Source organism: Alosa sapidissima, chromosome 21, assembly GCF_018492685.1.
Source record: "Alosa sapidissima isolate fAloSap1 chromosome 21, fAloSap1.pri, whole genome shotgun sequence".
In the NCBI taxonomy this organism is placed as follows: Eukaryota; Metazoa; Chordata; class Actinopteri; order Clupeiformes; family Clupeidae; genus Alosa; species Alosa sapidissima.
In genome coordinates, this window is record NC_055977.1 from 8,407,140 (window position 1) to 8,523,251 (window position 116,112).

At 42.0% G+C, this 116,112-nt stretch overlaps 8 protein-coding genes and 1 long non-coding RNA gene across 21 annotated transcripts in view; 4 read left to right on the plus strand and 5 right to left on the minus strand.

The window, feature by feature from the left end:
- Positions 1-8,910, plus strand: part of lim2.4 (lens intrinsic membrane protein 2.4) — a 10,155-nt gene extending 1,245 nt beyond the window's left edge. The window contains exons 1-5 of one of the 2 annotated variants that reach the window (XM_042076610.1): positions 3,608-3,728; positions 5,822-5,997; positions 6,384-6,533; positions 6,745-6,879; positions 8,560-8,910. In XM_042076610.1, the coding sequence (XP_041932544.1) occupies positions 5,823-5,997; positions 6,384-6,533; positions 6,745-6,879; positions 8,560-8,621 (522 nt within the window). In that variant the 5' untranslated portion in view covers positions 3,608-3,728; position 5,822 and the 3' untranslated portion in view covers positions 8,622-8,910. Of the gene's footprint in view, positions 1-3,607; positions 3,729-5,821; positions 5,998-6,383; positions 6,534-6,744; positions 6,880-8,559 lie in introns of those variants that run through there. The other variant, XM_042076608.1, reaches the window with a different exon arrangement.
- Positions 8,911-12,502: 3,592 nt separating this feature from the next.
- LOC121696179 (fMet-Leu-Phe receptor-like) lies at positions 12,503-20,951 on the minus strand. 2 transcript variants are annotated; one of them, XM_042077524.1, is made up of 3 exons: positions 20,801-20,951; positions 15,170-15,720; positions 12,503-13,873 (listed from the first exon to the last, which is right to left on the minus strand). In XM_042077524.1, the coding sequence occupies exons 2-3, from the start codon at positions 15,716-15,718 to the stop codon at positions 13,343-13,345; spliced, it is 1,080 nt and encodes a 359-aa protein (XP_041933458.1). In that variant the 5' UTR covers positions 15,719-15,720; positions 20,801-20,951; the 3' UTR covers positions 12,503-13,342. The 2 variants fall into 2 exon arrangements, with proteins under 2 accessions (XP_041933458.1, XP_041933457.1); XM_042077523.1 differs by lacking the exon at positions 20,801-20,951 and adding an exon at positions 17,905-18,058.
- LOC121696180 lies at positions 16,942-26,895 on the plus strand. The gene is made up of 3 exons (XR_006026249.1): positions 16,942-16,953; positions 17,552-17,561; positions 26,678-26,895. It is a non-coding gene; the product is annotated as an uncharacterized LOC121696180 (long non-coding RNA).
- Positions 26,896-28,671: 1,776 nt separating this feature from the next.
- On the plus strand, positions 28,672-33,600 carry si:ch211-288g17.3 (serine/arginine repetitive matrix protein 1). Of its 4 annotated transcripts, none has more exons than XM_042076934.1 (3): positions 28,673-28,864; positions 29,908-31,258; positions 31,346-33,600. In XM_042076934.1, exons 2-3 carry the CDS (start codon positions 29,969-29,971, stop codon positions 31,430-31,432), a joined length of 1,377 nt encoding a protein of 458 aa, XP_041932868.1. In that variant the 5' UTR covers positions 28,673-28,864; positions 29,908-29,968; the 3' UTR covers positions 31,433-33,600. The 4 variants fall into 4 exon arrangements, with proteins under 4 accessions (XP_041932866.1, XP_041932868.1, XP_041932867.1 ...); XM_042076933.1 differs by having other exon boundaries at positions 29,908-31,249; positions 31,337-33,600; XM_042076932.1 differs by having other exon boundaries at positions 28,672-28,911; positions 29,908-33,600.
- A 422-nt stretch (positions 33,601-34,022) lies between these two features.
- On the minus strand, positions 34,023-43,103 carry vamp1 (vesicle-associated membrane protein 1). The gene is made up of 5 exons (XM_042077440.1): positions 42,603-43,103; positions 41,381-41,492; positions 40,764-40,922; positions 37,627-37,678; positions 34,023-35,801 (listed from the first exon to the last, which is right to left on the minus strand). Coding segments are annotated over exons 1-5 (342 nt in total). The 5' UTR covers positions 42,605-43,103; the 3' UTR covers positions 34,023-35,784.
- Positions 43,104-47,182: 4,079 nt separating this feature from the next.
- On the minus strand, positions 47,183-56,791 carry iffo1a (intermediate filament family orphan 1a). Of its 2 annotated transcripts, none has more exons than XM_042075838.1 (9): positions 55,496-56,791; positions 53,050-53,110; positions 52,484-52,579; positions 51,080-51,220; positions 50,356-50,519; positions 49,974-50,100; positions 49,521-49,613; positions 49,165-49,295; positions 47,183-47,399 (listed from the first exon to the last, which is right to left on the minus strand). In XM_042075838.1, the coding sequence occupies exons 1-9, from the start codon at positions 56,491-56,493 to the stop codon at positions 47,252-47,254; spliced, it is 1,959 nt and encodes a 652-aa protein (XP_041931772.1). In that variant the 5' UTR covers positions 56,494-56,791; the 3' UTR covers positions 47,183-47,251. The 2 variants fall into 2 exon arrangements, with proteins under 2 accessions (XP_041931772.1, XP_041931771.1); XM_042075837.1 differs by having other exon boundaries at positions 49,521-49,616; positions 55,496-56,790.
- A 1,176-nt stretch (positions 56,792-57,967) lies between these two features.
- LOC121695218 (glyceraldehyde-3-phosphate dehydrogenase-like) lies at positions 57,968-63,850 on the minus strand. Its single transcript, XM_042075846.1, has 12 exons — positions 63,739-63,850; positions 63,344-63,388; positions 61,280-61,379; positions 61,001-61,107; positions 60,642-60,732; positions 60,195-60,310; positions 60,013-60,094; positions 59,453-59,604; positions 58,923-59,001; positions 58,728-58,811; positions 58,315-58,412; positions 57,968-58,212 (listed from the first exon to the last, which is right to left on the minus strand). The coding sequence occupies exons 2-12, from the start codon at positions 63,364-63,366 to the stop codon at positions 58,143-58,145; spliced, it is 1,002 nt and encodes a 333-aa protein (XP_041931780.1). The 5' UTR covers positions 63,367-63,388; positions 63,739-63,850; the 3' UTR covers positions 57,968-58,142.
- Positions 63,851-65,470: 1,620 nt separating this feature from the next.
- ing4 (inhibitor of growth family, member 4) lies at positions 65,471-73,108 on the minus strand. Of its 2 annotated transcripts, none has more exons than XM_042075847.1 (8): positions 72,990-73,108; positions 72,396-72,467; positions 72,127-72,293; positions 71,486-71,600; positions 69,032-69,146; positions 68,569-68,716; positions 67,117-67,178; positions 65,471-66,945 (listed from the first exon to the last, which is right to left on the minus strand). In XM_042075847.1, the coding sequence occupies exons 1-8, from the start codon at positions 73,024-73,026 to the stop codon at positions 66,906-66,908; spliced, it is 756 nt and encodes a 251-aa protein (XP_041931781.1). In that variant the 5' UTR covers positions 73,027-73,108; the 3' UTR covers positions 65,471-66,905. The 2 variants fall into 2 exon arrangements, with proteins under 2 accessions (XP_041931781.1, XP_041931782.1); XM_042075848.1 differs by lacking the exon at positions 72,990-73,108 and adding an exon at positions 72,818-72,950.
- On the plus strand, positions 72,284-113,876 carry fam131ba (family with sequence similarity 131 member Ba). Of its 6 annotated transcripts, none has more exons than XM_042075843.1 (9): positions 81,689-81,886; positions 93,685-93,722; positions 98,821-98,856; positions 100,810-100,912; positions 102,231-102,449; positions 102,930-103,070; positions 107,088-107,401; positions 108,548-108,790; positions 113,686-113,876. In XM_042075843.1, the coding sequence occupies exons 1-9, from the start codon at positions 81,859-81,861 to the stop codon at positions 113,752-113,754; spliced, it is 1,191 nt and encodes a 396-aa protein (XP_041931777.1). In that variant the 5' UTR covers positions 81,689-81,858; the 3' UTR covers positions 113,755-113,876. The 6 variants fall into 6 exon arrangements, with proteins under 6 accessions (XP_041931776.1, XP_041931778.1, XP_041931777.1 ...); XM_042075840.1 differs by lacking the exon at positions 113,686-113,876 and adding an exon at positions 110,522-113,552 and having other exon boundaries at positions 100,810-100,903; XM_042075839.1 differs by lacking the exon at positions 113,686-113,876 and adding an exon at positions 110,522-113,552 and having other exon boundaries at positions 81,690-81,886.
- Positions 113,877-116,112: the final 2,236 nt, after the last annotated feature.

The following is a 116,112-nucleotide window of genomic DNA, read 5'->3' on the forward strand; positions in this document are numbered from 1 at the left end:
ATCCTTTACTCTGTCAGACTCTTTATTCTCTCTCCCCCCCCCCCCCCCCCCTCTCTCTCTCTCTCTCTCTCTCTCTCTCTCTCTCTCTCTCTCTCTCTCTCTGTGTGTTGAGGTGAGTATAGCCTTAAAATGCAATACAACGGTTTCGCCTACTGTGTGTGAAGTTTGGCTGCAGTGGGGTTAGCATTACTAAATTATCAGTTGATCAAATTATCACACAATGTAGGCCTACACCCTTGTCCCCTTGAGTACCAATGCTGCTTCTCACAGACATTGCATGCAGACCTAAATGATAAAACTCTAATTTTTTATCTTCTTCTGTGATTCCTCCTTATTCTCTGACAGAGATGGGCACAAATACAATCTTGTTACAAACTACACATACTGGCTCATAAAATGTAACAAACATTTTATTTAAATACAAGTAATTAGTCATTTGAAATGACAAAAATAATCATGGAATACCAACTTTTCTATGAAACTAGGCATATTATTGAAAGAGACAATAAATACTATTTTCTGATCAGCTGGCAGAGGGCTAATAATTCTGTACATTGGGGCCCCTATGAAGAAGATCTGGTAAAAAATGTAATCAGCGTCCCATATCAATGTAAACGATGATTGAACTGACAAGAAGCAGACTTCACAACAGTGGAATCAACTGTAACACAGCAAACTGCACCATCTATTCCGTAACTAGTATGACCAATTTAACAGGTCAGCCTCTTTTTAAACTGAACTTCTTTTTTTACTTTTTGTGCTATAAATGCCTATTGCCTACGTACATGACTGGCAACATGGCGGACAAACAGAATAACATCCTGTAAGGTGTCTCGATATACAGAATTGATTAACTTGGTGGAGAAAACTCTTTCTGCATCTTGCATCTTTGCCTCCTTCTCCTCCATTATTTCAGCATACCTCGGCGGATGTAATCGCTTGCACAAATCCTCATAAATCATCCTGTTCTGAAGTTTGAATGACACGGGGGCAGCCGTGGCCTACTGGTTAGCGCTTCGGACTTGGAGCCGGAGGGTTGCCGGTTCGAACCCTGACCAGTAGGCACGGCTGAAGTGCCTTTGAGCAAGGCACCTAACCCCTCACTGCTCCCCGAGCGCCGCTGTTGTTGCAGGCAGCTCACTGCACCGGGATTAGTGTGTGCTTCACCTCACTGTGTGTTCACTGTGTGCTGAGTGTGTTTCACTAATTCACAAATTGGGATAAATGCAGAGACCAAATTTCCCTCACAGGATCAAAAGAGTATACTTATACAATACATTAGCTAGTATTCTCCTAGCTATACATCAGCTAGTACTTCTCCCTCAGTATCTTATCTGTATCATTTTCAAATTTTAGTCTTGTAGCACTTGACACACATGACAAATCAAGCTCCTGTAGTTAGTTACTTTAAATTTTTTATTATTTTACTTTTAATGTTCGGGATGATGGAACAGAAAATACAGATATAATGCTTTTAAATTGTCTACAGGGTGACATAAAATTGGCGGCACAAACAAAAAAAATTGGGTTTACAACCCATGTTGACCATTTTGGCTCCTCAGTTGACTTTTCTTTTAATTTTTTCCAACTTTAAACATGTCCAGAGGGGATCGTAAAAGAGAAAAGTTGGATCTAAGTTAAAGCTTGAGTTGGTCACGATGTGGCATACAACTGCAAGAAAAAGGAAAAATGGGTTTTATTTCCTTCCAAAAGGGCAATGAAATTTTCATGGACAAATCGATACTTATGTTTATATATTTATGTTTATGTATATTTAACTTTAGAGCTGCATATAGGGAATTGCCTAAGGGATATCTTTAGACGGGCACCCACCCTATTCTTATAGAGTAACCCTTAGGCAACAAGAAACAGCAATATTAAATACATATACCGGTAATTAAAATACTGCCCATGTCAGTCCAGTGATAGCTTTAGACTTTATTCTTGCACTGTCACACTGTTGGACAGAATCACAGGCTCCGTCCCTGCCCTGTCACTGCAAGCGCTTCATGCTTATTCATCATTAAGCACACTATGTGGATATTTGATTTAGTATATTTTGTATTTTTAGTATTTTTTATCTTCTACTGTCTTTATTGTTCATTGTTTACAGTATTTATGTACTTATATTACTTTTTCTGCTGTAAGGGCATGTTGTGTGTGATGTCTGTATGCTACTGAGACCTTGAATTTCCCCTTGGGGATCAATAAAGTATCTATCTATCTATCTATCTATCTATCTATCTATCTATCTACTGTAGCTATGGGATCTTCAAAAAGCATCTGAAGACTTCACCTTGTTCCCAGTTAATTATTTTTTCTTACAGAGTTGCAATTTGTATGTTTAAGGTTATTGTTGTAATTATGTTAATTTTATTATTTATTGAAGTCATTGTAAGTCACTTTGGACAAAAGCGTCTGCTAAATACCATACACAAAAACATAAACACAAATAAAATAACACTGTAAAAACGACAATGTGGTATTATGTGGTCAACAAAAGTAGTTTTTAGGAAGCTCAGCACACCAGGGTGTATAGAGCAGGGATGTAGTGGAGGCTAAACGCAAGTAAACACAGTTCATCCACCTCTGAAATGTCAGAAATAGAGTTTATCCACCTCTTAGAGTTTATCCAACTCTCAAAAGAGTTTATTCACCAATTGCTTTGCCAACTTTTAACATTTGAAAATCACACTGTTATCCACATTCACAATATGTACACTCATCAACACTCTATAGGAACCATTTAATACCACTGGTATTGTTTTAAATATTGTACAATAACCTCCATCATCATCAAACATGTTCTGAATGCCTTTTTAAAAAATCTGATATTGCATGGGGCAGTCCACCTCACCGAGATCACAGAATTCATAGTTTACCCACCTCTTATTTTACCACTACACCCCTGGTATGGAGGTACTGCATAAGTGCTATCTGCAGACAGCATAGGTGAGAACACACACACACACACACACACACACACACACACACACACACACACACACACACACACACACAGGTATAGATGTATTGAAAATATGTCAGCGTAGACTTGCATAAAGGTTAAAACAAAGAAAAAAACTTCAACCCTCTGTTAAGACATTGCATAGAGTGTAATGTACCTTCTGTGTGTGTGTGTGTGTGTGTGTGTGTGTGTGTGTGTGATTCTAGGTGGGTGTGTGTGAGAATGATGGTGTGTGTGTCAGTACGACACAGAGGCCCCACTAAAAGAAACTGTGTTTCAGCATGTTGCTTTGTACCACAGCAGTATACTGCAAGCCTCTGCATATCCATGCTGTGCAACACACACACACACACACACACACACACACACACACACACACACACAAAAAGTCACAGAAAGACCCCCACCCCCCCACCAACACCCTGGACTGAAAGCCTATGGGATCACGTGCACAGGAACCCCTCCACCACCACCACCCCCAGTACACCCGCTTTGGTCTGTTTGGTAAAGTTGTTAGGTAAAGAGGGGGTGGAGGCGAGAGGAGGTAGATGAGTTTTTAAAGGATTTTGCCTCCATCAACAGAAAAAAGAGAGGGGATAACTTTTTGGAATTCCGCCCAGAGAGTTTCTCTTTGACTTTCTCTCCTCTGGCACGCATCATTTCTCTCCCTCCCTCTTTCTCTCTCTCTCTGTTCCCTCGCTCCCTTTCTTCCCCCGAAAGGTGAACAGTCAAGAGGGTTGGTTTTCCTAGAGGTTGCAAGGTAAGACACATAAGGGATACTTTTGCAGTGTGCTTGTGTGTTAATTAATGCCCTATTGAGAGTCCACCACCCTTTTGTGAATGTCCGGCTGAGTCATTGGTGACCTAGTGTAGCTGGATCCAGTTGAATATGTTCGGAGGCTATGTTCAGTTTTCTTCTGATTAACCCTTAAAGGAGTACCGTTTCACCGGTTTGACGGGAATGTTGGGAAATGAACGTTAAAGAATATCATGGGTTCATTGAATTCAACATAGAATTTTAGAACTTTCAATTGTTGCGGAACGGATTCTTATATTAGAATGTTCAAAAACCTACACCTTTTGGGGTTAATGTTTGGGCCTAGTAAAAAAGGTAATACCACTGTGCCTCTGCAATCTGGTTGGAATAGCCTGGGTTTTCCCATGCTGCCTTACGCGCCTTACTGCTAGGCAGCCCGGATTCCATGGACTTCATTTTTACCTTACCTCAACGAAGGAACCAATTACAGAACGGAGGGGGGACAGCAAGACGATGACGTCACACCGAAGCGGTTATGAGCTATGTACAGACGCATTTGATAGACATCCGTAGCGCCTAATAAATGGCTCTGGGCATTCGTAAACCACGTTTCAAATACGAGATGTGCATGTAGTTCCCAGACCCCATCTCAACGAGATGAGGTTTGGCGTTCGGGAAAGGACTGATCGTGTAAATAAAAGGAGGAATCTCCAGAGCACACAGATGTGCATGTTCCTTATTTTGTTTATCTTGGTCTCGGTCGGTGCAGCAAAAAAGGCTAATGTTTCGATGGTTTACATAATTATCAGAGTCCATCCACTCTCATCATGGACTCCGGTGAAGATGTGAACCGTCGAAATGTTAGTCTTTTTTTGGACTAATACGTTTGGGGAATCTAGTCCAATCCAATTTAAAGTCCAATCACAGAAGATCTGCACAGCTGTGGATGTAGGATGATGATTTGCATGGTCATTAGTCTAGTATACTGCTGTGCAGCCTGGATGGCTGAGGGAGTCAAGGAAATGAGCAATATTAGTCATAGCTCATATACGATGCTCTCTTTTGTGGATTGGAATCACACAGATGTATTTTGTTTGTTTGTTTGTTTGTTTTTGTTTCTGTCCATCGCAGTTTCTCAGAGACTCAAACATAATAATGCTTACTTAGTTTTTGCCATGATTATTTTCATTGTAGCTTTGTGTGGCATAGTTGAGCATCAGTTCAATTATAGTCAGTATACTGAATGGGTCTGAGTGTGCACATGTGTGTGTACTACCAGGGGAAAAATGGAAAGAAAGAAAGGGCCTATTATGTTTAGAATATTAACACTATTGTCAGGGTGTCTTCCAGTAGCCCCTGGTCCTCCAGACTGGTTATAGGACATGTCGGTGTAGTGACCCTTTCAACTGCATAAACAAACATGTGTATTCCTCAGGCATTCCAGTGGCAAAGAAAACAATATTGAACTTATTGTCGCTCCCTCAGGAAATACACAAAGCCTTGGTTCTCAGTTACTGATGGTTTATTTGGCTTCTTTATTACCCACCGAACTGTTAGATTACAGTAATATGAAAACAATACATTCACTCCTTAAACCTTAAAGTCCTCTTAACTCAGTGGTATGCCGGCGTGAACCACGAATCAGCATCTTACAGCATTTGACTGTCCAGGTGAGCTGCGCAACGCATCCAAATGTCCGTGTGCAACATGTCATTTATTGACCTTTAGGCCTACGTGATAAATCAACACGCACACAACCATAAACCAAAATACACAATATAACATTACAAATAATAACAATGAAACAAAAAAATTGTGACAAATTAACTTTGCCAGTTGCACTAATGGTACAGTAATGTGGGGTCAAACAAGAACAATAATAATAATAATAATAATAATAATAATAATAATAATAATAATAACATGTTTTAAATTTGCCATTATAGAGCATTAAGCTAAAGTCCGATTAATTTTCATTTCAAAGTATATATGTTGGTTTTGAACATTTCAACTGGAAACCCTCTAGCTAGGAGCAGATTGAAATTGTCCATTGAAGCTTAGCCTTGCTGACATCTGTATGGTGCTCTGTGTCCAAGGATGTACAGTTTTATGGGCGGCGGCCTCTTTTGTGCCATTGTGGGGAACATCATGCTGGTGGTCTCCACGGCGACGGACTACTGGATGCAGTACCACCTGTCAGGAAGCTCGGCGCACCAGGGCCTATGGAGGTACTGCATGGGGCACAAGTGCTATCTGCAGACAGACAGCATAGGTGAGAAACACACACACACACACACACACACACACACACACACACACACACACACACACAGTATAGACTTGAAAAGATATGTCATTCAGAAGAAACACTTATTATACCTGACTCAAGAAATTCCTATGTAATCTATTATACCCCTCTCCCTTTAAATGGTAAGCTTCTACTCCCACACCTGGCCCAACTCTTTACTTTGTGTATGTGTTGCTGTTCTTGGATGAGCCATATACTCTATATGACCATACCTGGATGGAAGGAAACAAATATAAAATAATTATATGGAAAACAAGGTTAACAGACATAAGTCTTTAGATGCTTTTTGAAGATCATAAGGAAGAATCACAGATGGTAACCGCTGGCAACCAATTTGTTCCTCTGCCCAGCCTACTGGAATGCCACGCGGGCTTTCATGATCCTGTCTGGGATGACATGCTTTGCTGGCATCCTCGCTGGCATCTTTTCTTTTGCCCATTTCTCCACTTTTGAGAGGTTCAACCGCTCCTTCGCTGCAGGAGTCATGTTCTTTGTCTCAAGTAAGTCTCTCTCTCTCTCTCTCTCTCTCTCTCTCTCTCTCTTACTCTGAGTCCCACACACACACACACACACACACACACACACACACACACGCACACACAGATGCACATACTAAATAGGTCGGCCAGTAGCGGTCGATGGTGAATTAGACTCTGTTTTGATGCGTTGTCGTTAAATAAACACACAATGATGGTGCTCTGTGATTGGCAGCCTTTTTTGTGTTCCTCGCCATGGCGATCTACACGGGCATCACCGTGAACTTCCTGGGCAAGCGCTTTGGAGACTGGCGTTTCTCCTGGTCCTACATAATGGGCTGGGTAGCCATGCTCATGACTTTCTTTGCAGGTAAGATGACAAACAGTGAGCAACTAATGGGATTGCATCAGTACATCAAATTTACTACAAAAAAAATACTCATTGTCATGATAATTGCTTACTGTTTTGTACTTGTACTGTGCCCAATGACAATAAAGTTGAATCTAATTGAATCTAATAATGCATTATTAGAGCAAGCACTTACATTTTTCCAGCCCCCTTTCTAGAACTGTCACTTGATTCTGAGAATAGTACTTATTGCTGCGCTAATGTCCTTGATTATTGCTGCGCTAATGTCCTTGATTCTTAGAGTAGTACTTATTGCTGCCCTATATGTCCTTGATTCTGAGAGTAGTACTTACAGTATTGCTGCCCTATCCTTGATTTAGTACTTATTGCTGCCCTAATGTCCTTGATTCTGAGAGTACTTATTGCTGCGCTAATGTCCTTGATTCTGAGAGTACTTATTGCTGCGATAATGTCCTTGATTCTGAGAGTACAGTATTGCTGCGCTAATGTCCTTGATTCTGAGAGTACTTATTGCTGCACTAATGTCCTTGTCGGACTGTGCCTTGATTGTTTCCCCTTTTTTGTAAGTCCCTAAGTCATAAAAAGTGTCAGATACATGACTAAGTGTAAACGTAAAGACCATGCTGTATATGACCTGTAGACATCAAAATATGAAGAGTTTAGTTCCAAAACACACATTAAAAAAAAAAGGTTGTGTTATTTAAAGGTGCTCTAAGCGATGCCACGCGTTTTTTAGGCTAAAACATTTTTTGTAACTTACAGCAAACATCATCTCACGATCCGCTAGCTGTCTGTGTCCTGAATACACTGTAAAAAAACGCAATCTCTGTGGACAGCCCAGGCTCCAAAAACGGCAAGAAAAACAACCTGGGCAAACCTAGCCCATAAAAACATAACAAACTGTTCCAGCAAATCACAGACGAGATGCTCGTTTAGGAGAGTTTCAATTGCACGGAAGGGAGGGGAAGGAAGTAGCGAGCTAGCTCTCTGTTTTGTTTGAATGTCAACAGAAGTGACGTTACCCAGCATCGCTTAGAGCATCTTTAATGATGTATTTCAGGTATCAATCAACTTGCTGTTTTGATTGAGTAAAGATAAATCAAATAACAATACGCAATTACAGTTCTACTGAAATTACTTGCGACACAAAATGTAAAAAAAAAAAAAACAATTTATGAAATACATTAAAATGGATATAGTGTTTTGGAACCAAGCTCTTCATAGTTGCATACGTGCTTCCTTCATGTAGGGGGCACTGGTCTGCTGTTAGCAGGGCTACGTTATGTAGGGGGCACTGGTCTGGTTCATTTCAAATTTGTGTGAAACCAAACACATCACACATTATCCACACAGATCCAAACTCCTCATATATTTATATCAAACTGTGGTGCATTTCTATGGGTATGAGGATCAGTTTTTATAGGTGTTGATTATCCGTGTAATGTGTGAGGTGTCAGATTTGAAAGATTAATTCAGTGTGTTTGTATACTTTTGTGATGAGCAGATAGAACTTGATTTCTACCCTGTATTTTGTATATTTTATGAGGACAGATATTGTCTTAGTGGAGAGCCTTGTGTGCTCCTTTTGTTGCTACAAGACTACAAGAGCTCAAAGTAACTTGACAACAAGTAATGCATTTATAAATTCTCTTTCACTGTGTGTGTGTGTGTGTGTTGCAGGAATCTTCTACATGTGTGCATACAGAATGCATGAGTGTCGCAGAGTAGCAAGTCCTCGCTGAAGAGAGAAGGATATGAAAGGGGAGCATTTTTAAGGAACTGACCAAAGAAATAACTGACACACAAAACTTATACTTTATTTTTCACAGCAGATGAATGGACAGTTTTTTGTTTACCTATAACACAATGACAGCTCTTCATTTAACTACAGTATATTATTTTTCAATAAAGTTTCTCACCAAAATCACCTGGCCCGTCTTTGACCTAATTTAAGTCCTTATTTGCCCATAAGTCTATTGGTTTCATATGAGCTATCTGCGGTCCATGTGGCTCTAGAGGATTCTATTTTTATCTCTCTCTTCCTCTCTCTCTCTCTCTCTCTCTCTCTCTCTCTCTGTGTGTGTGAAAGAAAAAGAGAGAGAGTGTGTGTTTGTGTGAGTGTGTGTGTGTGTGTGTGTTTTGTAATGCCTTTGCCATGCCTGACCCAAGGACATGTGCTTCTGATTCTGTCTTTCACTTCTGTTAAATTTCAATCAAATAATCATCTATTGTGAATTTTAAAGGTTTGAGAGTATAAGAGACCAGCCTGGGAAAATCAAAACTCCTCACGAAGTGAAAAGAGTCAGGTCACTCATGATTGGGATTCCTTTCCAACATGTACTACTCTTTGACACGGGCACTAACTTTGAAATTATTGGTCTAGCCTACCAATCACATTGATCAGATTCCTAACGTTACTTCCTACTTCGCCTAAACTTTACAAACTGACAATAAACAGCATCAACAGTTAGGAAACAATGTATGTGGGTCTCCTTTACTGTAAATAAATGTCTGCTTTTTTCCAACTGCATTTTTTGACGTTTTTCACAATAAGTTTTGATTTCGTCTTCCCCTCTTGCCATTGATTGGCCTGACATTTTTTTTTTTGTCTGAGAGAAACTTTAATATAATGTCCCATACTAGTATCTCACTGAAAGGAGATCTAGGATGGGCAGGCCTAAAAAGAGACATCATCTTTTCGAAATATACATGTTTCCTAACTGCTGATATGGAACAGTACTTTGTTCACTGTTTAGCCACCTGTGTGTGTGTGTGTGTGTGTATGTGAGAGAGAGAAGAGAAAGAGAAAGAGAGAGACAGATGTGTATCTACACACACACACACACACACACACACACACACACACACATAGGATGAATGATCAAATAGACTAACAGGTAAGACAGACAGAGAGAGAGAAAGAGACAGTCAGTCAGACAGACAGACAGACAGAGTGAAAGAGAGAGGAGACAGAGAGACAGAGTGAGAGAGAGAGACAGATGAGTGGCATTAGGATGAAATGATCAAATAGACTAACAGGTAAGACAGACAGAGAGAGAAAGAGACAGACAGACAGAGTGAAAGAGAGAGGAGACAGAGAGACAGAGAGAGAGGAGAGAGTGAGATAGGAAGTTTGCAGATAGTCTTGACGAATTGTGTTTGAACACATACTTGAGGGAGGATCTGACGAATAACTGAATTTTTTCCAGGTCTTCGGAATGTCAAAACGTTTTAATGAATGAATTTCCATGTTTGAAGGAGGCTGAATGTACACATGTGCATACATATACACATACACATACTCTATGCGTTTTGATACACACACGATTGATACAAAGCACAAAACACATCTCTAGCTTAGCAGTAGAGTCTGTAAATTCACAATTGCTATGATGTAAGTAACAGGTCTGAGTCAAAACTTACATACCAAACAATCCATTGGAACATCCACACAATAGTAGACAGTGAACTAGTATCTGTTCTTTAAAAAAGAAAATTATCTAGCAGGAAGCCTCAGCAGGAAATGCCTTTGGCCAATTTGAATTCACTCCCATTTCCAATGTTTCTTAAAACCTGTTCCCCTGTTGCTCTGCATATGTCATCTCCTTCTGACTGTTTTTTAAGTCTATCCAAGTGTGATACGGCCAAAAAAATGGATCTACTTCATAGGTGTGCAAATAACATACGGTTAATGGTCGTTCTAAATTACGTATGGGAAATTTAACCAAGCAGTGAAATAATGAAAAACACTTGTTTGTTGAGATGTTTTTTTTCCTGTTGCTCTGCATATGTCATCTCCTTCATTACACTGACTGTTTTTTTTTAGGTCTATCCAATTGCGTCCACAGACGTTTTGATCAGCATACGTTGGTGATGGGAGGTGAATGAACTTAGTTTGGACCCAATTCAGTTGAGATAATGTATGATGCTAGCCAGGCTTCCATAATGTGACATTCACAGATTGACATTAAACAGTATATCCTACTTGATCAGACACAGCCCAGTACAACATACTGGACACTGATGTAAAGGCAATATTTATGCAGCACGCCACCATGTCATTTTCATTCATTTGGGCAAATAGCCTATTAACGTTTTTCATGTGACGTGTTCTAGGTTCTATAGCTTTGTTTACATCCACCTGGTAGGCAAGGGACAAGTTGAACCCATTCAACATCGTTGTCTGCAGCTGCCTCTCAGTAGGCTACATCTCTGTATTTCAGCAATGTCAACATTTCAGGCATCCATAAAGGTGATGATGAAACGTTATCCCATTGTTCAATATTTGATAGCCTGTCACAGGAACGTTATTTCGCTAAAATCGCCCTGATTTGGTGCATTGATCTGTATCGATAACGTTATGGGAGAACCTACATGTAGCCTATGGTAGCCTAACTTTTTTTCTCTGTTCAAAACTCGGTTTACACGAAGACGATAGACTTTCTTAGAAGCTGTGAAATTTGGCCAGAAAGGAACATGTCTTCCCTCTGAAAGTTGACACAAAATCAAACAATATTTAATCATTTAACTTGAACTGAACAGCGACAGCTTTTGGTAGGCATGTAGACTCAGCAGACGTTAAAACGGTAGCACTGCTAGCCTACATAGCCAGCGTCAGTCAGCATCATGTAACATTAATGACGTTAAAGTCATGAATCCTGTAACATATTATAACATATAACAGCGATGACTCATTCGAAGACGATCTGCATGGATATATAACCACCCAGAAAAACTCAGAATGTAAGTGATAAAGTTCATTAATTGTATGAAACTTTTTTACTAGTTCATTGCAGTATCGGCTATATTAGGCTGTTATGCTAGCTCAGCCTTTAAATATGCTGTTGTTTTGTAATGTGGACTTGATTAAATGGGTAAAGATAATTCATAAACTGCTTATTTCTTACATGACTGAAGCAGTAGCCTAGGTTCAACAGTGAGGTTGCTGTGTTAAGTTCAGCTCAAAAATCAGTTTATTTTGACATAGGGGAGTTAGCCTAACTGAGCTGTAGGCTATAGCACATAAGCCTTTTCTGTTTTGATTTATTTTGTGATAATCAAATGACACTCATGATAACTTGAAATAGAAGGCCAGAAGATAGGTGATTGATGTCCACACGGACGAATTTCACGAGACAAATTAGAACAAACTGTTCCGGTAAAATTAATCTTGCCATGTTTAAAATGCTGCACTTTTTCCCTTCATAGCCTATCTCTGGCAATTCATTTTTGGGTGACTGTAGATAGTTGTATTTTAGCCTACGTCTTCGTAGACAGTAGGCTACACCATTAGGCCATCCTGAGAATAAAATACTTCACAGCTGCTAACGATCATCCTCCACAACCACGAGGATAGGTAGGCTAAACGGTCGTTCGTTGCCTTTTTGCTTCTTATTGTAAAACCAACTGTTAGGGTCTACACAAGTGGTCGGCATCCCGGTCAATATTTGATATTCAAATTTCAATTTTGAAGCTATTGTTAACCATGTGTAGCCTATGCAACCCGACTGTTGTAGGCTTGCCTACCACTCTGCAGTGCCTTGCCTACCATTCTTGCCTACCACTCTAGTTGTAAACAAACGGTCACATGACATTATGACGTAGGTGCAAAACCTTAATATGAGGAAAAGGCACAGAGATGTCCAGAGAGATACCCCTAAGTCTTTGTGATCCATCATAGACATTATGAGCACCCTAATGTATAGCCTGACCACAATACCATGGTGTATTTCACATCTAAAACAACATTTTTCAGGAGTGCCAAGAGCTGAAAAATATTGATTGCATTTCTGTATGAAGGCATGGATTTGAAGCTATCAACTAGTTGTGAAAATGGCATGGTCTATTAAGGTAGGATTCAGTATTAAGTTGACAGCAAAAACAGCTGTGCAATAAACTCTTACAAAGATTATGCTACATAGGTCAACAAAACATTTCTGTAAGATCGGTGACTCGATGTACTCAAATCACAAAGTGTAACATTAAAAATGGTTATCCTATATTGTGTGGAATTTCTGACATATTCAGGCTGAACCAAAAAAGATGAAATAAAGATGAAAAATAATGCTATTCCTTTCCATGAAAAAAAGTATGTTGAGGGGTTGCATAAAGTTGAAAGTTGAAAAGGCGGTGAGGTATTACTTCAGAGGAAAGCTATTTAAGCAAACAGAGGCCTAACCACTATATGAGTAAGAATGTACAACAAACCTGTGACTAACATTGCAGAATAGGCCACATGAAAACAGAACTGCTCCCGTTCTGTCTCCACAACTTCCTCTATCTTTTAAGTGTCTTCTCCCTTTTTTAGACAGAGTTAGAGTCAGTGGCACATATTGTTCTTAAATCAAACCGTCTGACAAATTTTGAAATTACCTTGGGAAGGTTAGATCATTTGAAGAAGAAAAAGGTCAGTCATTCCTGACCGACAGGAGGTTAACTTATAGTTCCTTTGTGCAGCATCCAATCAGACGTCAGTGATGGCGTGAGGCGATGGCTTGCCCTGTAGCTGAGCCTGAGTGTGCACGTGCTTGGGGTTGGAGCCCGAGCTGTCGTCCACCGTCTGCTCCTGTGACTGCGACGTCGCTCCGTCACCGTCGTCGCCCAGAGCGCGTCGATAGACGCCGGACAGCGTCTGCTGGAAGCGGCTGCGAGTGGTGAGACCCATGCAGAAGTACAGCACTGGGTTAATGCAGCTGTTGAAATAGGCCAGGCCCTTGGCCACTGTCAAGCCCACCTTGACCGCCTGGCTCTTGCTGTCCATCATCTTGACCAACAGGAGGCAGTGGTAGGGCGCCCAGCACACAAAGAAGGTGCAGACCAGGCCGGCCAGGATTCGTAACGGACGGGACTTGCGGTTGAGGCGTGTGCGCCGGATGCCTATGGCCGCCAGCACATAGCAGACCAGGATGACCAGGAAGGGGAGGAGGAAACCACACAGGAAGCGGATACTGTAGAGGACTATCTTGGCAACTTCCTCACCTTCTTTCTCCTTTACCTGCCGAGAGAGTGGACAAGATGAGCATCAATGGCTTTGCAGTGTTGTAGGCTAACAGGTTTTGGGGCTGATTGACTGACGGACTATTATGTATCATATAAGGTACTATATAAAATGGAGTAGCAATACATGTTGGAGTATTAGTTTTTATGCAAATAGTATTGCATTTAAACATTGAAACCAGGTCCAATAACACTGAAAGCTTCTAAGAACACTTGACAGACTTCCTGAGACTTCCAGACTTCCTCTTGTAAATTACTGAAAAACTTAGAAACGTAGACCAGAAGTCTGTTAAGACAAGACCCTGTGACACTTATATATCAATAATAAATAAATTATATATATATAAAACGGATAGTTCCGGTCCTTCATGTCTATCAGCACCCCTCAGCTGTGCTATATTCACGATATAGGCCTCTCAGGGCTTATTGCTTAAATATAGAATTGTTGTTTAGTCAGATGTCAAAGGACACCACAGTGTAAATTTGGGCCACTGTGGTTAAAAAACATGTAAGTGTATCATTAAATTATTTCTACCACTTCCTCTCTCCTTTCTACTCTTGGCTTTCTTTTCTTAGCCAAATAGTTTGCATAGTTTGCTCATAAAAAAGATGTTTGTGTGAACAGCTTGGGTTTGTTTATGTCCACATCTTGAATATCTCTCTTAAATGTCATCTATCAACAACAACGATACTTCAACTATGGCCTACCTTTAAACCTGCTCTGACAATCAGAAAGCATGAATAGCTGGAGTGCCTTTAGGTTTATAATCAAAGCATGTCTTAATGACAGCCATGTGAATAACATTTCCAGGGAAGGAAATGGAAATTCTTATGCTGAAACCTGCTGCTATTTTATACACATGTGTGCCAGAAGGTGTGATGTCTGGGAGAGATAGGAGGGTGTCAGTCAATCATTGTCTGTATCTCTTACATGTGCTGTATATGTGGATAGGTGAGTGTGTCTGAGAGAGAGAATAAGTAGAGGATGTTGTTTGTTACATATTTATTAACTATGTATTATTTTTAGAAGGCACTGATCAGGAGTGGCACCTTGAAATTCGTTGTGTTAATACACTGTATTCTATGCAATGACAAATAAAGCTTCAATTCAGTCCTCTTAAATATGGACATGAAATATCTCAAATTCTCAGCTGTGCAGCACAATGCATTTCTATTTTATTTTATATTGTCACTAGTTTGGTTGATTGGTTCACCATATATATTGGGTGCTACACAAATTAACTATTAAAACTACACAATATCAGACTTAATTGAGGTATTAATGAAGCGTCACCTCTAAGGAACATTTGCTGAGATTGTTCTTGCCAAGGTAGACCTGCCGGTAGACGAAGTACGGGGCGCTCAGGCCTGACGCGAGTACCCACACAAGAACACTGATGAGCCGCGCGGCAAAGAGAGTCCGGCGCTGCTTAGTGAAAACGGGCCGCCACACGCACAGAGCCCGGTCCAAACTGATGACCGCCAGCAGGAACACGCTGCAGAACATGTTGGTGTACTTGAAGAAGCCGTTGAACTTGCAAAGGAAGACGCCAAACGGCCAGTGGTCAAAGAAGAGCTTCTTGGTCAGAGAGATGGCGCGAGTCAGGCAGAAAATGAGGTCAGCTACGGCAAGGTTAACTAGCCACACATTGGTGACTTTGGCCCTCAGACGCACTCCGGCCACCCAAATGACCACTGTGTTGCCAAAAGTTCCCAGGACGACAGTGAGGGTGTAGAGCACTATGGTGATATTGTCTGTGATGGCATCCATGTCCACGACTGTCTTATCCCCTTTAGAAGAGGGGGCGGCAATCGGAGGCTGCATGCCTGAGTTGGAGGCCATTTCTGAAGAACAGACAAATGAGGATGGGGGAGATGGGATTAAGATAAATCATATACAGTATATACTTTACTTATATATATATATATTGCACAAAATAGTACTTTATCAATATTGTACACAGAGTAAAATTTTTACGTTCTTCTATCCTGCTATATTTTTACGGTGCGGTATTAGTATATCCAGTATACACTGTGGTGATTTTGATTCTGATGCAAGTGATGAAAAATAACCGCAGACCTGAAAAGAACAATGCCCATCGCTGCCCTTGGGAGCATGTGGACTTCCGTTCAGTTTCTGCTCATGACAAAAGCCAGGGGGCAGGCAATGTCTGAGTCACCGTCTGCCCCCTGTCTGGAAAAAATCTGCCCCAGTTTGTTTATCGCTGGTACAGGTTCCCTATACTTAATTTTGATCCAATATAAATAGATTTTAGTACACTTAAAAAAAGAAATGTCCTCAAAAAGGCAAGAATAGATCTGGAATGATAGAATTGGCATTAGAAGATAGAAGATGTATTTTTATGGCGTGTGCTTGCTCTAATCATCATGTTTTACTTCTTTTAAAAGGGAACTGTGCTCGAAAATGCTAATCCTGCTGTTTTGTTTCACTTCCCGATTTCTTTTTTTTTTAGAAAAAAGAGTAGCCTACTTTCGAACTATCCATGTCCTGTCCAGTAGGCTACATCTCTACACATTTTTAAATAAGTAATCACATACAGTTTGTGCTTCATGTTAACAACAATCAGCTGTGACCAACGAAACCACCCAATGTTATCACTGTCCGTGACTAAAGAAAGTAGATAGTTCAACATATTAAACAGGTTGGCTTCTTTTAAAACTGAACTGCATGTTTCCTTTTACACACGCGTGCCTAAATTCATGATGGCAACCGTGGAATGAGTGGTTTAACGGCCACTCATATGTTTGTTTCTAAGAGTTAGAAACAAACATATGAGTGGTCGGTCTTGTGAGAGAAGCTTTAGCCCTCCAGAACACTTACATAAAGCAAACATCCGTTGTTAAGCAACTGGTAGCACTTCCACCCCATGTAACAGATGGGGTTTATACTGAAAAAACATAGATAGGGATAACTCTTAATTATCCCTAAGAAAAAGAAAATTGGGCCCACAACTGTTTCACTGCGCTTCCACCCTATTTATTAAGGTGCTCCAATTCTCACATGCCCAAACATCTTTGCCAAATTATTGATAAATAAGCAACAGAAATTTGAGTATTGTATTGTGTTTTTTGTAGCAGTGACTTGACATAAATATTCTCCTTATCAAATCTATGCTAATGTATGGGTTTAAACACATCTTGTAACTTCTTTACATTACATTTAGCAGACACTTCTTGACCAAAGGCTGATTGCATAACAAGTTTGTTATTTTTTTCAATTAGTTCCCACAACTATTTTCGATTTCCTGAGACATAATTTGCAGACATATGCATGAACAGAGAAGCATTCAACTTCTGTGCTGAATTATTGGTTTCACATCAGTATTACTTGTGTGCAGTCCTGTTCTTCAAGAAAAATAATTATCATTTGAAGGACTCAATTGCCCTGTATAAATGATCATTCCCATGCATCTTCTAGTTTATGCTAAATTATTTGATGATAAAAAATATGGGTTACACTTTACTTAAAGGTATCTACATAAGAGTGGCATGACACTGTCATGAACATTATAAACAAGTTATAAACGTTTATGACATAACGCTTCTGTCAAGTGCCATTCGTTTTTTGTCATAGTTAGGGGTTATTAAGTTAGGGTTAGGGTTAAGGTTGGGGTTATTGTTAGGGTTATGACAGTGTCATGTCACTTTTATGTAGATAACTTCAAGTAAAGTGTTACCAAAATATGACGAAATATTTACGATGCATGAGTTATTCCAGCAATTGTCTCCATTAGGCATGTGCCTTTCTCATGTAATTTCTCATGTAAGTCACATAGGAATTAATCTTAGATATCATAGTAGAGCGGCATTAAGGTTCAAGGTTCAGGGTTACTTTATTAGGTCTCCCATGGAGATATTTGTTTGGGATAAAGGGTAAGCTTCCCCAGCCACAATTCAAAAGACATCACAGGACATAGCTATGTTACATATAAAGCATTAAGGAGTGGATCATATACCGAGCCCTGGAAGTTCCTATTATGTCTTGTGTCATGTCAAAATGATTCTTACCTGCTTCTTGAGCATACGTCTGCTATATTCTTCTATGCGCTAGTGATTCAGAGTCACAGCATCTTCAGGGTGTTTACTTCAAGTGTCAAACTGACAATAGTACAGGGCAGTCAACTGTAGTGCGCCCCCCCCCTCTCCTTTCCTCTCTCTCTCTCTCTCTCTCTCTCTCTCTCTCTCTCTTTCTCTCTCTCTCTCCTCCCCTCTTGTCTGTATTATATGCAAGAAGGAGGCTGAGGGAAGGGCTGAAGGCTGGCCCACAGTGCTTCACAGACAAACACACACAGACATGTGCAAAAACTTCAACTCATGACCACAACCAAACATTTTTTTAGAAACCAGTAGCACAATAGGCTACCTGAGACTGTGCTAACTATTAATCCCAATATACCAATTCTAAACAAAAAACAAAGCCTTTCTAATATTTAACCCCCCTTGAACCATTTAATTTGTTTTAATGTACTCCTCTCCCACAGACCCTATCCATAGGCCTAGTCTATTTCATCAACATAGACTGTTTACTATGTCAAGGAAGTTATGCTTTTGGTGGTGTTTGTCTGTTTGTCTGTCAAAGGATTACAAAAAAACTCACAACCTCGTTTTCTCAGCCGAGTCTCACAGTCTCAGAGACTCAGCCTACTACATCCCCACTATCTTACAAACCCATAACATTGGCTATTCAGTGACAACTAGGCTACAAACCTTTATGTTGAACTATAAGGCTGATTTTGAAGTTTTGTTAGACATGTCCATTGCTTATAGGCTACACTTTAAATCTCTTTGGTCACTTTTGAAATCACTGAAGTAGACCACCACTGCCTACTTCTGACCCCTGCTGGTCTATCAAAGTGTGTGTCAATATAAAAAAAGGGGGACCTCTCCTTAAAGGAGAATTCCGGCAATCATTTATATAGATGTATATTTCTTGAGGTCACAGAGTACTATCGGTATGAAAAAGATCGGTGCTACCTAGCAAAGGTGTGGACTCGAGTCACATGACTTGGACTCGAGTCACAATTTTAATGACTTCAGAGTCAGACTCTGAGTCACCGTCTGCCCCCTGTCTGGAAAAAATCTGCCCCAGTTTGTTTATCGCTGGTACAGGTTCCCTATACTTAATTTTGATCCAATATAAATAGATTTTAGTACACTTAAAAAAAGAAATGTCCTCAAAAAGGCAAGAATAGATCTGGAATGATAGAATTGGCATTAGAAGATAGAAGATGTATTTTTATGGCGTGTGCTTGCTCTAATCATCATGTTTTACTTCTTTTAAAAGGGAACTGTGCTCGAAAATGCTAATCCTGCTGTTTTGTTTCACTTCCCGATTTCTTTTTTTTTTAGAAAAAAGAGTAGCCTACTTTCGAACTATCCATGTCCTGTCCAGTAGGCTACATCTCTACACATTTTTAAATAAGTAATCACATACAGTTTGTGCTTCATGTTAACAACAATCAGCTGTGACCAACGAAACCACCCAATGTTATCACTGTCCGTGACTAAAGAAAGTAGATAGTTCAACATATTAAACAGGTTGGCTTCTTTTAAAACTGAACTGCATGTTTCCTTTTACACACGCGTGCCTAAATTCATGATGGCAACCGTGGAATGAGTGGTTTAACGGCCACTCATATGTTTGTTTCTAAGAGTTAGAAACAAACATATGAGTGGTCGGTCTTGTGAGAGAAGCTTTAGCCCTCCAGAACACTTACATAAAGCAAACATCCGTTGTTAAGCAACTGGTAGCACTTCCACCCCATGTAACAGATGGGGTTTATACTGAAAAAACATAGATAGGGATAACTCTTAATTATCCCTAAGAAAAAGAAAATTGGGCCCACAACTGTTTCACTGCGCTTCCACCCTATTTATTAAGGTGCTCCAATTCTCACATGCCCAAACATCTTTGCCAAATTATTGATAAATAAGCAACAGAAATTTGAGTATTGTATTGTGTTTTTTGTAGCAGTGACTTGACATAAATATTCTCCTTATCAAATCTATGCTAATGTATGGGTTTAAACACATCTTGTAACTTCTTTACATTACATTTAGCAGACACTTCTTGACCAAAGGCTGATTGCATAACAAGTTTGTTATTTTTTTCAATTAGTTCCCACAACTATTTTCGATTTCCTGAGACATAATTTGCAGACATATGCATGAACAGAGAAGCATTCAACTTCTGTGCTGAATTATTGGTTTCACATCAGTATTACTTGTGTGCAGTCCTGTTCTTCAAGAAAAATAATTATCATTTGAAGGACTCAATTGCCCTGTATAAATGATCATTCCCATGCATCTTCTAGTTTATGCTAAATTATTTGATGATAAAAAATATGGGTTACACTTTACTTAAAGGTATCTACATAAGAGTGGCATGACACTGTCATGAACATTATAAACAAGTTATAAACGTTTATGACATAACGCTTCTGTCAAGTGCCATTCGTTTTTTGTCATAGTTAGGGGTTATTAAGTTAGGGTTAGGGTTAAGGTTGGGGTTATTGTTAGGGTTATGACAGTGTCATGTCACTTTTATGTAGATAACTTCAAGTAAAGTGTTACCAAAATATGACGAAATATTTACGATGCATGAGTTATTCCAGCAATTGTCTCCATTAGGCATGTGCCTTTCTCATGTAATTTCTCATGTAAGTCACATAGGAATTAATCTTAGATATCATAGTAGAGCGGCATTAAGGTTCAAGGTTCAGGGTTACTTTATTAGGTCTCCCATGGAGATATTTGTTTGGGATAAAGGGTAAGCTTCCCCAGCCACAATTCAAAAGACATCACAGGACATAGCTATGTTACATATAAAGCATTAAGGAGTGGATCATATACCGAGCCCTGGAAGTTCCTATTATGTCTTGTGTCATGTCAAAATGATTCTTACCTGCTTCTTGAGCATACGTCTGCTATATTCTTCTATGCGCTAGTGATTCAGAGTCACAGCATCTTCAGGGTGTTTACTTCAAGTGTCAAACTGACAATAGTACAGGGCAGTCAACTGTAGTGCGCCCCCCCCCTCTCCTTTCCTCTCTCTCTCTCTCTCTCTCTCTCTCTCTCTCTCTTTCTCTCTCTCTCTCCTCCCCTCTTGTCTGTATTATATGCAAGAAGGAGGCTGAGGGAAGGGCTGAAGGCTGGCCCACAGTGCTTCACAGACAAACACACACAGACATGTGCAAAAACTTCAACTCATGACCACAACCAAACATTTTTTTAGAAACCAGTAGCACAATAGGCTACCTGAGACTGTGCTAACTATTAATCCCAATATACCAATTCTAAACAAAAAACAAAGCCTTTCTAATATTTAACCCCCCTTGAACCATTTAATTTGTTTTAATGTACTCCTCTCCCACAGACCCTATCCATAGGCCTAGTCTATTTCATCAACATAGACTGTTTACTATGTCAAGGAAGTTATGCTTTTGGTGGTGTTTGTCTGTTTGTCTGTCAAAGGATTACAAAAAAACTCACAACCTCGTTTTCTCAGCCGAGTCTCACAGTCTCAGAGACTCAGCCTACTACATCCCCACTATCTTACAAACCCATAACATTGGCTATTCAGTGACAACTAGGCTACAAACCTTTATGTTGAACTATAAGGCTGATTTTGAAGTTTTGTTAGACATGTCCATTGCTTATAGGCTACACTTTAAATCTCTTTGGTCACTTTTGAAATCACTGAAGTAGACCACCACTGCCTACTTCTGACCCCTGCTGGTCTATCAAAGTGTGTGTCAATATAAAAAAAGGGGGACCTCTCCTTAAAGGAGAATTCCGGCAATCATTTATATAGATGTATATTTCTTGAGGTCACAGAGTACTATCGGTATGAAAAAGATCGGTGCTACCTAGCAAAGGTGTGGACTCGAGTCACATGACTTGGACTCGAGTCACAATTTTAATGACTTCAGAGTCAGACTCTACTTGACAAAATTAAAAATGACTTGCAACTCAACTTGGACTTCCATGCTATTGACTTGAGACTTGACCCGGACTTTGCCCTTTTGACTTGTAAATAGGGTTGGGTATCGTTTGGGTTTTATCTGATACCGGTGCTAAATCAATACTTTTAAAACGGTACCGGTGCCTGAACCGGTACTTTGTTTTTATGATAAAATGCATCGAAAGCATTAATTGCTTTTGTTTGATTGATAATTTGAACATGAAATGTAACTATTAATTAATTTAATTATATTTAGTTTATTATCTGTAGTTTCATTGCTTCTAGGCATAATTCTAATTGCAGATGACTTCCTATAACTTTAAATGTTAAAATGTCTTATCATGGATGCACAAACAATGGCAAGTAGCCTAATTAATCTTTCCTCTGCTTTCAATTTGATCCACTGCAGATATCTTTAAATGTTAAAAACGGCTTGCCTTGGAACTGCCAGGTCATGGACAACGGCCATTGCAAGTAACCTAATCTATGGAGTTAAGTTCATCCAATGTGTTCCCAAAAGCTACAATGCTGCAATATTTTTGTTTTACATGTTACATATGCCGGTGTTGAAGTATTTCCATTCCCAGTGCCCAGGCATTTTAACAGCAACTATGCGCAAAACACAATTTTTGGATGAACGTAACCTAAAAAGGGAGCAAAACCAATTTAACTTGTTCCAGCGTGAAAACGTTATTTTCAATTTTAGATATCCGGTTAATAAATGTATTTGTTCTGATTAACCTTTGTTTGAATATTATTCAAAAGTCCAGGCTTGGAAAGTCACCTGCCCAGTGTTCCCCAGACCCTTTATAGGATGAATTTAGTCAAATTTTATGAATCAGTTACTCACCTATATAATAGGCTAGAACTAGCTGATAAAATTTTCATAACCAACACTAATTGCCTTTTCCCAGTATGTGGCCTAAATTACTGAAACATCGTGTGAAATAGGCCTAACATAGGCTACCAGAAATATCTATATTATACAGGCCTACTTGCCTACTTTCAAATCTCGACCCGCACCTGAATTCAAGCACAGTGTTTTTAACTGTTAGCCTTGATATCTAATGTGCTTTGATTTAAGCTTTAAAGCTGTTGGGCAAATAAAAACCAATAGTGTTGTCCCACCGGCCATAAATCAATTTGTAAAGAGAATGTCATTTTTGAAGGAACGTTATTAACCGCTCTTCTATAACGCTCAAACCGGTTACCATTTAGAGAGGCCTTGGTGATGGTTCCGTAGCCTCAAATGACCAACATACAAAAATAATTTGATCATCCTAGGCCCTACAGTTCTCAAGATATTCATAGAAAAAACTGTGTCCGGCCATGTACAGGCCGGTTGGTGTACAGTCACTAGATATACGCATATATTAATTTTTTGTATTGCCCCCCCCATGAACGGAATTCCACGGATCTTGGCATGCATTCAGAGGGTGTCATAATGATCCTACACTTTGTGCAGTTTTGAACATGTCAGCCAAGGATACCTGCAATTACAAAAAAAAAGCAAGTTTTTGCTTTTCATTTTTAACTAGGTGGTGCTATACCTCAAATGAATGGATATGGGATAGGTTGACATGGCCCCTTGAGACCAACATACGAAAAAAGGTTGGCCATCCTAGGCCCTATGGTTCTCGAGATATTCACATTCAACTTTGTCCGGCCTACCCTCATTTTGGGGGCCCCCGGTGCGGAGGGTGGGCCATGGATAGTGGGCTAGTGGTGGTCATACTAAATCTCTCAACCTCAAATATTTTTGTTAGAGTATCTCAATGTCCAACAGTCCCAAATGAGCTAGATAACCACTGTACATACTCTATACAGTTTTAAAGTGACTTATAGGCATTATTGACCCTTATTGATCTTATGAGTTGTCAGGATCACTGACACCCTGAAGAAAGTAAGAGCAATTCAATGGCAGGCTTTACTAAATAGTGCTCTAAATTTAGTAAATCATGTGCATGTTTTACTACATAGTGCGCTCATTAGACTAAATTGTGCTCTCATTTTAATTTGAGTAAAAATGAATGCACGATTTAGTAAATTCTGCATACAATATAGTAAAATGTATGCACAATTTTTTTTTCATTTTTTTTTTTTTATTAAACTTTTGACAAACAAACAAGGCACTGTATTATTTGACAGGACAAAACAAAACAAATCAAACAAAATTAAGACAGGGGCTCAATTAACAACTAGAAAATGTAATTTTGAGGAAATCCCCATAGACTTAACATTAGGCTGATGACATCACAATGGACTAATTAACTTGATTTGCACCTGTATCAACTTCCAGCTGCTCATCTAGGCCCCATTAAAGAATCAGTTCAACTGATTGCACCTGTATCAACTGCTTTCTGCTGAACTAGGCCAACTCTCTCTGTGTCTCTCCATTCTACAAGGATATAAGGCACATTTCATCCAACTTTCTATCCATTCATCCTCTTCAAACCATTCACTCATCCACCCATTAAACTATCCATCAACATCCATTAAACAATCTGCCTATAAACATCCATTCAACTTTCTGTCTGTCAACATCCATTACACTATCTACATTTTTTTAAACGATATACTCTGTCTCAGGCTTTAAGCATACAATATGGCTCTATTAAGACTGCCGTTAAGCAATTAGAATCCTAGGCCAGGTGGCCAGGCTATATTAAACCTCATCTACCTAGTTCAGTCATTCCAACTATTAAACCTCATCTACCTAGCAAATAATTTAACCTTTTACACTATCCACCTATTTAACTGTTCAGTCATTCCAACTATATTAAACCTCATCTACCTAGTTGTCATTCCAACTATATTACATCTCATCTACCTAGCAAATAATTTAACCATTTAAACTATCCACCTATTTAACTGTCCAGTCATTCCAACTATATTAAACCTCATCTACCTAGTTCAGTCATTCCAACTATTAAACCTCATCATGTTGGTTGCCAATTAGCACATCATCTGTTTTAACAATATATTTCACACCATATGTTTTGCATTTTCATGCACTGGTAATTCCCTGGAATTGCGTTTTCTAGTTACAGTGCATGAAAATGCACTGTACTGTTCTTCCAAGGCAACAACATCAACAACTTCTTATTATTATTCCGCTTACCACTTTTTCCGTACGCAATTTCTCTTGAACAGTTTAACTTAGAAACTTCGTTCAAACTTTGTAACGTAGGTCTTCAAACGGACCAAGCTGCTATGTCTTTTCAACTTTTATACTTTTTAAACTATTAAAGAAAAACTTTTTAAAAATCCCCATAGACTTAACATTGCCGATTGTGACATCATAATACGGCCGTTAAGCAATTAGAATCCTATGGCAGGTGTTCAGGCCATCTGGATCAACTGCCAGTCTCAGGCTTTAAGCATACAAACTGGCCTTATTAAGACTACATATCCTGTTCAACTGCTTCCTCTGCCAAAAACTGTTTCAAAATAAAAGTCCTCACTACAATATTTCACTGTTAAACAATTTAACCCTTTAAACTACTGAACTTTTCAACTGTTCAGCCATTGTAACTGTTACTTGTCATAAACTATGACTCCTACCCACTGTATCTAGTTAGCATGGTTAGCATAGTTAGCATGCTAGTTAACATTTTTAACAAAACTGCTAAAAATGATTAGCTAAGTTAGCTAAGTAACATGGTTAGCATGTTAGCATGCTAGTTAGCATAGTTAGCATAACTGCTAAAAATTATTAGCTAGGTTAGCTAAGTCACATGGTTAGCATAGTTAGCATGTTTACATTGTTAGCATGCTAGTTAACATAGTTAGCATAACTGCTAAAAATGATAAGTTAGGTTAGCTAAGTCATATGGTTAGCATAGTTAACATGTTTAGAAAACTGCTAGAAAACGTTAGTTAAGTTAGCTAAGTAGCATGGTTAGCATAGTTAGCATTGCTAACATAGTTAGCATGTTTAACAAAACTGCTAGAAAACGTTAGCTAAGTAGCATGGTTAGCAGGTTAGCATTGCTAGCACTGCTATAAAACTTTAGCTAAGTAGCATGGTTAGCATAGTTAAAAATCTTAGCATAACTGCTAGCAAACATTAGAGCCATTCCAACTTTCAGTTATTGTCAAATATCTACCAATACACAGCCATTAAACTATTTGAATATCAACATTCATTAAACTTCCAGTCTGTCATCAACTTTTAAACGGTCTACTTTTAAACTATCATTAAACTATCTATTAATCTAGCTGTCTATCAACAACTTTTAAACTATCTACTGTCTATCAACAACTTTTAAACTATCTACATTCAGCTTTTAAACAGTCTACTTTTAAACTATCAACTTTTATTTAGCTATGCAACCACCATGTCTATCCTAGCATCACCGTAGTAACCATCTCTATATTATCTGTTTTAACTATACATGATATTGTACATCACAACTTTAGCATTTTCATGCACTGGTAATTCCTTGGAATTGCATTTCTAGTTATATTTTCATGCACTGGTAATTTCCTCGAAATTACATTTTCTAGTTAGTCCATTGTGATGTCATAGTGCTAATGTAAAGTCTATGGGAAAAAATAAGCTTGTTTTTTGTTAATATCTCAAAAAGTATAAAGTTTACAAAAGTGAAAAATACATTCCTCAAGTGTCCTTTTCAAGACCTACGTTACAAAGTTTGAACGAAGTTTCTACGTTAAACGGTTGAAGCTGAATTAGACGCAGAAATTTGGTGGGAAGAATAATAATAAGAAGAAGCACTGTTCTGTTATCCGAAGTATTCTTCTTCTTATTATTATAAAATGCACAGCCGCTAGGGTGCGTCTAGATTTCTACAGTAGGCTAGCAACATGTACTTATTCTGTTGGAACATGATGGATACATGTAGGCTTGTGTCGGAACATGAATACATGTAGGAAAACTGTACAATGTTGAAACTTCATTAAATGAACATTCATTAGTCTATTTGTGTCGTTATTAGTGACAAGCTATTGCTATTGTTGCTTAAACTATTATGCGTAATAACCATCTGCAAAACAGGACTACCAATTATCTGCGAGATATGCAAATGCCATAGGCTGGCCTTACCACATTTTCTCTTTCTTACATCAATACGTTATGGAAGCATATGAGCCCACTTCAAATCATCTCCTAATGTGATTATGTAGGCCTATCCTAGCCTACAGGCTAAGTTTAACAACGTTTTATGGACAATATCCCTCGGACTGCAATTTGAATAGATTTTGCTGCTGTACATTTCTTAGAGTGGCTTGAGATTAACATAGCCTAAATACTGTAATGTTGACACTAATATAGAATAGAGATGTTTATTAAGTAGGCTAACAAATGAAAAGTGTTTTCAGCTGAAATGGCATGAAGGCTATATGTGGACTGCTCGGGGGAATCTGCTTATCCAACTGTGGGTCGCCAGTCGAACTGACAGGCTTATCATAAATTAAAGTTCCTACGGTTTACAACTACTCGCAATAACAGATCAAAACGAAAAACGATGGTTCCATGCTATCCATGTGGGGTTACATGCCCACCAAGTTTAGTTTACCCTGGTCTTTCAGTGTCCCGGGAATCCTTGACGGAAATTTGGGCATGCGAAAAAGAAGAAAAAAAGAAAATAAATCTGACTAAACCTAAATGACCTCGCTGCGCGGCGGTCATAATTACGTTATGAGGTTTGGCACATATACATTCTCACTCAGGATAGGGATCAATAATACTTTCCACTATCCCAAAGATTTAGTATACATCTCTTCTATGATTTATTTCGATTTTATAAGGTTGACAATTACATAATCATTGGGAAAAAACATAGATAGTTCTAACATGAAATAAACTTTTTTTTCTTCTTTTTTGAATCAACCTTCCGCGCCTCCCCTCAAATTATTTGGCGCCCCCCAGGGGAGGCGCGCCTCACAGTTTGGGAACCTCTGATTTAGCCTATTTCGGATAGAACTGCTTGCGTGATGCTTCACGAATCACGACACACCAACCTTGCTCCAGCTGCGAGATCACAGGACATGAATTGCACGATGTAGTCACATGTCAACTTTTGTCGGCGGAAGATGTGTAGACGACTGCCTGTAGACGACATTCATTCATTCACACAGAGCACCTTACCATACCTTACTATGCACAGAGAATCACAGGCTCAGTCCCTGCCTCAGTCATTGCAAGCGCCTCTGATTTATTAATCACCACTATGTGGATACTGTTTTTAGAATTGATTTAGATTAAGTGTTAGTATAATTTGTATTTTTGTAATTTGTATTTTAGTATATTTTTATATATTGTATTAAGTGTTAGTATAATTTGTATTTTAGTATATTTAGCATATTCTTTATCTTCTACTGTCCTTACTGCTTAGTTGTGTTTTTAGCCTATATTATATACTTTAATTACTCTTTCTGCTGTTAAAGAAAGAATGTGTTTGTGTTGTATGTATGCTGCTGCTGAGACCTTGAATTTCCCCTGGGGATCAATAAAGTATCTATCTATCTATCTATCTCTATCTATGTTTGCGTTACGAACTAACCCCCTATGGCAGATTATTTGAGTGCTGTCTCCTCATTAGTTGGTCTCTGGTTGGGCGCACAATCTAATAAAATGAGATCACAATTTAGTAAAACAAGAGCATTACGTAGGCCTAGTAGCCTAAAACAAGAGCATTATGTAGTAAAACGAGTACACAATAGGCCTACTAAATTGTGTAGCTACATATCCTGTCGAAACACGAGGAAAAAAAGGGTTAGCCTAATAGGAACGTTGTGTTGTAGGAACAATCATGACTGCAGGCTAAAAGAAAATGCGCCTGGTCGCGTTCTCGGAGGCTTTTTCCGCTCTTGTTTAAACTGGATCAACCGGAAGTACTCGGTGTACGTGAACCAAGGCGGAGAAAAGCCCCTTGCAAACAGTTTCAAATATTTAAAAAGTGTGCGCACCATTATTTGTGAACGCCGCTGCTTTTGTCACACTGTGAAGGAGTGAAATTACGGTTGGAATCTGGATTGCTACAGGTATCTGCACACTGCGCACGTTGTAGCATTTGTACCAATAATCTTAGGTGGGTACTGAGCTAGATAAATGGCTAAGGTTAGCTTAGGCTATGGTTCCCTGCAAAATGTTAGGTAACGTTAACTATGGATCTGACCAAAAACGGGGCAGGCGAGCTTCGCCCTTATTTGCAATTGCAAAACGGTCTTTATATATATAATACAAATAACATGCATATCATATCCATCCTTCCAGCACTATGCTTCTGTGATGGCTTGAAGCGCATAATTATAGTTAGCTAGCTAAGTCATGGTGGCCACATTGATTTTATTAGCGTTAGCTTAGCCAGCTAGGAACAATCGTGTTGCTGTGTTGCAAATGTTGGACAGGGGGGCGTGGATGTCCTTAAAATAATTACCTCACTGATGGTCACATTAGAAATACAAGGTTGTGATTCTTATTACCACCATAGTTATTATAGTTAGGCAGGGGCTATAAACAGAAAGACAATAGAAATAGGTTTAAACGTTCAAAACCAACACAGATTATTGAAATGAAAATGAATCGGACTTTAGCTCAATGCTATGCAAAATGTGGACTGTAAAACTTTTTAGTTTATTTTAGCTCAAGTAACAGTTGGCTCAATTTTTTTTATTTTTTTTTTACCTTTAACGAATTTTGATTTGAGTAGCTTAGATATTGTTATTATCTCTGAATGAATGACCGGTTACCAGGTTAGAAAAAGTTTTGTCAGGCTTCCATTTTTCCAGTTTTTGTGTATCAGGCTTATGCAACTAGGAAAAAGTCCATGTTACATTTAACCCCACTTTACTTACCCTGTGCCCTGGGCTCCCCTGTAGGCTACTGTAAAGCTTCATTGTTAAACACTGTACTCAAATTGTGTATGTGGATTTCTTCGAATTTCGAACTCAAATTCAAATTGTAATTCTAGATCCTGTTTTTCACCAAGTCAGTCATTCTCAATTCAATTCTGAATTTTGCAAAACCCTGTTGTGTTTACTCTGGTATGAAGATGAGAATGATTTTATCCATGTTTGCTCTGCAGAGGGACATCCTTACTACTATCCTTACTACTTGTTCTGGCATCACCTGACTGCCCAGAGGAGATGACGGCAGAACCCAGTGACTCAGGGGAGGCTCTTCCCAATGGCAGCCCATCGCCATCCAAACGAGGCAGAGGTCGACCAAAGGGCTCCGTGAAAAAGGCTAAGATAAATTTATTTCCGAGGAAGCTCTCCCGGGTCCCCAAAGTCATCGAGTTCTTCTCTGTCTCTGCGCCCAAGGAACAGGAACGCAAACGTGGACGGCCCAAGAAAAGATTGAGGGGTCGGCCAAGAAAGACACCACTGTCACCAGACGAGGAGGAGGCGGATAAGAAGATGAGGCAGCAGTCAAAGCAGAGGAAGCGTAGACTATCAAAACCGCTGGGGCGTCCGCGCATCCACCCCGTTAAAGATTCCCAGACCCCCAGTGGGCCGCGTAAAAGGGGGCGCCCTCGTAAGTCTGACTCAACCCCCAGCAGAACCCCCTCTAAGGGTGCTGCTGCTGCCGCCACCAATGGGACCCCTAGCAAGAGAGGGAGGGGACGACCTCCCGGTTCAACAACCAAAGCTCGGCGTCTCCCATTTACCCCAGGTCGGAAGAGGGGGAGACCGCTGGGCTCGGGGAAGGCCACAGCTGGTGATGGAACCCCACGGAAGATAGGCCGTCCACCGGGGAGTAAGAAACGGTCTCTGGAGGTGGCAGCAGATGGCCCGCCAAAAAAGAGAGGTCGACCACTTGGGTCTGGGTCTGTATCCCCTAAAAAGATGAAGCAGATTGTGGATGATGGTACGCCGAAGAAAAGGGGCAGACCACGGGGCTCTCTCGGCAAGAAGAAAAGGCACTGGAGGGCAAAAACACCAGAACCTCAGCCGGCCTATGACGGCCCTCCACGCAAGAGGGGTCGACCCCGGAAAGCCCAATCAGCTGACCTCACCTCTGGCAGTGAAGAAGCGGAGCAGGAGCCAACTGCGCTGGCCCAGGAGGAGGGGCAAGAGAATGGACAGGCGGCAACAGCAGCCAATGGGAGCACAGAACCAGCCCCAGTAGAAGAGGGGCATGATGACATCCTGGCCCCCGTAGAGGATGAAGACGAACTTCAGGGTGTGGATGAGGGCAATGCCGCTTTTGTCGAGGAGGTTGAGAAGAAGGAGCTGCCAGTTGGCAAAAGTGGGTCTAGTGGGAAGAAGACCCTCGTCCCTAAGGAGGTCGAGGAGAGCGAGCCGCCAGTTGGCAAAAGTGGGTCTAGTGGGAAGAAGACCCTCGTCCCTAAGGAGGTCGAGGAGAGCGAGCCGCCAGTTGGCAAAAGTGGGTCTAGTCGGAAGAAGACCCTCGTCACTAAGGAGGTCGAAGAGGTCGAGGAGAGCGAGCCGCCAGTTGGCAAAAGTGGGTCTAGTGGGAAGAAGACCCTCGTCACTAAGGAGGTCGAAGAGGTCGAGGAGAGCGAGCCGCCAGTTGGCAAAAGTGGGTCCAGTGGGAAGAAGATCCCCATCAAGCGGGGTGCCTCGTCGCGTTCAAGAGCCGTGTGAGATGCCCGGGGTTGTAAGAAAAAAGGAGGCCTTGATAAGTTGACTCTGCCAACGTTTTATTTTTTTAACGAGATGAACAGTATATGTAATGCCTGTTTATCCTTTCCAAATGTAAGTAAAGCGCTCACTGCTTCCGCACACAGTTGCATTCCGTCAACGCATGTCAGTGGGTGTTCCCGATGGTAGCTATGCAAATGACTTAAGGTATAACCGTAATTTGATTGGCTGGTGCCGTCTGTTGTTCGCTTGTTCGTAATTTGATTGGCTGGTGCCGTCCGTCAGTGCAGCAAAGGTTGAACTTCTCAACGTGAGCGACGCGACGCAATTAACCCACAATTCAGTTCAGCAACGGTTAACAGTTAAGCCCATGTGAAGTGGACAGGATGCGTCTCCAGCACTGCAACGTACGCAACTGTAGCCCGACATGTTGGCATTGCCTATATCCTAAGCAAACATTATAGGTTAATTAACTCGCACAACTTAAATTAAAGTAGTAAAATAATAAAGATAAATTCTTTTGATAATGAAATTTTAAGAATGGGGATTAGATGACGTCACACCTCGACGTGCGCGGTGACCACTGTGTTAAATACGGTGCTTACACACAGTTGCGTGCAGTGCTGGAGGTGCAGCTCGTCCACTTTATATGGGCTTATTTCATCCGTTGCCGAACTGAATTGTGGGTCCGTTGGGTCGTGTTGCTCCTGTCGCCCCTGTCAAAGTTAAACTTTTGCTGCACTGACGGAGAGCAACAGAAGGCACCAGCCAATCAAATTACGGTTATAGGCCTACTTGCATAGTAGGCTACGCACCCCCGACCGTCTGGAACACCCACTGTAACGCGTTGACGGAACGCAACTGTGTGTAACCACCGATATACTGAGCCCTCAAGATGTTGTTGCCAACTGGAGATCCTAAACAATTTTTTCAACAGTAGTCCCTTGGGGAGCCTATGCTACTTGTGCTTTGTATTGACACTTAGACCAAACCCATCTAATGTCATTAAGATGTTTAGACACATCATGTTAAAAATAGACATAAAGCTCATTTTAGCTGGCGGTTGTCACCTGATGGTCTGGTCGCTTGCTCTATGTCTTGTCCCATTCACTAAAATAGAAAGGAGGATTATGTCACTGATCGTGTGTCAGTTGTCTGGTGATCACCTGCGGTCTGTGTCAGTCTTAAGAAAGAGAGTTGGGACTCCCAGGGTGGACTGATTACTTCATTAGTGTTGTTCAAGGTAGTCAGTGGTTATTGTTGTAAAAAAAAAATGTTGAAAGATGTCTAGACCTACAATGTCACAATTGCAAGAATCATGATTTAAGTCAAGAAACATTTTTTGTAACACCAAAAGCTACTTGCTGTATTAAGAGTGAAAGCAACTGTTATTTGGTAGATCTTTTAGATGTGCCCCCTGTTATGTCAGCCAGTGTGCTTTTATGTTTGTTTTTAAAGAATGTGTTTCAAGAATTTTTAATTTTTGCCTGTATTTTTTTTATCTTCTTTACAAATGAAAACAAGCTCACTTTTAATTTGGCCTGTGAGTTTTCTTTGTGTTTTCGTGTGTCATTGTTGACCTGTTTTAAGCATCTGACATTTTAGATGGACATGTTATTTTCTATAACAATTATGTTAGCCTGATAAGGTGGTTAAATTGGAAATGCACATGATCATGAAACCATGCATTTTAGTGAAATCAAAGAACAGGAAGATGGTATAGCCTTCAATGTGTCATATTACATAGCCTCATGAAAGGGAAATGATTGTATTTCAAAATTTGATAGTTAATTTTGTGTTGTTAAAGCTACTTGGTTGTCCTACTGCTTATGTTAGTAAAGCGACACCTCATGACAGTCACAGGAGAAGGAACTCTATTGGGTTTTGATCCACGTGGTCAAACTTTATTGTTGAGACTTGAGTACTTCATTTTGTTGGGATAATTTTAATTTTTTTAAATAGAGGTAGATTGATGTGTTTTTCCCACTGTTTCAAGTACTGTTTTGTAGATGGTAAGGCCTCTTGTAAATGCAAGGCCTCAGCTACAACATGAAAGGCTTTTGCTCTCCCTTTTTGCTGGCATGTTTCCTTCCTGTAACAAATTACATTATGTATGTTTATTTAGTGTTCCTTCAACTAAATAAAGTCTATTCTTTCAGTGTTGAACATAAGTCTATTTGGTGTTGTCTGTCAATACTGTCAACATGGAACTATAGCATTGCTTAGAATAAATGTGTTGACTAGATGAAGGGCTAGAAGTACATATTTTTTTTAATATAATCTTTATTTATATATTTGGCTGACACTTATTCAAAGCGATTTACAGATGTCAATTAATTGCAGGGCCAGACTCCCTGGAGCAACTCACTCCCTATGAATATAATCTTTGGGCAACTGCTGCTTCCATTCTTGATCCCATCTAAAGAAAACCCAACTGGTGAACCTGGTGCAAAACGTTTGCATGCATACTGTGTGTATAGCACACACCGAAGTGTAAATGTAGCATAGGTTTTTGATTGTTATTAAGGGGAAACAAATTTTGCTTATAGATCTAGGAAAGGAGGCTTCACCAGACAGCGAAGTCACACACAAACACGTTTATCACTTTATTAGAATGATATGCAAACAGACATGCTTTTAAAGAACCACAATTTAGCAGCTTTCTCTGAAGTACCTTTCAAGCTCAACTGATATGTTCTTATTGGCTTTTCACTCGGCTCATTGCATGGTGACAACCTGTTGAGTGCAATATTCATATAACTTGAGCATGTTCTCATGACATTTTGCTATGTTTTTTAAAATCTGACTTCATTGAACGTGCATTTTATTCACAAAAAACATATTTTGCAGATAACATCTGAATGTTAACCGAACAATAATATTTGCATAAGTTGTGGACTTTTTCGGTGTGGAAAGTAAAGCAGGGCAAAAGGAATGTGTGCGATAGAGAGTCACGTCGCAAGCTTCACGGGTGTAACACACACATATATATATATATATATATATACACACACACACACACACTGGTCAGGTGCCACTCCTACAAATGCGATACAAAGCAAAGACGGGAGAGGGGACACATTGTCATTTAAGACTGATTGGTTAGGTCCGGAACACGCTCAACTCAGGCGAAACTCTCTAAGGCACACGTTGTTTTGCCCGACATCCAAACCTATCTTTGCCCTGCCTGTACACTGTACATTAAAAATGAAACACACATACACAGACACCTAAAGCTAGAATGCTACTTTCCGTAAAGGTCAAAACAAGAAATGCTATCAGTAACCAATGCCCATCTTTTTGATGACTGGCAGGGTGTTCCTGGAAACAGTGGCCACAAAATATACATGTACATTAGGGATCCCCTTCCGATTTTTTCTTAGGGGTCAAGGGGAGTTCTGAAAACAAATCATTGGTTGTTCAATGAGACAATCTATTATAAATAGTACCTAACTGATACTTTGCTTGATTATTTTCCCAGGAGGTGTCACTCTTGCCTAAAAACAGAGTTAAGTTAGTTTAGTCACTATTTCTCCAAGCAAGCCCCTTATGGTTCTTAGCTACTAGTCTTTCTCTTCTCTATCTTTCAGATGAGGAGGGGTGCAAAGTTAGTAGAGTAATATTTCAACAGACAGATTTTGACAGTCTGTCAAGGCTATTGAACAGTTGTGTCTAATCTGTTAAACCGATTGCGGTTGTACTCCTCTGTAGTGTAGGAGCATCTCTCTGTACTTGCACCCATTAGAGAGTATGCTTTGGCTAAAGAAATCCTTGAAAAAAATTCAAGGTTTCATTATTCTCACTCGACCTCCTCAGCTCTGACTGTCTGTCTGTTGCCCTGGTAATGCTCTTTATCCCTCCCTCTCTTGTGTGATTGGGCCAGGTCCATACACGTGAGCCAATGGCATGTCTCCTCATACTTCCGAGAGGGGACAACTATAAATCTACAGCTGTACAGAGATCCCGCATGACCTTCCCTTCTAACATCCGTTTCCATTATCTTCCTCTATCCAAACAATACCAAATCAAAACTTTATATAAAAAAAGAAATGTAGGGCTGGGCACTACATCACTAATCATTTAGAGGAAAGAGGGGGTTATTTGTTTGTTCATTTTTTTTGAGGGAGTCACACCGAGATTGAGAGAGAGAGAGAGAGAGAGAGATGAGGGAGGAGGCACCGCATCCACACGCGCTGCTTGTTGTGATGAGAAGGCATCGGTGAGAGTTTGGAGAGAGGGACGAGAGGAGAGGAGCTTATAGGAGGGGGGGGGGGGGGGGAGTGGATGTCACACAAGGCTTCGGCTCTGCCGTCAGATCCGCTGATCACCTTGTGCTCAGCCACAGAGAGACCAGCTCAGTAGTAGAAGTACACTGGAGAGAAAGAGAGAGAGAGAAATTCAATCAGCGTTTGTCATCTTTACCCTGAATAAGGCTGAGTTGTGCTTTTGCCTCCACTGTGATGGTTCTTGGCTGTTTGCCTGCTGATCTGGAGTCAGGTTCTGCATTCTGCAGTTTTTTTCAGTGTGCATTGCAGAATGGTTTGAGACCATTTCACATTCTTCATGAGGATAAGGCCCCTAAACCCCTCATCACTTAAATAAAAAATATCAGTAGGCTATAGCCACATTTCCACATATGTAAGTGCACCTGTTCTCTCAGTAAATATACTCATTTGCATATATCCTAAATAGAAATAGTATGTCTCCCCCAGAATAGAAATGATAGATCACATAATAATTGTAGAGTTATAAATCCAAAAGGTCTCTCTCTCTCCATAATTACATCTTTTTTTTATCAACAAAGGCATGCAAATTGTAGATATTTGAAGTGACCCTTGCTAGTTTAAAATAGAAAGTGAGAGGAAACTGGGTGTCTATCCAATCATAAGTGGCCACTGAAGGGGAAATAAAAGCTTTGTCATACAAGCTCTGCTCTGATTAATAAGCCTATTTCACAGTGTCCAGGTGTCCGGCCTCGTTGATGTTAATGATGCCTTAATTGGCAGGGTAAAACGTCTTCCTGCTTTTGTCTTTCCTGTGGACTTTTCTTTTGCTGTCTATGGGACAGTGCTGTTCCACAGGAAGTTGATTTACACAGCGGCCCCATCTTGTGAAATGGGCTAGTTGGCAGCACCCACCTGCAGCTGTCCATTCTGCCTGGTTCACAATGTCTTTACATTAATTAAAATTCTAATGTAGGGGGTAAGCTCCTACAAGACATTAACATTTATCCCTTTCCTCTATAAATTTCTGTCTCTTTTTTTCTCGATGCCGACCACATTTTGTAAAAATAAAACAACTGAATGCTGAATCTGTAAACTAAACATTTTTGTACTGGATACACAAAGTGTTTTCAGTCTGTCATCCCCACGGTGACCTTGACCTGACTTTGATTCCACCACTCCAACTTACCCTTAGGGCTGGGCAATGTGACCAAAATCAACATCACAATATATATTTTATATCCCAATAAAGGTTTGCCTTATTCACGTGGCGCCAACGAGGCTACAGGGTACACAAACCATAGGATTGTTGTGTTCTATGCAATCGGCAGTAGGTGGCAAAAATGCATTAAGTAAGTGTACCCTGTAGCCTCGTTTTGTTTTAAACAATGGCCACCATGTGAATAAGGCGAATACATATCACAATATACAAGTTGCAGATTTTCTCTAGTTTAAAAAAAAAAAAAATGATAAGCTATGTGGAGGAGCTATTTTTTTACTGTAAGTACTTGACAAATAAGGCCCAATATGCAAGGAGAATCCTGCAGATTCTTGGTTGGTAGTGAAGCAGGCTTATTTCTGCAACCAGCCTGCGACTGACCTCACTTATTTCATCCACCAATGGAATTTGTTTTTTACACATTTGGTGAGTGTTGGAGGTTAGTGTTGGACCCTGTACATTATCCTTTATCATCAGTATCGCAATATGACAATATAGTAGAAATTCTTATCATGGAAAGGAATTATCACAATACCGTATACAATAGATGATACAATATCACGTGTGGCTGATGACTGACGTGACATTTTTTTCTTCACTTATTTTACTTTTATGCTTGTGTTTGTTTACATGCACTGTTGAGCTAGTCAAATTTTGTTCGAGATGAATAAAGTATTCCCTTATTCTTCTATGGCACAGCCCTACTCACACCCTTAACTGTCCCCAATAGTAAAACAGCAGGGTAGTATACTCACTGAAAAGGACTCCCATGAGGATGATGCCAATGATACCCATGATGATCATCATCTGAAGGAGAGCACAGGAGAGGCACGTGAGTTTTTATACCCAAACACCCCTGAAGAGCGGCCCCTGCTTGATAACCTCAGTAAAATGCTCTCTGCTGAAGGCTGCTCTGTTGGTGATGTTTTTTCCCCCCACAAAGGTTGCTTTGTTGCTGGCTTTGTTTTTTTTGATGGTAAATAGGTGAGTTTTTATACTGTTGGAGAAGCAGTGAGAGGCCATGCACATCCCAAAAGCCAATTTGGATGGGTCTGATTCAGGATAATTTTATGGTGTTTTAAGCCCTCAACGTCGTCTTCCAGGCAGCACTGCATGGAAGGCACTAGGGTTAGGGTTAAGGTTCGGGTTAGGTGCCTTGAAGTCGACGGTCGCAGCACTGCCTTGAAGTCGACAGTGGGGGCTTAAAACACCATTGAGCCTCAGGATCTGACTATCTATAATATACAAGAGATAGATGATCTGTACACTAAGGAGCTCCCATATACATTTGTTATTTTATTTCATCTTGCAGTGACCTTCTGAGCCCCTAACTTTTGGTATACTGTGTCATGTTGTAAGAAAGAAACACATGAGTGTTGGACCTGTCAGTTACTGCAAAGTATCTGTTTTAACTCTCTAAAAAATGACCCCTCTGAAAAAACATAAGGGTACATTAAAAACACACACACACACACAAGTGGATCTGGGACTCCCTTACCAAAAATAACTATAGTAATACAATTTCTATAGTAGTTTTGTGGTAGTAATACTTCTATGATGGTCTGTAACACCTCTATATTATCCTTACCCTTGAATGTGTTTCTATACTGCAGTCTTATAGTACTTCTATAGTATGTCCCAAAATACTATAGTATTCCTTTATGAACAAGGTTGTGTGGGACAATAAATCTTCATTCTGAGATTTTGAACATCCAAACAAGCAGTAGTGATTTCCATGTGATTTATCAGTTATTTAGTGTCTTTCCTCATGTAGAGAGTAAATGTAACAGGATTACCTCACACTCCTCTCCTTCATCCTAACCCACCGCTAATCTATGGCTGCTTTTAGCCGCACAGGATTGTCTTGAGAGGAGGAGATTATGCTCATCGCTTTTCAGGGTTTCTGTCAATCTCACTCACTCGTGCTTTGGTTCGGCTACACGCAACACGACACGACACAACGCGACACATGAGAGTGAGCTATGCATGAGGTAAACACTTAAAAGATCCCGTCATAAAAGTGTCCAAGAGGAAGGTATGTCTGAAACTAAATGTATTGCTACATTTTAATAAGCTGCTACTACATCGCCGTTACTAACAGAAGCAACTGCTTGAAAGTCATCACAATGTCAGGTGCCGACCCGGCAGGCACACGTTTATGACCCTCGATGGAAGGGGTGTGGTTAAGTGTCATGACGGACAGCTGGTAGACACGCCCCTGATGCAGACCGCTAATGCTGCTTGCTCTGTGGCCTTGCATCACACCCATAGGTGGCAAAGTGGGATTACACACTACATGCCTTTCAATGTCACCCCTAAGGTGGAAAAACAAAATGAACACATACACACACACACACATACACATACACACAAATATAGAATCCTGTTAAAAAGTGCTAAAAAACATCTAGCAAAAAGAACCAACATAACAAAGCTGATACAGTGATACAAACATGTATGAGTGCGATAATTCAAAGAAATGCAAAGAAGCAAATAAATGGTGACTACATCATGGGGGTGGGACAACAGATAAGAGAGATTAGGGGATGGGAGGGGGGCTGTGGGAGGAGCCATCGCACAGGGTGAGGGAGAGAAGAGAGCGCTTCATGGTTGACAGAGAACCAGACAGAAAGAGAGAGAGAGAGAGGAAGGAGGAGTGTATGATTAGCACAGAGTTACATCACGAGTCACAGCTGGGATTTAATCCGGGCCCTCTGTAATCCAGATTGGGATTCCGGAACCCCCTCCCCCCACAAGCAGAGGCGAGCTGTGATTGGATGGGGCTCTCACCCCCCCCCCCCCCCCCCACCATCTGTGATATGGGGGGGTGGCAGGCAGGGTGGAAGGGAGGAGGGGTGAAGCTTTGGCAGGCAGTCGAATGGAAGAATGAAAATGTAATATGTGAAGTGCTGCCGCAGCAGACACAGAAACAAAGATGGAGGCCCTCTACTCTGTGGTGCACTCTCTATCGTTCTCTCTCTCTCTCTTTTTTCTCCACTGTCTCTCTCACAGAGTCACACAGTCACACACACTACATATTCCTTTTCCCCTCGTCCTACACAGATCTATTCATTCTATTCATATTTACCTGTTTCTCCTTTTGCTTATAGCTTTAATTCACTATTGGACTGCACCTCTCATCGATCCTCTCCTCCCTCATAGCTCTCTCTCTCCCTCCCTCTCTCTCACACTCCCACAAAAGAAGAAAAAAACTTTAAATTGCCTTCGTTCAGTGGCAGTAGAAATGATCCTTTAAACACAGTGATTGTGCAAACCTCATACAAACTGGCTAGGGAGAGAAACAAAGCCCTTAACTCCTTCATTATATATATTCCTCAGTATTTAGAGCTCTGTCCCTTCTCCTGCAGCAAAGCAATGATGCATCTGCGTGGGCTTCAGGTCAGTCTGTGTATAATGTTTTTGGCTACTTTTCAGTGTCTTGCTGATGCATTCGCCTAAGCTGCCTTCGTGGAGCCTATCCCCACACTCGCACACAATGCACCAGCCCCAAGGTGAGGCAGCTCTAGCCTACACCCCACCACCACCACCACCACCACCACCACCACCCCATGTTCCTGCTTCCCCTGATGCTTCCCCAGGCACTGCTCGCCTCCTCTTGCTCAGCCACCTACTTTCCCCGGCCCACAAAACAACTGACTCACATATACACAACCGAGGGGGTAAAGCACTCCTCTGTCTCCAGAGAATGTCTGTCCCACAAACACACACACACGCACACAGACCCTTTCACTCTCTTTCTCTTACACACACACACACACACACACACACACACACACAGACACACACAGAGGAAACTAGGTAGGCACTCGTTTTTGTTTTTTTCTCCTCAATCTGTCTCTCAAATGAACACAAGCTTCGGTGGAGGACACACCTTCATATTCTTCCACCAGTACTTGTTCTTCAGCTTGGCTGCGCTGCTTTCGAACTGTGAGGCTCCTGCCTGCAGTGCATCTGCCCGGTCGTCCAGCTCCGACAGCTTCTGGTCCCTCTCCAGCACTTTATCCACATTTACACGCATAATATCCACCACCTAGGTTGTGTTTTGTGTGGTGTGTGTATGTGTGTGTGTGTGTGTGTGTGTGTGTGTATGTATGTGTGTATGTGTGTGTTTGTGTATGGTATATGTGGTATGTTGTGCATGTGTGTGTATGGGGGGAGGGCAGTAATGCGACATATGTTAACAAGACAGGCATGTCACCAAGGTCACACTATATGTATGCAACTATATCATTAAGTATACATACATCCACATCCTTCTAGCATGCTCTCAAACTATATACATTTACTGAATTCAGAGCCAGAAGGACTGTAAGGACTGTATTGTATTATTTGCAATACTAGCACTGCTACTGTGCTTAGCAGGCACTGAATCATTTCACCAGGATGTGTATATTTAGAACAGAACGAATGGCTAGCCTTAATTGTTTTAATTTTGCCATGTAGAACATGGGTGTTGTTTTTTGGCTGATGGATTGTGGGTAAGTGTACCTCATCGACTTGGGCCTGCGTCTGCTGCAGCCTGCGGTTGCTGGTCAGGTTGGGGGCTGCGGGAGGGGCTCCATCTTCCCCTGGGGCTCCTGGAGTGGCTTCTGGGGCTGACCTGAGAGGGGTAATTGGAGGGGGGTCGGGGGGGTAAATAATGTGTTTGACTATAGATCCGGGGCCAAACTGAGTCTAGTTGAGCTGACAGCAGCAGAAATTGCTTAAGAAATGTTGACAATCAGAGTCTTCCGTAAGCACTGCACCTCTCCTTTTCTCTTCAATACACACATACAACCAATTTGCCTTTTGGCCTGTGCAGAGCCGAAAGTGCCAGAAGGAACTGGAAATCTGTAGACAACATCATTCAGTCCAACTTTCTGTCACAGTCTCTCCCATTAGTTTAATTATTCTGTCTGAAATTATATAGATGACATTGTATAAAGCTTGTTTAGCATTTGCAGAGTTGCTGGCACTCTCTCTTAACCTTTAAGATCATTTGGCAGACAGAGGTCTGATAGATGGTCTGACTCAGACTACCAGGCTGTGACGTAGATTACAGCCCTAGCTGACAGCGGCCTGCTCAACTCTCCACTGGGTATGATGCCATATATAAAGACTGACAATGACTTTTTGAGTTAACTGATCATGGGATATTTTTACGTTCAAACTCATTACATTTTACAAAGCCATCAAACAAACCAGATATATTTCAAGGTGTTCAAAGACTATATAGACTATTGTCCTATCTTTAAAAGGAAAAACATTATATCTAGGCTATATATATATACATCTGTTCAAATGCCGTGTAGAATTGACAGCAAGATGTATAATCCTGACGTTATTGAAAAGTGTGGCGTAGAAAAATGGTCGACGACCTCAAATATCAACTAAAAGAACAAAATCGGTAGCGCATCTCACTGGAGATGATTAGATAACACGCTCCGACTACCCATTCATTCATTTTCTATTTATGGGTGAGCTTATTTATCGTTACTCTAAAATAAACGTAGGCTATACGACCGCATACACGCAGGTACACTGAATTATCTGCTATGCAGTGTTAGCTCCGTTGAGGTAAAACCGCATAAACAACATAATGACAATACTTAAAGCAAATATCCTAAACCCTCAACAATTACGTAACCGACAGGTTATCCACAATTTTCATGATAAACTAGCAGATAGCATATAGACAACATTAGAATGGGGGGAAAATCCGCATACTCACATCTCGGTGGCAACTGCTTAATAATCTGAATCGCCAGTAAAGAGCGTGAGAGAGGGAGGGACAGAAAGAGAGAGAGAGGGAGAGAGAGAGGTCGCTCGAAGAGTATTATCCCAGGGAAATATGTGGTTGTTCCTCTGTGATGTCAAACTTCTTCCGCAGGATGTATTTTAATGCGAATGTAATACTGAGGAGTATTACTGTTAAAACGCACTGATTCTGGCACGGAATGTCAACCACAAAAATGCTGCGCAGGAAAAAAACCCGTCTGATTCGGTTGAGGAAAATTCCTCAGACGACACGATGCGCTGAGGAAACACCAGATCTCGAATTTGTGAGATAAAAGTCACGATGAACTGGCTTCATCCGCTGATTGTTGCTGTACCTGCAAAGGCTGCGTAACCTAAATGAACAAGTAGTGGTTACGTAGATCCGGCGAAGAGAACATGCCCAACCTAGCGGCCAGAATGTCCAGAGGATTTATTACACCCACTTGACTCATGAGTGAGTGCGCGAAAGTCATTTTCAAATCTCTCTCTGCCTCTCTCTCTCGCGCGCGCGCTCATGCACACGCACATCCCCTCCCGCTCGACCCCTTGTTTTGCGCTAGTGCGGTTCTCTCCCTTCGCTAGTCGTGTACGGGACAGAGGCACTGCGGTGCTGAGCAGTGTTGAGTCTGCTGTTTCTGTCTGCGCGCGCTTGTTCTTTGCTTCACATCCCCAAAAAGGCGAGAAACGACTCAAAATCACCGTAACGATTTATTTCGCGACTGAGCAACATTAATGTTATGACAGGATATAATTTCGAGCAAAATACGGTTCTTGAATTGCCAAATATGTTTGGAGACGACATTTTTACGCACTATTTTAAACCATGTAACTAGCCCAAATACAATGTATAGGCAAGACCATATGGACATATCCATCAGAAACACGAATTCCACATTAGTTTAAACTTTAATTTAATTTTAAACCTTTTCACCTCCCCAACCCCCCATCGTTCCAATCACCATTCAGTCGTTCAGAACAGTAAATAGCCCCCTGGCGTGGTCTGTGCTTGGATCAGCAGCGCTACGAACTGTCTGCCAGACCATTGCAACTCTGTAGAGAGACAGTCAGCTCAGGACAGCTATTGAAAGAGAGACAGGCAACGGGAGACAGACAGCCCAGTTATGGACAGACGAGGAGGAGGGTCTCCGAAGAGGAAAGATACACCGCTCAACAGCCCATCGCTTGGGAGAGACGTCGGCTCAACTCATTCGGAAAAAGTCAGCCAGCCCCACAACGTGCTGTGGACGAGGCTGGAAACTTGGCTCAGAGCTTGGGAGAGACAGCTCTAGAGACAAACACACAGATAAATTCAGCTTATTGCTCTGGATAGAGCCTAGGCTTGCTGTGAAGAAGCATGCAGCATCTCGAGGACAAATGTGGCCCAGAAGTCCAACACTGGTCAGCAGGTCTCCCCTCCAAGGAGAAGACAAACTAACACACGTTTATCTATCTATGTATAAATCTATATATATCTATATATGGATCGAAATATGAGAGAGAGAGAGACCATTACCAGACAGATAATGATGAACTAAGTAACTGGTGGAAACCATCAGTCAAATCACAGGTCTGTTCCTGACTAGACTTAATCGATTACAAATCAAGTGGAAGCATTCACACCATTCCTATTTGGATGAAAGGCAGCAAATATAGGATACATGTTTCGATAAAACCATTTATTTTCAACACAGAACAAAAACAAGCAATCAACAGCAGCTCTTCAATCTCACAGATGTTACACAATGTCATAGGAAACCACACAGTGTTGTTTGCGCTCAGTTCTTGCACTTCTATGTTCTGCATTGTTCTCATTCATGAACACATCCCACTCCTTACTTCAAGCATCCTTGAGGGATCTGAACATAAGGCTCGTGTCTTTGGTACCCACACGTTAAGACAGGTCCAGTTGAACTGGTCTCGTTGATATGTTCCAGCACAAGCATATTTTGTCAGACATTCAATATTAGCTCCGGTCTAAAGACTAAACACATACTGTATAACTGTTTCTCTTTTTGTTCCTTTTTTGCACACGACTGTAATTCCATCATGTTTAATTTCTGAGTTAAATACAAGTAAATTCTGAATGTTCATTTACAGTTAAATATTTTGAGAGAGAGAGTTTAAAGGCTGCATTAGGCTACTGTACATTATGGAGGGATGAGAAATGGTAGCTGTGTGGTTGGTTATGGTATCATGGTGAAATCTTAATCTGAAGTTAATCTCTCATAGTTGTTATATATACAGTATGTGCTATTCACAACATCTCCAGCTTTAAAGTCCGTCAATGCACTGGGTACTCCACAGTTGTCCTGTAATCACTGACCTGGAATCTGTATTGTACATAAGGATTCTGCTAAAGACTTAACAGTGTGATCATAGATCAGTGTTTCACCACTGTTAAACGCTGAAGATGTCATGAGTATACTGGAGTCTTAGAAAGCCAGTTGGAAAGTTAAAAAGTCATTATTCTAACAAAGCTTTTATTTATTATTTTTCGTGTACCTGTCTCACTGCAGACATACTAAGCTATACAGAGGGCGGAGGCACCTATCTTTTTTTCTTGCTCATTCAAATGCCTTTCTTTTGTTGTGAGTTTGGAGTATTTATTTCCCTCCCATCTCTTGAACACTCATTTGCAAATATGTAGATATATTTTGTTATCAGTTAAATAATACAGAATTATTTATGTCAGGTTGTATACATACTTCATTCAAATATCTCTTAGAGGCAAAATAAACTTATAGTAATTGAGCAAAACACGATGATTCATGGCTGTTATAAAATAAAACAAAATAACAAGAAACTTTTAAAACAACCAAAAAACCCTCATCTTTGCACTGGATGTGACTGCTGGTCAAAACTGCTGTACATTGGTCTAGAGAGGCTTTTATAATGGCCATAATGGTAGCTAAATAAAAGCTGAATAAGTTCACTACCACTGGGCTTAATGGCAAAATCATTCCTAATCATTCAGACCCAATATATGCTGATAATCAGGATATAAACAGTGTGTGTGTGTGTGTGTGTGTGTGTGTGTGCCTCTAATGCTTCCAGAAAGGCAAACCGAGGCCAAGATATTTTCAAAAAGCAGAGACAACGCAATTGGCTTATTCGTCGTGTCAGGTTTTTGAAGAAGATAAATAAAGACTTTATTTAAAGATCTAATTTTACCCTACATTTACTAATGCATAGTCTTGAATTACATTGGATGTACATTTGACATCAGGCTGCCATTCATTGGACCTGGCATAGGATGATTGATGGGGACTATCTGAACACAACACACTACAGGTATCCGCCGATGATGGCAGCCTAGTAGAATTTAGTTGTGGTCTTTAGAACAGCTGTATCTCTGCTCTATCTCTATAGTTGTATATCTATTCTAGATCTACGGTTCTAGCTCTACTATATCTCTACATTGGTGTGAATTTTTTGAGAACAATGCCTATTTATTTATATAATCTGCTGTGGATTCTACAGTACCTAACAAATGGAGTCTTCTGATGAAGGAATGTAATAATGTGTACTTGTTCAGTAAGGCCTCTTAAATGGAGCTTCTTAAAATGTTAAAGGGCAAAAACATAATGATACCTAGACTAGTGATAGGTGTGTGTGTGTTTTTGTTTAGAGAGTATCTTTTGAGGCATGGCTTTGAGTTGAATTGACTTGACTCTGAATTTTTTAGAGATTTAATTTAACTTGTATAATTACAGATCACAGTTTGGATCCAAGTGTTTGATCACTTGATGTGATGCTGATTCTACTAGCTGGGATATAAAAGTGATCACCACTGCCCCCTTTTCAATTAGCAATTATATTGCATAACCAAAATAACAAGAAGAAGCTTTTAAAACAAACAAACAAAAAAAAAACCTTGTTGTTGCCTTTGGAGGTTCATAGTAATGAACTAATGCATGACAAAGTGAGAATGTGATGATTGTAAATACTTGCTGGCTTTAATATTTTCATTTGTAAATATTTGTCGTCATCAAGTGGCTGTCAAAGTGCTGTATGTTCCACTTTAGGACACTAAAATGAAGTTAAAGTGCAAACAAAAATATAATTTAAGTTTTGATTAAAAACTCTTATTTTGTTCCCCTGAACATCTTTTTGTATTTGTTTTTGTTTTTTACTAGTGTGTAATTACAAGTACAAATAGCCCCAAATGTATTATTTTTCCAAAAGTGCTATTGTATCATGGAATCAAGGTGCTGTATGATGCACTTTAGGACACCAAAATTAAGTTAAAGTGCAAGCAAAAGTATAATTGAAATTTTGATTAAAAGCTCTTTTTTTGTTCACCTGAACATTTTTTTTTGTATTTGATATTTTTCAACTGGCGTATATTTACTAATACAAATAGCCCCAATGTATTATATTTACCAAAAGTGCCATTGTGTCATGGAATCAATTTTTTCCCTATTTTTGAATATTGGCAGTACGACCCTCATCCAGCAGAGGGAAGCATTGATATTAATGAGACAAAGGGACAGGGTTCAGGTTACCATAGAAGCAGAGGCCTATACCAAATCACTGGTCTAGCCAAATCACTGGTCATGTAAACACGCATGGAGTGATTGAGGTTGGGCGTGAAGGTTGAGGTTAGGTTTTCTTCCGGGCGACATCCTGGACAGCCGTGCCGGCCTGGTCGTTTTTACCAGCGGAGTCGGCGGCCAGTGAGGCCTTTGGCTTTTCCTTCTCTCCACCATCGGCCTCCTCCACGGCCACTGATATCTGTAGAGGCGACTTCCTACAGAGAGGACAGAACAGGAAAGAACCAGCAGATCAGCCATAAGAGATCGGCACATACAAATGGCATTCCACATCTGTATATCTGTACGGTTATCTCTAATGATGTATTTAACCCAAGATGCCGCCATAGACTACAACATAGCTAGCCTGCTCCTGTCGCTCAGAATGAGTAATTACACCTCACCATCACCCAATAATATAAAGGAATGGATGCACTACCTGCCATGTGTTTTGCTGGATTTAAAAGTATGCATGAGTCGATACACATGTAAAGTCAGTGGTGTAGTCTACGTGATACGCAGGACTACGCAGTATACCCACAGTATACCCAAGCATCACCATCTCAGTATATCCACTTGAAATAGGCAAGGATACGTATTAACATTTGGGGTTGATCACAGTATACCCACTACAGCTAACTGCTACATCACAGTATACCCACTACAGCTAACTAGACTACACCACTGTGTAAAGTGCAGATGCAAGTCTGTATTTCTGTGCTAATAGAGCCTCTGTGTGTGTGTCTACGGCTGCATCCATATACGTACTATATTGACCCTTTTAATATGTTCCTAGAGAGTTTCCGGTTGGAATGTTCAAAACAAATGCAGATACTTGAAATGAAAATTAATCTGGCTTTAGCGTAATGCTCTACAAAATGTTGATTTTAAAAACTGTTTTTTATTTTTGCTTGTCCCCAAGTTACCATTTGCTCAATGTTCTTTTCTGTGCCTCAGGAATGCACCTGTTTGTTTATGCAGTTGAAAGGATCTATAGTAGGCGAGACGCAGTTTGTCACAATAGCAGTTTGTCACAATAGCAGTATGTCACAATAGTAGTACGTCCAAATTGCGCTCACATACATGAATAATGCACTAAATTGACGGTTGAGTAGTACGTTCTTAACCAATGTTAGTATGTACTGACTATTCAGAAGCAGCCTAAGTATTTGGGTGTGAGTGTGAATGTGAGTGTGTGTGTCTGTCTATGTGTTTGTGTATGCATGTCTACATGTTTAAGTGTGAGTATGTGCCTGTGTGCATGTGTATGTCTAAGTGTTTGAGTGTGTGTGTCTACGTGTTTGAATGCGTGTGTGTGTGTGTGTGTGTGTGCCTATGTGTTTGAATGCGTGTGTGTGTGTGTGTGTGTGTGTGTGCGTGTGTGTGTATGAGAGAGTGTGTGTGTGTGTGTGTGTGTGTATGAGAGAGTTTGTGTGTGCGTGTGTGTGTATGAGAGAGTGTGTGTGTGTGTGTGTGTGTGTGTGTGTGTGTGTGCGTATGAGAGAGTGTGTGTGTGTGCGTGTGTGTGTGTGCGTGTGTGTGTATGAGAGAGAGTGTGTGTGGGTATGTGTGTGTATGTGTGTGTGTGTGTGTATGAGAGAGAGTGTGTGTATGTGTGTGTGTGTGTGCGTGTGTGTGTATGAGAGAGAGTGTGTGTGTGCGTGTGTGTGTGTGCGTGTGTGTGTATGAGAGAGAGTGTGTGTGTGGGTATGTGTGTGTATGTGTGTGTGTGTGTATGAGAGAGAGTGTGTGTGTGTGTGTGTGTGTGTGCGTGTGTGTGTATGAGAGAGAGTGTGTGTGTGTGTGTGTGTGCGTGTGTGTGTATGAGAGAGAGTGTGTGTATGTGTGTGTGTGTGTGTGTGTGTGTGTGTGCGTGTGTGTGTATGAGAGAGAGTGTGTGTGTGTGCGTGTGTGTGTGTGTGTGTGTGTGTGTGCATGAGAGAGAGTGTGTGTATGTGTGTGTGTGTGTGTGTGTGTGTGTACCTGTCTCCACTCTGAGTGATGAGTCTCCTGCAGGTCTCCATCTGCACATCCAGGCCTCTCTTCATGCTGCACATCTCCATGTACTCATGCAGGTGCCTGTTCATGTCCGACTTAGCAGTGGCCAACTCCAACTGCACACACACACACATATACACACACAGATATAAATATGCACACACACATATGTCAAGAATATCCCTAATTTCCCATTTATAAGACCATCTCTATTTAAATAAGATCATCTCTATTTAAAGAAAGCTGGAGGGGACTGTTGTTAGTCGGCCATGCTGTCTTGCACCCCTGCTGCAACTGTTCCATCCTCCACTCTGTCCCTGGAGCGGTCTCCTTCCACTCACCTCAATCTGGTCGATGGTCTCTTGGTACTCCTTCTCTCGGGACTTAAACAGGCACTCTGTGTCCTTGATCACTTTCTCAATGGATTCCTCTGGCTGCTTTTGTGTGTGTGTATGTGTGTGCGTGCGTGTGTGTGTGTATTATGTGTGTAAGTGTAACATTTGTGTATGTGTGTGTGCGTATGTTTGTGTGAGACAGTGATACAGAGAGAACGCAATAGAGAGAAAAACAGTGAGTGTATGTGTGTGTGCACAGGTGAGAGAGAGAAAGAGAGAGAGAAAGAGAGAGAGAAAGAGAGCGAGAGAGAGTGCATATGTGTGTGTGAGAGAGAGAATGAGAGAGAAAATTAAGAAAAGGGAAAGAGAAAAAAACAGACAAATGAGTACCACTGCAGCTGTTAAAATGGTTCTGCATAGACTTTTAATCTGAATGAAAAGACTAGAGTAGTGACTGACAGGAAACACTTCGCCCTGGGGGTCCATTGCCAAGGTGCATCCTGGGAAATCCTCCCACAGCAGCAGGGTTTCCTCTGTCTCTTCCCAGGCCAGACTGTCACAGTCGTCCTCAAATTCACACTCCCGCCTGCACACATACCACACAACACTGACCTCAAAAGAACTGAGTTCTTTTTCTGATTCAGTTAATACATTCTGCGTTCAGCCTTTTAAGCAGTAAAATAACAGCTGCGTTTGCCCTCGGGGATTTTATAATCCCTGCCAAGAAAATAATAATAATTTTAAAAAAGCTACCAAAAAAAAAAAAAAAATTCAAACAAAACTGTAAAATTAGAATACAGAATAGTTGTCCAAATCGGAAGTATAAGAAACTAGCTCTTACAGCTGATTAAGCATCCTCTGCATCTCCTCATTGATCTGATTGGCTGATGTGCAGGATTCTACTTCCTTGTTCCCGCCCTCCTCGCTCTCAGAGAGGCTGATTGGCTCATCGCCCACTTGCGTCTGCTTCCTTGGGCGACGGAGTGTTGATGGGGGAGTGGCCACCTGCCCATGAAATAATAGAGGTGTGTGTGTGTGTGTGTGTGTGTGTATTCCTTAACTTGTAGAACAAGGTGCTAAAACAGCAAGTACATATATGCTAGCCATTTAATAAAAACAAATATATGAATCAAAATCAGTAATTATATTAATTAGTTCATTACTTTATTACTTGGTTGTGCAATTCAATTATTAATACAGAAACACACAGTAGTGACTTATATTCATGTTTACATTTATGTTTACATTTAGCCATCTAGCTGACACTTTCATCCAAAGCAACTTACAGAAAAGGGAAATGATCAAGGTACAGTGCAATAAGGACATGTCAGTGCAGCAATAAGTACTACTTGCATAGTAGTCAAGTGAAAGTCCTAGAAGGGGGATGGTCAAGTGGTAAGTGCTAGATTAAGCATGTCCAGTTGTTGGCATTGCTGGGAGAGTAGGTGCTCTCTCTCATTTCACTTAAGCGTCTGCTAAATGAGTGAATGTGTGAGAGTGCCGTTCTGGCACAGCTGTTACTGTTGCGGTGGCTAGAGCAGAGCTAAAAGAGACGCATGCAGTACCTGGAAAATCTGGATCATGTCCTCGCAGTTCCTCTGCTGAGCCACGTCGCACAGGCGAGCTGTAATGTCGATCCGGCGGCAGATATCCATGTCCACCTTCATGGCCTTCTCCTGAATCTTGCTATCCAGGTCAGAGAGGTCCTGGACAAGTGAGACGTGGTAGGGAATATGAATAAAAAATATATAGAGTAGCTGCACACTCTGATGTCTTTTTGTCTTATATTTATTTAACCGACGTTTCAGCACACAAACTTCTCAAAACTTGATAAAGGCTGCGTGCCGAAACATTGGTTAAATAAATACACAAAAAGACAACTGAGAGTGCGGCTACTCTATTTTTAATTTGATAAACCCACTAGCTAGCACCACGACTTGGGTGTGTGTCCCTCCTCCAAGCCTTTCAGGGAAAAGAGTAAGGCATAAGGATCATAGGGAAATGGACAACAGATCCGGAAAGGAGTATAAGGAATAAAGGCCCATTCACACCAAGAACGATAACGATAACGATAACGATAACTATAAATAATTTCGTTCTCGTTAATATGAATGACGACGTTCACACATAAACTATAACGATAACGACATGAAGAACTATATCGTTGGGGATCACTTTCAGAGCGATTTTCACAACGATAAAATGCTAATAGCCAATCAGAACTCATCGAATTTTAGCCGTCACATTTATTAACACAAGGAGAGACTTTGTTTATCGTTGTTCAGTGTGAACGCTTTTATCGTTATGGTTATAGTTATCATTATCGTTATCGTTCTTGGTGTGAATGGGCCTTAAGGAATAAGACAACCGGCACTCCATGGAATATACAACTAAAGACCAATATAAGAGATCCACACAGTTGTATTAGTCTAATACTACAGTTCCACGCTGGGAAATAGGAAATAATTAAAAATGAATGAGACAAGATATAGACCATGGAATATAAAGAATAATTAATAACAATACGTCTAAAGACAAAAGGAATACAGACTCTAAGACAATATACCATGAACACTATTTGGTCTAATTAGCCATTTTCATTCAAGGCACTAAATCAAACAATGGCGGCCAGGAATACTAGCTGTCTTCTTTCACTATGCTGCAATCAAACTGGCCCCCATCCTACCGCTTATTAAGGTCGGTGAGGTCTTGGGCACCAGCCAACAGAGATAAGCAGCCAGTCTCAGCCATGCTGTGAAGCTAATTTGGCCTCCTGGTACTCAAAACTGGCGCCACTTTGCTGACCCACGTTCCAGCCACTGACCTGTTGGTGGTGGCTTTAGTCGCTTCAGATTACTCTAGCTACATTGTAATCGCTGTGTTGTTGAACTCGTGTTTGTGATGCACTACTAATCTGTGACGTTGGTCATGTCATGTGACTACGGTAAGCGGCAGGTGGCAAAACTCACACTACTCATCAGGCCTTTGAAGAGCACCAGTTCAGCCTTCAGCTGTTTGACTCTCAGGGCCAGCTCATCCTGACACACTTCACTCTCCTGGAGGTCCTACAGGACAGACACACACACACACACACACACACACACAGACATAAAACAAATCACATAGTGAATACATTTACTACTAATAATATATCACATTTACAATAATGTCACAACTATCGAGTTTTAGAGCTGCAGTAATACACTGATGACTGCACTTTGGGAAAATCAGGTAGGGGCACAGAAACATAGACTTCTCCAGAAAAGAGAGACACTGATACTGACAACCTGTGTCATTTGTGTAGATATTTCTGTGCCATTTTGTAGATATTGCTCAAAAGTACAACTACAAACAGTTCTTCTCCAGTTTTTATCTAGGTAGATAGATAGATACTTTATTGATCCCCAAGGGGAAATTCGAAATCTGGATGTTAATCATGATGAATCATACAACATGTAACACTGAAATACAACTGAAATGTGTTCCACAGAGCCTGAAGACATCAGCCTTCCCCCCTTGGCCAGAGCACACCTACCTCCTCCAGGTCTGCAAGCTTTTCCTGGAGGTCCACTCTCACTGTGTACTCGTCCTCCCATCTACAAAAAACACAACAACATGCATCACATCTTTCAATTTTCCCTTTCACTGGAATGATGAATCAGTCTACTAATCAGATATCATGGTATGTTATATCAATATTATATCAGTATGATATACAAATACTTATACAAAAGCATAAACACATTCCATGAATCTATCAACAGTAATAACATCAATCACTTGATTATTTTTTTGTGTAATAATGAATGCATAATAGATGCTTTCTGTCTGGGCCTGTGTCTGTGCAGTCTGTTCCTCTGGCCCGCTCACATATCATGAAGCACTCTGGGAGGAAGTGTTTTCAAATCCTCCCCAGTTAAGCCTGGTCCATAATTAGCCCCTATAAGTTCCTGCAGTAACATTTCTTATTGATGCTCAGCTGAAGTGTGCACAATTAGATGGACTAGTACCGCTGGGATCACTAAGTGGGTCTGACAAGGACGTCCGGATTGGGATAGCCTATGTCAAGATCTAAGGCACAGCTTAGCTTGACTTCCCCTCACACAGAATGTTTGTGATATTCTATTACCATCCCATCATGCTGCATTAGAACTGCCTGAACCGATGCTGTTCATCCGTGTCGGACTGGGGGCAGTTTCCATGACAACCACCAACTTGTGCTCAAATGCACTGAAGTCATTGAAGTTGCATGCATGTTAAAGTGCTCTTTTCTGTAATGCTATGCAGTGTTGTGGAACCTACATACAGACACACACACACACACACACACACACACACACACACACACACAAGCCCAAAGACACACACACACACAAATGTATGCACACACACGTGACGTGTGTGCTGTGCACCCTCACACGACACACAGACTCACTGCGGGGATGCAGTGATGGGCAAAATGTTACGTAAGCATTGCTCCAAAACCTGCACAGAGGCAAGTCACACAGAGGGGGAGAGCAGCAAGAAGATTAGCTAATCAAGATGGCTGTGCTATAACATACAGCTCTCACACAGACACACACACATACCAAACCAAACCCTCTCCAACAGCACAAACACAAGTGCCTCTACAAAAGTCTAATTTGACGACGGGCCGAGGGGAATAAATAAAAATAAAAAACAGCATCTCCCCTGAGTTACAGAGGCAGTGTCAACAAGGAGAAGATGTTAATAACAAGTGCTGCACATCCCTGCTGTAACTCATCAGGGCAAAGACATGAATCAAACTGATGACTGGTACTGCAGGGAGGGAGAAAGAGAGAGAGAGCACAAGAATGAGCTGGATAGAGAAGAAGTGCGAGGGAAGGAGGAGGAGGAGTGTGTGTGTGTGTGTGTGTGTGTGTGTGTGTGTGTGTGTGTGTGTGTGTGTGTGTGTGTGTGTGTTGGGGTGGGAGGGTGGCAGAGAAACTCTCAGCAGAGCAGTGCTGCATTGCAGATGCAGAATACTGAGGGGAGGGGGCAGGAGCAGGAGGCAGAGAGAGAGAGAGGGAAGAGAGAGAGAGAGAGAGGGAAGAGATGGAGAAGGAGAGAGAGAGGGGAGGAGAGAGAGGGAAGAGAGAGAGAGAGAGGGAAGAGATGGAGAAGGAGAGAGAGAGGGGAGGAGAGAGAGAAGAGAGAGAGAGGGAAGAGAGAGGGAAGAGACGGAAGGGAGGAGGGAGAAATGGGGTGAGGAACAGAGAGAGCGAGGGAAGGAGGGAGGGAGGGAGGGAGGGGAGACCAAGTGAGGCCAGATGAGAGAGGGAGGATGGGGGAGGGGAGGGGGTGAGCAGGAAAAGGGCCTTCTCTCCAGTACTCTCACTTTGAGCTAATTCATGTCTTTGGATGCGATCGATTTGGACATTTAGGATGGTGCAGCTGTGCTTGTTAAAACTCTGGCTCACAGTGCTGGCTGTAAACTCCCCCGGATGTGTAGGAAGTGTTATAACTTATAATACAAATGTCTGAGCTTACATCTAAACAATGAAGTTACGGGTGAAGGCAAATACCCTTCCCAGGTTTCCCCATCATAGACACATAACTCCTAACACTGCAACAAACCTCTGACACTGAAACAAACCTCTGCCTTTATCTGAGTGCTTGGACTATCTTCACACAGGCACAACTGTAAACACTGGTATAGTACAGCCATTCCATGGATACATTTCATGCGCTGTGGATCCTTTCTGTAAAGTGACACCAGGAGATCCAGACAAGCTGTCTTGAAGCATAAATAAATCTGAGGGTTTCTGCCTGACCATAAAATGAATGATGGTGTGGTGCAACTGTAATCTCTCTCTAATTTGTACCTAATTATTAGTTTATGAATATCCAAAACTGATGATTGCACAAGGGTGTATACAACAGTCTTCACCTGGTTCTTTAAAGACAAGTTGTCAACCTTAAAACAGGTGTTAAGTGATTCAGAGAAGGCAGAACTTTACCTTCGTTTATAGTCGTCTCTCTCTCGCTTGACTTTGGCCAACACATTGTACAGCGCACGAATCTCAGGTGTGATGGTGTCAATCTGGACGCCCACTCCATCCGGCTGACTCCATGACACCCCAGGCCCCACTGTCCGAGTCTCTTTGGCGAAACCTGGGCTTGGCCTGCGAGTATGGTTGTAGGACCAAATGGTTCCAGGTAGGAACCTGGGTGGGGGGTTGTTGCACGTGGTAGTTCCGGTACTCATAAATCTCTCGTTTATGTTGGATATGGTCTTGGGTGGGTCAGTTGGAGTGGCTGGACTAATGGTTATGTTGGAGGTGAGGTTGAAGTTGGAGTCTGGGACGGAGGGATTTACAATCCCCAGGGTTGGATTGAAATGTGGCTCAAGAGTGTCTGCTGTGTTCAGGGAAGGGGACAGGAGGGTCCCGGTCAAATAAGCTGCGTTGGTTGCATTTTGGAGAGGGATGAAATCCGGCCTAATCGGTATGGGCCCAACAAACCCCGTCTGAACGCCGACATCTCGAGTGAGTGGCCTTCTCCCCATACCTCCATTGTTGTGAGAGTCCAGCGCCTGCTGCAGCTGTTTCTCCAAAGCCTTGTTTCGACGCTCAAGCTCATGAACTTTTGCCAAGAAGCAACGGAAACGCAAATTGAGTGTCTTCAGGACGCTTATGTTGGACCCCAGGTCATTGCGCAAGGCCATGGCGGCAGGTGCGGGTGGTGGCGCGCGATGGAGGCTGTTGTTGAGGTGCAAGTATGCAAGTCCGGTAGGCGGCATACTGGACAAACTGTCCGGTCCTACGCCAGGGTACTCGCCCAAGAAAATATTAGAGTCAGGGGCACCGTAAAATGAGTCGGGCATCAACCCCGTATTGGATGACTCTGATAGACCTGAAAACTGATTCTGTTGCTGATGCTGGAGCGAATACACGCTCTCCCCGAGTAAAGGATTCATTCTTCTATGAGAAAATCTGAAATGCTCGAAATCCGGCATGAACACCGATTTATCAATTTAGCTTGCACAACTTAAATCGTTATCGTTAAGGAAACGCTAGCTAACGTTACTTGGTTAGCTCTGTAAAGTAATGCACCTCTGTTATCCAATCCGTTGGAACAGTGTAAACACTTAAGGCACAGTCCTCCTCAATAGACAGAAAAAACGTATGCCACGACAGAATGTGCGTGTCAAAAATTGTTCTAATAAAATGCAAAATACCTGGTTATCCAGTACCGGACAGTATGAAGGATAGGTCTTGGACAGTAGCAGTGTCGCCACACTTCCTCACAGGCACAAATAAACACGACACTACCGACTGCGGCTCTCAGCTGTGGTTTACTGGTAGTATGCGCGCATGTACATTTAGTAAAGATCTATTGCTGCACCTGTGACATTTGATCTTACGCATTTACCTGATATTTGTATAGCTTTAGTGCAAAACTATTTCAGAACGTGGTAAAACGAAAAAAATCAGTAGCTATTTGCAACATCTGTCGCAGGTTTTCAGAAAGTTACGGTAGCCTTGGTACAAGGTTGACGTCAGTATGGCCGTGAAAGAGATGCGCCAAGTGGTAAAATAATCATGACGACACCTTATTAGACAGTAACAGCCAATTATTCAGGCGATACATTTGCAATTATCAGAGGGGTGACGTGTTAACACAACCATGTTTTTGATTCTGTCTACAGCCTTGCATTTGCTTGAATTACAAAAATACCAATAACTGAAACAACACAACAACAGAATAAGAGGAAGAAATAAAAAAAGTTATATTTTTCATTTCAACTTTATGACTGCAATATTCATAGACACCATGCTGACCAATGTATATCTGTGGTACCAAAGCAGTATGCTGCAGAATGCATGGAAAAAATGATTTAATTGCAGTTAGACAGGCAGACAAAAGTGGATATAGATGATATTTTATGGTTTTATGGGATAGTTAATTAGCCTGGAAAATCCAGACCCTGGTAATCTAGAAAGATTAAGGGTCTGGCCACGAACAATGTAATGTCCCAACTCAAGGAGCGGCAACAAGCAGGCATTTAAAAATCTCACTGCACGCAATTGGATAACACTAGACCAATGTTTACTCTGAATGATTTCGGAATTCGACACAATCGGATAACACTACGACCAATGTTTACTGTCCTCCAACGTTGCAGTGCTGTCTTCATCAGTTTAGCAACTTTAGCTGGTTCCCCGGGATGCAAGGGGTAAAAGTAACGTGCATCATTGCTCATTGCCAGAGTGTCTCGCAGAGACAATTCCATTGTGCTCTCGCGAGAACTCTGGATTTCCAGTGTAATGGTTAATACCCCTGCCCCCTAAAACATCAGATCCTATATTGGAAAACAGTGGAACAAAGTCTTCCATTGGCCGAAACCACTAGACACCACTCTGTAACGTGTAAATAGATGTATCTGTATAAACGTATCTGCAAAACCAAAACAAGAAAGAACAAGTGCACATCTTTAATTGTTGTTTAATTGTTGTTTTATTAAAAAAAAGTGATTGTAAGTGGAACTCCCCACCGCCAAGTCACCGTAAGTGAAAACAGTGAGGAGGAACAGGATTACAGGGAAAAGTTATCACGTGAGCAGGTAGCAGATTGTGTGCAGGAAACGCATCACGCAAGAAGACTTTACTCCTTGGTCTTCATGTGTACCATCAGGTCGACAACGCGGTTGCTGTAGCCGTACTCATTGTCGTACCTGGTTAGAGACATCAGACAAATAACACAATGTAGTTATTATTTGTGTTATCGTGTGTTACGGGGGTACAGGGTGTGCCGTGTGTGATGTTAGGGGACGTACCATGACACCACCTTGACAAAGTGGTCAGAGATGGCGATACCTGCACCAGCGTCGAAGTAGGAGGAGTGTGGGTCGCTGTTGAAGTCTGTGGACACAACCTGAAGAGACAGAAGAGGTACTGCTGAATAGGGAAACTCAGGCCCAACTAGTGTAAAGGTTGAGATTCTGATAACTGGGATAATGATGTAGACTATAGATAAAAGTAACTTGAGGACACTGAGAGAAATAATGATCTAACTGTACACCAAAATGAGAATGGGGAAAGGAACTGTTTAATGAATATACTATAGATTAGCAAGTCACAATACCTTTCAGCTGATCCTAATTACAGCATTTGAGTTAATTTAGTAGCTATATCATTAATAACAGACTGTGGATACAGATGTGTCATCAGTCTGTGTCATCACGCTTACCTGGTCCTCTGTGTATCCCAGAATTCCCTTCATTGGGCCCTCAGCGGCTGCCTTGACAACCTTCTTGATGTCATCATACTTGGCCTGGAGTCAAGGATAAAGACAGTTGCTCTGTGAGCTAATGGACAAGGGGATGGGATCGGAATGAATAAATAGAAAGGAGGGAGAGAGGAATACGAGCTGAGTTGCACTCACAGGCTTCTCCAGACGAACTGTCAGGTCAACAACAGACACATTAGGGGTGGGGACGCGGAAGGCCATGCCGGTAAGCTTTCTGAAATACAAAAAGACAAAAAATAAAAAAATAATATCCAAGCAGTTATTCCAATACATTTCTCCACATTAAACCAGTGGGACACAAGCCACATCATCCATTTGCTAAATTACAAAAATGTACATTAGCAGCATTCACTAAATGTTATCAGCTGGGTAAGCCTGTCCTCTTAATAATTCATGCCTTAAAGCCCAGGATGACATCTAATCTCCCCTTAAAGATTTTCTTAATGATGCATTTGAACTCAACGATTTTGAACTCAACAACAAAACTATCTTCCTTGTCTGCAGCTCTGACGAAAGCTTGATTTGACATTCACATTTTGTTCAGACACCTTATGTCAAAGCAGGGCATATCCTCTAGGGTCAGACTGACTGCCTTGAACTCCTGCCTTGGTGTAGCTAACTACTGCCAGGGTCTGAGAGGGTGCTGCTCAGAGTTGGGCACGTACCCATTAAGCTCAGGAATGACCTTGCCCACGGCCTTGGCAGCGCCGGTGGAAGCAGGAATGATGTTCTGGCTGGCACCACGGCCATCTCTCCACAGCTTGCCTGAGGGAGAGTCCACGGTCTTCTGGGTGGCGGTGACAGCATGCACGGTGCTCTGGACAATGCAGAAGACAAAAGCAACATCAGTTAGAACTGGACAGTAAGAACATTCCGGTGACCTGGCTTCTCCCCTTACAGTGTTAAAAGACAGATTTTTTTTTTTTTTTAAATGTAAGATCATGGTGACATTTGTGACTGTCAACCACCATGGTACAAATGCACTATACTGCACTGTACACATTTCATAACTTTTAACACCTTTTTTATACCTGAAAAAGGACAAAATAAGACCATAACAATTGTGCAAGAAATTGACAAAGCAGACTACACTACACTAGGTTTTTGCACTTTTGAGATCAGTAAACAATTCTTGAAGGAATGTTTGATTTCTCGATGGACATAGTAGCATATACTGTATATCTATATCTTCGAAAAAGTGTCTGATAAAAAAGTGTCAACATACCATGAGCCCCTCAATGATGCCGAAGTTGTCATGCAGGACCTTAGCAACGGGTGCCAGGCAGTTAGTTGTGCAGGAGGCATTGCTGGAAAAATAACAAAATTGATCATTGATCAATTAATCAAGTCACGATAATAGGAAACAGACAGAGATTTAGCAACACTGTTAAAGATGGTCTAACCTACCTGACAACCTTCATGGAGTTGTCATACTTGTCGTGGTTGACACCCATGACAAACATGGGGGCATCGGCACTGGGGGCAGAGATGATAACCCTCTTGGCGCCACCATTCAAATGGGCCTGACAGAAAAGAGAGCAGAGAGAAGCGTCCATCTTTATATCCTGATGAGAATGTTGTTGTGCGGAGCGCACATACACATTTCCCCAACAGCCAGACTACACCAGGCACATAACAGACAGGCTATACCAGACCGTATGCTGCAACAATCAGCTTCCAATTCCAACTGTAATCTATGGACCTGGCTACACCAGACATGATAGCAGTGCACAGGCTACATTAGAAGAGTCTGTTAAAGCCCGGCTGTAACAGTGAGGTCATTTGGTTGAATGTAGAATGTAGTCTTTGGCTTGCAGTACACAATCAAAGGAGTACGGAGAAGAGAGGACTTACTGAGGCCTTCTCGATGGTGGTGAACACGCCAGTGGACTCCACAACGTAGTCAGCACCGGCATCGCCCCACTTAATGTTGGCTGGGTCCCTCCTGCAAATGGAGAATGTGTTTTAGAACACTGTACAACACTGGAAGCCTACCAAGTACACCCAAGAACCCAATGAATCTGTACTAATAAACAGGCTACTGCCCAATGGCCACAAGGCCACATACTGCAGTCACTTTCAGACATTCCATCTTGGAATGTTTGGCTATTATGCTGAATACTGATAAAGCTCACTGAACATAGTGTAAGTAGAGATTTGTGTTAGATATTGAGTGACCGAAGGTTGAGGATTGTTTGTGCACGGGTCCTTACTCGCAGAAAACAGTGATGGCATGTCCATTGATGACAAGCTTGCCTCCTTCAATCTTCACATCACCGTGGAAACGGCCGTGGGTGGAGTCATACTTGAACATGTAAGCCTGTCAGCCAGAAGATGTTTTCAGTTAATAATTTTAAATGATCAAAGTGAGATAACCAAGTGTTGTTTTTCAATCAACATAACACAATGTTACTTGTTCATAATTTATTATTTTGTGTTTAAAAACAGTTGTTTCCTAATATTTACTAAAGAGGGGGAAAACAGAAGCCTACCATGTACTCGACATCGATGAAAGGGTCGTTGATGGCCACAATCTCAGCCTTGCCGGTGAGCAGTGCCACGCGGGTCACCAGACGACCAATGCGACCAAATCTGGAAAGAAATAGAGTGAATGGTGTGTCACTGTTCAGTCTTGCTAGTATAAACACTCTTATAGACCGATACACAAACACACACAAACAAGTAATGTACAAATCAGGGTTGTGCAAAATTCAAATTGCAATTCTGCTTCCTGTTTACTGCCTTAATTGAAATGCAAGTGAAATTCAAGAATTTAATTGGAATTTAAGAGCAAATTTCAATTCAATTCTGGAATTTTGCACAAGCCTGGTACAAATACATGTACATAATGTATGTTCATATTGTTCTCTCTTCTTGTCCCTCTTGCAAGGGCTTCTGCTCTTTCTCATTATGCCACTGGGGGGCAGCATCAGCCAACACATGCACATGAACACGTACACACAGAAACACAGACACACATGATCACTGATCCACTCACACCATCACACATTTACTCTCACACATACACAACTAAGAACTGAGCCTTACATGGTCAGCTCACCTCGGCCGATAACAAAAGGCCAAATCTCCACACCAAAGTCTTTGCCCTCTGCCTAATATGGCTGCCAACTAAGTCAGGGCCAACAGAGATGACATGGTCAAGTGAGCTGAGACCACAAGTCTAGCTTGAAGATGTGACCAGATGCCAATGGCCTCCAGGACACAAGACAACTGGTGTGCTCTTAGAACTATGTGCAGTTGTTGAGACAGTTGCCGTGGTTTCCGGCCAAACTCCTCAGGATGGCTTACGCCTGTCCATCCCCTTGAAGGAGATGCAAATGTCAAAGTAGCAAATCTAAAGGTGCTATGCCAACCTAAATGTTTAGACCTCTAATGGTCAAGCCATATTGTTTACATGTCACATGCACAAATTATCACTCCTGCTGAAACCTAAGTCAACTGGAGGTTTGGTTGGCAAGCCTGTGTCACTGTCTGGACTGGTTTGAATAGTTGGCAGGGGAGATGTGCGGTGCCACTTTCATCAGGATTATAAAGACTCTACTGTTCCTTCCAATGGGTAGATACATCACACAACAGCTGCAGATGGTCACCAAGGCAGACAGACTGACAGCTGACGCAGTCAGCATGAATAAAGCCATTACACGCAAATGTTATTCTGATGCCAGCCAGATAAAAAAAAAAAAATACCCATATGGTTAATGCATTTACTGGCAGACTAAAACGCAGAGCAGGCTTTCCTGTGGGCCAGAAAATATTCTAGGTACAAATGTTTCACTGTCAGAAGAGAAAAAGAAGTCTTGGTCAAGTGTTTGGGGGTAAAAGTCTGTTGAATGAATGTGCAATGTGTGCATTCAATTCTACTCTACTTCTAATTCTACTTCTACTCTGTCAATAAAAGCCTACAATCAGTGGTACTGATACAGGACCATATAGCATTTGCCTGCTGTGTTGTCTTATCTCTGAAGCAAAAATAAAAGAGTCCATCAGGTCAAGAGTTAATAAAAAAGGGGGGTGGGGGGTGGCAATCTTGTGGTACTCCCACTATCTCACAAAAGCTCAAGCAGCCAGCCACCTCCTGATCCTAAAGTGCTGGCTGGAAAGGTTGCCGCTCTAAAATTAGTTGGACAGCATACAGGAATGTGACAGCTGAGTAGGGGAGAGATGGAGTTGAGAGACATGGTTGAAAGAATGAAAGACAACAGAGAGAGAGGGAGAGAAAGAGAGAGAGAGAAATAGATATGAAAGAGAGAGAGAGGGAGAGAGACAGTGTGTGTGATATGACCTCGGAGCTATTCTAAGCACAGTATGGAAGAGACAAAATTGAGGTGGTGTAATGTTACACACATAGCCTCGAGACCCCTCGAGTTCCTATAGGCCTTCCGCCTAGGCACAGTCTTATGTAATATCTCCTCTGCTCTGTCCTTCTATCACTTCCAAACCCCTGCACTTCCTCAACAAAGGCAACTTACAAATGCACTAATGGGAACAGGTTCAAACAAAATATAATTTGAGCAATTCATATGCAGGTCACTCACCCATTGACTCCAAACTTCACCATTTTGTCAATCTGTTTAAGTCCGCTGAAAGACACAGAGAGCACCACAGGGACTTAATTAGTTACAGAGCATCCGCTGAATCAAAATCAAAAGGTTAAGGCATGAGGTTTACTCTGCAGATTATGGAGATAGTGTGTAAAAACATATTTCTTGAAAGTTTAAGTTCATAACTGCACATGTTAATGTATTATATACATTATATACATATATTTATATACATTCTTAAACATAAGTCTTTAAACAATTAGAGTGAAGTTAGGCTAAGTTAAGTTAAAAGATGAGAGCATAATATTGCATCTCAAACTTCTCAGAAACTTTGCACAAAACGCCTTTATTCTAGCAATAAGCATAGGTTATAATGAAGATAAATGTACCGTCTGTGAGAGGTCTCTGTCCCGTTGAGTGCTGTGAGCGGGGACGAGGAAAGGGGGGGCCGCCAATTTATCCCATAGTCCTAGCAGGAGACCCGCCCCCTTAGAATGTCAAGGTCGGGGAAACTTGACGCAATTGACCCGCGCCACCCCAAATAATTCCACTAGAAATAACGTTTCTAAACTTTGACAGTGTCATCTTTTGAAATTCAAGTCGCCAAATTATGAGGTGCATATTTTAAAGAAGCGAGCAACCTCATATTAAAATACGTTGTTGACTGCGCATGTGCCCATAAAGACGCAGTCGCGCGATATATGATGGACTTGTTAGACATTTGTCGCTGGTAGGACAATAGGGCCTATAGCAACACAACTCTCTGCATCCTCACGTGATAGATGCACAATTGTGAGCATCCGATGGCCTTTCAGTGTAGGGATTTGAGTGACAATGACACCAATGAGAGTTGCTTTGTAACACACGGAAAAACGTATTTCTTGGCAAGCTTTCCTCAACATACTGCCGCACAGCCACATGCTAAGGATGTATACGCTATAAGGTCCTCACACAGGGGTGATGTAAAGGTCAGCCTAAAAATAATGCAGATAACTTTCTCAGTGCCAGTTCAGACCTCTGTATACTGTACCATGGATGCACGAGACTCCTTCGAGGTTCAGTATATGCCAAAGGGTGTGACATTTGCTGCAGGTAGATCAAATGTATGACTGCTGTATGTAACATGCTAATAACATACACAACCCTACATGTCAGTTGTAAACTAATCTAATTGAAAATCAAGTAGGCTACACTTAGGCCTACTTCAAGATTTGATTGAGGAGAAAGGTTATCTCGTTCAGAGGATCAAAAAAATATTTCAGGTGTCTTAATTCTATTCAGATGCCCCTTTTCAGGTTTGATATGCCAAAGGGTGAGACATCTGCTATGAACAATTTATAGAGTCAGGTAGATCAAACGTATGGCTGCTGTATATTACATGATAAAGATACAACACAACATGAATGCCAACAGGCAAAAACTAATTATAATTGTAAGTAGCCTACACATTAAAAAAAATCAAGTAGGCCTACACTTCCTTCAATATTAAGGGTTGATTGAGGAGAGAGAATCTTCTGGTTCAGCGGATGCAAAATGTTGCAGGTGTCCTAATTTTGTTTCAGATGACCCCTTCCTTTCATTATGCCAAAGGTTGTGACATTTGCCAGCTACATGACCATTTCATGTAGATGACAAATGACGTATAGCATGTTACACATGTAGGCCTACCCAATATGAATGCTAACAGGCAAAAGAGTGTATATCTTATTGTAAATCAAGTAACTATTCAACTATTTCAATACAAAGGGTTTATTGAGGAGAGGTTGATCCTTATACACTTTTATATGACCTTATTTATTACAATATTTTTTAACTATTGATTTTCCTATCTACTGCCATTGTGGGCACTGATAGCTTACCTGTCTACTCTATTGTCTCAGTTTGACCCAGTCATTGGTTCTGGGTGGAATGATTGCATCTGTCCACTTTGTACTCTAACCAGAGTTATGGTTTGTATGATTACGTTTTTTGTAAACTCATTATTTTCATTGTTGATATTTGATCTTGCCATAGTTTTTGATCTTTGCCGTAGTGTTCTTGTTATTCTTACTTAATGTAGGCTTTCAATTTAGGCCAGAGCTGGATAGTTTTTCAGAAAATATAAATAAGCAAAACACTAGCATCAGTTATTGATTTTCATTATTCATTGAACTGTAATGGAAGACATACAAAAAAGCAAAACAATATGACATTAGCACAGTTCTCTTTAAACATTTGTTTAAACAACAGAAAATGTTAAGCACTTCCATGCTGAGTCTGCTAGTCCACACGTGTCATTGTCTTACAAAGCACCAGTCTTGTAAAAGCCAAGGGAACTTCTCATAAGTGATACAGTATGTAAATGAGCAAGGGTGAGCATTTTGTAAGAATAGAGGTTTGAATTGGTAACAATTGTGGTTGGTTGCATTCCAACATGGATTGTTGTCGTGGAATTCCACAAAATTGGATGTCTATCCCTCTAGTTAGGAATTCCATCAACACAGGATGCTGCTGCTTGCACCAACCTTTCTTTGTGCCAGACATCAAAATGGTGGAATTCCACAAAATGGGATGACTACCCTTTGGAAAGGAATTCCATCAACGCTGATGCTGTTTTCACTAACCTTTCTTTGAGCATAAAAAAATGGTGGGGAAAAAAAAGCACACAATAAAAACATCTGACAATTAAGTAATGCAGATAGATACACTCTCTCATGATTTCTTCGAGTGCTTGTCTATGAACACTCCCTTTTTTTTTTGTTTCTTTGCAAACTTTGCAATTTTGAAATACTTCTATTGGAAACATATACTTCATAAATACTATAGGCATAATGCTCGTCGTGTTAGTGCATATGTGAAAATCCAGCACTCTCGTGTTAAGATGAAATGAGAAATGGCATGCAATGCTTAAAACCAGAAATATTAAGACCTGGTCTTTCAAGGCCCTTCTGTAAACCGGCTCATTCCTGTCAAAGGAAACAGTGTGAAGTGTCTGTGTGAGTATTATGACATGTTGTATCAATACACTTACTAGGTGCTGTGGCACAGTTTGAAATATGGAGACTATTTCCAGGAATATACCACATTGCAGAGCACTCCAGTAGTGTCCAGATTGAGACAGCCAAGGCCCCTTAATATCGTTTGACGTGGTCCATGGGCAAGGATATGACGTCACTAGCACCTCTTAACTTTCCAATTTCCATTTGAACTTAAAAGAATAAAAAAAATCAAAAAAAAAAAAAAAAAAAAATCAAACTTTCAAAAACAACCCCCCAAAAAATCTATTACAGTAAGTACATAAAAAAATAATAAAACAATCCCCATAAAACATCAAAACAAAGACATGGCTGACACCAGAAACATAAACATAAATTAAGCTACGACTGTAACTACACCTCTATCTACCCTTCCAGGGCAAAGAGCGGAGAGAGCAGAGGACAAGCACCAAACCAAAGCAGAGAGGAGCTATGTTAGTGTATGTGGAGGGGACATTGGTTCCCTCCTCCCTCCCGAGTTTCTCCTTCTCTATACATCTCTATACATTTTTTTTTTCTTCAACTTTTTCAATTCAGGGCGCTCATTTTTTCTTCCTTTCCTGCGAACACCGTGGGCAGTACCTGTCAGTGGACAGAAAGGTGGAGGTAGGGAGAGGTGGAAAATACATTAACAGAGATATTTCCGTGGTATAATACAATGGCGTTTTTCTTTTGAACCTTAAACTGCAGTGGAAATGCATGCAAGACAAAAGGATAACAAAAATGACTTTTGGCCTTGACCGGGGCACTCACCATTTCCCGCGTGGTTTGGTGGTGAGTCCCACACACGCGAAGTGGAACCACTCAATGGAGCACTGAGATGAACATGAAGAGGAGAGAACAGACACGCAATTAGCCTCAGATACAAGCACCATTCTCTTAAACCAGCGATCCAATTAGCCTCAGATACAAGCACCATTCTCTTAAACCAGCGATCCTTACACTTTTTGCCTGGCATGACCATCCAACCACACAAAATACAATATTAGTTTCACTTTGGATAATGCTGCGGGGAAGGAAGAAAATGTCTTCTCGTATAGGTACAGTAAGTCGATACCAAGGCCAATTAACCAATTAATGCCCATGCCAGCCTTTGACAATCTGATGTCATCTATAATGTTTAATTATTATATAATTAATGTCTAATGTTTTATCTATAATTTATAGCTAGCACTCATCCAGTGTATAACTGGAGCTCCTGTGGAGAAAGAAGGCTGCTTAGAGTTCTTGTCATTGGCAAGCTCATACAGCACATCTTCAAGCTGAAAATGGTAGGTCATAACTAGAGGCGCATGTATGAGATTTGGGTTTGCATAAATAGAGCATCCACTTTCAGAGGAACATTATGGAAAACACTGAATAGTAGGCCTACATCTAGAGCTACTGATTTTGCTAGTTTTACATAGTCTAAACTAGTCTAACAATTCAGACATTTAACTTTGCAACCCCTCCCATCTTAATCCACTGCATCTCACGCATTAGCTTACCTTGCTGCTGCCTCCTGCTACTTCCACTCCTACTCCTACTTCATCAACTACTACATTAATGTAGCGTCTTTCACAAACAAAAAAACTATTTCTTCTTGGGAGCTAACTATGTAATCTTTGGGATGTTTACCAAATTGAAAGCAACAACAGTTATTTTTTTCGCTTTTTCATAAGTGCAGTCTCTGAGCTTTTTAATCAAACCTTGTAAGTCCACAGTGAACAAATACTAACCCACTACATAAAGACTCGACACTATGAAAGTGTAAAACTCTCCAGGCATGAATGAACCAAAGGGTGAGACCGGGAGGTGTTGTCACAGCCGTTCATCTCCCTATAGCACACACATTTGCAGAGCGATGGCCCTTTTCCTTGGCTTTACTAATTGACTAGTTGCACGAAAGGCTCTCGTTGAGCTCGTTTATTTCCAGTGGAGCCAGGTGTGTTTGAACCTGCCGCTATTCTGAATGTAATTAGTGTCTACACGGACCCGGTTAGGTGTTGCACCTAGTGAATCAGCACGTTACGATAAAGAAGGACGTATAGACACTAATTACATTCAGAATAGCGGCAGGTTCAAACACAACTGGCTCCACAGGAAACAAACAAACTCACAGAGAACCTTTCATGCAACTAGTCCCTCTCTACCCTCTTAGGACTAAAAACGTACCCAGTATGTTGACAACTGACAAAAATTGGAACTCGGAGAGGCAGAACTCACGTCGGTGTTGTCACAGCCGATCATCTCCCCGTAAGACACCTGGTGGCACAGGCAGTACGTTGGCTCGTTAGGGTCCACTGGCATGTCCAGCACGTCCGACGGATGCACGTTTCCAAAGGTCACCGCGGGCACAGCACTGAACTCCGTCCTGAGCAACAGAGGTGATAATGAGCATCGCAAAAAAAACAGAGGTGAAAAAAAAAACCCTCTTTGCATAATGGTTAGAAAGCACAACAGAGATGTAGAATCCCTGAACTTTTTAACATTTTCAGTCAGTGAGTACTGACGTTTCTGTCTGCATGTCTGATGAGGATCACTGACTGAAATGCCACAAATTATTCCTTTTAAACTTTGGAATTTTGCTCACTAAGGCATGCATACCTAAACCTTTTTCCCCCATCCAACTGTGGAACGTAAACATGCTTAAGTTTAGAATCCGTGAGTGTGTGGTACTTGCACTTACGTCTGCATGAGTTTCACTTTCTTCTGTGCACTCTTGGGGCTGGAGTCGTCATCAGAGTTCTTGACCTTGGACCTGGTGCGTGCCACTTTCTTTTCTTTTGGACCACGTAATTCGCCTGAGGTTAAATAAAAATCAATAGTAAATGAAATATGTGCATGCATGCACACTGACTGACGCACACACATTCAAACACTATGCTAACTTCAGACTTCAGAGCCAAAGACAAATCAAGCCTTCAGATTACCTTACCTGAGGTGCGGCTAACCTATACAATTTATTTTCAGCTATTTACTCATTATTTTATTTTGAAATACTTATTATATTATATCAAGTCAAGTCAAGTCGGCTTTTATTGTCAATTTCTTTACATGCACTGGTCATACAAAGAATTGAAATTTCGTTTCTTACTTTCCCATGCAGAAATAGACATGCTATATATATCTATATATATTATGGGGCTTTCAGACAGAAAAAAAACGTTATTCTCTGGCTGTGCTTGCTGGGTCCAAGTTGCAACCGCCATTGTGCTTTGCTCGGCGCAGCAGCAAAGTGTTCTTGCACTGTGCAAGCCATTGAGAACAATTGACTTGTTGCTAAGCGCCGCCCTTAGAACGCAGATAAACCAATGAGAGACTCCAGTCTCTTTCTGTACGTATTTTAAAGTTTTTTTTTAATATATCCCTCCATAGCATAGCAAGTTTTGAATATCCCTCCCTAGCATAACTGCATTTCGTTGTCTTTGTACTTGTAATCTGCGACAGGTGAATTGGTTTAAGATTTAAGCCATACTCTTGTGTTATAGTGTGTGTATGCACCTTCAGGGCATTTGCTACCGTATTTCAGAACAATGCAATGTAGTTCTGTAAGACTGGTGTCACTTGCGCTTAAGCCTTTTCGGTGCTCACAGTCCAGGACCAAAGAGTCAGAGAGACTGGCTGGGCCACTTCAGAGAGACTAAACCCAGGGATGACCGGAGCACTCATGAGAACTTTTAAACTTTTTTATTAAGGTGCACAATCGACTAACGTTTCGACGCACTGCGTCTTCCTCAGAGTCAAACCATACTGGTAACATTGCACAGACAATATAGTCCATTCTCCCCTCCCTCTCCCAAGACATTGGTTAGTAGTAAGGGGTGGGTATTAACAGCAATTAACCAGTACCAGCACTCGTAGAAAGAAAAGTAAGCATCAAGTACATCATTGGTCAGTGTGAATTAGAAGTACAAAAGAGTAAAAATAAATCAAAATAAAAGATGACATTGTTAGAGAAAACAAGAAAGACATACACTGTGTTGAGTGTATGGATCCAAAACGCTTCTCTTTGAAGTAACATTTTGACAACGTCTCCACCTCGTTGGGAAGGCAGTATTCTGTCAATTCCCCAGAATTTAAGTGTAGCGCAAGAGCCATGATTCACCTGGACATAGTGGCGCGCTATTGTATATAGTATAGTATAGTGTATATATATATATATATATATATATATATATATATATATATATATATAAATATAAAAGTATATATATAGTATATATACTTTTTTGATCCCGTGAGGGAAATTTGGTCTCTGCATTTATCCCAATCCGTGAATTAGTGAAACAAACACAGCACACAGTGTACACACAGTGAGGTGAAGCACACACTAATCCCGGCACAGTGAGCTGCCTGCATCAACAGCGGCGCTCGGGGAGCAGTGAGTTAGGTGCCTTGCTCAAGGGCACTTCAGCCGTGCCTACTGGTCGGGGTACTGGTCAGTATTGCATAGTCCATGTTTTGATTTCGTATCGCGGCTTTGTGTTCAGCAATCCTCTGTTTAAGTGGGCGTTTGGTTTGTCCCACATATAACAACCCACAAGGACATTTCAGAATATACACCACATGGGTAGTGTTAGTTTATAAAGGCCTTGATGTTGTATCGTTTCCCAGTGTGTGAATGCGAAAAGTACTTGGTGTCGTTAGAATTGGAACAGTGAGTGCAACGACCGCATCTGTAAAATCCCTAGGGTGGTACTGATAGCCAGGTCAGCTGCATAGGAGGACTCATGGATGTGTGTACCAGTCTCTCTCTTAAGGAGCGGGAACGCCTAAATGAAATTAAGGGGGGTTCTGCACAAATGTTCCGTGGAGAAACAGAGACGCGGAGCGTAGTTCTTTAACCTTCAAATAACAGCTCCAAACTCATTTAGATGCTACACTGGCTTACAATGCTGAGAATGGTGTTTCTGAAATTGAAAATGCATGCCGGAAAAGCTTTGGGTCTCACTATGTAACGTTGCTGTCGCGAGTAGAAGCATGACCCTTATAGTTAGTTTTAGACTAATGGGGTACCCCCAATGTAATTCCTACAATGAAAATGTTGCCCATCCCTATTAGTGACATCTGATATATGCGCGCGCGCGCGCACACACACACACACACACACACACACACACACACACACACACTAACTTACTCTTGTTTCCCTTGCTCGAGGTAGAGTCATAGTCTGTGCTTTCAATCTGTTTCTCCTTCAGGTCAGCCTCAAAACGGGCGAGGTCTGTGTCCAGGCGGCGGATGTGCTTGTCCACCTGTGACCAGATAAAACACAACAGAGACACAGTAAAATGGAGGTAATATTAGAGACACATTGAAATGATGAAGAACTTAGAGATTTTAGAGCTCAGGGGGATTTTAAAAGGGCCACTAACTTTCTCCTGAACATGAAAGCACCGAACTCAAGTTATGGCCTCCTTACACCAAACTACTTTGACAAGATTTGGGAAAGATTCTTGAAAGATTGTAGTCTTTTAACTAATGCCCCCCATTCAAGCTTTACTCAAAAGACTACAATCTTTCAAGAATCTTTCCCAAATCTTGTCAAAGTTGTTTGGTGTAAGGAGGCCATTAGGTAACCTTAACTTTACTAATTTACCAACTGTGTTTAGATTATTTCAATGCAACTCCACACCCACTCATAGATTCAAAAAATTTGTGGATGATACAAGTCTTGTATAAATGTAACACATTCAACAGACATCATAACACATTCAACAGACAAGTGACTAGTCAATTTGCTGAAGCTGATCTGAAATACAACTACTTCAACTAACTCACCATCTCATAAGTTTGCATTGCCAGCTGGACCTTATCATCTCCAAACTCCTTGCATTTCCCATAAGACTGCTGAATCTGACGCAGCAGAGAGAGTTTCTGTTCCGGGGACAGTGTTCGAGCATTGGTTGTGTACTCCCGTGCCAACGAGTCAATCTGCCCTTTCAGGTCTGGAAGAGAATGGAAATCAATTAAACCTACTACCATCACAAACGAAAGCGGATATTGTGAGTGCACTGACAACCAAAACAACACCTAGCCTAAGTACTTACCTTCAGTCCGCTGGTCCAGATCTCGCATAAGCTGAAAATTCCGTTGCAACTCAAACGGTAGATTCTCTATGCCTTAGAACATGACAAAAACAGTACCGATAATTGGCATATATAACATTGACAGCATCCACACCAATTAGCAAACGATTAGTCTAAAAAATACCATAGCAGGCCAACAGTAGATAATTGATTTGCTAGCTATACTACAGGCTAACTCGCTAGCAACCTTTCCGTTTCTATGTCATAACTGTTACCTTCCTAACGGGTGCTAAACTGTCACAAATATAAAACAGCTATTGTAGGGCACTATAGTATGAGGAAAGTGCGCATAGTTATACTATACAAATAATATACAAGTGGAACAATAGAAACATTAACGTCAAACCTGGTACATTAGCCAGCTAACATTAGCTATGGCTAACCTTTACTGGGCTGGTTTTGTTGATCTTTCTGTTGGCAACCCTTTCGGTGGGTCCCAGGAGAAATCTCTAGCTCTTTTCTGTCCACTATGTAGTGTAGGTCATGTTAATGGCATTAAAAGGTCCACATCGTTTTATTTTCATTTCTTATAGATAATAATATTACAATACTTACTGTCCAGATAGTGCTCAAGATACATCCCCGCCGCCATCTTGACGAACACAAACAAAGACTTTTCCGGTATGCCCGGAAATGTAGCTAGAGGGCGGTAGCGGGTAAAGTAATTATGATTATTTTGTCTAATTTGCCTAAAACAGCACAGAGGCATTATAGGTTTAATTTTCTTCTTTATTGTTCGATTACTCCTTTATTTATTGGTGGCTATTAGTAATGCCATAGGCTTGGTGTTATGTACCTTGGTAAGGGGCAAAGTCAAGGTCTTTGTTGCTAGGCAGTTGAGCTATATTAGCTGCTGAACTGGGAAATAACCAAACCTATCTTTTAGAGTGGTCTTTTAGTGGTGACACTCCCATAAGAATAATTTCACAATCAGGGTGTGTGCTTTTGTTTCAAAAGGGTCAAAAATGAAACCATCTAAAAATGTAATTTTTGGGGTTTTACACATTTCAGTAGGCCTGTAGAAGGATACAAAGTTGTTTCAAGGCATAGACACATGGATAACTTTAGGAAAAACACTCAAGAAGGGATGATATTGGGAAAAACTTCACTAAAACCCTGAATGTGTCAGGTTCAACTCAGGGATTGATCAAAACCAAAATCACCTGTGAATTCCATGACAAAACCCCATGGTCAAAACAGACAGGGCAGTATGTGTGGAATCTAAAGAAGAGGAATCCCTCCAAATATGAACAAATGAGTAAAAGAGACAGATGGCATCATAGTTAGGGTCTTATGAAAACATGACTGTTTATTTAATCTTTTGAGGGGTATAGCTTGCCTGGTAAGCCAAGCTCATTCATGAGTGAATAGTCTGGTCACTCACTCCTTTACAACGCTAGCATAGTGATGGGCGTAGAAATATCATTAATTTTGAAATCACTGGTCAATCACATTGATCAGAGTCGCCTAAACTTTACAAACTATAAACAGAATAAGCAGTCAGGAAACCAATGTATGTGAGCCTACTTTTGCTGTACATATCTGCATTTTTCCCACTACAATTTTTGATGTTTGCAGTCTAGCAGGCATTGCTTCTAGTTTATCACAGTCAGTTTTGATTTTGTCATCCCGTCTCGTTGTTGATTGGCCTGACATTTTTTTTGTTTGACCAAAACTGAACTGGTGTTCTGTTCCAGACTAGTATCTCCCTGAAAGGAGAAAAGTGGGCGTGGCCAGGCTATATAGCACCACCTGGTAAAATATGCTTGTTAACTGCATCATGATAGCATTACACAAGATAACTTCATTCTAAAAATGTATGGTTTACCATAATCCTAAACACTACACTTGAAATGTTTCGGAGTGGACATCAAACAAAGGTAATTTATTGCCATTAGTATGAGGTTAAATATTGATGCAAACTCTTTGTATGGTTTATTATTGTTCCTTATCACCATCTATGTCATCAAGAAAATAAGCATTTGCTAACATATGTGGAATTCGTATAGCATATGTGCAAAATGTGTCTCGTGTGAAATGTGTTTGACGGAAAACTTTGGTGGTGAAGTTTAGGGTGATTTCCCAGAAGCATACATGTTTTTGATGTTCAAATTGGTTCTGGGTATGTTGTTTGGAGGTTGTTACTTGGTATGAAGTATAGCAAAGGTATACCCTCTGTCAAATGGGGTCAGTCTGTTGAGCTCTCTCTAAGACTGATGTCAAATTTCTGTTGGACGGAATTTTTACCTGCATACAAATGATTGAAAGGTGCAGCCAATAAATTGTATTTTTTACCATCCTTTTTTCCAGGTGCTTTTAAGTCTAGCCATTAATAATAACATAATGAATATTATGACATATTTAGAGGTACACATAGGCATGTGTGTGAAAGATGTCAAACTGTGGGGAAAAAATGGCAGCTCATTTCCATGCCAGTTTCCGGATTATGGGAGTTCTGGAACTTAAAACAGCCTCTTGGTCAGTTCATTGACTTAATTGATTTCCCCCTCCAACATCCAGAAATACATCCCACCCTCCTGCGATAGCTATTCATTCATTACAGTTTTTTTGGAACTTTTGATTGTGTTTCGGCAACATCATATCACAACTCTCTCTTTCCAAACTGCTCTAACCAAACCTAACCCCTGTCATTGAGCTATCTGTCAAGTGACTGCAGAAGTGTGTGGCTATAGGCCTAACTGCCTTGAAAAACAACAGTCACAGAGCCTGCATCCCCACATGGGAAACAGGATGTGTGTTTGCAGGGATGCTCAAACCATGTAATGCCCACATATACAGTATGGTAGGCTAATATCCCTAATGCAACTAGCATGTCTTAAGGCAGTAGGAGGTTGACTCAAGCAGCACCAGCGATAGTGCTCCAGGAGATTAAATCAAAATCAGACGATCTTTAGCCACAGAACCAGTCAGGCTTTACCAGAGAGCACAAGGGTTTTCTAGAAATAATGAGACTACTCTTGGAATTTCTACTTTGCCAAACAGTCAGTTAGATGGATTTGGACTTGTTGTGATTTGGTGCTGCTTGAGTGTGTCTCAGATGGATGGATCTGACTGTTGGCCAGCATGACTACCCCACTTAATACAAGCTGTAGGCCTGTGTTGCCTCTTATCTTCCTCCATGATAATTTTAGACTGCTCCTCTGGACATAACAGAACCAGACTGTTGGTATCGTCATACAGCTTTGGTGAGGTAGGGATTTTTTCGAACGAGTTGACGGCCATATTCAAAATTAAGAGACCACTGCAAATTTGAATATAACCGTCAACTCATTCGAATGTCACTCGGCAACCATATGATGGCATCAGAAAAATGTGCAGTGTTTGCGTAATTCTTTCCAGAGCTATATGTTGTTGCAGAAGGCTCTTTGGTTTGGTCTTGGACTGGGATGCATAGAATGGGTGGGTATATTGCACAATACTACCATTTCCCTCACTGTAAGGACTGTATGTAGTCCCCGAAAGACCATGGTGGAAATTATCTTTTTAGAGTTTTAGAATTTATTTTTAGAGCCCCTTTTGCGTTCCCTCGCAATAATTTTGCATTCCCTCGCAAAGTGAAAAGTATTGCGAGGGAACGCGGAAGTATTGCGAGATAACGCAAAAGGGGCTCTGAAATTATTTCCACCATGGTCCTTCGGGGGTAGAACTGTATCTTTAGAAGATAAGCCTTTTTTTACCATATTAAATATATACACCTTCCACCTTCAAGTGATCCCTTCATTTTACTCATTATACATACAATCCTACAATCTGTAACACCTCAGATTCTCAGTCATAAAAATAGCATTTGTTTAATATCAAAATACTATATCCTTTATTTTATAATACATGCACTGTTGGCTACACATTAACAATTATGCAATGTATGAGTATGATTATAATGTATAATATAGGGCTGTCAAAATAACTGATTAATTTCGATTAATTAATTTGAGAAAAAATAACTGATTAAAAAAATTAGTGCAGATTAATCGATTCCGTATGACCTTTGACCCCGAGCCGTTCTAGTCAGTAAAAATTAGACTGTAAAATGAAGGAGAGAGAAGAAAACGTGCTGCCTGGATCATTGATTGGAACATTTACTTTTTAAAAACGGCCTGATGGTGTTCATAAAAAATAAAGTGTTGAAAATAAAGTCCTCTGCAATGTCTGCAGCAAGGAATTTGCATATCATCGGAGTTCATCAACTCTATAGTCGCACATCAATGCAAGGAAATAAGTTTTGACATTGAGGGGAGTGTTCATTTATTTTCATTGTGTCCCCTAGGTTATATCTGTGGCCTGACAATTATTTGAACAGTGAAAATAATAATAAAAGAGTTTTTGAACTTTAATGTCACTAATGCTGATTATTCAATGATTCATTTGAATTTAAATATTTAAAATACTTTCACAGCAAAAAATATAAATGTGATTAATTTAGATTAATTAATCACAGAGTATGTAATTAATTAGATACATTTTTTAATCGATTGACAGCCCTAGTATAATAGTTTTGTGGTATTTAAACATTAACATTGTGTTTTTGTCCTCTTACCACAGTTATGTTTGATCAGAAGAGATTCTGTAATGTTAAGGATTCATGTCAAATAGGTTTTGAATGTGTGGGATACTCTATGTTGGCCAAATCTCTCACTGTTCAGTGCATGTGTGTTATGATATCTGAAGCATGACTAAGGACAAACAATCTGTGAAATGTCATTACCAATGGGAATAACCACAAGTCCAGCCATTAAAGACATTTCATTGAAAGCTGACCTTTCTTTCTTTTAAGAGCTGATGTCTCACCATGGTCATATTGCACATGATCCAACCCTAAATGGCACTAAGTGCCCTGGCTAAATTCCCGACCTGGCTTATTCAATCTGGCCCCCGAATCGTCACCCAGTGCAATTGGATCATTCATTTATTCATTCCCTTACTCTCCACCTCAAGCTGGTGTGTGGTGTGTTCTGGCGCATAAAGGCTGCCTTGCATCATCTATGGGAGCTACACATTGGTAATGGTTAGTGAGGTTCCGCCTTCCTTCACTGTAAAGTGCTATATAAATGCAAGTTGTTGTTATTAAATGCTAGTTGTTGTTGTTGTTGTTGTTAAATGCAAGTTGTTGTTGTTGTTGTTGTTGTTGTTGTTGTTAAATGCAAGTTGTTGTCGTAAATCTGTCCTCTGCCTCCCTGCCTTTGACAGGGCTGGGACAGTACAGCAGGGGGCAGAGTTGGCTCTTTCCCTGTTCTTCCTATTCCACTCTATCCACTGATTTAAGGTTTATTCTCAGTTTGTAGTCAGTCATTTTCTGTAATGTATTTCCCAGGTTAAAGCACCCACTGATAATCTTATCTATAACATATAATACACATAGGCCTTACACTATATGATACATAAAGACTTTGTGTGGATTGCATGCTTGTCTAGTGTTAATGGAGTCCAGCCTCCCAAAGGCTGATAGGCTTTCCCTTTGGTGTTAAGAATTAAGCCTCAGTTTGAAGTTTCTCCCTCCATAGTATCAGTAGAGCCTATTGTTAATTGACTGAATTCTTTGATGAAAATCGTTTTAAACCTTATCTTTGAGGGGGGGGGGGGGGGGGGCTAACGACTGTTAATTTCGTCTGGTAGAAGATGTTTCATCCACTTCAGGAGACTCTGCGTCTCTGTAGTGTAAATGCTCAACAAAGTAACTAAAAAAACAACAACAACAAGCTAAATAAGCTCACTTCACTCATGCTATTGATTGTAGCCAAGGGCAACAAACCCAGACTGATTTAGGTCTGTGCAGAGCGTTCAATCTGAATTAGAGTGCCGTCGACTTCCACAAGGCCACCACATCCACTGCACGTTCATTAGATGGCAGATGCGCTAGTCTCGGCCTCAGCTACTCCCTGCTGTTCTTGTCCCTGCGTGGAGGGTGGCTCTAACTGCTGGCCTCGTTGTTCCGACATGCGTTGTTGCTTAGCTACATTACTCAAATCTCCCCACAAGTTATATTTAGTGTATTTACTGAACGTTTGTACATGAAGTGACTTCCGAGGTGGAGTGTGTTTGTCACTTGTGCTTTACTGAAGAAGCCGCATGGTTTATGAGCAACGAGTACCATGTTCGGCCATTTGTGAAATGAACTCTAGGCTGCTGTCTTGATTCTTCAGCTTATTTGGGGCGACAAGCTGCGGAATGATTAATTTGCTCTGTACAAATGAGTAGATTGCCTCTATAGCCAGGGTGCAAGGGCGAGAGCACATTCCCATCCTAACACAAATTGTAGTTGGATAGGAACAACTCCACAGAACAAAAATGTCAAAAGCAGTGACTAGTGAAGGAGTGAATAACTGAGTGGGAGAGGTAGAGAGAGAGAGGGTGGGGGGGGGGGAGACGATATATAGACCATTTTCTTGTGAGCTCTCTTAAAGAATCTCTTAAAGGAGAGATTGGTGCATACACCCAGAGCGATGACTCATGCATAAATAAAGAATGAGTCAGAGCGGGTCACCATGTGGTGCGGTGTGGAGTGGATACAAGGACGACAATGGAGGATTTATTGGCCTCTATTCCAAACGAGAAGAGATGTCTGTGGGAGGGAGGGACACAGGGAGGGGGGGGGGGGGGGGCACACCCAGCGATCTCTTACAAATCCTCTCACCTCTGTGCCAGCTTGCAGAAGCCCAGCATCGATTCCCAAATAACATCACAAGAAGTGCTGTTTGTTTCCCTGGGTAGCCTTTGAAGCTGACCAAATCTGTTTGTGTGTGTGTGTGTGTGTGTGTGTGTGTGTGTGAGTCTGCGTGTAAACAGGCAGATGTATATCCATTATTGGATTTTTCTGTAGTGTATAGGTGGTTTTGTGTATTATTGTGTACGGTGTGTGTGTGTATGTTTGTTTTTTTTCTCATTTTTGTATCACCATTTACTAATTGTTTCCTGTTCACCCCTCACAGTCTGAAAGTTAAAAAAAATCAAATCCAAAAATTCAGCAAGGGGTATTGGTCAACATGCCTGCCAGCTTTTCTGATTGTTGGATTGTTTGATATAGCTGGGTTTCACAGACAGTCTGGCAGTCTTTTCTTTTACTTAACTGGTCGTTACGGATCCAGTGTATACAACATGCAGCATGTTTGTGACTAACCAACATTGAGCATTGTGTTGTGTATTGTTACATAGGCTTGCTTGTGTTGTATCCTCCTTCATGTTGTGTACTGTTACATAGGCTTGGTTTTTGCTTGGCTACTGTGAGAAATGCCCTATACCTACAGCACAAGGAATTTGTGTTTATGTTTATATTCATTTATATATATAAAATATATAATACAATAAAAATACAAATACGTTCAAAGCGACTTACAATGCACATCAGTAATCACTACATTATCACTTTTTATAGTAAAATCAAAAAAGCCTAAGGGATACCACTATTATTAAAAGACTAAATTGAATTTAACAGAATGATACCAATAATCATAAACATACGTATACAAACTGATTAGTAATTGGTTTGGAACTAGGTAAACATATAAGTCTCTAGAGGGTTTTTGAAGGCCCCATAGCTACCACCAGAACTAGAAGGAAGAATACCAACGAGGAATCCCAGAGGAGAGGAGTCTTGACTGCGACTTTAACACCTCCTCTGTCCTGTGTGTGTGTGTGTGTGTGTGTGTGTGTGGAATATCGGGATAGCAGCATGCCAGTCACCCATCTCTCCGTCGTGCCCACGTGATGCGACTTGAGCCCCAGTAGCACTGACAGAAGGAGTGACAGCATCTGTGATCAATGCTGAAAGTTCCATCATGTGTGACATCACATCCCTCCTCTCCTGTCCCACCAGTTCAGTTCTGTGGCAGGCCAACTCCAATCTGGACCGGCCGTATCAGAATCTCCCACACTGTAGCGACTTGAAAGACTGAAATAAAGCACCCAGCAGTGGGGTATCTAGACTGCTTAGGAAAGTACTGTTAGGTTAGAGTGGAGTCCTGATAACCCATTTTAACACTTCCTTTCTTCCGGCAAAATGTGATAGACCCTCAATTCATTTCTTTCTCTTTCATCACTCTGTGATAACCTCTCTCTCTTTATCTTTCTCTTCCCTCTCCTCCTCTCTCTCTCGCTCTCTCTCTGTCTGTCTGTGTATGCCTGCCTCTTCCACTCTCCCTCACACACACATACACACACGCAGACACACACACACACACATGCAGCTATAAATAGCAGCCTGTGCCTTCAGTTGGTTTCTGTCAAACCAAGCCAATTGTGAGTTTAGACAGCCATCCCCTAATGCCACTACACGGTGCAGTGTCTAGTTAAGTCATTTCTCTCTCTCTCTCTCTCTCCTCTCTCTTCCTTACACACATCCATCCATCCACACACACAAACAGAAACACACACACACACACAGGCATCTTCTCCCTGACTCTGCCTCAGTCTCTTCTCCAACCATCCCCCTCCCTCCCTCCCTCTCTCCTTCTCCCTTCTCCTAGAATACTAATTTGTGCATCTCAACCCCCTCTGAACATGACTCAAAGCACTCCCTCTCCCCTCCTCCTTCTCTTCTCTTCTCTTCCTCCCCCCATTCTCTCTCTCTTTCCATCTGTCCATCCATCTCTCCTAGTCGACGTATGACGGATGCAGCGAAGGAGGAGAGAAATCACTGGGCTTCTCTGTCCCTCTCTGCCGGGCATATTGCACGGACACACACACACACACACACACACACACACACACACACACCTCGTCTGCTTAAGGAGGCACGAAAAGAAGTGTAAAAAAGATGGCATGCTGAGGTAGACTGAATCAGTTTCTCATGTAAGACACTAAAAAACAGGGAGAAAGAATCAATGCAGTGATAGAAAATACGACTGAATAGGAGAATGAATACCGTCTGAAAATAAATACATTTGAGACACATAATGATATGTGAGAATTTTTAAAGAAATTTGGATTTCTTAATTTTCAATGTCATCACTATATGAAAGCTTAGTTGAAAAAGGTACTGCTTTTAAAGTGTGAAGACTGATTGTTGAAGAATTTTAACAATTCACTTCACCTTCTCAGACATACTGACTTACTGACTGGCTCACTGTACACTCCAATATCACAGTCCCACTGTGTGTATGTGTGTGTGTGTGTGTGTGATTGTGTGGGTGTGTGTGTGTGTGTGCAGGAGCGTCAGTGCTTGCCAGTGATAGGGAGAGAGAGAGAGAGAGAGAGAGAGAGAGAGAGAGAGAGAGAGAGAGAGAGAGAGGGTGGGAGAGATGGAGAGAGACGGAGACGGGAGAGAGAGGCACACACACACGCATTGACAGAGTGCAGAGCGAACAGGGCAGCGGGAGCGAGAGAGCGCGTGTGTGTGTGTGTGAGAGAGAGAATGCCCAGCGGAAGAGAGGAGCTCCCTTGCTTGCTGACGGGCCGTCTCTGAGACACCATGGGCTGTATCGGCTCCAGGACCATCAGTAAGAACGCCGCCGTTTCCTTTATTTAATCTGCCGCTGTACGTGTCCGCTCTCCTGAGGGGCGGCTGTGGTGTGGGGGGGGGGGTGGCTCGCCAGTAGCCTTCTCGCTGGAGACGGGATGTGTGGGTTTCTATGGAAACCTTTTGGCTAACGTTGTGCGCCTGGAGGGCTAGACAGAGATTTTGCATGGTTTGTGCATGTGTGCGTGCGTGTGTGTGTGTGTGTATGTGTTTGTGCTCTGGCAGACAGGTCAGTGGCAAAGTGGGCTTGCTTTGAAAGCAATCCGTGGATACCATCTGTGGACACCAGGCTTGTTAGCCTAATACATCTGAGCAGGACGCCACGAGAGTGCACGAGGCAGGCAGAGAGATAGATGATCGATAGACAAAGAGGAACAGCAGAAGATTCAGAGACTGAGAAATGCACAGGAGCAGAGGCTGTGTACACAGTTGAAGACACACTAAGGGAAGATTAAAGAGGGAGAGAGAGAGAGAGAGAGATAGATAGGAAAGAGAGGTAGAGAGAGATAGGAAAGAGAGGTAGAGAGAGATATGAAAGAGAGGGAGAGAGAGATAGGAAAAAGAGGGAGAGAGAGAAGGAAAGAAAAAGGGAGAGCACGTGTGAGAGGTTGGACAGACTCTACTCCCTATTCTTGGCATCGTCTGCATGGTGCACTGTTGCGCGCACAAACAGTGACAGCGGAAAAAAAGACGCAAAGATGGAGATGAGCCGAGCAGAAGGAGAGAGAACAGAATAGACCAAGCAGAGGGAGGGAGTGTGCGTTGGGAGAGGAGACAGGGGCACGAGGAAGGCAGACAGGCAGGGAGGTGGCGTGTACCAGCTGGGGAAGACAGAGAGGAGCTCAGCGCTGTGAAGTGCCCCTCACAAAGCTGTGACACGGAGCTAAGGTCATGACGAACGCCACCTGCGTGGAAAATAGCCAACGCTCACTGACGTGCATGCATGCGTGTGTATGTACTTTGTGTCTCTGTTTGCGTGTGAGTGTGTGTTTGTGTGTGCGTCACGCGGGGTGCGTTTGGGGTGCGTAAAACACTGACACACACACACTTATATTAATGAGCATAAACCTCACCGCTCCATCTCTCTGACACTCTCACACACACACACACACACCATGAAGAACCCTGCATGCGATGACTCACTCTCCGGCAGCCTTGAAGGCAAACCCAGGTGTGAGCACATGTAGGTCAAATTTTGCAAAGTCAACGGTGCCGTTGGCTAATGCTATGTGTGTGTGTGTGTGTGTGTGTGTGTGAAGCCCATGAGGATTCATGGCTCCCACGTCTGCTCGTGTGTGTGTGTGTGTGTGTGTGTGTGTGTGAGGGGAGAAACCATCGCTACCTGGGGAAAGACGTTTTGACGGCTGTCGTAATGGTGAAAAAGTAGACGGCTCTGACACCTGCTCCCACAGGGAATAGAGAGAAGGGTCCTGGTGCAAAGCTTGATCTGCTACAGATTCCTGGATCACAGACACAAAAGATAAGGGGTGTTGGGGGAGTGGGGACAGGCTGGGACTTGCAGGCTTGGGGGTGGGGGGAGTGCTTTGAAGCTCCCCTCTTACATGAGATGAAACCTGTACTCCCCCCTAATTTGTCAAAGGGAATGCCTTAAAACATTGTGCCCGGCACTGGTGCCATGCTGCACTGCTTTGCAGGTGGGTCTCGCCGTCTGACCCAGTAATGTATAAATCACCGTGAGTGGATTTGACCTTTGGTTGTCATTGAATCAGAGCGTGGCTAGCACAGGGTGCGGGAGAGTGAGGGAGGGAAGCGAGCAGCACACTGGAAATGAAACGCCGGCTCTCCTCTCGTCTCATTTGTTTTTTTCCCCCCTGCGTTCCCTTAATATTCACCTGACACCGAAAGCCCAGGGAAAGCAAAAGGTTTAGGGGTGTGTGTGTGTGGGGGGGGACACAAACACACAAGGGAAAACTAGAGGACATTTAGCACTAAAGCTCTAGAGAGGAAGCAACGGGCCGCGTGTGCAAGTGGGATAACCAAGCTGATTAACTGTGAAGAAATAAGCTAGATTGCCTGCTATGTGTATGTGTGCTGAACTGTATGTGTGTGTGTGTGTGTGTGTGTGTGTGTGAGCGTGTGTTTGTCGTTGGTGTCATATTTAGCATACGTGGCTATAAATAGCAGGGGCTGGATGGGAGGATGCTGAAGTGGAGAGACGTTCTCTAAAGTAAATATGGGTCAGGCATTTACCAGATCCTCACACTCCCCTGTCACAGAGGCTAAGGGGGGAGATATCCTCCCAACAGTTTGGCTCGACCCCTTTAGCTCTCGGCATTGTTTTCCCTCCCTCACAGCGTGAAGATGAGAATAGCACTGTTAGCGCTGCTAATATTCACATTTAATCTAAATTGTTTTGTGTGAGAAAACAGTGTTGTTTCATTTGAGTCAGATAGCTAGCTACTGTAGGTAATGAGAGTACATTATACACATATTATAGTGTCAATATAATGGAGGCTTTGTCATTCACTCTGGGTTAGCCTAATTGTGTGACTCTCTCCTTTATGTGAATCATGATGGCTTGCACTGTGCCAGGGTCCAAGAGACCCAAGTCCAGTCACAACTGGAAGAACAGGACGCATGGCTTTCTACATTTACAGTCGCTGCAGCCTCTCGGTTCATCTCTGCTCATTGAGGGCACTGAAACAGTTCCTGGGGACAGTCCTTCTCAGCATACTAATGTGTCAACGCACTGCTGTCCCCACTTATTGTCACGTTTGGTCTCACAGGCACAGCGTACAAGGGAAAACACCCGTTCAAATTAAATCTTTATACCAGAAGTGACAGTTCACTCTACACACTTGTCACAGAATATATATGCACGTGTGTCCCTCTTAATGTACATCTGTATGCAAATGCAGCTGTATGTTGAATGCAATATTTTGGATGTAATACGATACGGGAGATATGGTTTCAGGTTTGTGATTCTATACTATACGCTGTGAGTTATACCGTAAGGTCATACTTTACTACAGTAGATTAGGTCATGGTGATTAAGGTAGGGGCTATTTTGGGATTCAGGATGATAATTTCTTCTCCAAATTCAATTCTGCTCAGGGCATCGGTCACATCTATGCACAGCCAGGTTTCCCAAGTGCCCATCCAGATGCCACACTCAGCATTGATTAGATGTAGATTACTGCACTGTGACCTCTCAGACTCCCTGTAAATAATGGTAAACAAAGATTTAGAAATAACATGAGCCTCTTGAGGGAAACTCATCCCGTTTATTTACTTGAACACACAAATATATACTAATGTATGGAAATTCTTGAATATATACCTGTAAATGTAATACATCTTAATACATTACAATACAATACGTTTAATTTAATGACATGCACTGGAATACACATATACTATACAGCCAAGGCACAGTCTCAAAAACATTTTAATAATGAAGTCAAATGTTTCATTCCAAGCTGTAACAATTGAACAATTGATTTATTTGTTTCTGTCAGCTCATTACGTACCAATTGTGTAACTACCATTGTACAGCACTCCATTGCATGATCCTCTGTGCTGAGCACTCCATTGCATGATCCTCTGTGCTGAGCACTCCATTGCATGATCCTCTGTGCCGAGCACTCCATTGCATGATCCTCAGTGCTGAAAATAATTGACTGAGTGTACAACATAACGTGAGTCATGGTTCAGTTGAAGTCAGCTGACCTTCAGTGTGTTTATGAAAACAAAAGATGATTTGTGCATTTGTGTGGATGGACCGCTGGGAGTGTGTGCTAAAGACAGCATCAGCTTTCTCTACAAAGGCCAGACTCACATGGCCTGTGTGTGTGTATGTGTGTTTGTGTGGACTGTCTCGCTGGCCTTGCTCTTGGCCGACGCTGTGTGTGTGTTTGCTCTGGCTGTCACAGCGGGGCTTGTTTGTGTCGGTGTTGGGCCGTCTGAAGCTGGGTGCGCACAGCTGAGGGCTTGCATTACTCCAGTACTCCTCTCTGCTATCGATCTCATTAAATGTGCTGACGGACAGGCGGGCGCATATTCTCTGTCAAACACAACGCCGCTTGTGTAATAATAGTCATAGACACACCCAAACACGCATGCACACACACACACACACACACACACACACACATTGACAAGCTCAAAAGTAAAATATGAACACACTCACACTCACTAGAATGCACACACACACATGCGTGCGCGCACACACTCTCTCTCACACACACACACACAATCAACAGTCAAGTGCAAACATAAACCCACTCTTGCATGTGCTGACAAACAAGCTCATAACCACCCACCCACTCAATCACACATACACACACACATCCCAAATGCACACACACAAATTCACACCAATACACAGTCACACATCATGTATCCGTCGGCTGCCGCCCCGGTGAGTGAGTGACAGGGCCCAAGGTGACTGGTCGATATACTGACTGACATGCAGGCATCCATCCAGTGATTGACCTGCCAAACGAAGGAGTATGAAGGGGCATATGAGAATGAGGGATGAGAGAGAGGAAGAAAAAGAGGAAGAAAGAAAATTATGAGCAGCCGGAGAGGGAGGAGGGGATATGAGAGAGATGGAGATATTAAGACAGGAAGACAAAGAATAAACATAAAGTTTATGACCACCACCCTCTAAGGACTTGTTTGTTTTGAAAACAGTGAAAGAGGCAGAATGATGATGCATTTGAGAGTCTTACATAAAGCAGATAGAATAGATTCCACCTCAGGTGTCTAGATGGACACGAAAGAGAGATTTAGTATCAGTGTCAATGTGATTTGATTTAAAAAAAAAAAAAAAACAGTGTTTTTAATTAAAGAAAGAAGCTCTCTCAAAATTACCTTTTCTGCAGCATCCCTTGGTGACTACGAGCTAAAAAACCCTCAGCATCAGTTCGGACATAAAAGAGCTCATTTAGCTTGCATCGCTCCAATCATTTGCCCCCTCTTAGACGAGGGAACACCGAGTGAGAGTGAGTGAGATGGTAATGGAACCTCTAGCACGTCTCGCCCATGCTGACGGCATCCCTGTGGCACACAGCTGCGTTTTCTGAAATGATTTCCCCCAAGACTATAACCGAGTCAATTTTCAGTGACTGCAGAAATTTTCGGATTTGGACTGAGAGGCAGAATTTTCTTTCCTTTTGTTTTTTTGAGGGAGGGTGTGGGGGGAGAGAAAAAGAGAGAGAGAGCAAGAGAGAGAGACAGACAGAAAGAGACAGAGAGAGAGAAAAGATCATTTTCCTGTTTACCTTACTCAGCCTGGCCTCAGGGGGATCCATCTGTTTGCCTCTGTCTCTCCTCCCCTTTATTCTCCTGCTCCTCCTCTCCTCTCATTCTCTCTCCTCTCCTTTCCTCTCATTCTCTCTCCTCTCCTCTCCTCTCATTCTCTCTCCTCTCCTTTCCTCTCATTCTCTCTCCTCTCCTCTCCTCTCATTCTCTCTCCTCTCCTCTCCTCTCATTCTCTCTCCTCTCCTTTCCTCTCATTCTCTCCTTTCCTCTTATTCTCTCTCCTCTCCTCTCCTCTCCTCTCCTCTCATTCTCTCTCCTCTCCTTTCCTCTCATTCTCTCTCCTCTCCTCTCCTCTCATTCTCTCTCCTCTCCTCTCCTCTCATTCTCTCCTTTCCTCTCCTCTCCTCTCATTCTCTCCTTTCCTCTCATTCTCTCTCCTCTGCTTTCCTTTCCTCTCATTCTCTCTCCTCTCCTTTCCTCTCATTGTCTCTCCTCTCATTCTCTCTCCTCTCCTCTCATTCTCTACTTCCTCTCATTCTCTCTCCTCTCCTCTCCTCTCATTCTCTCCTCTCCTCTCATTCTCTCTCCTCTCCTTTCCTTTCCTCTCATTTTCTCTCCTCTCCTCTCCTCTCATTCTCTCCTCTCCTCTCATTTTCTCTCCTCTCCTCTCCTCTCATTCTCTCCTATCCTCTCATTCTCTCTCCTCTCTTATTCTCTCTACCATGCTGCCTTTCTTCGGCACCCTTCCGGGTTCTCCCCAGTCATCCCTCTGTTTATGCCTTTTCATCTCTCTCTTTCTGCCTCTCTCCATTTCTCTCTCTCTCTCTCTCTCTGTCTCTCTGACCCCAGACACTTGTCATTCCTTTCTGTCTGTGTTCAGCTTCTTTGTTGTCTGTCTGTCTGTCTGTCACCCCATCTATGTCTCACTCTGGGATTCTCTGCCTCATTCCCCTCTTCCATCTCTCCCTTGTCTGACTGTTGGTTATTGTCATTTCTTTCCTCTATCTCTCTCTCCTTTTCCTCACTCTCTCTCTCTTTCTCTCTTTCCCCTTGTCTACCTCTGGCATCCCCTTCCCTCTTTCCCTTTCTCTCTCAATATCATATTGCCTTCCATCCCCTCTTTCTATCATTCTCTCTATCTCTCCCTCTCTACATCTCATACCCCCCTTCACCTCTTTGTTTATCCTGTCTTTCTTTTCCTCCCTTTCTCTCTCACAATCTCATTTTCAGATTCCACACCCTCTCTTTCGAACTCTCTTTCTCTCTACCTCTGACATTGCATTCCATCTTTCTTCACTATCTTTATCAATCTCTCTCTTCCCATTTCTTCATATCTACCTGTCACACCCCCATTCCTGCTTCATTCTCTCTCTCTCTCTCTCTCTCTCTCTCTCTTCCCCTCTTTCTCTCCCCTCTCCCTTTCCCCTTTTCTCTCTCTCTCTCTCTCTCTCTTTCTTTCTCTCTTGTTCTCTCTATCTGTAGGGTGTTGGCTCAGGCTGTGAGGTGAGTCAGCTCCTCTTCTCTCTGCCCGCCCCCTCCTCACACACACACACACACACACACACACACACACACAGTCCCGTTCACTCTGCTGTGTGGCCACATGTCACAGCTTCCCTCACTTCAGCGAGGACGACGCGGCGGGCCCTTCAGCCAAATCCGATGCGTCACCAGCCTCTGAGAACCGTCAGGCCCCATTCTCCACACTGCTGCACCACTGCTGCCCACCCACCCCGCTACACACACACACACACACACACACACACACACACACACACACACACACACACACACACACACACACACAAACGCATACACAGACACACACCGCACACACACAAACAATCAAACCTCACCCTTTACTGCCCTCTCTCCTAACCACCATCATGGTACTGATGTGCGTGCCAGTTGTACCTCTGCCTTGTCACAGCATTTCTGCCTCCCACACACATGCGCGCGCGCACACACACACACACACACACACACACACACACACACACACACCTGTCTGTATTCCTGGTCCCTTGCTGCTCATCTCCCTCCCCCCTCCTCTCATCTCCTGCCTCCTTCTCCACTCGGACCAGCGGGTTCCTAGCCCATTAGCCGATGTCCAAGCCAATCGTGAGCTAAGGCCCAGCAGGGTCCGCAGAGGAAGTGATGTTCCGCTCTCTCCGGCCCCCGTGCTCTTCACTGTGTGCGTGCAGCCGAGTGTCTCGTCTCGGGGGGGCTTGTGCGACTGATTTAGCACACGGTGTGGGATGCACATTGACAGTGGGGCCATATGCATGATTACCAGACAGGCCTGTGTGTTTGTGTGTGTGTGTGTGGGGGGGGGGGGGGGGGGGGGGTGAGTCTGTGTGCATGCGTGCGTGTGTATGCATGTGTCCTTGTGTTTACATGAGTGTGTATGTGTGTGTGTGTGTGTGTGTGGGGGGGGGGGGGGGGGGGGGTCTGATCTTGGGGATCTTGTGGGCACGTTCGAAAGGGCCTGTTGCTTCGCACATATTATGAAACACAGGAAAGAATGCAGGCCATCTTGGTTCTGGGTCCCATCAATTGTGGATCTGTTGTGGTTCACTGTCAGTGTGCTTCCCTGCTGGTGCTCTTTGGTATGTCTACTCTCACTGCAAGTGGAAACAAAAAGCATTGCGCAATGACTGTGATGTTTAGAGCCAATTTGTAGAACTAACTTGTATAGTTTAGCATGCGTCTGTCTGTAGTTTATGTGCTTCCTTTATACCTGATACTTGATCACTGCTGATGGCTGAGTCAAAGGATTACCACATACTGTACTGTTTGTACTACAGTGGCAAGAAAAAAATAAGAATTACCTGAGCCCTATGGATCCTCATCTGAATTACAATAATGAGCAAACTGTTTTCACTAGTAACGCACATTATTGCATTGTTCATTGTCCATATTAAATGCATCATTCAAACCTTCACAACGCTGGTTGGAAAAAGTAAGCAAGCCCCAAGTCTAATGGCTTCAACAAAAGCCAATTTGAGTCAGAAGCCAAGAAATATGGAGTTCAGTCAAGTGTGAACGAAGTGGTTTAAACATTTTACGTTTGCTGTTAAAATAGAATGTAGATAGCAATAGCATAGCATAAAGTAGCATATTCTAATGTGAACCATGCCTTGCAGATGTCAGAAGACCTACAACAAAGACTTGTTGATCTTTAGAAAGTTGGACTATCCATCAGCCCACAGATCAACAAATTATCATAAGGAGATTATTTACTATGACTTGGGTGCCTAGATGTGGGCTTTCAGTCAACAGGAAACTAAATGCACTATGCAGAATTGTCAACAAGGTAAAAACAGCACATGAAAGAGTCATTGGAACTGGTTAATGTCTCTTGATTTATCAGGTAAAACATTGAACAGGGAGAGTGTGTCCATAGCAGGACACCACAGTGGAAGACTGCTCTCTAAAAAAACCTTGTTGTGTGCCAGAAAGAGCACCTTGACACTCCACAATGCTGGGAAAAACCTTGTTGTGTGCCGGAAAGAGCACCTTGACACTCCACAATGCTGGGAAAAACCTTGTTGTGTGCCGGAAAGAGCACCTTGACACTCCACAATGCTGGGAAAATGGACTGAAAAGACACAGATTGAATTGAATTTGTCCGACAGAGAACGCATTCTTGAAAAAGTTTGGTTTAGATTTTTTTTTTTACCTTGGTGCAATCTTCCACCAGTTTTGAACAGAACCAAGGATGTGCCATCAACAGAGGGAATTGCACTCATTAAACAAGAGTTAATGAATAAACAGGAGATAATGATATGACAGTGGTCACGTAATAATGTATTTATTAGCTGTTTAATGTTAGTTAACGCCTGCAGTGTAATGCTAGTTGACTAGTTTCGTTTAGGCCTACTCATGACAACAGCTGATATAGAAAGAAAACTCATGCTTTAGCCTTCTCCTCTCCACTGGTAGAGAGACATGCTCACTCCGGTTTGCAGATAAAAACAACATTTTTTTTCAGTTTAAGCTCTGAACCAAAGTGCTACGTTCTAAACCAGTTTTTTTTGGTCGAAATGCTCCGAGCGGTTCAATTGTTGGCTTGGAAATTGGAGCCTCATTCTGATACAGGGGAAAATGCACACAATTGGATATACCCAACAAATCAGAGCAATGAAATGGCCTACTGTGAATCCTGTAGGAAGAACAGCCAAAACATCGTTCTTCTCGTCAAATGCTTTAATCACTTTTTTCTGTTAGTTTTTTAGTTAAGTTATTGCACTGTCAATATCTTGTAAAACAGACATGATGGCGACGTCTAAACGTGTAGCTTCTGCAGCGATAGCTGTTTTGTTGTAAACAAAATTAACTGAAGCACGTTCAGGTGACATGAATGACCTAAGCACCGTTGCTCATATATCTATGGTTGCTCATCTATCCATCATCGTATAAAGCCTGCCCAGATGATTTGATTGGTCCGCACAGTTCTCAAGTTTTCATAGAGGCTTCTCAATCAAACAAGTCCCAACCAAAATTTTATGGGCGGGGTTAATTTTGGGCTTGCTTCCAGGCTAATATAGCCTGGTAAACCAAACTCATTAACGAAGTGAATTGATTCTGGTCACTTGAAATCATTGGTCCAGCCTAACCAATCACGTTGATCAGGGATTCAAAACGTTACTTCCTACTTTGCCTAAAATTTACAGTGATGAAAGTAAACATCATTGGCAGTCAGGAAACGATGTATGTGGGCCTACCTTTGCTATAAATAAATTTACACATTCTTCCGACAGCAATTTTTGATGTTTGCAGGCGTTGCTGCTACCGTTTACCACAGCCACTTTTGATTTTGAAAATATAACGTCATCCCCTCTCGTCGCTGATTGAGCAGGTAATCTGCCAATCGATGTAAATGTTAGTGAACTATAGAGTTCTAGACTAGTATCTCCCTGAAAGGAGATCTAGGTGGGCGTGGCCAGGCTAAGGCTAATAGCCCAGACCTTATCCAATAGAAATGCTGTGGACTGACCTCAACAAAGTCATTCACACCAGACATCCTAAGAATATGGCTAAACCGAAGATAGAATGGGCTGACATGCAATACTTCAGTGTTATTAGTTTCAGCACATTGTGTTTGTCTATAGTGACTTAGATGACTCACATTTTATGTTATTCCAAAGGGTTCACATACTCTCTCTCTCTCTCTCTCTTATTCTCTTCTTCTTTTGTCTCATGCTCTCGGTCTCTCACTCTCCAGGGTTCCATCGTTCTCGCGCTCTCTAGGGTGTGCCGATGGCCTTGAGGCCTACAGTCACCCGCCTGTATTTACTGAGAACGAGTCATGCAATTAAGCTTTCCACTGATTAAAACATGCCTGCAGAGATTCACGGCAAAAAAGACATTACGTTATCTAGTTGCCTCCCTGTATCGGATGCCATAGGCATTAATCTGTGCCACTAATGTTGTGCAGACTCGGCTAATGTGACATGGTGTATGAATGCATAGGATATGATTTATGGCTCTTGCCTCCACTGTCATTATGAGAAAACATTGTGTGCCACTTAATAAAAACACTCGTATGAGATTGAAAATTGGACATATCCCTTTTCCATATGATATTTTGAGCATATGCTTAAATTCCTCTGAAATGAGACCGTGCTGGTTAAAGTACAGGATTATGCATTAAATCTCAGAGAACAAATGCTTTTGAAATGTCCAGTTAAAAACATCCAGTCCGCTTAAAAAAGTCATAGTCTCAAGTCCATTTCCATACCCCTGTCACTGCAACCACACCATTAAATGAGAAGAACATGGGGATATTTCTCTGGTAACGGAAAGAGATAGTGAGCAAAGCCATTTTGAAAAGTAGAGTGGCCTGTCTCCCACGGCAGCCTTGGACTGTCGACAGCAGACTGTGAAGTGAAATGAGGCAGATGTAAACGCAACAGGCAGGTGTGCATGAAGCTATACACACAACAGCAGGTGAAGTTTATCAGGAGTGCAGCACTGAGGCAATGGAATTACAGAGGTTGTCACGATTGTTACGGTTGCTTTTTTCCTGTATCTCAGTGTTTATAAAAGTTCTTTTGAGGATGAATCTAATTAATTGGTGTCATGTAGAATGAGAGGCGATTCATGGCAGCGTATAATTTGGGATTGTGACCAATTAAGTGGGGGGAGCTATAGTAATAGCTTTTAATACAATAATCTCCACAGGTTTTATGTCTAGTTGTGTATTGTGCACCATACAACTACTTATCAATTAAGGTGTGAGTCAGCTGCCTATTGGATGGATACAGCACCTGCTACGAGGAAATATACCACATCGTTTTGATTCCCTTTTGGCGTGGTCCTAGTGCAAGTGTCAGAAACGGCTCCTTGCAGAGTGGTAACAGTTGGTCTGGGTAATTATTCTAATTATAGTCCTTTTGTGTGAATGTCAGCAGAAATGTACGGGTGTTCTGTCAGCTGTACTCAGCTGGCGTTAGTGTGCGGAGGTTATATAAGCCTGTTTTTCACCTCCTCTCTCGTTTCCTTCCCCCCTCCTTCTCTTTCCCTCTCTTTCCCTCTCTTTCTCTGCAGCGGTGGACGCGGTTCCCGTACGGAAGGATGGAGAGCAGGTAGGTTCCATGAATAGCAGACACATGGACACAAATAAACATATATATATATATATATATATATATATATATATATATATATATATATATATATATATATACATGCTTATATACATACATTCATACATATTTATAAGCATACATACTGTACATTCATACATGCAGTACATACTGTACATACATACAGATCCATTCATCCATAAAAAATACATACAGTCAACACCATAGCCCCACATCCTCACATACCCTTCACCATACCTAGAGATTGGCATTGGATACTTTCCATAAGATCATCTCTCAATGCAAATAAAACCATGCCTAGGTATGGTGAAAGGTATGTGATGATGTGGGTTTTTTTTTAATTCCAAAGGCCAAGGGAACTTAATCAGGATGCATAGTATCCTGGATCAATGAAATAACTGGCCTTTAGAAATAAAAATCTGCCTGCCTCTATGCCTCCTGTATTTTAAGGAAGAACATTGATTTATTTACGATACATTATTCATTCACAAAGAAAATTGGTATCCTCAAAGGTTGGATTTTTCCTCATTTTTTAAATTAAGGCATTAAGATCAATTTTAGTCAACTTTAGCATGGGTGTGCAAACTTTGTAACATGACATTCATGCATCCATCCATACATTACAAATCCATATATTCTATGTACATTCATACAAACACAGAAACATTTCACAACTTAAAATGGGAGGACTGATATTTGGACCTCACAAATTTAGGGCCTGATATGGTGTGTGTATCATGTGGTCCCCACATAACCTCATACATACAACATAGGGGACACACACACACATAAACACACAAATACATACTACACACACACACCAGCTGTGTGTTCTCTGTGGGAGTCTGTTGACTGGGGAAAGTGCAAGACGAATCCCAGAGGCGAGTGTGTGTGTGTGTGTGTGTGTGTGTGAGCTAAGGAGAAATATGAGCCATTAGTAGCATGACGCCTTTAGCAACGCCACGTTTGTTTACACTGAGCGAGCCGCGTAATCCTGCGCACATTTTTATGACATCATTTAACACTATGTTTAGTGTAGCTGTGAAATCTACCACATGTTGCATTCTCGCACCAGTGTCACTGTTATCTGTGTTTACGTTGACGCACGTACGTTGAATAATCTTTCCCTGGTAAGTCACTATTAAGTATAAATCTTTGCAAACTCAAACAGCAGGACAAGCAAGCATAGATCTGAGCTCACTCGCATGCATGTGTTGAAACACCATATGGCACTAAACTGCAGTATGTCCAACTAATAAAATAGCACAATGCCTTAAATGGTTGCTTGTACTACCAGTTTCTTGCACTTCTTTAGTGTAAGATGGCTGACAGGAGAGAGCCTGTTCAACACAGGGACTATGGCTGTAGCTTTTCAACCAAGAGCCTAATGATACAATGGCTGTGTTCGTCTCGGCAGTATTGAATTTCTCACCCAAGGCCATTCGAGATGCCAGGCCCCTAGAGTCCGACCATCTCATCTGTGTGACAGCCACTCTCTTCACCCCTACCCCCCCCCCCCCCATTCCCCCACACACACACTCACACAACACCACCATGTGACATCCATCTGACTCCATCTCGCGTCTCAAAATCCAATCCTACTCACACCGTCCCTTCTGTGCTGAGAGACGACCATAGAATTTATCTGCGTTCATCTGTTTGTCAGTTATGGATGAGTTTGGCCAGGACAGCGTCGTCTCCCAGGCCCACGGCGCTATGAAGCTGTCTGGGCTGCCTGAGGTCCCGCGGGACGGCCTTTTAGCAGTCGGCTGCTCTCTGGATCTGTGGGGCGGAGTGGACCCGCTGTATGGGCAGTGGTGCTGGAAGCGAATTGAGCTAAAAGTTTCCAAAAAAACGCTCCCAGAGGTCTGTTGCAAGGTTAGATACAAGGACAATGCCACTGACGTCATGGTTTCTAGTGGCACTTCAATAAATTGTAACCCTGATAAATTTCTAAGTTGTGCGATCTGATTCAGAAGCCGCTAATGCAGTGTTCTGCCATAGTTCTAAATCAGAATGTCCTACAATTCTAAGTACACCAGAATAATAATAGGCATCATCTACGGAGGGATACAAAGTCAGGGTGAAGTTAGCTGTGCTTGTGGGCTGTTTGAGTTTTACCAGGATTTCTTACAAAGACAACAGTTTCGTTTCATAACGATTTCCACAGACCACCTTTTTTTTTAAGCATCCAAATGAAAGATGCCTGAATGGCAATTCGTTTCATATTTCAAGATAATTTGTTGCTTTGTATGTAATTTACATAACTTGCACAAGGATGTTGATTGAATGGAAGTTGACATTAAACAATGAACATTGCTCTCGGAAGTTTGCAGTTTTTGTTGACAGCTTATTTTTCAATGCAGCTTAATGAGTGACGGCTGTCATATGCAATTTGTCCCAGTATTCAACGACCATCTTCATTCACATCTCTCTTGCAGTGAGCAGCTCTCAGGGTAGTATGACAAATCTCAGAATGTGAGGAAACCTTAAAAATCTCTCAAATGCATGCTTTTCACCTAACCAAGCCTGGAACAATGCAGTGAGGATGGAAAACATTCCAATCACATACTGAGCATTTTATTATTTCATATTATTTTGAAACGCTATCTTGCTATTTGAAAACAGGCGTTGCCCTAGAGAACTGTAGCAATGGCTAGCATGTTGAGTAATATCCCTAGAAAGCAAAGGAAGGGCTCATTAGGCAGGTGCTGCTGCTGTGGTGATAATAATCAGAGGCATGCTTCCTGCCTGACGGAGGAGGTTTGGTGACCTTCAGATGACCTCTGCTATTGATCAGGCGCCGACTGCGCGGTGCAGTGTGTCATTCTGGTGCACAGACGAGGGTGTTTACTAGCCCCAGAAAAAGCCTTCGCCGTCCTCCATTAATGCAGGTGTCGAGCAAATTGAGCTGCTGTTACTGTGTGTGTGTGTGTGTGTGTGTGTATGTCAGCAAGCTTGTAATTTACAGACTGAGAGAATACATTTGCACCCTTGTGCTTGGTATGTCTTTTGTATATGAAGCATCATATGCTTCAATGTTGGCTCTCCCTTCTGGCTGATAAGATGCAGTTAGAAAACACTAGTGGCCCTTTTGTGACAAGTCTAAAATGTATGTATGGTCTAGCCAGCCCATAATTTAAGTGCATTTAAGGTGTGTCCAAGTCTGCTTTTGCTAGTTTAAAGGTAGAATAAATAGTCAGGTGCATGGCTAAAAAATGGTTTACTTAGGTTTTGTAAACAAGCATGGGTGTGTTTTTGGCGTTACATCCAGTAAACCAAGGAGAGTGCCGTCTCCTAATCCCTTAAAGAGCCAGGAGGGGTTTAATCATGGCATGTTACTATTATGAGTATTATTACGGGCGCATCTCTGCAGAAGGAATCTGTTTGCACGCGAGACCATCTATGCAACCATCTATTGCTTTGCTGAAACAGGGATGTGTCCGTGACAAACGGAGTAGACTATAAATGCATTCTTGCCTTGCCATAATGAATCACGTACTGTAGGCTACAGCAAAACAAACTCTTACATTTAGTCGTTTACTTTCACAGTATTGATTGACTGGGGGTTTACAATCAAAAACATTACTAGGAAAAAAACAATACACCCCAATAACGTTCAAATGAGTGAATACAAATCCTAGGGACAATCAGCCAAGCATACTACAGTCTTTGCATTGTGTTGCTATGGCCTAGCCACTAGGCAGATCATCAACTATATTTCCTGATAATGTGCTCTCAAAATAACAGTGAAACATTGCACCTTTTACTTTAGGCCAGGTTTTCCTTGGTCAGTGGTGTAATCATTTTCAGTGGTGCCAAAATAGCATTGTGCGATCGATCAATCTGCCTGACCACACCTACATTTTTTCCACCGACTCCCCCCAGGGTGCATAAGTTGATTAGCTATTTATGCATCATGGGTGCTGGAAGGGAATAAGTGTGTTGGTTAAGACATGTATCACCTCTGGCTCTGTACAACCGGACATCAGATAGGGCCTAATGGCTTCATCAACATGAAAGTAACAGAATGAAGACATTTTGACCATTTCTTCACGAAAGGCACTGATTTGTATAAAGATTCGAGATAAAGAAAGCATTATATGCTTAGGCGATGCTTTCAAACCAACAGCGTCAGTGCCCTGATTTCATTTAACAGATCCCTGAGGGCTAAAGATTATGAGGACTCCATATGTCAGGACATGCTATTTCTGATATGCTAGATTTCTGCATTTGAGGAAAATTGTATCTATTCTAAAAGCCTGTCTTTAGTCAACGTGTTTACAAGTCACTGTTTGAGGATTAAATCAACAAGATGTAGTTCTTTCACCTTAAAATAACAGCTTCAATCTCATTGCCACCTCACATGTTCCTACAATATGGCGAATTGAGGTTTTGAAGTTGAAGACTAGGGTACCCAGTATGTTGAAAGGGTAATTCCTACACTCCAGGCAGCGCTGCCACCATCGACTTTTAAAGGCACCTAATCCTAACTCTAATCAGAACCCTAACCCTAACCTTAACCCATGCCTAACCCTAGCGCCTTCCAGGCAGCGCTGCCTTGAAGACAATGTTGGGGGCTTAAAACACCAAGAAACCCAAATAGCACTATGAATATTTTTTTTTTTTTCTAGACCAATTTGGTTCTCTCACCACAGCCATGGCATGCTCGTACTAACCACTAGATGTTAGCCCAGTGCATCTGTACAGTGGAGCTCTGTACTTTGCCTTGGTTTTATTCTGGTGTGATCCCAGAATGTTTGAGTCCTCTCGGTCTGTCCTGGTTGCCACTTTGTCCTCAGTGCCTCCTGTCCTCGGTGTCTCTCCTTCTCCCCACCTTTTCCCTTTTAACCTGGTTCCTATTTTAACTTCCTGTTTGGGCAACTGGTCCAGTCCCCCGTGGTCAGGTCTACGTGTCAAAGCTTTTTTTTTTCCCAGCAGCACATTCCCCCACGTCCCCTCCAACCCCCAGTATTCCATTCTCCTTCTACCAGGTTAAAACTATTTGTTGCCCAGAGCTTCTCTCATGTTTTCTCCTCTCCTCTCCCCTCTCTCTCTCTCCTGCTCTCCCGTACAGCAAGGACGCGCTGAGTTCTCATGGGAAGGAATCAATGTAAGTCTCTTTTGGATCATGTCCCTCCCTCCTGGTACCATCAACCAGATGTGAGCCAACTGGGAGTTCAGAGCTTTTGTGACGAGAGTTCAAAGTGTGCAGACAAGCTGTTGAAATTATGGCTTCAATGCCAGTCGAAACGACTAAACCTACTGCGGCCTCAGGGGCGTGTGGCTCAAACCTACGACCCCCTTACTTCTTCATTCATGCCTACTTTTAGTGGGCACCGTCTTCAAGCCCCATCTTGCGGAGGCATTTGGATTGGTTTAGTAATTCCAAATGCCATCACTTCTGCAAGTGTGCCCACCCATTTTTAGACCTCATTTCACAATGGTTGTCTCTACATGTATGCTATTATATGTTTGGCTATGAAAGGTTACTTTTGCCTAGTAGAGTTAGGCAAAGGCTGAGTGGGACGCTAAATATTACCGTGAGATTTCAAGCTCCAATGGCCCCTTCCCAACGGGGTGCGGGGGTGTTGGTGGGAGTGTGACCCAACTTTGCCTGATTGCTATTTTCTTTTGGGGGTGGGGGGGGATCCAGGGCCCGTTTGCTCATCTAAAATCTTCAGTAGTCTGTACCCATCACATACGCATTTCATAACCGGCATGTCAGTTCATCATTACTTGTTACCACGTTGTTAGGGCTGCTGGGAGGGGCTGCGATCACACATTCCAGCCTGCTGGAGGGCACATCAAGGAACCTTTACAAATACCGATATCATGCCCATTTGAAGATCATAGTAATCAGCCCAACCTCAAAACATTAGCGGGCGTCCAGGAATTATCACTCCACTACTGGTATTAGGCAAAAGAGAGCGCATGTCTACTTGGCATGGATGAGGTCCCGGGTTCACTCCCCGGCATCTCCATGCTCCTTTGGGGAGCGCTGTGGCGCAACAGGCTACAGCGCTTGTACCATGTACGGGTCCAAGTGCCCACGGGGACCCAGGTTTGAATCCGACCTGCGGTCATGTCCCGATCTCACCCCATCTCTCTCTCCCACTCGCTTCATGTCAATCTTCACAAATAAAGGCAAAAAGCCCAAACAATAAACTTAAAAATAGAGCGCATGACTCAAACCAAATAATGCTGATCCAGCACAGGACTCTAGGCTGCTCAGTGGGACGTATTTGACGTCAGGAGTGGACAGACATTAATCAGATGTAAGGCCGAGGACATTAAACTGTCCTCCTACTGTGGGCCTGGACATTCTCCGTTCAGTCTAACCTTCACAGTTCATTTCAGAGCATCTGAACTACGATGCAATCTTTCATTGTTCAGCCAAAGGCATCTCTACTGAGAGTTACCTTCAAGTTATATTCTTCTAATATAATATCTATAGAGCTTTCATTTTGACAATAGAACACCTATAGAGCATCTCAATAAAAAAACTTCCCGGAGAAGAAGAAAAGTTTGGGTTGCAGGGTTCAAGGTGAAAAAGAACTTTTGTATCACTATGCAGAGGACGTTGTCACGGACCTTAACCCTTTAAATATTATTTAGATTCACAGGGTAAAAAATGTATCATAATTCAGTGTATTGGGTGTTTTTAATTGGCTGTGTCAGCGAAGTTGGTGCCAGGTGCCCTGATGAAGTGCTAAATGTGAGTGATAATTGAAATGTACTGTGAGATTAACGCCATCTGTTTTCCTCTCTCTCTCTCTCTTGCTCGCCCTCGTTCTCTGTCATGTCCCTCTGATCTTCTGTACTTTTTGAATATGCAATATTTTCTCCATATTTTTCTGTCCTCTTTGACCCTGCTTCCACGCACATTCTTTTCTTTTTTTCCCCCTACACTTTCTCTTCTTTACATTGTCTTTTGTTTTCTTTATCTTTCTTTCAACCCCTTTCTTCATGACTTCTCTCATCCTGTTCCATGTTTTTTTTCTTCTTTGCTTCCTCTCTCTCTCTCTCTCTCTCTCTTTTCCCCACCTCCTCTCTCCCTTCGCAGCTCTCGATGGAGGACACTACCTCCATTCTGCCTCGTCTCAAGCGGCAGTCCAACCAGTACGGGATCGGTGCTTTGGCTAAGTCCTCTCTGACAGGTGTGTCAGGTGTGTGTCTGTCTCGGTAGCTGGTAATCGCCCCCATGTTGGCTCCAGGAGGAGGAGGAGGCGTGTGGAGTCAACATGGACGCCCCCGTGGGTACCCCCCCCCCCCCCTTTCCCGTTCTTCACCTCTCCCCACTCTCTTGCCTTCATTACAAATGCACGTCAATGGCCGCCCTTTGCGGCCATTGATGATGAGATTCAATCAGATCCAACGTCAGACCTCTTCCCACTTTACCCACTCCGAAACCAATCAAAAGCAAAAAATAAATAAAAAATAAATAAAAATCACCGCAGACTTTAAGGCATAAGTTATTTTACTGACAAAACGCGTCACCACGGGCTGTCTGCTGGGAAGTAAGGTGTTTTGTTGTGGAGTGTAGTCGTAGTGGTGTGCTGTGTTTCTTTTCATTTGAGTTCAGTTCAGTTCAGTTCAGTGTAGTCCTAGTGTGTTGTGGAGTGTTGCTGTGTTTATGCTGTGGTGGAAGTGACTGTATCTTATGTGACATGTGCATCTGTGTATGTATTACTTGATACAAATATACCTTTGTTCACTCTTACCTCAGGAACTAACTTTGGACAAAGATTTATTTCCCTGAGATGTTTTATTTTTTTATTTTTTATGCAACAACAATTTTGAGAGTAGTGAAAGTTATAGCATCACACCATTAATTACTCTTTCCAGAAAACAAGATAGGGCTATTTTTCAAAACAAAAACAATGTATTGTCTTCAGTGACAAGGAAATAAATAAAGGAAAACAAAAACAGGAATGCTATCTACGAGGCCAATTTGTTCTGCTCATGCCTTTGAGTCGCATTGTCTCTCTGACTGTTTTGCACTAATGCATATCCTTTTCTGACCACACATTTGCATTTTAATGAGAACGCTTTTTTTCCACAACACTGGTGCATTTGATGTTTCCTTACCCAATCCCCAATTCATTTATGTGTTGTATAATTAATCATGTGTTATAAATGAATTTCATGACTAACGCGTCTAAATGACGACGTAGCCCCCTCTTATCAGTTCCCACTCATTGCCCGTCACGCGAAGGTGCAGGGGATTCGTCAAGTCAACAAGGCTTGACAGATTCAGGCAGTTTCCATTGGCGCCATCCAATTTCATTTTCTCACTCTGCATTGGAGGCACTTCTGTCACGTCTGAGTCACAAGTGTGCAAAAAAAAAAAAAAAAGAGAAAAGACGAAAGCTCTGGCAGCAAACTGCCCGGCAACTCCTCATCATCTCCCTCCCTGAGAAACACTTTGTGTCTCCAGCGGTCTTTTAAACTCACACACCATTTCCTCCTCATCCTCTTCCTCAGGTGTGACCCGTTCCATGAAGGACAAAGTCACCAAGCCCACGGCCATGGCTCAGGGGCGCGTGGCTCACATGATCGAATGGCAGAGTTGGGGCACACCATCCGCCGGGCCAGAGGGGGGAGTGGGTCGGACCAACCTGAACCGCGAGAGAGAGAGGCGGCTAGAGCACGATCTTTACAGTGACCTCAGTGATGGGGAGAAGGAGGCCCGTTTTGCCGCCGGTGAGTTCAAGTCAACATGATAACTCATTAAGAAAACATGAGGGGGAAAAAAACCTTTCCTAATGCTAACACAAATGCTAATGCAACGCAGGCACTGAAATGTGCCTGGAACCTCCCCTATCCATCCCCTTGTGGAAAAAACTATAATATTAAGATTTCTATAGTAGTGTATAATACTTCTATGATGTTCCGTAATACCTCTATAATATCCTTCTCCTCTATAGTGTTCCTAGTACAGTCTTAAAGTACCTTTATAGGATGTCCTAAAATACTGTAACCTTTCTATAATATCGATACTAAGAACTAGATTGTATAGTATTCCTATAAGAATGCTATACTATTTTGTCCCAAACTTCTATAAGATGCCTATAGCTCTTTTTCGTAAGGGTCTTTAGTCTCACTTGTTATGCAGCTCTCTGTCACTGTGATAAAAAAAAACAAAAACAACTCTCCCTCTCTTCCGCTCTTTTCCTTCCCCAGGAGTGATGCAGCAGTTTGCCGTCTCTGAGGCTACGCTGCTGGGCTGGAATTCGATGGAGGGAGATGGCCTGTGTGCGGACTCCAATCAGGGCAGTGTGGCCCACCTGAGTGAGGGCAACCAGGACAGCATCACCAGTCGTGGTAAAGACACATCAGTTGCCTCTCTACCAATGACCCGGAGTACAAATTGTTACATTCACAACGTTACATTCACTTAGAAGCTATTCTAACACATCAAAAGTGACTGATGTACTGACTTACTGATGTACTGACTTACTTATTTTCTCCGCTGTACATTTCATCAATTTGTATTTTTCCTGGATGTGTTACATGGTCATTTTAGCTTCAGTAACACAAGCAATCTCTTGTATTATTACACCCCTGCCCTGTTAATCAATTCAGGGTTGCCATGCTGTGGAATTGCTAAGGGGTACATCTATTATTTGTTATACAGTAGTGAATGCCATTCCAACATGATAACAGAGATACTACGCCTCATGCTATTTGAGCATTACCTCATTGGCAGAGCAGAGAGACCATCTCTGTGGTTTACTACTCTCAATTTGTTTCTCAATCTGGTGGAGCAGGTTTGGTCTGGCATGTAGAGCCAACCATTGAAGTGACGGTCTAGGGCCCAGGAGTGTCTTCTGCCATCTTGTGCTGAGTGGTTTTGGCCCGAGTCTGTGTGTGGGTTGAGCTGTCACCAATAACTGTCACCTGCCCGTACCTAGTGCCTCCCGAGCTGCCGAGGAGCATATTGAAGATGAGCGTTGCCTGCTCAGCCCTGTGTGTGTGTGTGTGTGTGTGTGTGTGTGTGTGAAGAAGACATCAGGGGACATGAGGAGATTAGGGTCACACAAACAAATGGTTGCTGGCTTGGCACCACACACACACACACACCACACACACACACACACACACACACACACACACACACACACACACACTGGAGTGGATGTGAGCCAGTCTGTTCCTTCTTTGAAGTGCCACGACACCCAGAAGACTGAGAGACCCCGGAGGGGGTGATAAATGTGTGTATCTGTATATGTGTGTGTGTGTGTGTGTGTGTGTGTGTGTGTGTGTTGGGGGGGGGGGGGGGGGGGGGGGGGGGGGGGCACTTGGCACTTGGAGACATTGTATATTTCCAGAGAGGCCTCCAGCCATGACTGACACTTTTTGTTGTCTATTTGCATTAATCAACACGTAAACACACACACACACACACACACACACACAGAACCAATGGTTATTTGATATAATGGAAAATGCAAATAGTAGGAATGGCTGTGGATGTGGGCTCTCTCCATTGCAATGAGAGCCAGATGGGCTTGTGAAAGCAAACAGCTGCGCTTGACTTCACAGCAGCTGTATGTGAAACTCCTCTGAACAGCCACCTACCTGCTTCACTGATTGGTGCTCATCGCCCATGTTTGGGTGCTCCAACTCCTCCGCTCGGTCTACTTCAGTAGAGGTCGTGTCGCACTCAATGATTCGCACACACAAACACACACACACACACTCGTATGTACACACACGCATGCATTTATAAACACAGAGATGTAGGAGCATAGAAACATGTGATGTGCTCACAAACACACATGCACATACTGTGTAGAGATATACACCCACACATGTACACATATCCCTCCCCCCTCCAAACACACACACAGACATACACACACACACACACTGCATCCGCCATCAGTCACACTCACACGCTGACATGCATGTGCATGTACATATACACACAGAAACACAAATTCAGCGCACCCCACAAACACACCCATCTAAAGTGATGGACTGGGCTTGACCTGATTGATATTGTTTACCCCTCTGACTGATATGTCCTCACCCCCGTTTGACAGGTCTCAGAGGTGTGATACGGCTTTATTTACTGCTCACAGGAGGCTGTGTGGAGGCACTCCAAATGGCAACAGAGCCCTTGGGCAGCACGCACACAGATAATAATGGTGTTGTGTGCGCATTGCAGCGCAGGCTGGGCAAACTCAATCCGTGACCTGGAGCAGGGAGCAGGGCCAGGGCACAGGAAAAACGCTGGAGATGGGTCTGATGACTGGTGAAGTGTGAAGCACAGATATTAAAAAGATAGAGGGAGAGAGGAGGCTGACAATGTTTAATCCATATGTACATCCACACAATATCTCTGAGATGGATGTTGTGGGCATTCTGCTCATTGTTGTGGCCATTCTGCTCATTTTGTGTGCATTCTACTCATTGTTGTGGGCATTCTGCTCATTGTTAAGGGCATTCTACTCATTGTTGTGGTCATTCTACTCATTTTGTGTGCATTCTACTCATTGTTAAGGGCATTCTACTCATTTTGTGTGCATTCTACTCATTGTTAAAGGCATTCTACTCATTGTTGTGGGCATTCTGTTCATTGTTAAGGGCATTCTACTCATTGTTGTGGGCATTCTACTCATTGTTAGGGGCATTCTACTCATTGTTGTGGGCATTCTGCTCATTGTTGTGGGCATTTGTTGGAGGTACTGTTTTACCAATCTTATCAATATTATTGGTAAAACATTATCAAGTTAATGTTTTGCCAATCTTATCATTTACCTGTTGCTTCTCGATTAGAATTTCTATGCCTTTTGGGTTGTTTATTTGGTAGACATGTAGAATTTCAACTTTTGGGAAAAGTTACTCTGCATCATATACTTATGGGGAATGAAACATTTTGAATGGTATAAGAGAGCAAATTCAACTTACGAGGATTGTTTTAGATAAAATAATACATAACAGAGAGAAAAGCTCACTTCCTTACACAGTGAGCCTCTACAGCTTGTACCTCTCTGGTCCTCTCCTCATAATCAGGGCTGGATGAAGAACAGCAAGGGCCCTGGGGCTACAGCTAAACACAGCACACCCTCAAATTATAACCAATATTTTCAGGCCATCTAGGAAATGCTCCAATTTGCAACCGGAAGGAAATGGCACATCATAGCTATACCATCAACACAAGACAAGGCACTCACACACTATGCACACGTGCGCGAGCGCACACACACACACACACACACACACACACACACACACACACACACACACAGTTTTGTGTTGTAGCAGCATTTCATTAATGAAAACTCCACACCAGTTGTGAGCAACCTCATGAGTTTGTGTTAATTACAATGACCTCAATGATCCTATAAATCTAAGTTGAGCACAGTACACAATATAAAAAAATGTGTATAGGGAAGATTATATTAATGTAATAAACATTAATGTCCAGCTAGAGCCCCAATGTTTTTCAGTGTTGTCTTCATCCATCATCTCCTTTGCATTCAGAACTGCTCTCAGGGTTTCGTTGATGGCAGTTGCCGCTGGTAGCTTGCATGTAAAGCCTGTATGCTCATTACAGCGGATCTTTTAAGATGTTTAAGATGCTGGTATCTAACTTTGTGCCTCCTCTAAAGCACATTTCACAGTTCGAGTATGTGATTGCTGACAATTTTCGTTGTACATGTATTATCATGGAATGATCACTTTTTCCAGACACCTACTAAGCGTACAGAAATGTACACATATAGACTGTCTAGACTACAAAATAACAGCCTACTCGTAGCCTTGAACAACTTGTTGCATCCTTACACATGAACTATAAACAGGTTACAATCTGAAGTAGGTCTACATCCTCTGCCAACCATTAGCCCCATTAAATTGATGTGGCCTCTTTTCTCTATCAACCAGGGCTTTGGCAGTCTGCAGGCCCTGGGTCTTCAGCCCCACCCAGCTCAATACTTCATTGTTACAGGCAGGCTACAACAATTAGCTTCCACTGTATTCAATTGAATTGGTCTACACCAGAACAGATAGTGGCGCATACTTTCAAAAATAATTAGACCAGTTTTCTAAAACTATTTTTATGCTCTGCGAACGGAATGCTTCAGTTACGTGCAGGGGTGCTGCTAGAAAATTTGGGCCCTATGACAGATTATATACTATGATAGATATATTATATATACTATTCTCAGGAGGGCTCTCTGGGGGGCCCCTGTCAGTGCTGGGCCCTTAGAATCCCCTAAACCCCCCCCAGCGGCGCCCCTGGTTACGTGCCTAGTGTAGCCTGCTATTTCATCTGGCTCTGCTCACAACCTCCTACTTCTCCATCCTCTCCTGTTCTCCTCGTCCCTTTAGACCAGCCCCTGCACCACTCCACCGCGGACGTGTGGCCTCACACCTACGTCTCGCAGGGCCTCTACTGCCTCTCCTCGTCTGACGCCTGGGAGCCAATCAGCAGCGAGCCCTCGGGTGTGGCCTCCCCCGCCGCTGGCTCCTACGTCCTGGCGGGCAGCACCTCTGGCGAGGGCTACGAGGGTAACCAAGGCAACCACACCCAGTTCCTGTCCCAGAATCAGCATCTCTCGCTGCAACAGCAGAACCACCTGCAGCAGCTGCACCAGATCCACCAGTACCAGCAGCAGCAGCTTCTGCACTACCAGCAGCAACAGGTAAACTACAATTCCCAGCAGCCTCTGCACTACCAGCAGCAACAGGTACAATTTCCAGCAGCCTCTGCACTACCAGCAGCAACGGGTAAACTACAATTCCCAGCAGCCTCTGCACTACCAGCATCCTCGCAGCATTATGGGTTTTTTCATTAGCTACCGGTACTTGGGGAAATAGGAAAGTTCCAGCCTCCGAGCGGGAGAATACACCTGAGTGGCTGTCAAACTAAGAGAGTCCCACTAAGATAAATACATGTAATTCTAATCAGTCAATTACAGTCATTAGTCATTAGTCATTAATCAAAATGTTTGTAAAGGTTCCAAACATATTGTTCTTTGTAAAAAAGCTTATGTGTAGATCATTACATTGTTATATACATGGATGTGAAGGAGCAATGGTAGTGTCACTGCTTGACAATCTGTTGCCCGGGTTTGATTCTCGAGTCTGTGTCGCTTTGAAGTGCCTGCTATATTCATTCAACTTCAACATTCATTCTGCTGCTTTGAATATTTTCACCGTCTAGCAGGTTCCATTCATTTTGAAGTATCTGTGCCAGCAGAAGCTTTTTGTGTTATCTGCTGCAACAGGCGTTAGTGGAACTATAATTTACACCTATGCCAGAGACCTAGCATTGGGGGAGCACGGGGAAGTGGGAACGCTGGCAGTATTCACTCCTTGAAAAATGCTTATTTCAAGCCGTTCTTTAATCACAAACCATTAGATGGCCCATAGAGCTGCCATCGATACTACAGTGTATGTGTTTTTACTTTAGTGCATTTCTAGCAAATATGCGCCACATTTCACAAGCTACTGAATATGGGAAGCAGACAAAAATATGGACACTGAATAGATTTTCAAAATGCACTGATGCCAGATGGATGTGTGAGATCTTTGGAGGGTAAATGGTGGGACATGGTACAAAATGGCAGTACAAAATGTGCTTCCAGTACTTTTCTTACATCAATTTGGAATTGAAATACTCGGCTGTCTCTGAGCCCTGACTGCTATTAGCCACAGATGGAGTGGCGTCCACATTTACAACAGAGGTAATTTCACCCTCAGGAGTTACTAATCACGACTGAGATTAATTTCTTCAACACTTTAACAGTCTACTCTCTCCCCTTGCTCTGTTGCCTCTCGCCTCACAGGCCCTGGATCATCGTTTCCACAGCAACCCTCACTCCCTGCAAGCCACGCCTAACAGCACCATCCACAGTCTGGGCCTGCCCACTCACCCACGATTGGCTGACCTGTGGGCGTCGGCTCAGGTGGAGATCGCTGGACAGATGGCTCCCATGAACATGATGGACGGGGGCGTGGCCGAGACAATGGGGGAGGAGTTTGATGCGGAAAGCGAAAGCATGACCGAGCAACAGGAGGAGGAGACCAAGGTCAGTTCCCAAATTGATCATCATATTCCCACTATGATATTCCCACTATCCTACTGCATGATATTCCCACTATCCTAATGCATGATATTCCTACTATCCTACTACATGATATTCCCACTATCCTACTGCATGATATTCCCACTATCCTAATGCATGACACTCATACTATCCTACTGCATGATATTCCCACTATCCTACTGCATGATATTCCCACTATCCTACTGCATGATATTCCCACTATCCTAATGCATGACACTCATACTATCCTACTGCATGATATTCCCACTATCCTACTGCATGATATTCCTACTATCCTACTGCATGATATTCCCACTATCCTAATGCATGACACTCATACTATCCTACTGCATGATATTCCCTAGCCTGGAGGCCAGCTGGAATTTATCCCGCCCACAAAATTTGATGACAGGACATTTGGTCAGGAGCTTCTTCATCAAGAAGTCGCTATACTTGAATAAGATGTGTTCGTCCCAATCAAATCGTTTTGGTGGGCTTTACATGATGATGGACAGATGCACAACAGTGTATAAGTATAGTATAAGTATATATACTCTTTTGATTCTGTGAGGGAAATTTGGTCTCTGCATTTATCCCAATCCGTGAATTAGTGAAACACACACAGCACACCGTGTACACACAGTGAGGTGAAGCACACACTAATCCCGGCGCAGTAAGCTGCCTGCATCAACAGCGGCGCTCGGGGAGCAGTGAGGGGTTAGGTGCCTTGCTCAAGGCTGCCCATCTTTAGATGATTAGATTGATCATGAAATTCTTACTGTTCTACTGCATATTTACAGTTTGTTTCCATACAACCCGCTTCACTGTTTTTTTCATCATCAAATAATCTGCATGCTTAAGGACCTAAAATCCTGACAAAAGTAGGCTATGTGTAGTGAATTTTAATCAGTGCTGCACTTTTCAATCTTATAACTAGTCTTAGGAAAGTGTGTTGGGCCTTTTAAAAGAGCAGTACAGTATAACTGCAATGTGTTGTTGTTGTTGTTGTTGATGATTTGGTGTATTAGTAGTAGTACTACAGTAGTACTAGTTTGGATATACCTTGATTTGTCTCATTTTACTAACTCAGTTTGATCTTCTGATAAATATGTTAGAGTAATCTGGTGCTTTTTGTCTTCCTGGCCATGGTCACAAACAAGGTCATGTAAGGCAACTCTGTGATGTAGCTAAAAGCTGTTTTGACAACTCTGAAAGCCTCCGCTATTCCATGGGAAGCCGAGATACTTCACTTAATTAATCTACACATGGTATATATCGGAGTTTCAAACAAATTCACATTATGAGATTGGATAGAAACCAAGCTTATGAGAACATTAAGCTGTTAATTGCTGTGCAGACATGCAATTACAGTTCTCCATGACAACTCATTTAACACAACATTGATCCATAACTCTGATTATGGTTATAGCATTTGTCATTTAAACAATTAAAGAGATGACATTTAAAGACCATTGCTGACTTTGGCTCAAAGCAGATTTAGAAGACTTTTGTGGGAAGCTTCAAACGGTCACTTCTAAGGACTCATTCCCTCTGACTCGACCTTTACGGGTACAGAAACTTCAAAAGGTCACATTCCACACATTTTTTTTTTTACACAACTAGCAATGCCATCTGTTTTTTTTTTTCTTACGATGTTTTGATGTTCATTCCTCTCCCCTGCTGTTCCAATCCAACTCTGCTCCCACTCCCTAGGAGGACGAGATCACGTTAACCTTGGAACCCGAGTCTGGCTCGCCGCTACCGACCACAACACAGCCGTCGCCGCGGGAGACCCTCAGCCCCTCCTGGGCCGACGGACCCATCCCCCCTGTGCCCTTCTTTTCCACTGCCGAGCCGGGCGCAGAGTACGCGCCTTTCGAGGTCACGTCCTGCATTGTCCAGTCTCTGGAGGAGAAGGATGAGGAGCTGGCGGCGGCAAAAGAGGAGGGCTCCGTGGTTGTCGTGGCGACCAACTGACGTGCGACAGCCCGCTAGGCTCTTTTTTTTTTCCAAGCCAGTAAATAAAAATGGACCACCGAGCTAAACAAACACCTTAATAATCAACCAGTTACACTAATCTCCATCCTCTTCCCCTAACCCCCTCCCTCCATCACCACCACTCACTATTAACCCTACTGAATGAACTGAACATGTGGTTCTGGGGCTCTAGACGTGAAAAACAAATGGATGGACAAGCGGATCGGACAGCAATTGGGGAGACCTTGTTAGACAGGTGCTTCTGCGAGCTAAGGCTGGAAGAACAAAAGCAGAATTCATAAGAGTGTGTGGTTATGTCATTAGCACTCCAGCGAGGCCGGGAACAAGTCATTTTGTGAAGCGGCACAGAAGAAGGAGAAGAAGAAGAAGAAGAGATAGCAAGGACACGAGCACAGAGAGGGGGGAGTGCGAGCAAGAGGAGCGCAATATAAGAGAGCCAAACCAACCAAAAGAAAGTGCATGCTTTTGAACTATTTACAAAAAAAGATTCAAATCTAACAGTATACATAGTAATAATATTGATTTTTGTAATAAAATAAAAAGCCAATGAAACAGTATATGTATTTACATGTATGTGTGAAGGTGTGAATGTGTGTGTGGGTGTGTTTGTGTGCGTTCATGGGTGAGTGTACTCTACGTGTGTATGTATAAAATTATATTCTGAAATCATATTACCAGTTTGCCTGTTGGCAGTGATGTTGTGTGAAATGTTTCCTATGTTATTTATTACCAACATATCCACACACACACACACACACACACATACTCACATATAGACACATACACAAATGGACACATACATACATGCACAAATACACACATTTGTAAAACACACACACACACACACATGCACACACACACACACACATGCACACACACACACACACATGCACACACACGTGCTCTTTGTATAATCAAGCACAATACTGCCCAGTTTAAAACAGTGCTGCCCAATTTACCATCATAACGTATTGTAAATCCTACTACATATGCACTAGAGACTGGACCAAACTTAAAAGAATGTATTGCACACACCGAGTGACAAAAATCATGTTTTGAATTACTTACAATAGTAAATGTTGCTTTGTATTATTATTATTTTTGTACTTTATCACCAAGCTGCTCAACGTTGATTTGCACTGAACGTCATGTGAGAGGGACTGAGCTGCTGCCAACCTGCATTATCTTCTGACTGGCAATTCAGTGAAGCCAAGACTGTGGAGCAGAGTGCATTTTGTAGATGGACCCCATTGTTTGCCCCCCCTTTAGCCGTAGCGTCTGGACTTGTGGAGATCTAGGGGATATGTGTTTGCCTGGATGAAGACGAGAGAGCAAGAATGGACCTTTATTTCAGTTAACTCTGTTTTGGATTGATTCGGCATGCAGTGTTGATACTGATGAATGACAGTAATTGATTCAGTGTGATTTTTCTAATTTATTATTTTCAGTTCAATCCATTTTTTATTTTTTTTTAAGTTCGCTACAGCAGTGGCTCACCAGCTGTACTGCAAAATCAACACATCATATATTACATGCCTAGTGAATAGTAGCAGGCTCCCTCTAGTGGTTCAAATGGATTATGTTGCCAGCTATCCTGCAGAGACATCCTGTGTCATTAGGCTGTGGATACCTTGCACTGTGCAATAAAGACACACAGGATTGTGGCTCTCATCTTGAAGTGTGCAATTTGCCACTGAAATTATAGCATTAGCACTACCTGTTTGTTTCTAAGGCAGTATTAGTTTACACAAAGACCTTCATGTAAATAAAATATTCTTGAGCCAGAAAGAGAGAAAAAAAAGATATCAAGTGGAGGTCAGTCTACATTTGGTCTGAGAATAGCTCTTGGTCCTTGAATCTCGTCGGTTCGGGTTACATCTGAGCATTTCGAATGGATAACAAAAGAAATCAATTTCAATTCGATTAAAAAAAAAGATCACGTTCACGTGTCAAGCAACCCCATCCCCAAATGATGCACTAAGGCATTGTTTTCAAAATGTTCTAATATGTGAAGTGGTTCTAATGTGTGATATGATTTTAGATAATATGCTTTGAGTTCTTAGCTGATTTTTTTCTGACCTTGGAACTGTGGGACTAGCTTGTCCATATAGCTTTGATTTTTCCACAGAGAAAAAAGGCTTTGGGCACAGCAGGCAGGGTCAACAGCTTTTATTTTCTGAACCTGCCCTCCCTATTTTGCACCAGAACCCAAACATAATGCAGTAACTGTATGGTGTGTTTCTCTGGCTGCCCCTTGGGCTGAAACTCAATTCTCTGAGAGGGCTGTGCCCCAAGATGGCACGGGGCAGGGTATCTTCTGTCCACAGGTTTTCCCAGAGAGGGAGGGAGAGGGATACGTTGACCTTATAACACAGGTTCCTACAGCTGATTATTAGTCATTCCCTGTCTACTAGCATTAGGTCAGTAAGATAGCCAGAGCAAAGGCTGGTGTTTAGACAAAAGTTTGTTTTCGAATGATATTTCCTGGTGGACTCACAAAAAAGGGACAGAGCTTATGATTTCATGATTAAATTACTTCTTTTTAAAACTGTATTTTATGTTGGTGAGTGGAGAGAGACACTGACTTGAAACATATTGATTCTTGTTGTTATTCTTATGCAACAGTGGGATTAAATTTATTTTTGTATGATATTATTGGGACACTTCAGGCTAATGTGCATTTAAAAAAAAAAATACTGTTGTTAAATGTCCCACATAGTAATTTAGGCATAGGTGAGAATGAATTCACAAGAGAGAACTACAGCTGTCTGAATAAAATGCAGCTGGCAGATAGCGTAATGGTCTATTTTTGTATTCATTCATTACTTTCCATTATAGCCGTTGCAAGCCTAATTTGCCTTCTTTTGTTGGCCATTCAGACGCTGTCTCCTCATTTACGTCCTCACCATGTCTGTGTCTCATGGAACGAGAATCATTTAAACCACTGACAGACCGACAGACATCGAGACTCAGCTCAGCCGTCAGACTTGGCAGACATAAACCTCTCCAGCTCCCTTGTCATGCTGACCATGTGCATTTTTATCTGTTGTAAATAAATGGTCCACCCATGTGACCTCTGGAAGTGTCTTTATTAATGAGTGTTCGAAGCTCAGTTCTGAAAACTGCATAAAACTCTGATAAAGTGGTCTATATGTCTCTATAAAACTCACGGATAAAGTGCTCTATAGGCATTATAATGGCATGAATATCCTTAAATAAATTAAGTTTGTTATGTATTAATCTGTTTTTACAGAGTAGTTTATTATTATAGTCATTTTTTTTTTTCAAATGTCTTCACAAGATGCGGCTAAATCACACACTCAAATGTACGATATGTATATTTTTCCTTTTACATATGGCCCATAGGACCCATCTATAGTACTTAACATGGCAGACACTGAAAAAAACACAATACTTTGTTATTGTCATAGAACTTTATTTATAAATAACATATTAAATATAATTTATCTTCTGATCATTTACTCTAAAATAATTTAAGCAATTCCATATATCTCTATTCCAAAGATGTTGATCTGTAAAATATCAGCTGCAACAAAAAACACTGTAATATTAGCAGTGGTTATGAATCCCAACCAACCCCACATGTGACATCAAAAAAGATGAATAGAAGACTACGAACAGGACTCCACACAAACTCTGAGACATGAAACACATAGAGATACACCTTGAGTGTTAAAACACACAGAGACACATTTGGAACATCAAGAGCGCAGACATTCTTCTGATGATGAAGAACCTGCCAGTTTAAAGACATACGGATCAACCTGAGAGAGAAAAAGAGAGAGAGAGAATGTGTATGTGTGTGTGAGAGAGAGAGGAAATAGAGGACATGATAGAGAAAGAGAGAGAGAGTATATGTATGCTTATGTGTGTGTGAGAGAGAGGAAAGAGAAAACATGAAACAGAGAGAATGTGAATGTATGAATGTGTGAGAGAGAGGAAAGAGAGGACATGAGAGAGAGAGAGAGTAAGAGAGAGATCACGAAAAGAGAGCAAATGTCCTTGTAAGGTCTAGATAAACACTCCATGCCCCCCCTTTCCAGCTGTGGCAGCTTCTGATCTTTGAGATGGCAGAGTATCCTTTCACCTCTCACAGCCAAATGACCGCAGCAAGCCACAGATGGACACAACCTCACCTTTTAACACTAACACTTTTAACCACTCTTTGGTTCTTCCACATTTCATCCCTGCTGTATATACTGATTTTACACCTGTCACATAGTTTGTATGTGGAGGGCAGACCTTGAGTGGAGAGAACCATGGGTTATCATGCGTCGTCAGTTTTTTTTTTAGTTTTTGTATCAAAGATTGTATCGATCTTTTGAGAATCGACTCAAGGTTAAGAGCACTTTGTTGAAAAAGGCTGATAGCTGAAAGAAGACTTGAAAGGATTTTTCTCTAATGGGATTTCAAGGGATGGTTCAGCCTACAAAGTAAATGCTGTCATCGTCAGATCTCTTCACATTCCTCTAAAACCAAAACCAAGCATTTCTTTTATTAATTCTACAGTATGTAAAGAATGCAGGTAAAATACTAGTTATGCTTTACTTTCATGGATTATATAAATTAGGCTGTGAGGATGTTTTTTTTTTTTTTTACAGAGGACGGGTCATTTCAAATACCTCCTTTCACAAAGAAAATGTGAGAGATTCACCTGCAGACATAAAGAAGAAGCCTCAGCATACTGATGGCTCTAGACACAGGATTTGTCATTGTCAAAAGAGAAACTGATCTCCATTTCAATCTCAGTGCCAGACACAGGAATTTAAGTGGGCGTGGAGTTGGAATGGACAAAAATCCCTGTTCATATTTACTAAGGCATTTTTTTCACCTCCATTTTCAAACCCGGACAGAGTGCATGGAGCTAGAAGATTTTTCAGTTTTTGACATTTATGCTTCACTGCACTTGACAGTGATAGTACTGTACACTTCATCCGGATACATAATTTGCGATAAATTAAACTATGCTCTTTAGACGGCCATAGCATTCGTGACAGAATAACTGTTATGGTCAAGATGCCTCTCCATCTCAGCATCATGTAGGCCTACGTGTTCAATAAAACTGTTGAAAGAGAATCCAGTGGATTGTGGATATTTAATAGCTACCAAGTCTATACAGAGGTACTTTTATGGATCAATATACGAATATTAATTGTATGAATCTGGGAGGCGAAATCTTGTGATTAAAAAAAAAATCCATGCAACTCAAATGCTACGTATCAAACAACCATATAAAAAAGCCAGACCAACCTGAGTACAGGTTTCTCGAATGCCTTCAACGTTTC

What these genes read in the sequence shown, in the direction of transcription:
- vamp1 (XM_042077440.1), bottom strand. An exon ending in CGCAGGCCCAAGTCGATGAG is followed by an intron (nt 40,923 to 41,380) that starts GTACACTTACCC and finishes AACACAACCTAG; the next exon opens with GTGGTGGATATTATGCGTGT. An exon ending in ACTGGTGGAAGAATATGAAG is followed by an intron (nt 37,679 to 40,763) that starts GTGTGTCCTCCA and finishes GCTCTCCTTCAG; the next exon opens with ATGATGATCATCATGGGTAT.
- si:ch211-288g17.3 (XM_042076932.1), top strand. Translation starts at nt 29,969, where the DNA reads ATGACGGCAGAACCCAGTGACTCAGGGGAGGCTCTTCCCAATGGCAGC.
- LOC121696179 (XM_042077524.1), bottom strand. Translation starts at nt 15,718, where the DNA reads ATGGCCTCCAACTCAGGCATGCAGCCTCCGATTGCCGCCCCCTCTTCT. An exon ending in TCAGCAAATGTTCCTTAGAG is followed by an intron (nt 13,874 to 15,169) that starts GTGACGCTTCAT and finishes CTCTCTCGGCAG; the next exon opens with GTAAAGGAGAAAGAAGGTGA.
- iffo1a (XM_042075837.1), bottom strand. Translation starts at nt 56,493, where the DNA reads ATGCCGGATTTCGAGCATTTCAGATTTTCTCATAGAAGAATGAATCCT. An exon ending in TCAAAGGCCTGATGAGTAGT is followed by an intron (nt 51,221 to 52,483) that starts GTGAGTTTTGCC and finishes TCACTTGTCCAG; the next exon opens with GACCTCTCTGACCTGGATAG. An exon ending in ACATGATCCAGATTTTCCAG is followed by an intron (nt 50,520 to 51,079) that starts GTACTGCATGCG and finishes TTTCATGGGCAG; the next exon opens with GTGGCCACTCCCCCATCAAC.
- fam131ba (XM_042075839.1), top strand. Translation starts at nt 81,859, where the DNA reads ATGGGCTGTATCGGCTCCAGGACCATCA. An exon ending in TATCGGCTCCAGGACCATCA is followed by an intron (nt 81,887 to 93,684) that starts GTAAGAACGCCG and finishes CTTTCTCTGCAG; the next exon opens with CGGTGGACGCGGTTCCCGTA. An exon ending in CTCTCTGACAGGTGTGTCAG is followed by an intron (nt 100,913 to 102,230) that starts GTGTGTGTCTGT and finishes CCTCTTCCTCAG; the next exon opens with GTGTGACCCGTTCCATGAAG.
- LOC121695218 (XM_042075846.1), bottom strand. Translation starts at nt 63,366, where the DNA reads ATGGTGAAGTTTGGAGTCAATGG. An exon ending in GTCATTCCTGAGCTTAATGG is followed by an intron (nt 59,002 to 59,452) that starts GTACGTGCCCAA and finishes TTTGTATTTCAG; the next exon opens with AAAGCTTACCGGCATGGCCT. An exon ending in TTTGTCAAGGTGGTGTCATG is followed by an intron (nt 58,213 to 58,314) that starts GTACGTCCCCTA and finishes GTCTCTAACCAG; the next exon opens with GTACGACAATGAGTACGGCT.
- ing4 (XM_042075847.1), bottom strand. Translation starts at nt 73,026, where the DNA reads ATGGCGGCGGGGATGTATCTTGAGCACTATCTGGACA. An exon ending in TCTTGAGCACTATCTGGACA is followed by an intron (nt 72,468 to 72,989) that starts GTAAGTATTGTA and finishes TCATGTTCTAAG; the next exon opens with GCATAGAGAATCTACCGTTT. An exon ending in CAATGCAAACTTATGAGATG is followed by an intron (nt 71,601 to 72,126) that starts GTGAGTTAGTTG and finishes ATCTGGTCACAG; the next exon opens with GTGGACAAGCACATCCGCCG.